Source organism: Capsicum annuum, chromosome 6, assembly GCF_002878395.1.
Source record: "Capsicum annuum cultivar UCD-10X-F1 chromosome 6, UCD10Xv1.1, whole genome shotgun sequence".
In the NCBI taxonomy this organism is placed as follows: domain Eukaryota; kingdom Viridiplantae; phylum Streptophyta; class Magnoliopsida; order Solanales; family Solanaceae; genus Capsicum; species Capsicum annuum.
In genome coordinates, this window is record NC_061116.1 from 168,628,225 (window position 1) to 168,772,403 (window position 144,179).

At 35.0% G+C, this 144,179-nt stretch overlaps 2 protein-coding genes and 1 long non-coding RNA gene across 6 annotated transcripts; 1 reads left to right on the plus strand and 2 right to left on the minus strand.

Moving 5' to 3' along the window:
• Positions 1-19,567: 19,567 nt before the first annotated feature.
• LOC107874925 lies at positions 19,568-22,135 on the minus strand. Its single transcript, XR_001675647.2, has 2 exons — positions 21,261-22,135; positions 19,568-19,993 (listed from the first exon to the last, which is right to left on the minus strand). It is a non-coding gene; the product is annotated as an uncharacterized LOC107874925 (long non-coding RNA).
• Positions 22,136-40,783: 18,648 nt separating this feature from the next.
• LOC107874924 (glutathione S-transferase TCHQD) lies at positions 40,784-43,106 on the plus strand. Of its 3 annotated transcripts, none has more exons than XM_016721623.2 (3): positions 40,784-41,808; positions 41,877-41,990; positions 42,072-43,106. In XM_016721623.2, exons 1-3 carry the CDS (start codon positions 41,600-41,602, stop codon positions 42,616-42,618), a joined length of 870 nt encoding a protein of 289 aa, XP_016577109.2. In that variant the 5' UTR covers positions 40,784-41,599; the 3' UTR covers positions 42,619-43,106. The 3 variants fall into 3 exon arrangements, with proteins under 3 accessions (XP_016577109.2, XP_016577111.1, XP_016577112.1); XM_016721626.2 differs by having other exon boundaries at positions 41,667-41,808; positions 41,917-41,990; XM_016721625.2 differs by lacking the exon at positions 41,877-41,990 and having other exon boundaries at positions 40,910-41,808.
• Positions 43,107-43,352: 246 nt separating this feature from the next.
• Positions 43,353-81,433, minus strand: LOC107873034 (histone-lysine N-methyltransferase ASHH2). Of its 2 annotated transcripts, none has more exons than XM_016719743.2 (18): positions 81,120-81,433; positions 77,486-79,296; positions 77,170-77,377; positions 74,608-74,774; positions 74,419-74,498; positions 72,645-72,776; positions 72,436-72,552; positions 69,916-70,008; positions 69,541-69,618; positions 58,869-58,925; positions 56,820-57,699; positions 56,683-56,738; positions 55,910-55,989; positions 55,719-55,801; positions 55,553-55,632; positions 54,466-54,545; positions 45,731-45,776; positions 43,353-44,718 (listed from the first exon to the last, which is right to left on the minus strand). In XM_016719743.2, the coding sequence occupies exons 2-18, from the start codon at positions 79,173-79,175 to the stop codon at positions 43,618-43,620; spliced, it is 5,028 nt and encodes a 1,675-aa protein (XP_016575229.2). In that variant the 5' UTR covers positions 79,176-79,296; positions 81,120-81,433; the 3' UTR covers positions 43,353-43,617. The 2 variants fall into 2 exon arrangements, with proteins under 2 accessions (XP_016575229.2, XP_016575230.2); XM_016719744.2 differs by having other exon boundaries at positions 77,486-79,252; positions 81,120-81,432.
• Positions 81,434-144,179: the final 62,746 nt, after the last annotated feature.

Here is a 144,179-nt window from a genome sequence, read left to right on the forward strand (position 1 = left end):
TAAGTCTGCTGAAGTGACTTTCTGAGATACCATAATCGGATAGTTCCTGTATACCCACCGTGCTATAATAGATTTACCCACTGGGGTGAAAACTGAGAAAGGCTCTGCTAAAATTTTAAGACTGACTCCAAAATCGACAGCTATTTAAGGAGTAACAAAAGACAAGGAAGCTCCTAGATCTAGTAAAGCATAAATATGCAAATGATAAACTTATAATGTACCAGTGACCATATTAGGAAAACTCTTCTAATCCTATTGGGACTGAAGAGCATAGAGCCTTTTTGGGCGTTGCTCACTAGTGACACTGGAAGTGGCACCCTGCCGATACGAGCGACCAGACTAAGCTGGGGGACGGTTATACTGACCCTGAGAAACTGACTAGGGATAATCTCTGACTCTGTGTCCTGGCTTACCACACTCGAAACACACATCATTTCCTGCTATACAAATACCCTGGTGGTTTCTGCCACACTTTTGACAAAGGGGAATGGTTCGGGCACTGCTAACACTGCCCTGGGATTTAGTTCCTGGTGCCCTATCCCTATTGTCTTCTCTGAATTTTAGAATAGGAGCGCTGGCTGAGGATGGAGCTGGAACTGAGGATCCTGGGCAGAACTGAGAATGATTTCCACCCTCTGACTTAGGCTGAGTAAAGTTAAAACTACTTATTCTCCCTCTCCTTCTCTTTATTCTTAGCCTCCTCTATCTTTTGGGCATGGACCATGAGACTGGATATGTTTGGGGTCCTATACTCCTTAACCACACTGCTAGACAGCTCTAACACAAACTTACTCATTTGGTATCTATTATCTGCCACCACATAAGAAGCATATCTAGCTAATTGAGTAAACTTGAGAGACTACTCTTTCACTATCATATTGCGCTGCTTTAGATTGATAAATTCCAAAACCTTCACTTCTCTCAACTCCAGTGGAAAGAACCTATCCAAAAAAGCAGTGGCAACTTCCTTCCACTCTATTGACCCTGCATCTGTGGCCCTTTTTGCTTTCCACTATTTAAACCATGAGTGAGACACATTCTATAACTGATATGCAGCTAACTCAACACTCTCAACAGCGGTCACCCCCATAATATCAGTAACCTTCTACAACTGATCAAGAAATTTTTGAGGGTTCTCATCTGACTTAAACTTGGTAAACGATTGAGGGTTTATTCGGGTGAAGTCCTAAATCCTGGAAACAGCAGTATTGGCCATTGGGTTAGTTAAAATGGAAGCTGAGCGTTTATTTTGGGCTGCCACAGAATGATCTAGGGTGGTGAATGCTGCTCTGAACTCAGCGTGGGAGCCGTGTTCATCCAGTGGATCTGGCTGGATGGGTTAGGATTCTGGCTGGTCTCCTATTCCTCTTCCCTTAGTCCTCTTTGGAGGTATATTTCTGTAAATGGAAGAGAAAGGATTAGACTGAGAGTTTAACTGGAGCTCAAACGCTACATGGTGCTCGTAATCCCGAAGGATAATAAGCTAACCCATGACTGATACCTACAGCAATAACTGAATAATAATACAGTAAATATACAGAAAGTATGCAAAAAACTGGACATAAGTTTAATACTGTAAATAATCTGGATATAGTATCACAATACCAAAATTGGACATCAATACTGGAAACAGAACAACTGACTAAAAATATTCTAGTCTGAAAATCGTCTAAACTATTTGAACTGTGGAGTTGATGGGACAAGTTCCCAACTAACTTCGACTACTAAAAATGAATAGAAATACTGAAATAAATAATCATGTCCTCAAACTATGAGAACTTACCACTAACTCTGTCTGCTGAGAATCAGAACTGCTAGGGGTGCTCGGGAGCCCGTGCATCTGAACCTATGATATAAAACATTATAGCACAAAAGAAAAGTATGTGTCAGTACTTTGAATGTACTGGTATGCTCAGTGAGGTAGGCTGAAATGCATAGGTTCATATGCATGAATAATACTAACTGAATATAGTGAGTATGACTAAATAAGAGTACATACGTGAATATGTAAACTGTATTGAGATCGCAATAGCAATGAATACAGAATCAAAATACTGATTAACTGATATTTGAGTATACTAATACTAAATTACTAGTAACTGAATGACTGTATCTGAAAGTATTGATTTTATGGAACTATACTGAGTCCCGTACTAAGCTGAGTAATTGTGTCTGACAATCCTGAATCTGCAGAACTGAACTAAGTTCCTGACTGAGATAGAATCTGAAACTAAGACTATAGGAAGTAAACATCTAACCTATATGCCCCTTCTGTAACTGATTTAGGGTCCAACCTGTAACCCCATTTAGAAGGGTGTCAATACCGTGCCATGGGTAAGAACAAGTGTTGAGTCACCCTAATCTGGCAGGTGCTCCGAACGAGAATGGTGGTACCCTCAATTGGCAGGTATATCACCTCATCAACTCTCAACTAGCAGTTTGATGTCTCAACCTACCTGGCTACGTAGTTCTGGAATGCAAGGACTGCTTCTAAGAATTTCACCCTCTACTGGCAGGTGAGTCCCCATCTTTGGGTTCACTCGGTGCTGAATCCTACTCCCAACTGAATAAACACCGGACTGAATTCTAAACTGCACTAGGCTAGACTGAACTATTACTAATCATATTGTATAAATGAACTAAACTGATTTTACTGAACTGAGCTGGACTGATTCTTAGTTCACTGAGTTTTTCTAAGTTCTGTAATAGACTGATTTCTAATGATCGAGACATGACTGATTTTACTCTGTAACTGACCATGGCATTAGACAAGCAACTAAATTGTCAGGTATTAAATACCCTCAGAACTCAATAGGAAAAACATAAAAGACATGGCATAATCTTGAGACATGGTAACTAACTACTTAGTCATTATTCATTCATTTGGGCATTCAAGCAAACACTTGCATGACATGAACTTGCATGCATGCTAACATGATATAATTTCACTATTCAACTCACATGGACAATTCAACACTTGTGCGGTCTAATATATGCACATAATACTAAAACAACATGGAGGCATCGTGATTCAATTCCAATTACATAATTCCAAGAGTTTCAACATGAATTCACATGATAAAGCACACATATCAATTAACTCTACATGAATCTTGTAATAAATCATGAAATAAGAACTCAATTAAGTAATACTCATGAATATACTTTAATTCAAATCATGAAATTACTCTACATGAGCTTTAAAAGAGTTTCTTCGACATTAAGGGTGGAAGGAATCCTTGGATGAACACTTAACATAACGGTGGAATCTTGAGCCTTGAATTTGAATTTAATTCACCTAGGGTTTTTGTTCTTGAGCAATTTGTAAAAGAATGAATATAACTTGCTAAACGAGAGCTAAATTTCATGTTATGGGGGCTGAAGGGCGTGGGAAAAAGACTTAATTAACCCTGAGAATGCAGCTTTTTAATGACTATAAACTAAACCATCGACGCGCAAGCCGACGCGCCGCATCATTGGCATCGATGCGATAGCCAATGCGCCGCGTCGAGTCTGTGTCAGTTCACTGGAATTGGATGCTGGGAGCTGGGGAAAACATTTATCAATGCGATAGTCGACGTGACGCGTCAAGATCGTGTTGATTCATTGGATTAGGATTTTAAAGGTGTTTCAAACGAAGTTCGAAAAATTCAAAACTTGTCCGGGAACACCTAATGACATTCCTATTCATGAATTAACTCAAATATCAATATTTAATGGATATAAAGGTCACAAAATAAGATTGCCAATTTTCGAAGGCTAAAATAACACTAAGTTTGAATACTTAGCTAGAATTTTCTAAGTTTGGGACCCCTTAACAAGATTAAAGGATTGAATTAAGCAAAGAATTTTGCGGGGTCTTATATTGTGTTCATTATCTTCTGCTCCTGATTGAGATATGCATGTAAAGCAAGCTCATAGAGTGGTGGATATAGCCGAGCTACTGCACTTGTTTCTTTACTTGGACTTGATTCGGTTTCTTTTTTTTTTTGGAGCCATATTATCTTAAATTAATAGGAACATAAAATAGATTATAATTAATTAATGCATCATTAAAAAGGAATAACAGTAAATCTAGCATGCATAATGATAAAATAACAGTTCCAACAGATCACACATCTATTGCACCAGGTATGTTATCTGTTGCAACATATAACCGACCTATTGCAACGGATGAGTAAACCATTGGAAATAATAAAAACAGATCACTAATCTGTTACACCACGTATTTAATCTAATGCAACATATAACTAACCGTTGCAGCGGATGAGTAAACCGTTGGAAATCATAAAAATAGATCACTAATCCATTGCACCATGTAGTTTATCTGTTGCGATATATAACCAACCTATTACAACGGATGAGTAATCCGTTGAAAACAGTAAAAACAGATCACTCATCTATTGCACCAGAAAGATTATCTGTTCCAACATATAACCAACCTGTTTCAAGGATGAGTAATCCATTTGAAACAATAAAAACAGAACACTAATCTGTTGCACCAAGTAGTTTACCTGTTGCAACATATAACCAACCTATTGCAACGGATGAGTAATCCATTGGAAACCATAAAATCGATCACAAATCTGTTGCACCTCGTAGTTTATTTGTTGTAACATATAATCAACCTATTGCAACGGATGAGTAATTAGTTCGAAACCATAAAAATAGATCACTAATCTGTTGCACCAGGTATTTTATCTGATGTAACACATAACCAACCATTGCAACATATGAGTAAATCATTAGAAATCATAAAAATAGATCACTAATTTATTGCACCAGGTAGTTTATCTATTGCAACATATAACCAACCTATTGCAACAAATGAGTAATCTGTTGGAAACAGTAAAAAAAATCACTCATTCGTTGCATCAGAAAGGTTATCTGTTCAACATATAACCAACCTGTTGTAATGGATGAGTAACTCGTTGGAAATAATAAAATAGATCACTAATCTGTTAAAATATATGACTCATTTATTGCAAAATGAGTTATCTGTTGGATCAATATTGTTTAGATTTCTTCCAAAGAGAAGAGTCATCTATTGCAATAGATGAATGATTTATTAGATTGTTCATCTGTTGCATCAAATTTTCATAGTTGCATCAGATTTTCATCTATTGCATCAGATATTTTCATCTGTTGCATCAAATATTTTTATCTGTTGCAACACCATTTTTACCAAGACAAATAACAAATCAACCTAGCAACACCAATATATCACACACACACGCACTAAGAACATCAACTGTGACAAAAAATCACCAACAAATCCAAATCAGTAGTTCGACAATAAGAAGAAGAAATTTTAGAAATTAGGATTTTAGTCAGTCCACATTTCAAATTTAAGCTAAAAAAATTGAAATTGTTAACCAATACTAGAAGAGTAGTTGACTCAAATTCCTCTGTTTCCTTATAATTTTTTACTTGTGAAAAGAAAAATAGGACGATGAAAAACTCAAAGTTATTGTCACCGGAGAAGTCTTCAAGTCGATTGACAGTTGAAAGTCAAAACAAAACGCCAGAGGTTGAAGTCGTCGGGGATTGAAGGGAGAATTTTACAGAACTGTTGGTTGGGAGAGAGTTGAGAGAAGCTGTCGAGAAAGGCGGTTGATTTGTATTGAAGGGGGGGTTGATTTGTATTTTTGAAAATATTAGAAAGTTTTAAAAATATTAATCAAGTCCACAATTAACTTAATCGGGTTTCCTAATGATGTTTGACCCTTTAAGTTGGTCAATGTCACTAATCCTTCATTCAAGACTTAAAAGACACTTTTCCTTCAATTTTCTTTTGTTACTTATTGAATCTGTCAAAATATAAGAATATGATTAGCCTATTACTGGTTGAATATGTCAAAATATGAGTATAATGATGAAATTACACTTGCAATTAAGTATTTGGAGCATAATCAGACATTTAATAAATTAAAGATTTTTATTTATGTGTGATTTACAATGTATCATATTGTACGAGTATTATTTTGTAATTGTAAAGTTCTAATAGTAGATTTATCATTTGTTGTGCTTTATTAGCATTTTTATTGTTTTGTTGATTGATCAACTAAAATGAGCAAAAAACATCTTATCATAAAAAAATAGCAAAATGGTCTATTAGACCCTTGTACTTGTATGAGTTTGTATTCAGGATTCTCCTAGGCTCCTACTCACCCCTAGACTTAGTACTCAACATTTTAAATCCCTCTAACCATTGACCGAACTTATGTGTCATTAAAATGGTTGAGTTGGACATAGGGTGTGATTACACATGTTTAAGAGCAATTAACTCCATATTTCTTTTAAATAATATTAAATTATAAAAGAAAACAAATACTTCTTCTGTCCCAATTTATATGACACACTTTTCTTTTTGGTCAGTTTAAAAAAGAATGACGTGTTTCTATATTTAATAACAATTTAATTTTAAAATGTCCACTTTACCCGTGATAAAATGATTTACAACCACACAAACATTTATAACTTATTTTAGATTACAAGTTTTAAAAATCTATTTTTCTTTCTTTAACTTTGTTTCAAATCAAATTACATCACATAAATTAAAATAGAGGAAGTTGAAAATTTTATAAAGAATAAAATCTTTTTTTTAAATCGCCTTCTCCTCCCCCCCCCCCCCCCCCCCTCTTCCAAAAAAAAGCCCACCCACCCTCCACCTTGTTTTATCTTTCTTCTCCACCCCTACTATTCATTTTCTTCACCCCACCCAACCTCAACTAGTCTTCACCAGCCACCCCACTATTCTTCTTCTTCACTACCCCCTACGTCAAGTAGAAACTACAGATCTTCTTCACTAGATTTTTATTTTTATTAGGTACAAATAAATGAAGCATAAAATATACAAATAAAAAAATTAAATTTAAATTTTTTTACCACTTTTTCGTTTAAATTTATGTGGCACTATTTAATTAAGCATAGAGTAGAAAAATAAAATGTTATTTTAAAATTTATGGTATAAATAAATCTTAGATTTTGTATGGTCATAAAATATTTTATAAAAAAATAAAATGTAAATTATAAAAATAAATTGTTTCTAAAAATTGAAAAATTACATTCTTTTTTGAACAAATTAAAAAGTAAAATGTGTCATATAAATAAAAAAAAAAAAAAAAACATAAACATTGGGCAGCTTAGAATGGGTGATACTAGTTTTATCAATAGAACATAAAATTTACTAAAAAATTATACAAATACACAACTTATGTTTTCAATATTACAAAAAATCTCAACTCCCTAAACATATTACAAAAATTCTAACGTATACACAGAATGCTATGTATATGTCGGCTATGTTACGTATATTAATAGGGAGAGAGAGTAAACTAATTAAAAAAGTGGGAGAGAGTGCAATTACTTTCAAAAGGGTTGGTATTTATGTTATTTATACTAAAATTTAATACTCCCTCCATTCATCTTCACTTATCCACTATATTAAAAATACATGTCAAATAATATTTATTTATTTTGAAAAATTAATAAATTATTTATTTATTTCTATTTATTTTGTCCTTACTATTAAATTATTTATTCATTTTTTAAATTTGACAAATATTATTGAATATTTATTTTAATAATATAAATAAATATTAGTATTAGAAAAGAGAATACTAAATTATAGCCAAATTTTCTCCTAAATTATAGCCCCCTCCTAGCCCTCAAACATTAATAGCGGCTCAGCCGACTTCTTAAAATGCATATTAAATAATAACTGCATTTAGAGCCCGTTTGGGATTGCTGTTACAAAACTGCTTATTTGAGAAACACTTTTATAAAATGGCTTTTCAAAAAATTTCTTTTAAAAAAAAACAGTTTATGTTTGGTAAATTCATTTGAAAAGTGCTCTTGATAATCAAATTATGTTTGGATAATCTTTTTCAAGAAGTGCTTTCTTGAGACAAATGACCAAAAAGGATATCTATCAATAGACTTTTATTACTAAAATCAATTTATAGAGAAAAATTATTTTAAATATCTATTATAATATTATCTTTTTTAATATATTTTTACGATGTCAAAATTTACTACGAATAAGAAGTCATCATATTCATATATATATATATACAAACTATATTTTAACAAATATGTCAATTTTTATTAATTATTTATTTAAAATTAAATATTCGAGAAAAAAATTATATGTGATGTCAAAATACAATCTTGTAACGTGATTCATCTATCAATTGTTATCATTAATAATAGTAAAATTATTTATATATTCTTTAGTCATCATCATCAATGATATTTTTAAGTTTATTTAAAGAAAATAAGTGAAAATAAAATAATAATATATAAATCATAAATAATTATGACATAACTATGAAATATAAATTCTTAAAAATTAAACGTTAATCAAACTTGTAAGATATGTTAATTAATAAGGTATATATATATATATATATATATATATATATATATATTTGTTTGATAGGAATATTTTTGTCATAAAAAAATAATTTTCTGCTTCTGCTTCTTTTGAGAAGCAGAAATTTTCTGCTTCTTCCCAGAAGCAGAAAAATTGCTTCTGCTTATTTTTAAAAGCACTTTTGCAAGTTTACCAAACACCTTTCTTTTTTAAAAAAGTATTTTTTTTTCTCAAAATAAGTCCTTATTTTGAGAAATAAGCAATTTCAAACAGGCTATTACTTACTAAAAGAAAAAAGAAAGGATTGTTAGGCCCTATTTGTTTACACTTAATGGAGGCCTTAAATTGAATGGTTCAGACTTCAGCCCATTAAGTGTATTTTAAAAAAAAACATAATTTCTAACTCTCTCACTTCATTATTTCCTCTCTCTTTTCACGTTATCTCTCTCCCTCTCTTTTTACATTATCTCTCTCTCTCTTCACGTTTCTCTCTCTCTCTCTCTCTCTCTCTCTCTCTTCCTCTTCACTTGCTTTCCTTCTCTTTTAGGTATAATTCACCAAATTTTTTTATAAATATTTTAGTTATCAATTTGTGTATTCATTATTTTCTAAACTCTAAATTTCTGCTTGTAATTTTTTGGTTTGATTATAAATTTGTAGCTCTTTGGATAATAGAATCTTATGTGTGCTTGTTCATAATGTAACATTGAACTTACTATTGATATTTTCACTCATATTTCATGGTTAACAAATAAACATGTGTCCGTTCTTGTATTAATTAGTTATTCAAATACTTTAATATTTATGCATCAAAGTCAAAATTATATCGGATTAATTATTTTAGTTTGTTGGATCAGTTTAATTGACAGATTACTTTATGTTGAATTTATTTTTCTTATAATTACATCATATCACAATAATTTTGAATCGATATATCTTTTTTTTAATAATTTAAATAATTCAATAATTATATTTAACATAATATATTTATATTTAAATATTTTAATTATCACTCAAATAATAATTTTGTTGTTTAAGTTAATACTTTATGTTATATTTTTTTCACATAATATAATATTTTATTACTTTTTAAATTTGAATTGTATATTTATTACTAATAAATAAATTACGTACATTCAGATGTTAAAAAACAAAAAATCTTAATCATTCATTATTCAAATCTAGATACAACTTAATCATTCAGATATTCATTCAGATTCAGGCGTCTTAATCTTAAAAAAAAAAAAACAAATGCACCCTTAATCTAGAATAAGTGGTCTGATTGGGCGCTGCAGTATAAATAGGTAATCTCATTAGCACAACTTAAACCCACAAATCTCTATAATTAAGACAAAAGAGTAATAAGTTGAAGCAATGGCTGGTTCTCCTAAAAGTATCAGTATTTTTTCTATTTATGATCTTCATCGAGCGTAATTACTAAATATTAAATCATATCATTATATAAATATCGAGTTACTTGTAACCTTTTGATATATTCTAATTCTCTGGTAATACTTTCTTCGTTACAGATAATATTTTATTTAAAATTATGCAGTTATGTGATTAACAACTTTAATAATTATGAAAAGTTATCAACATGATTTTTTTAACATCATTAGATTATACTTATTATAAAGTTAAAAAATATATATATAATACAAATTATAGTTTTAAATTAAAATTATTATTTTTTATACTTTGAGTTTAGGCCTGGGCTTAGCACGGGCCTCATGAAACTAGTAACTATATATAAAAGAGGATGTTGTACTTTTGGTAGTCCTCACAAGGTCCTTTTTGGTATTTTAATTTTTTTGGTCAAATAAAATTATTACACATAGCAAGTGATGGTGATTTTACTTATATATTTTATTTTTGTCGTTATTCTTCTTGTTAAGATCATTGCACTTGGATTTAAGTAATTGATTTCTTCTTTCCACTTTTTAGATTATCTTTTAATTAAAATTTTCTTCATTTTAAATCAACAATCTCTTTAATTCAAAAAAGAAAATCAAAATAACTTAATGCAAAATTAAATTTGTAATGATTTCAACAACTACCTTATGGATTTTTCTAATATTATATCCAATCCTCTAAAAATACATAATAAATAGGATAACTTAATAAATAGTATCTTGTATTTATTATTTTCTTAATGGATATGAAAAAAGACAAAAGAATAATTAAAACGGGGAAAACAAGGTATTCTTTTAAGGGGCACATAAAAATAAACATGATAAGAAAATAGATCAAATGGAGTAATCTATTAATGTTAATTTAATTATCATTTAATAATCATATAAATCATTATTAAGTTAATTTATATAATGACTCGAAATTAAGGTTATAATTATTATAATATAAATTTGAAGTCATTGAAATATTTTATTTTGAATAATTCTGTAAGATGAGAAAAAAATGATGCAAAACTCTTGCCACTAAAATCACGAGAGAAACTAAAACTCAATAAATATCAAAATAATTTATTTCTATCTCTAACTAAAGAATTACGTACTCACATATTTATAAAAATATCAATATTTTCTATTTATGATCTTCTTTGAATCCTAATTATCACATCATATTATTTTATAAAATATCGAATTGCTTGTAGCATTTTGATACACTAGTTTAGGTGTACGTGCCTCGCGCGTGTATCTCACTTTATTGAGTTCAAACGCCACACCAAATAGGATATTTGTTTAAATAATAATTAAACCTAACTTTTATCCAAAAAAATCTCAAAGTCGATCGATATTCATCTACCACCTGTAAACTGCAACAAAACAATACGATGATAGAGACATCAAAATAATATAATTAAATCTAACCTTTACACAAAACAAAATTCAAAGCCGTCCGACACTCATCTACTACCTGTAAACTATAACAAAATAATACAATAATAGAGATATCAAAATAACACAACTAAACTTTACCTTTACACAAAAAAATTCCTCAAAACAGAGATATAAAAACAATGCAATTAAACATAATCTTTACCCAAAGAAATTTTTCAAAGCCGGCCGACATTCATCTACCACCTATAAATTCATCTACAGCTTTTAAACTACAATAAAATAATACAACAGTGATCACAAAGTTTCAGTTTTGATGAAAATAATTGTAACGCATCAAGTCTGTACCCTAGATGCTACACGGTGCTCGTAATCCCGAAGGACCACTACTTGCTGCAGTAACTGAATAATAATAATACTGAAATATGTGGAAATTAGGCTAAAAATATGCCATAAGGTTCAATACTAAAATAAAACTGAATACGATATAACAATACCAAAACTGAAACATCTGTCTGAAAATACTCTAGTCTAAAAAGCCTCTACTGTCTGAACAAAGAGTTGATGGGACAAGTCCCCAACTAACTCTGACTACTAAAATAAACTGAGTACTGAAATATTGAAATAATAAGTCTGTCCTCGAACTATGAGGACTCACCACTAACTCTGTCTGCTGAAAATCTGAACTGCTAAGGATGCTTGGGAGCCCGTGCGTCTGAACCTATGATATGAGACATCATAGCGCAAAAGAAAGGCATGCGTCAGTACTTTAAATATACAGGTATGCTAAGCGAGGTAGCCTAAAATGCATGGGTTCATATGTATGAACAATACTTACTGAATGACATGAATTTAACTGGATGAGAGTACATGCATGAATACGTAACTGTAATTGAGATCGTGATAACACTGAATACTGAGTCTGAATACTGATTAACTGATATCTGAGTATATTGATATTGAATTACTAATCACTGAATGACTGTATCTGACAGTCCTGATTCTATGGAACTAAACTGAGTTTCGTACTGAGCTAAGTGACTGTGTATGACAGTCCAGAATCTGTAAAACTGAACTGAGTTCCATACTGAGACTGAATTCTGAAACTGAGACTATGAGAGGTAATCATCTAACCGACATGCCCCTTTCTAAATAGATTGGGGTCCAACCTGTAATCCCAGCTGGAAGAATGTCAGTACTGTGCCACGGGTAAAGACAACTGGCTGTGGGGTTAGTCCTAGTCTAGCAGGTGACCCCTGAGATCAGTCCTAACTAGCGGGTGATCCCTGAGTATGTCAGTCCTATCTAATGGGTGATATCTCATAACCTATGCTGGCTACAAAGTTCTGGAACTTAGGGATTGCTTCTAGGGATCTCAGTCCTATCTAACGAGTGATCCCCCATCCCTAGGCTCGCTCGGTGCTGAATCCTACTCCCAATTGAATAGACATTGAACTAATTCCTAGTTCATACTAGGCTTGACTGAACTGTTACTGATTATACTGTCTAACTGAACTAAACTGAGTTCACTGAGTTCTGTTAACTGACGGAATACTACTAATTTTGTTAGCTGACTAAGTTTACTGAGGTCTGAAATGAATACTGAACTGGACTGGACTGATACTGAGTCTACTGAGCTTTTTCTTAGTTATGTAACTGACTGAGAGTACTACTGATTGTGACATGACTGAGATTATTCTGTAACTGACACTGGCTCTAGGTAAATAACTAAATTGTCGGGTATTAAATACCCTCAGGACTCGATAGCATGGAAAGTAAAGCATCACATGACCTTGCATAGCATAGAAATATATACTTTTTCATAATGCATCTATAGAAGCATTTTATCAAACACTTGAATGAATGAACTACTATACATGCTACCATGATATAATCTCACTATTTAATTCATATGAACAACTTATCAAACACTTGGAAGGCATTGTATATGTACATAGTACTAATCAACACATGAGCATCACAATTTCAAGGCTTTAACATGAATTCACATGATACTACATACATAATAATTGTTTTTACATAAATCTTGCACTTAATCATGAAATAGAAATCCAATCAACATTATAATCATGAAATATACTTAAATCCAAATCATGGAAATCATAAAATCAATTTACTTAAAGTTTAAAAGAGTTTCTTGGACTCTAAGGGTGGAAGGGACCCTTGGATGAACACTTGACATACCTTAACAATTAAATTCTGAAAGATTGATGGTAAGTTCTTGAGCCTTGAATTGAATTTTGAAATCTTCTAGGGTTTGTTCTTGAGAGCTACTTGAGAGAAAAGAGTGTAACATGCTTTGTGGGGGATCAATTTCGTGTTTTAGAGGATGGGTCGAAGTGGAGAAAATGTCCCAAATACCCCTCTGGACGTTTTTTTTAATTACTGAAAGCTGATTTAGCAACGCCCAGACCAACGCATCGCGTCGTTGGCATCGACGCGATGGCTAACGCGCCGCGTCGGTTCACTAAAATTCGCACTGAGAGCTGAAAAAAAATACTCATCGATGCGATGGATGACGCAGCGCATCGAGATCACGTCGATCCACTGGTTTGAGCTTTCAAATGTGATCCAAACGAAGTCTGAAAAATCTAAAACTTGTCTAGGAACACCCACTGACATTTCTGATCATGATTCAACCTAAAAATCATTACTTTAAGATCATGAGGGTCGTGAAATAGAGTCGCCAACCTACGAAGGCTAAAATAAATATTAAATGTAAACACTTAGCTGAAATTTTCAAGTTTGGGACCTCTTTTCAAGTTTTAACGGACTGAGTTAAGCTTAGAATTTTGCAGGGTCTTACAATAATTCTTGTCCAAGCGAAAATATTGTCACTAAAGAGTGACTTGAATGAAAACAAAGAAAATATATATATATATATACACACACACACGTTGAATTTTATTATGTTGACAAAAATAGTGAAGAAGTTGAGGGTTAGAAAATTAAGCATCCATTAATCTAGACATGTAATCAAATCAAGTTAGATGGGCATCAATCATATTTTTCTAATAAGTAAATCAGTTTCTTCTCTAGTTTAACGTGCATCTCAATATTTATAGAAGTATTTTCTTAATGGAGTTATATTTTAGGAGTTTCTTTTTATCCTATTTTAGGACCATTTTTCTAATTAATCAGTACAAAGAAAAATATTAACTGATTCTCCTTCCATATATTTTAGGAGTTTCATATATTTTAGGAGTCTAGTTAATATAATAAAAAAATTAAATAATCAATTAAAGAAAATAGTGAAAAGACAATTTTGTCTAAACGAGAATATTTTAATGAAGGACAAAAAGTTCAAATCACTTTTCTAAGGGTATTCACACTTTTAATATATTATTATAGGGTCTTCACACTTTTAATATATTATAAATATAGATTATAGATATAGATGTAGATTGTAATACTTTGTAATACTTTCTTCCGCACAAATTATTTTTTATTTAAATTATTCAATTTTGTAATTAAATATTTTAATAATTATGAAAATTTATCAACAAAACATATTTAATATACCATTCTATCACACTATTATAAAGTAAAAAATATATATAATATAAATTATATTTTAAATTTAAATTATTATTATTATACCTTAACTTTGGATCTGGACTCAGCACAAACCTCGTGAAACTGGTAATTGAGAGATGAGAAAAACATGAAAAACATATCTGATAGTTGAAGTCTCACTTATGTAAGAACATTCAACGAATATTAACAGTGAAAGTGGTCCATTAATCAGAAGATTCAATTCTCCACGACTTTATACTTTGGAATTAGTATCATATCTGTAGTACTCCCTCCATTTAAAATTACTTGCAACTTATTTCCTAATTGGATGTTCATTATTATTTATCACTTTTGACATATTAAGAAAAGATAATCTCTTTTTTTTTTTTATCTTTATCAATAGTTATTTATTTTCTAAACTAATTTCAAGATATAATAGTAAATTAATAATCATTAATTAATATAAATATTATGATAAAATAATCATGTCAATAATTATTTTTTAAGAAATATGTCAAGTCAAAATATGACAAGTGAAAGTGAACGAAGAAAAGTAAGAAAAACATTCATACTGTTTCAATTAATTTGAACTACTTTTATAATGCCCCTATGACCTAATTAATTAGTGAACCCTATCTTCGCAACCTCTAAACACCACCATCCCCTACATGTTTTAATGAAAAAAAAAAAAAAACACCACCATCTAAGTACTACTTTCTTTGTCGAACAATATTTATTCATTATATTAAAAATAGATGTTTAATAATATTTATTTATTTTGAAAAATAATGAATAATTTATTCTTTTCTATCCATTTCACCCTTACTATTAAATACGATTTATCATTCAATGTATTTTTCAAAGCATTAAATTTATCATATTGAAAGGATAATATAGTAGAGTTACTCTTATTATTTATTATTTATTTACATGTATCTCAAGTCAATAGCGGACAAATATTGTTGGACAGATAAAATATTTAACTACTTCTCCATTTCATTCTCCTATTTTCCAAATACTGGTTTTGAAGGAGTAATAAGAATCTGATGGTTTTCGACCAAAAAAAAGTTTAATTTCTTGAATCTTTCGTCAGAATCCCTGTATTGTTTAAAAACATCTGGTTGAAGATCATTCTCAGGAAAAGAAAGTATAGTACTTAAAAATCAGAGAAAACCCACTTTAACAAAGTTATTATTGAAAAAAAAAAAAAAAAGTATATGTACAGAAAAAATATTTTTTTTAAAAATCTAGTTTGGAAATAGTTAGGTTGATTTTGTTAGGATCAAAATACATGATTTTATGGAGAAGCTAATAATTATAAATTATGGCGACGATAAATTATTAGCTAATAAAAACTGTACTATTGATACAATTGGCCAACAGTTGTCACAATTATGACGGCGATAAATTATTAGCTAAGAAAAACTATACTCCCTCCATTTCATAATAAATGAATTGTTGAATTTTGACACACATATTAAGAAAAAACATTAAAGACATAAATTAAACACAACTTTTCATTTTTACCAAAAAAAAAAGCCGACCTTGTAATCTTTTCAAAAGTTAATTGGTTGTCAAATCATAAGGGCAAATTTAAAAAAAGATTCAATGATTCACTTATTTTGAAACACCAATAAATACCCCAACAATTCACTTATTCCGAAATGGAGGGACTAATATTTTGTTAGTTTTGGCCCATAATTGGCCTACATGGGAAATCAAGTATAAAAAAAAATATAAAGCTAGCGAGATAACCATTCTTGTTAACAAAAATCTCTTATCCTAAAGATTACATCGTATATGTTATTGTTACTGTATAAGAAAGTCGATCTTTATGGAAATCCAAAACTTTTTTTCTCATCCAATAATTAAGAAAAAGATAGACGTGATAGAGTTCTTCTCCATATCAAAACAAAATTCTAAATAATAAAACACGATAATGATTGAATCTGAATAAAATAGAAAATTCAAAGCAAATTGTAACAAATTTTTAACTATCATTCATATTTTAACATCTCCCTCAAGCTGGGGCGGAAAACATACGCAATTTCAAGCTTGTTGCTCTTATGACGAACAAAATGATCAAAGTGTTGATGTTTTTAATTATGATATATCAACCACTTGATTTTAAAAATAACAATATACTCAGTGTATTATATTCCTACAAAGTGGGATTTGAAAAGAATATAGTATATACAGTTTGCAGTAGTATGTTTATTGGTCGATTTGGGTCGATTATTAATCAAAATAAAAAATAAATCAATATAATCGATTTCTAAATTATTGAAATCAAACCAAATTAAATCGGTTTGGTTGATATCGATTTAGGTTTGATTTTGGTTTGATTGTTCGGTTATCAACCATACAAAAAAAATTAAAGAAATGAATCATTCAAAAAGAATTTTTAAAAAAGAAGATATCAACTCCTACATGTAAAGGGAATTTGGAAAGAAATTGGTGTGGCCGAACCAAGAATATTAAGAAAAAGTAGAGGAGACCTCTTTTCTTTGTCTTGATTTTGTTCAAAAGTACAATTCATTCAAAAAGAAAAAATAATTTATGATTCGAGTTTTTGGTTTAGGTCGAGTTTTACTCAAATCGTGATTACTAAGCACCCATAGCAGTTCGTAACTCTACTTCAGAGGTGAGATAGAGAGGTTATTTCTGAACCACTTGATTTAAGTATAGAGTAAATTGTCGTAAAATATATAAATATCTTATCTATAAAGGATAAAATTTACTACTCCCTCTTTTCATCTTTACTTGTCCATTATCTTTAAAAAATAGATATTCAATAAAATATATCCATTTTGAAAAATCAATAGATAATTTATTCATTTCTACGTATTTTGCTCATACTATTAAATATTATTTACTACTCAATACATTTCTCAGGGCATTAGATTTATTATATTCATAGTAAAATTATTCCTATCATTATTATTGACTTGACATATTATTACTTGACATGTGTGTCAAGTCAATAATGAACAAGTATTATTGGAGGGAGAGAGTAATATTATGGACGAACTCCCAACCAATTAGGGTAAAGTGTTCATTCCTACCTTCAACAACATCGAGATATTGGCCCATGACCATGTTTACTTCATCTTCAAGAACAAGCATCCTAGCTCTCAGGACCTCAGGCAACCCTGGATCATTTCCTACTTCCTTAGTGATTTTAAGAAGATGCTTCAACCCTATTAAATTTTAGCGGGCTATCACGGTCTAATAAAGATTTTCAATTTCGTTTTGAAATATTTTCATCCGGGATTGGAACAACCTATGTTGTAAGGGATGAGAGAAGGTAGACCAGCTTCCTTTGGCCGCCTCTCCCGTCTGGTCGAGTAGCTTTCGCTCCTTTTTTACTTACTTTATTATAATATAAGTTGCTACGTGGCCTGTTGGGAGCTTTTTAGTCATAGTGAAAATTTCAAAAATCACTTAGCAGGTCAAGATCATAGGAAGAGAGAAAAACTAGGAAGAAGATCTTATTTAAAAGAAGACAATTCCAAAAGACAAGATTCAGCTCAGATCCAAAGAAATAGAATTTGATATTCTATCATTTCTTTGTCTTTTCTTTCATATTTGATTTTTTCATTTCGGATTTCTCCATCCCTTCGTATATGCCTTTCTAGAATTCGTCTATGTAATGTGCCTAGTACAAAGTTCATGATACATGAAAAAAAGTGAAAGATCTTGAGACGAAAATGATCCAATTTGGTCACTATACATTGCTAACATAAGAAAATGAAATAATCGAGAATCTCGAGTAGCTGATCAAGCCGTCAAAATCATTAAGGTAGTGATAAATCCTATTAATAAAATGGGTCCTATAGAAAGTCCATCTATTCTTAATCTCCAATGAAAATAAAAAAAAAATCAATCCATTTATAATCCTCCACTAGTTGGATTAATATATCATCCGATTGAAAATGATAACAAAATGCATAAGTCGTTAGAAGGAGTTCTAAAATACATATACATATCGTATAACACCTAATTACTCGATTTCCCTTATATATTGGGATACCTTTCTGCCTCTTTTTGAACGAGAGGTTCAAGGAGGTCGACTAATTAATCCTTTCTCCCTTTTATTTCCTCTTCCATAAGCTCATATACCTGATGTTCAACCGAAGGCATGTTAAGATCAAACGAAGGTTTTTTCGCCGGGACAGGTACTCCCCCAATTAAAATTTTCTTGTCTGGGTGAAGCTATAGGAATTGAACAAGCTTTCGTGCTTTGTGGGATTAATTGACTGGATACCCGAGACCCTTGGAAAGGGGCATGTATCTTTTTTTGGTAAAGAAATAGGGCTACTTCACGAGCCGCTACTAATAATCGAAAAGATTCACAGCGAGTTCAATCTATAGTGAAAAAGGAAACATTTCCGCCAGAGCCGAGGAAAAAGTATTCACTACTGCTTACTATTTTGCTGAGAAAGAAATGACTTTTATAATTTTATGAATTCAAATACTCTCAAAAAAAGTTTTCAAACTCGATTTTTGAAAACAGAATCGCCACTTAATTTATTTTACAAAAAATCAAAAAAACCTAAAATTACTTAAACGATTCAAAACAGAAAAATCCTTGAAATCTAGAAATTCCAATTAAGTGATTCCTATTAATACTCTTGGAAGGTTGTTAAGGCACCAAGACTATCCGCTAACTTGCGATTATTCGAACTATTTGAAAATAACTTTTTGATTAACTTTAAAAAAGAAAGCTGGTTTTTGAAAAGAAATCGATTAAGGAAAAATTATTTTGAGGTTTATGCAAAATCAATTTTTTGACGAGTTAACGGGAAATTTAACTTAAGTTTGAGGAAATAGATAGCAAATAAACAAAAAAGGTAAGGGAGGAAATTAAAGATTTACGCTCTTGGGCCCAAACCCATGAAACATGTCCTAAATTAAATTGGCCTTTTGACCCACCTATACTAAACTACTCATTTGGAATTTTGGCCCATCTTCACCTGTCCTAAACTAATTTTCGTACCTTGAAGGTTCAAAAATCTGTTTCACCTGTATTAAATTACAACTTTCGCTTTGAGGCCCAAAATGAATGAATGAACAAATAAATACAAAATAAAAGAGAAATAAAATCGAGACGAAAAGTCTCCAAATCCTGACAACTTTGTCAATGGGTTTTGACCCATCTTTCATTAACCTGAAACGACCATTTTTTTCGTCATTTATCAATCTCCATTGATTCGATAAGGGCGAGATGGGCCTCCTTGACCCGACAAGAAATGCATGGAGGGGAGGAAAGTCCAATTAGACTCTTGACAAATTCATATGTAAATAAAAAAAGAAAAGATAAAGGATTAGAATCTAACTAATATCAACTCCACTATATTTGCATGCACTATACTCATATACATTGATCAAAATATTAAAAAAAAGAAATTGTGCGCTTAACGAACATTGTTAACCAGAAGTCATCACACATAACCTCGTGAAGAAAGAAAAGAGAATCTTGAAAGAAAATAACTTAGGAAATTCACAGGAATAAATTGATTCAAATAACTCAAGTTGTGTAAAGCTCAATAAAAATACATCGAAGTAAACTAGAAAAACATAAGCAATAAACCACCCCAAAAAAAAAACTTGTTGAACAATAACACTCTTAGTGAAGCCACTTTCAGCTTCTAAAAGAATTAAAATGAATCCCTATAGAGTAGATACATCTAATCACAGCGTTTTCACGATTCAATAAAATCATCTAAAAAAAATGAGAGTTTGGGACATTTCTCAAAAAGGGGGAAGGATGGAAAGATGGATAACATAAAACAAAACATCATTTAAATTTCTGAACAAGAATTATTTTGAACCTCTTAGAGTGCTAAAAACTTTATTAACTTAATATTTCCCTAAACCTCTAAGTGTAAAGAGAGAATAGAAATTTTTCAACTTCACATTTACTTCAAGAAAATAAATTCCTAAGAATAAGATCGGATGCTATTTGAATTTAATTCACACAATAAGGCAAAGAAAATCACTTCCAAAAGTGCACATTTTAATCAAAGAAAATACTAAGAACATGACTTAATGGCGATAAATATAACAAACGATTAGACTACAAAAAGCAACATTATGGCCTAAAATAGTGAATTAAATAATAAGACAAAAGGTTTTAGTCCCAAAATAGTAAATTAGAAGAAAAATTCAAAAATACTCAAACAGTAGGCTAAAAGTTCATGATAAACACAATAATCAGAATACCACATCAAACAATATCGAGCTAAAAGAAACGGCGGGTAACAGTACAGATAATCATAAATTACTCGTCTAGAAAGAACAATTCACGACAATAATTAGACTTAAAAGAAAACTATGGATTATCACTACAATGAATTTCGATGAAAAAGTCAAAACAGAAAGCTAACACATCAATACATTAAGAGTCATAATCTTCATCACATAAACCTATGGCCTTCAAGGCCGTCTACGGCAAACAATCCCCGCAAACAAAATTACAACTACGCAACTACGAAGACGGAGATAAAGAAAAAAATGATAACAAAACTAAAAAGAAAAGGGGTGTTTACCTTTTTCAGAGCAGCAAAATAAGACTTCGAGCCTTCTTTGGAGTCTTGACCACCACCGAAAAACAATCTTTTCGAGAACCCCTATTAGCCTACTGCTTTTCTTAAAAAAACTTACTAAAAAATTTAACTCTTTGCCCAAAAAGCTTTTTACCAACTTTTTGAGACTTGCCAATTCAGATCCACAATGAGCTTTTTTGTAGGAGGGAAGGAGGATTGAGTTTTTGGACTTCAAACGATGTGAGGAAAGGGGGAATCAGGGGTAAATTCAGAATTTTCAATGGAGATATTTTTGAATTGTAGTTCAAGATAAGGTTTTCAGCTAATAATTTGTACCAATTTTGATTGTTCTTGATGAAATTTAAAATTGAGAATACTGAAAAAATGGATTTTTTTCCGACCAATCAAAATTAAGCAAATATGTACCTTCATGGTATGATTTCCGCTATCCAGGTGGATTTTTGCGAAATATTCTTTTGAGCATCAACTTGGATGCCACCTAACACCTCTCTAAAAGGTTCTGGACTTTTTTCGTAGCAAACCCGTGTAGAGGTCATGTGACAAGTGTACAAATCGAAAGGGGGAAAAGAAAATTGGGTTAAGGTTGGATGAAGGTTGATTTTTTGTTGATTGTTGTTGTTCACGACGTTACTGAAGTTGTATGTGTATTGTTGCTGCCTCTCTGTTTTGCTGGAACGTAAAAGGAAAAGGGAGAAGAAGGAGTGGGTCGGGTTAGTTGCATATTAGGCTGGTGGGGCAGATGTTGTAGGGTGTTTAGGCTACTGGTGTTGTTGCATTGGGGTTAAGGGAAAGAGAGAAGTGAGGTGGGCCGATTTGGTTAATGTTGGGCCGATCTTGTAGCCCAAAATTAAAAATGAGAAAGGGTAGATTAGGATATGGCCAATTCTATTTATGTTTTGACCAAATTAAAAATTAATTGGTCAATTACATTGTAATTGTAGTCAATTTAATTTCAATTATGATAAAATCTAATAGATTGACTAAATTAAATTGAAATTTAATACAAGTTTATACCTCATTTAATTCCGAGATTCTTGATTTAATAAAATCAAATAAATTATTATTGAGAACAAATTATAATTAAATCAAGATTTTAATCGTTTGAATTAATTTTCAAGCTAAGCCTTAATTAAAATCTGATCTTACATAAAATAATTATTTTAAGTAGTAAAATTATATGTTTTCATATACATGAATACGAAAATGTAGAATCATCACTTAAAATGACAAAATTACCTAGATAAATACATTGAAAAGCTTTTATCTGGATAAAATAAATGTTGTAATTTTATTTAAAATTAGAGAAACTTGGTACTAAACTTAGTCGTGGAAGACAAAAATTAGGTGTTAATAACTTCCCCCTCCCTTTGGGTAGGGAGGATACAAGTAACCTTGGGCAAAGGGAGTTTGACGTTCCTAATTTTTGTCCGACCACAAATTCATTTATGAAAGAGGTCGATTTTCACATAAGTTTTGTGGAGTTATGGACGAACCCTAGTATCAAGTTCCCTATATATCTCAGGTTGCATGAGCATTTAGGCTACTTGTAGTTCATAAAGTTTGATTTTTAAGAACAATCTTCAACAAATTCACGAGCTATCTCGGTTTTTAAATTTTGGTGAAACCAAAAAGTTAAGGAATAAACGTATTAGGGGAAGGTTGGAATGTAATCGATTTTAAAACATAGATCTCAACCTACATATCCTTTAGATTCAAGGAATCGGGATTTTTGTAGTTCGACTCAATCGAAAGAAAAGATAGTTTTTTATTTCAAATGCTCTTTGGCTTGGGATGAGTGACAAACTGATTGAGTATAGTTTTTTATTTCAAATGCTCTTTGGCTTGGGATGAGTGACAAACTGATTGAGTAGCGAAAAAGAGGCTTGTAACCACTTAACCATGAATGTGAGATCCTTCATATCCATTGAAAATAACTTACCTGGACATAATTTTCTAAACTCTAAGTATGTTGTCACCCTGACTTGAAGGAAAAAGAAGGTTACCTCCGATATGAGTTTAGAAATATTTCAAAAATAAAACTGAAACTAGAATATCCCAAAATCGCCACATGACTTTGAATAGGAATATGGTTTGATGGTGGTGGTGATCATCCTTTAGCTCACGTCTAAAGAGTTTGACGGCCCTCTTTAGACTATGTCTCAATTCGCTGCTAAGAAAAATTTTCACGTTGTGCTACGTCCTTTTTGGAGTCGTCCACACCTGTGGTTCTGATTTGAGATTTTCATCCTCTCGAATGCTCTAGACAATATCTCAAACAAAACTTTTTAGTAATAAACATAATTCACGAAAGGGATATATGGTTTTTACCATATCTCCATGTTAGTTGTTATTCAAAAAGTAAAATCGTCTCTTCATGTACCTTTTTGGAGGGCAATAACTTGCAAAAATAAGCACAACAACCCTCAAATAAATCTTTTGTCAATTTAATGTGTCTTTAAAGTGCGGTGACCCTTTTGGACACCTACGATACTTTATGTAGAACGGTCTATACGGCCGTTTAATCTTATGCCAATACGGCAACCCTTCTATTCACCTATAATACTTTTTGTACATAGAATGATAACTTCTTCAGTCATTTACAATGATCCTGTGCATATGACTTCTGGTAAGTCTTATGCATCTTTCGTACGAATAGGACTTATAGATTTTCCTTGAATTGTCAATCTTTGGATAATCTAGTGCATTATTTGATGCTGGATATGAGGTAACTTATAGATATCCTTTGAGTTGCTGGTTTTTAAGGTAATAATGCACATTATCCAACCTTGGATAAGAGGTGTCTTACAGATATCCCTCGAATCGTTAACTCTCAGGTATTCCTACATATCATCTTAGACACAATATGACTTATAGATATCTCTCAAACCGATAGTCTTTAGGTAATCCTGTACATAATCGATCTTGGATATGATGCGGCTTATAGAGAACCCTTGGACCTATCAATTTGATTATCTCGCATATTCTTCGGTAAGAATTTAGTTGCGACTTATAGAGAACCTTCAAACTATTGATCTTTGGGTAACCTTGCACACTAACCTCTTAGGATGTTGTTGTATCTTACGGATGACCTATGGACTATCAACTCATAGTTAGTCTCACACATTATCCTATTTTAAATAATGTGACATATAGATGACCCTCAGGTTTTTAATTTCTAAGAAATCTCAAATGTCATCCGCTTTCAGATAGCGACTTAAAGACGTCCTTTTGAGTCATGTGCTTTTTAACTTGATATGTTGATGCATATTAATCCATAAAATGCTGAAATATCCTCGACGGAGGGCTGCATCACCTTTTTCGTGGTCAACAGATATAAAATGCTTGAGATATCCTCGACGCCGAATTATGTTATCTTCGTGTGTTCAACGGATATTGATGCTCCAAAGCTTCTTCCAAGGCCAGACCTTATCGTCTTACATGGCGAGCGATTGTGGAGACTTAGTTGAATAGAATGATGGCCCTCTTGGCGATGAAATGATATGAAATAGCCCTCTGGACATGACCCTATTGGCAATGGAATGAAATGACCCACTTGGAAATAAAATAAAATAGCTCTCTCGGCAATGAAATGATATGAAATGACCCTCTTCGCAATGACATGACATGAAATGGACCTCTCGGCATAGCCCTCTTGGCAATGGAATGAAATGGCTCTCTTGGCAAAGAAATGAAATGACCCTCTTAGCAATGAAATGGTATGAAATGACCCTCTTGGCAATGAAATAACATTAAATGACCCTCTCATCATAGCCCTCATGGCAATGAAATAAAATGACCATCTCGGCATAGCCCTCTTGGCAATAGAATGAAATAACCCTCTCGATATGGCATAAAATGGCCCTCAACAATGGAATGATATGAAATAACTCTCTCGGCAATAAAATGATATGAAATGGACCTCTCGGTATGGCCCTCTTGGCTATGGAATGAAATAAAATGGCCCTTTCGGCAATTTGAAAACAGTTTCACCTGAGTCCATTTGTCTGCATTTTTGCTTTCCACATGTACCTGTACTCAAGGTAGGAAGTTAGTAGACACAATGTTGCTCTCATTGGAGACCATAGTTTGCTATTAATTTTCCCTTTTCGAAGAAATATTTAAATATCCAGATCCACTGGATGCAAGTAATGGGGTAAAATCCTTGCATGGAGATTACTCAAATACCTGTAATTTTACTTCATAGCGAATTTTGAGGATGACTTTCTACTCTTCCTCCTATTGAGTGGTCCTTTTAAATGTGTATTTATTGTGTCGGCTCCTTTAAATGCACCTGCGCTCAAAGTAAATATTTAGTAGACACAAAGTCGCTTTTGCTAGCGAGTATTTTTTAGAAAAATTTTAAATAAAATATTCAAAAGGATCAAACGCCTTTGTTTGTCATCTATGGTCTCACGAAGTGAGATAGATAATTCAAAAGGTCTTTAACAAATGGCTATTGAACCCGTTTTTTAGGGCCACCCAAAAATACTATTCTTAAACATTATATGCTTTGGTGCAGTTCCCGATTCGCTTGGGGTTTACGAAAAAGATTCACTTTTGTGCGTATTGTTCCCTGCATCCACGAAAAAATAGTTAGTTTTGAATGAAACTACTCCATGTTGACCTTCTTCGATCTTTGCTTTGCTTCTTACCATCTTTCGGGTGCTCCGTTATGTTTGGACTTCTGTCCTGACTCCCCATTTCAATATATGATAGGCAAAACTAGTTAAGCAGAAAATTGTATATAGATTTTCAAATATAGTTTTGATTTTTTGAAAGCTTAGTTTCAAAAACTTATGTCGAAAATTTTTTAGAAAATCTCTTCCTGTCATGTCATGTACTAGCTCAATGAACATTTTTTTCTTAAGGCTTGTATACGTCTAATATTCAATGAAGGATTTCCAAAATCCATCATTGTTTTTAGGGAGTTATAAGTTCCGTCATGGCTGGAGATTTAGTCTATCTAGACTTTGTCGTTGCTAGTGATTTCTAAAACTTGACTTTGACCTCTGGTGTTGGAAAATTTGAAATATACTCTAGCATATTAGTGGAATTTTTTAGGATCTCCTCAAAATGTCTGCCCCAGTTTAATATTGTTGAGATAATCTCAGCTTAAGAGGATCGGAAGTCTTTGCTGGTCTTCATTCTCTTTGTTGGATGATGATCTTTCTCTTTTAAATTTTTGAGATTCTTTTTCGAAAATTCTGCCTCGATTTCTATTTTCTGGGGTGATATGACCGAGTCATTGGGATGCCTACGTATTCCGTTGAAGCAGAAATCAGGTCAAATGCAGTTCAGGACTACGCTAGGGATATATAGAAAAATATAATAGGTTGACTGAAGTCGACATAGGCCACCTACGTATCTCATTCTTGAGAATTCAGGTCATCATCTAATTCATACCAAAAAAGAAGGATAAATTCTCCTAAAGGATTGACTGAAGCTGACATTGGCCGCCTACGTATCTCGTTGAAGCAGGAATCAGGTCAAACGCAGTTTATATATAAAAATAAATTCTCCTAAAGGGTTGACCAAAGTCGACATGGGCCGCCTCCGTATCCTGTTGAAGCAGGAATCAGGTCAAACGTAGTTCGTACATAAAAGGGAAGATTAAATTCTCCTAAAGGGTTGATCGAAGCCAACATAGGCCATCTACATAGCTCAGTCTTGAGAATTTGGGTCAAACGTAGTTCGTACAAAAAAAAGGATAAATTCTCCTAAAGGATTGATCAAAGCCGACATAGGCTGCCTACGTATTTCATTGAAGAGGAAATCAGGTCAAACATAGTTTGTACATAAAAAAGAAGAATAAATTCTCCTAAAGGATTGATCGAAGCCAATATAGGCCCCCTACATATCTTATTCTTGAGAATTCAGGTCAAACTTAGTTCGTACATATAAAAGGGGTAAAATCTCCTAAAGGATTGGCTGAAGCCGACATAGGCCGCCTACATATCTCATTTTTTGAGAATTCAGGTCAAACGTAGTTGGTAAAAGACCCATTTTCAGGGTTAACTAGCCCTGGATACCCTTATCCATCCCTCTAGGATAGAATTAAGGCTTCTATGGATAGCATTTTGTTAATGAAGTGATGCTTTCATTATATTTATCTTGATAGAATGGGGGATCAATTATTCAGTTTCCTTTGAGAGAATTGATAAGATTCCTTCTTCCTCGTTTTACTGGATAGATATCGACCCTAATTCTCTTAACTTAGTCATTGTCTTCCTAGTTAACAATCTCAATTTCTTCTAGATTAGTTTTTTCTTGATTTTTGGACTCTTTGATTTCTTTTATTGACCATTCTAGGATTATTATCTTTCTTAATTTGTTCATTTATCTCTTTACCTAACATGACATTGGCAGGTTTTAGATGCTTATTACTTTTATAAAAAAAACAAGCAAATTTTGATAATACCAAGTAGATAACAAAACAAACAATAAAGATTTTCGCAATAGGGAAGGCTTATGTTGAGTTTGAGATATTATTTACAAACTCTAGTCATGTCCTGCACGAGTATGGATCTATATCTTTTGGAAAGCATAAAAAGCAAAACAAAATTAAATAAGATTAAAGAGTGGGTATTAGGGTCTCATCTGTACTACCACCAATTTTGTGAAAAATTAAATTTTATTTTTCAATTTATTCTATTAATCGGGGAATAATAAGTGGAGCGGAAGACCAGTTTAACAACGTTTCCTCCATTTTATCTTCCTTCAATTTGGATGTCTTGAAAAATTCTTCCATTGTAGCATTACATTTTCCCCTATTCCATCCTCGAGACCATTACTTATAAGTCTTGAAAACTGACTGGTAGAATCCAGTTTTACTACTAGTCATTTTTCCTTTGCTGTAACAAAGCTATAGTCAAGAGAGGAATCTGTATTCACTTTGATCTAGTGAAGTAGGAATATTTTGCCATTTTATGTCAACACAGAGTAATTTTTATTACTTGTAAAGTAAAGACAACTCAAAGACTGACGTGTTAGATTCTGTTAGTAATAATCAATACAAGACGATAAAGCAGAAAGTAAACCCATAAAGTTGTTTTTTCTCTTATACGAATTGATCCATAGGGCAACGATGACTCGAGAATTTTAATGAACAAGATTTTTCTCATTGATATGGATAAGTGAAACTATTAGGAAGGTCCAACTCTTCTTCTTTCCGACCTTATTTTTTCTTTTTAGGAAGTGGGGAATAACAGAATTTTTGAAGATAGGGGACGAGCTGAAAGACTGCCAATGTATCTCACGAAGGATGAATCAGGCCCTATGTAGTTCCAACTCAATTAATAGGTCGACTTTGGTGATTTTTCTTTTGGCTACAACAATCGTCTTAGCCACTTTCTCATTGTTTGCCTTTAGCGTATTCTCTATTTGGTCTAACTCCATCAATTTCCTATTGACTTGAGAAATTCTCCTATCACCCTTTTCGGTCCTTCCTATAATGGCTTCTTCTGAGTCCATAGTCAACCTTCCTGAAATAGTGGCAAGAATTTAAGAAGTGCTAAGATTGATTGCGGACTTTTCTGAGAGACTTGGAGTATGTTTGGTCGGACTTTTTTATAGTGGGGTATATTTCTGCTTAGATGTGCTCTTTGAAAAATGAAATGGGATCAATTCATCTTTGATTCGAATCATCATAACACGTATAAGTACATAAAACAGCTATATCACATAAGCATATTGTAATAAATGTGCATCCTAATTGGGTGACCCTTTTGAGTCAAAGATTGGCCTAATGCATTTAAAGGGAGAATATGTTTTTCAAAACCAATCCATTATCCCCAAAACCTCCATAGGTATATAAAAAGGGCATAAATATTTATAATAGTTGCATAAAAGGGATACAATCTTTAAGGAAAGGAAAAATAACATGAGAAAAAGAACAATGTCCAGCGTAAAGGATAGTAGCTCCTAGATGTTCCTTCATCGGCCTTCGCCCTCTTAGCTTTTGTCCACTTCTTGCCATATGTGACATCTGTTGATGATCAAGTGATTCCCGTATAACTGTGCTCTATACTTATAGGTCATTAATTTGGAAAATCATGTGATGGCTCAAATCGATCAAACACTGCCTAACATTATCAACCTCTTGTTTGGCTCGCTTTAATTCTTCTCTTAATTGATGTGTGGTTGAGACAACCTTACACGAAAACAAACAAAGTAAGTCTTTTCCCTACCCCAAAGGATAATGGATTGGATTAAATAACATATATTTCTTCAACACATAATTATGATTCGCCTGTAATTGGCTCGTGGCCAATAGATACAGGGCAGGTTTTCTAATGGTCCCAATACTCACTAAGGTATTGGGTCGTCCTAGTCTTATTCCTAAAAAGAGGATTTTGGTTTTGATCTATTCTAGGTGTCTAGAGTGAGTTTGGATTATATTTTAAAGCGGATGACTTGAGTTTAAAAATACGAACAACCATCGGATGTCTAACGTGTCAATAAACTGATGTATTCCCAACACTTGATTTGAATTGAACAGTAGGGGCCGGAACATCCACGAAACTCCCAAATAATTTATATATTTCAAATAAGAAGTATGCTATGAAATGCAACAATTTAATTTCACAAAATTAAACATATAGGGATATAAACAGTTAGTCAAAGAAGCTAATTCAAATATTTGGTTAGAACCTAGTTAAATTTCCCAGCAGAGTCACCATTTCTATTTTGCAGAGAAAAGAAATTATTTTTGCAATTTTACGAATTCGAATACTCTCGAAAAAAATTTTCAAACTCGATTTTTGAAAACAGAGTTGTCACTTAATTTATTTTAGGAAAAATCAAGAAAACCTAAAATTACTTAAACGATTCAAAACAAAAAAATCCTTTAAGTTTGGAAATTTCAAGTAAGTAATTTCTATAAATACTCTTGGAAGGTTGTCAAGGCACCAAGAGTATCCGCTAACTTGCGGTTATCCGGACTATTTGAAAATAAATTTTGCGACTAACTTAAAAAAGGGAAGTTGCTTTTTGGAAAGAAATCGATTAAGAAAAAATTATTTTGAGGTTTATGCAAATTCAAATTTTTGACGACGTAACAGAGAATTTAACTTAAGTTTGAGGAAATATATAGCAACTAAACATAGACAGGGATAAGGAGGAAAATTAAAGATTTAGTCACTTGGGACTAAACCCATGAAACCTGTCCTAAACTAAATTGGGCTTTTGGCCCACCTGCACCTATCCTAAACTACTCATTTAGGTTTTGACCTATTTTCATCTGTCCTAAAGTATTTTTTGGACCTTGAAGGTCAAAAAATGTTAATACCCCAACTTAGAAAAGAATCCCACATCGGCAAAAATACAGGAGGGATGTTGGGTATATAAGTGAGAAAGTTTTACTCCCTAGTGATGCATTTTAAAGCCGTGAGGGCCTGGGCCTAGAGCAGATAATATCACTAGTTGGTTGGGGAGTGACAGGGGTATCTCAGGCCTATGTGTTTCGGGATGCCCGTCACGGCCAGGGCCTCGGATCGGGTGTGACAGAATGGTATCAAAGTCGCTCATGTATCGTCCCTGTCGATGTGGGCCAGAGTTCAAACTGAATGTAGGCAAATCCCGATAAGGCGGGGCAAACCTCAATCCTGAGTTTAGGCAAATCCCATTCGGTGGGGCAAACCTCAGCAAGGACGCTGAGTCAATAAAGGGGTGTATGTAACACCCCAACTTAGAAAGGAGTCCCACATCAGCAAAAATACAGTAGGGATGCTGGGTATATAAGTGAGAAAGCCTTACTCCCCAGTGACACGTTTTAAAGCCGTGCAGGCCTGGGTCCAGAGCGAACAATATCTCTAGTGGGTTGGGGAGTGGCAGAGGTATCTCGGCCCTGTGTGGTTTGGGATGCCCGTCGCGGCCAGGGCCTTGGGTCGGGTCGTGACGAAAAATTTACTTCATCTCTATTAAATTACAACTTTGAATTCAAGGCCTAAAATGAATGAATGAATGAATAAATACAAAATAAAAGAGAAATAAAATCGAGACGAAAAGTCTCCAAATCCTGACAACTTTATCAATGGGCTTTGACCCATCTTCTTTAACCTGGAATGGTCATCTTTTCTTCATTTATCAATCTCCATTGATTCAACAAAGGTGAGATGGACCTCCTTGACCCGACAAAAAATGCATGGAGGGGAGGAAAGTCCAATTGGACTCTCAACAAATTCATAAGCAAAGAAAAAAAGAAGAGATAAAGGATTAAAATCTAATTAATATCAACTCCACTATATTTGTATGCACTATACTCATATATATTGATCAAAATGTAAAAAGAAAAAATTATGCGCTTAACGAACATTGTTCACCTGAAGTCATTAGACATAACCTCGTGAAGAGAGAAAAGAGAATCTTGAAAGAAAATAACTTAGAAAATTCACAGGAAGAAATTGGTTCAAATAACAAGTTGTGTAAAGCTTAATTAAATGCATCGAAGTAAACTAGAAAAACATAAGCAATAAACCATCAAAAAAAAAAAACTTGTTGAACTCTAACACTCTTAGTGTAGCCACTCTCAGTTTCTATAAGAATTAAAATGAATCCCTATAGAGTAGATACATCTAATCACAGTGTTTACGCGATCCAATAAAATCATTCAAAAAAATTATGAGAGAGTTTGGGACATTTCTCAAAAGGGAGAAGGATGGAAAGGAGGATAACATAAAACCAAGCATCATTTAAATTTTTGAACAAGAATTATATTGAACCTCTTAAAACGCTAACAACTTTATTAACTAATTTCCCTAAACCTCTAGGTATAAAGAGTGAATAGAAATTTTTAAACTTCAAATTTACATCAACCAAATAAATTCCTAAAATAAGATCGGATGCTATTCGAATTTAATTCACATAATAAGGCAAAGAAAATTAATTCCAAAAATGCACATTTTAATCAAAGAAAATACTAAGAACATGACTTAATGACGATAAACTTAACAAATGATTAGACTAGAACAAGCAACATTAGGCCATAAAATAGTGAATTAAATAATAAAACAAAAGGATTTAGTCCCAAAATAGTAAACTAGAACAACAACTCAAAAATACTCAAGCTAAACAGTAGAGACTAAAAGCTCATGATAAACACATTAATCAGAATACTACACCAAATAATATCGAGCTAAAAGAAACGATGGGTAAAAGTACAAATAATTGTAAATTACTCGTCTAGAGACAACAATTCACGACAATAATCAAACTTAAAAGAAAGCTATGGATTATCACTATAATGAATTTCGACGAAAAATTCGAAACTTAAAGCTAACATATCAATACATTAAGTCATAATTTTCATCACATAAACCTGTGGCCTTCAAGGTCATCCACAACAAATAATTCCAACAAATAAAATTATAACTACGCAACTACGAAGGTGGAGATGAAGAAGAAAACGATAACAAAATTAAAAACTAAAAAGAAAAGGGGTGTTTACCTTTTTCGAAGCAGCAAAACAAGATTTCGAGACTTTTTTGGAGTCTTGACCACCACCGAAAAATAATCTTTCCAGAATCCCAATTAGCCTACTGTTTTTCTTAAAAAAAATTACTAAAAATTCAACTCTTTACTCAAAAAGAATTTTTCCAACTGCTTAATACTTGTCAATCCATCTCCACAATGAGCTTTTTATAGGAGGGAATGAGGATTGAGTTTTTGGACTTCAAACGATGTGGGGAAAAGGGGAATCAGGGGTAAATTCAAAATTTTCAAGGGAGATACTTTTGAATTATAACTCAAGATAAGGTTTCCAGCCAATAATTTGTACCAATTTTGATTGTTCTTGATGAAATTCAAAATTGAGAATATTGGAAAAAATGAATTTCTTCCCGACCAATCGAAATTAAGCAAATATGTACCTTCATGGTATGATTTTCGCTATCCCGATGATTTTTTGCAGAATATTATTTTAAGCATCGACCTGGCTGCCACCTAACACCTTTCTAGAAGGTTCTGGACTTTCTTCGTACTAAATTCGCGTAGAGGTCATGTGACCAGTGTACAAACAGAAAGGGGAAAAGAAAATCAGGTTAATGTTATTGAAGTTGTATGCATATTGTTGTTGCTTCTCTGCTTTGCTGGAACGTAACAGGGAAAGGGAGAAGGAGGTGTGGGCCGGGTTAGTTGCATATTGGGCTGGTGGGGCAGATGTTGCTAATGTTGTTGCGTTGGGGTTAAGGGAAAGACAAAAGTGAGGTGGGCTGATTTGGTTGCTGTTGGGCTGGTTTTGTGGCCCAAGAAGTTAAAAATAGGAAAGCGTAGATTAGTATTTGGCCAATTTTATTTAAGTTTTAAACAAATTAAAAATTAATTGATCAATTTCATTGTAATTGTGGCTAATTTAATTTTAATTATGAAAAAATCTAATAGATTGACTAAACTAAATCGAAATTCAATACGAGTTAACACCTCATTTAATTTCGAGATTATTTATTTAATGAAGTCAAACAAATATTTCTCCAAATAAATTATTAGTGAGAATAAATTATAATAAAATCAAGATTTTAACTGGTTGAATTAATTTTCAAGCTAAGCCTTGATTAAAATTCGATCTTCCATAAAATAATTATTTAAGTAGCAAAATTATACGACTTTGTATATACGAATACGAAAATGTATAATCGTTACTTAAAATGATAAAATTACCTAGATAAATACTTTGAAAAGTTTGTTATCCAGATAAAATGAATATTGTAATTTTATTTAAAATCGGAGAAACTCGAAATTAAACTTAATTGTGGAGGAAAAAAATTAGGTGTCAACACTTACAACTCTAATACACAAATGTATAACTCCCCAGGAATTTCAATTACACTCATATTCATTATCGTAGGAATTGGGTTCAAGCTTTCCCCAGCCCCTTCTCATCAATGGACTCCTGACGTATACGAAGGAGTGCGGTTCGTTCGAGAAATTTCTACCTCTCTATCTATCTCTGAGATGTTTGAATTTTTCAAAACTCCATGAACATGCAGATGAGAAATAATATCCCCACCTGGACCAAGACAAAACTTAGACAAAGGAAAAGGGAGTACTAAATTATAATCGATTTTTCTCCTAAATAATAGCCCCGTCCCAACCCTCAGACATTAGCAGCGACTCTGCCAACTTCTTACCTTGAAATGAAGCATATTAAGTAATAAATACTCTTACTTTCCAAAGGAAAAAAAGGGATTGTTAATCTAGAATAAGTGGTCTGATTAGGCGCTACAGTACAAATAGATAATCCCATTAGCATAACTTGAAAAAAAAAAAAGACAGCCAGATGCACTAAATTGCCTGTGATGCGAAGGAATTGGGGAAGGGCCCCAACCACAAGGGTGTAATGTAGGCAGTTTTACCTTGAATTTCTGCCAGAGATTGTTTCCAAGACTTGAATCTATGACCTTCTGATCACATGGCAATAACTTTACAAGTTACTTCAAGGCTTCCTTTACCCATTAGCACAACTTAAACCCACAAAATCTCTATAATTAAGATAGAGTAGTAATAAGTTGAAGCAATGGCTGATTCTCCTAAATATAATAACTCCCGTCCCTTGGCTAATTATCACTCATCCGTTTAGGGATATCATTTCCTTTCTTATACTCCTCAACTCATGGTAAGTTGGACATATTTGTTTAATGTCCTTATTGTTGCCTTGATGTGTCATACATTGGCACTACTCCTTCATTATATTTTTATTTTCAAAATTTTCTTTTAAAATTCAAATAATGTAAACTTTGATTACTTTAATATTGTTATAAATATACCATATATAGTGAATGTTTACTTTACCATATATAGTGAATACCTACTTTACCATATATTGTGTATGTCTATTTATGGAAAAGTTACAAACCTCAAGGTTAGTTTTTCCCTATAAATAAAGGAGTTTTGCTTCATTGTAATTCATCTCTCAAGAGAAATAAGAATTACTCTTTATTCTCTCTCTATTCTCTCTACTCTTCTTCTTTATTCTTTATTAGTTTATAACACGTTATCAGCACGAAACTTTGCCAAACAAGATGAGATTATAAATCTAAAGGTAATTTCAAGGTTAGTAATTCCTTATGTTATCTATCTTTTGCTACTAATAATATAATTATTGTTGGATTTGAGGAAAAATAATTAGTTTGAAACCATTATGTTTTAAATTTATTCCTCAAGAACAATATTATCAAAAGGGATGATAATATGTTGGGTTCAAGTCCCATTGATTTATGCCTAAGACGCCCATTTATATGGGTAAGATGTTGAGTTTGAATCTCAATGCACCATACTGATGATATTATGATGGCTAAGGCAAAATAATGAGTATTTGGAGAAATATATCCATTGATATGCTCCATGAAGTGAACATGGTAGCAATATATGATGAATCTTAAAGTTGACAACTTACTCCATTCTTGAAGTGAATGTGGTAGCATGCATAATATGTTTTAAAGAAGACAAGTGGTGATATTTTCACATACTTAATGTGATTATAATTAAAGATATGTTAAAAGAAAAATTCTCTACATTATATGTATGCCTCGATTTGCTCTTGAAGTAGCAATATCATGACAGAGGTTATAAGCTATCAAAATTTGATAGGCTTAAGTCACGATTATATTTCATTCTTGGGGAATGAGGATTTTGATTGTTTCAATACAAACGTGCACTTGATTGTGATGGTATCACAATTCACCTCTGAAAGAGGCTGAATAACTGAGAAGAGTTATTTTGAAATCTACTTTTAAAGTAGTAAATTTGAAATTTATTCATGTAATAGTAAATCTAAAATATACTAAAGTAAAAAGGTACATGTCATGGTAAGTTTGGAGTTTGCTAGAATAAAAGTTCATAAGTTGACATGAGCCATCAGCGCGTCGCGGGACCAGCCTAAATGGCAATTGCCAATTTTCAGTATTGCTCCGCGATAGTGGCGCAGCGCGCCAAACTTTCAGGTCCCAAACAGAGTGGCAACGCGATAGTTCCGCGTTGCGCCACCATGCAATTTTCTATTTTTCACTTTTCAGAGACACGGCGCGCCAGTGCCGCATCGCGCCAAGGGTCCAAATCGAGAAATTTTAACAGAATTAAAATACGCGTTCAAGGGTTAAAAGAGTCAATTTCTCACCCCTATATATATCCAATAACACGTGATTCAACCATAGTTCGCCCAAAATATATTGTTTCTCTCAAGTTTCTCTCAAGAACAAGCTAGGGTTTTCAGTTGGGGATTCAAATTCAATACTCAAATTCAAGAATCTCTCCGTCAATCTTCGTAGAATCAAGAACTAAGGTATGCACAGCGTTCATTCATGAATTCCTTTCATCCATGAAGCCCAAGAATCAAGTTTTAAATCTTGTATTGTAAATATTTTGTTGTGGGTTGATTATGTCCATGTGATTATGATTGTATGATTCCCAAGTTGGAATCTTTATGTGTTGTTCATGAACCTATGCTAGTATATGGTCTGAAACATGTGAAATTGAGTTGAAATATGAAGTTTCGTTGTGTTAATTTGATGGTCATGCCTATGCCCTAAGTCATGCATCCTAGGTGTTTGATAAAATGCTTAAGAGAATAGAAACTATGCACTATAACTTAATTGTGACCCAAGTGATAAATGCATGCTTTACACTATGACCAAGAATGACTTCCATGATATTGTGTGCATTATGAATGATTTAGGGAATGTCCATAAGATTAGGTTGATGGAAGTATGACATGTCTATATGTAATTTCATCCACGTACAACATTATGATAACCATGTGCTTTATGAAATCCCTAACTTATTGTATTATAAATTGTTGATAATGGTCATGTGTTCAAGAAGTGTCAAGTCTTGTCAGTTTTATGCTATCAGTCCTGGGGTACTTATACCCGACAATTTAGCTGTATACCTAAAGCTAGTGTTATGTTTTCACGATACTCTCAGTCAAGTCATGATTAGTAGAATTCAGTCAGTCATGTGACTCAAGAAAACTCAGTAAACTCAGTATCAGTCCAGTCTCATTCAGTAATCTTAGTAATCTCAGTAATCTTAGTAGTCCAGTAATTTCAGTGATCTCATTTCTTAGTAATCTCAGTAACCTCAGTATTCCCAGAAATCTCAGTAACTTCAGTACTCTCCGCCATTCCTCAGATCTCAGTAGCATTCCGTCAGTCAACGAAACTCAGTGAACTAAGTTTAGCTCCGATAAATAATACCATTAGTATCAGTTCAATTCAGTAATCCATGATCAGTGTCTATTCAGTTGGGAGTAAGATTCAGCACCGAGTGAACCCAAGGATGGAAAGACACACTGTCAGATGAGGGTGTGATTCTTAGAAGTCATCCTTGCGTTCCAGAACTATGTGGCCAGTATAGGTTAAGACATCAACACTGTCAGATAAGGGTTGATGAGGTAGATAAGCACTGTCAGATGAGGGCTCCACCGTTCTCTTTTGGGGACACTGTCAGATGAGGGCCACTCACAACTTGTCCTTACCAGTGGTGCGGTAATGACACCCTTCCAATTGGGGTTACAGATTGAACCCCAACTTAGCCATAATAGCGTATTAGGGGCATGTCGGTTCAATAACTACTTTCCACAGTCTCAGTTACAGATCCAGCCTCAGTAATAGAACTCAGTTCAATTCTAAAGAAATCCAAGACTGTCAGATACAGTCAACTCAGTACAGTGTGAAACTCAGCTAGTTCCATCAGTATTAGGACTGTCAGATACAGTCACTCATTTTATCAGTATTCAGACTCAGTAATCATGTTATCACGAACTCAGTTAATAGTATATTAATTATACGAAACTCATGTTATCATTATTCAGTTTCAGGACCGTCAGATATAGTCAATCAGATCAGTTCTTCATAATTAAAACTGTCAGAAACAGTCATTCCTTTATCTGTAATACGACATTAGTTCCTCAGTATTCAATAGACTCAGTCATTTAGTATCCCAGTATTAGTACTCAGATATCAGTAAATACACGTTATCAGAATTCATGAGTCAGCGTTATCACGATCTCAGTTACAGTTACGTATTCATGTATGTATTCTCACGTTCATGTTATACAGTTAGTTATTATTGTTCATGCATATGAACCTTTGCATTTAGCCTGCCTCACTTGCATACCAGTACATTCAACGTACTGATGCATTTGCGCTATGGTATTTTATACCATAGGTTTAGAAGCACGAGCTCTCGAGCATCCTTAGTAGATTAGACGTTCAGCAGCCAGGCTAGCAGTGAGTCCTCATCATTCGAGGATAGCATGGTTATTTTATTACTTTATTATTTCAGTAGTTCGGAGTTAGTTGGGGACATGTCCCATCAACTCCACAGATTTCAGACAGTTTAGAGGTTTTCAGACTACAGTATGTTTCAGACAATTTATCTCAGTTTTGGATATTGTTATACCCCATTACAAACATTGTTTTATATTCAGTATTTGTTCAGTTTGAACCTTATGGCCTTACAGCTTGTATTCCGCATATTTACAATATATAATTCAGTTCTCAGTTATATATATCAGTCATGGGTTAGCTTGTGGTCTTCAGGATCATGAGCACCATGCAGTATTCTGGGTACCAGATCCGAGGCGTTACAATATGTGAATGAAAAGACACTTAATATGTTTAAAGTATGGAGATGTTTGGCTTATGATTAGAAGTTAATATTAGATTTAGAATTTAGTATGATCCCAACTTTCTTCTTTGATGGATATGTGATATTGTGGATAATTTATTGATATGTTGCTCATAACAAATGAAACAAAAAATCATAAGAGATTTTATTTACACATTAAAATGAAGGATCTTGGGTAGAAATTGGTACTATGTTGGGTATCAAGATTAAATAAAATAGTGGGGATAATGTATTGAGTTAATCTCATTGCATTGAGAAAAGAGTGCTAAATAAATTTAGCCACTAACACATAAAGAGGCTAATACCCTATTTGATCCTAGACCGAGCAACTAATAATGATGAAAGAATTATAGCTTAATTTGTGTAAACAAGTGCTATTGGAAGGGTCAGTAGTTGAGTTTTGATTTCCTTTAGAAAACTAAAAATTTAAGAAACTCTAAATTTCATACTATTTCATAAGGGGTATCGAAAATGTGAGAAAAATAAGTTTATCACATGTCGGATGTTACCTTGTGAGGAGGTACAATTTCTTGAAACCAAGAAAATTTTGCATTAGCAGAATCAAGAAAAGAAAAAGAGTTGAGTGGTTGAGAGATTAGTAAGAGAATTCATTGATTTTGCAAAATATGAGCTCAATTGGTGATAGTCAAGACACTCTAGCTCGAGCATATAAAGATTATATAATGAAAAGTCAAAAGGCATAAGTTATTGACATGATTGTGTGGCAAAGTTAATTCATAATGGAATAAATTCTATCACATTTGTGGAGTCAAAAGACTTTGACTAATTTATTTACTAAATTTCTGAAAGGGAAGTTGTTGAATACATAATTTATTAAAACTCCTTAATTAGGTCCACCAATAATGACAATCCTACCTAACACTATGAAATGAATAGTTATGAGTTCAAAGGGTAACAACAAGTTATTGGTACGTGGATGTTTCAGTACTTACGTAAGAGAGATACTAGTACTGATTGTCAAAGATGGAAGGGTTGAGTTCTAATACTCTTAACAAGGAACAAGTGTCTCAAATATGACAAAGACACTGAAAGAACTTCACCTATATGAGAAGTGGTGCCGCTTCGATTGAGAGTTGAGTTGCTCTCATAAATGTTCATGAATCTTGAATAGCACATGACCATAAAAGTGCTAAACATGTTGAGTGGAAAGCATGAATGAAATGTTTATGTGTGTAGTGTCACCGATGTTATCACAAGGAATAACACGTTCAAAGCTATTATGCTACGTGAAATTTCGATTTCGTCTGGTGGCATTACACTAAGGTATTGTTCAAATAGAAAAATACAATACTTCTATGCTGAACATAACTTGATTCTTGTGTCATAATTTATACTCCCTCCATCCCATTTTACTCGTCCCAAATTGGGATGTCACAACTATTAAGAAAAATAATAAATAACATGGTTAGTTTACCATAATACCCTATTAAATGATGTTTACATTTTAATTTAAAGAAAAAATAATTAATGCAAAGGATAAAATATGAAAAAAAAAATTGTCTTGTCTTGATAAGTAAAAAAGGACAAGTAAAATGGGACACCAGATTAGGAAATTTGGGACGGGTAAAATGGAACGGAGGGAGTATTTAAACAAGTGAGGGATTGTTGAATTTTTTTTAAAAAAATAAATTAATTAAAAGTTGTTTTTTTGTGAAAAGAGATGTCTTTTCATTAAAGAGACGTTTTTTTAGTGAAGAGGTATCTTTTAAATGAAAGGTTGTGGCCTTTCATTACCATTTATATTTAAATCAAATTTCTGAAAAGATGATTAAGTTTACAGAGATAAAACTTTCCCCAAAAAGTTTTCTTTCTTCTCCAGAAAGATCAAGTATTAGAGTTCTAGTTTTCCAAGATTATCTTCACCGTTTGCTTGGTGTAGAAATCCAAAGACTTGTCATATTCACTAAAACTATTTGCGTTAAATCCCATAGCAATCTTGTAGAGGAGAGAGAGCAAATATTATTTTTAGGCAAATTTTTCATGCGTGTTTCAAGTCTTTAATCCTGTATTAATTAATTGGTCAAATAATTAAACCTTCATCTTTGTGTTCATATATTTTTGTATGTATCCATGAAACATATTTTCCAACATAAAACTGTTTTTCTCGGTTGTCAAACTCTTTCCTCAACCCTTTTTTTAATCTCCCACCCACTTGTTTCTTTTTTTGGTTTAACTCATTTGGTATTTTTAAATTGACTTCCTGACTAACCTGAATTTATATTGCATAAGGCCTAACTCAGCACACTCTTTCATTCAATTCTAATCTTGGACCCAAAATCTTTAATTAAAGGTGAAGGAATCTCATTCATTCAACAACTAAGATGGTTCCCATTTCCCACACACCCTCGCACCATTTATCTCTCCATACATAAAAGGCATAAATGCTATCTTAGCTTATTTATTCAGCATTCCTGCGTTCCTACTCTTTTCGGTTTTAGCTTACTTCTTCAGCATCCCTCCGTAAAGTCCCTACTCACTCTTTGATTCATGTGCGACTCAAATCTCTGAAACCTTGTAAAGAGACAATAAATTAAGAAAGAACAATCACAAAGCTGTTCAATGTAATCAGTCGTTTGGTGCTCCAATAGGCTAGTGTTGTTATTCAGTGAAGTGTTTATCCAGCTATTTTGTTCTAATCAGGTGCAGAGATACTAGTTTTGCTAGTTCAAGTTGATGACATAATGCAGCTATATCATCATCCATTTTCCTTGGATAGTCAGAAGGTGAGGCTTGCTTTGGAGGAGAAGGGTATTGATTACACATCATATCATGTGAATCCTTTAACTGGCAAGAATATGGATGCATTTTTCTTCAGGAAGAATCCAAGTGGAAAGATTCCAGTTTTGCAGAATGGTTCTCACATCATATATGATACAACTGAGATAATTCAGTAAGTCATATTTCACCTCAGCCTAGGTTACGTTGATAGTTTGATTCAGAACTTTGTTATTTTACTAGGCGTCTGAACATGCTATTTTGGATCATCATTTCAAATCAGTGTTTGGACATGCGATTCCAGATCATGATTTCAAATCAGCCCATCACACCATGTAAATGGAACAGGAGCAGAAAGTATATCTTGGTTGATTATGAAGTTTTTAAATTTCTTCATTTTTGCAGAAGAAGAATACTAACCTATTCCAAAATGCACAGGTACATTGAAAGAATTGCTGAAACAGTGTCTTCTGGTGGCAACAGTACCACACTGAGCAGCGATGTCATTGAATGGACGCATAAGCTACAAGAATGTGACTCAAAGCACTTTACCCTTTTCCACATCCCTGCGAAGTATCGATTGTATGTTTCTAAATACTTAAGACATGTAATAATTGCGCGAATGGCAGAATCTCCCAATTTAGCAAGTGACTATCATCGTAAATTGAAAGAAGCATATGAGACAGATGATAAGATGAAGAACGTTGAAGTTCTAATACAGAGTAAGGATCATCTTGTAAAGCTTCTTGATGAATTGGAAGTTAAGCTTGGTGAAACATCATATTTAGGTGGGGTAGAATTCACTCTAGCTAATGTGATGGTTATTCCAGTTCTAGCTAGACTAGAGTTATTGAAGTTGGAAGATGAGTACATAAACATTCGACCGAATTTAGCAGATTATTGGGTTGTGGTGAAGCAAAGGCCTAGTTACAAGAAGGTGATTGGAAGGTATTTTGATGGATGGAGAAAGCGAAAACACTACTGAAAACTTGGTGCTTCATCTGTATGAGAAGCTTGCTTCGAAAATATTGATTTGTTTTACAAGAAGACTGAAGCGGAAAAGCTCGTGCATGATAACCACCGATGCTTACGGTTTAGTGGTGAAAATCTTCTACACGATAACTGCAGGCTCGATTCTCACTGTCCTCCTTTTCCTTCCCCAGCATGTAAGAGAAAAAAAACACGAAAAGAATTGTTCTTACCTGATGTAACTGGTAATTTTCTCTCTTCCCCTTCCCTCATGTTTTCATAAAAGATGTTTTCCATGCGATGTTTAGTTGGAGATAGAAAATATTTTCCAGAGAACAAGACACCGACTCCAAGTCAAACTAAACCAAACTGAAACGGTCGAATGTAGTTGCAAAATTTTAAATGGTTTGATTCAGCTCGGAATATACAAAAATCATGTTTTCCCAGTTTGGTTTAGTTTCATCACAAACTACACCAATCCAAACTGTTCATGGTAAGAGTATATTTCTGCAGCACAAGTGAAATTCATGGTTCATGCCAGCACAAGTTCATCAAGCTCGTTACCTCAAAAATGGAAAAACAAAAAAGATGATGCCCCTGGAAGAATTAATTTATGTTAATGCATACACTAATTAGCAGAAGTAACAACCAAGTAATGAAATGAGTCATAGGCAAGTGCACGAGGGAATTCAAGCATGCAGATAGAGCACCCCCGATTGACACCATCGAGAAGCCAGCAAGATATTATACTTTTATCAGACAATTTTTTAATGTTCAATTAATGACGAAAAGAATTGAGAGTTTACCTCTTTGAGGCATTGAAGGTCACTATCAATGTATGACATCAAATAAATTAGAGCAACTTTGGTCCTAAACCTAAAAATTGTGAAAGAATCAAATTTACAAAACTAAAAGGCGCTATTCATTTTCTGTGGGCGACCGAGAATTGCAAGTGTGCAAGGAGCACTGAAGAAAATCTAGAAGCTGCTGAGAATTTCGCCAATATAAGATAAATCTAATACCTGTAGAAAGTATTATGTCGTAGAGCATGACCCAAATTTTGCATTCCAAGGTTATGCTCCACCCAACTGTGTACACTCCTAAACTCATTTTCCCTGCTTGGTACACCTGCAATGCACATGCTATTTTTCAAGTTATTTCCTGCGTATTCCCAGCCACTTCTTATCCGAATCCATGGAGGTACTAATTTAGAATTATTATACTTTTGCTTCCTAAAGTGTTTCCTTCCAAAGTTATGAGAGTCGCTAGCTCTTTTAGGACCATGTTTGTTCTTATTGCCACCCTGAGGCTGGTCTGCTCCAGATACACTTGGAGGATTTTGAGCTAAGTAACCAGGAGAACAAGTACCCCAATCTTCTCCAGCATTTTGAGGCAGCTCATTAATTATCCCAGGATTAGCAGCAGCAGGCACAATATCTCTTCTGTCACAGGGATATGGAGGTAAAGGGGGGAAAGGCTGGAAAGGTATTCCTGGGGCAACAGTCCAAGCATCATATATTCCTTTTTGAGGAGACCCAAACAGCTGCACCTCGGAAAATGGAATTCCATAAGAGACGGGCAACCGTGAAATGAATTGCTGCTGCAACTGCCCCATAAAGACTGGCTGTGGATGTTCTCCGCAACTACTTTCTTCGGTGCTGTAAATAGCTGTTGAAGAATCATCAGATAAAACCTTAAAAGCCTTAACGGGGACTGAAAATCCAGGAGGAACGTCATCATCTACGACCTGCCATTGGTTATCAGCTACATCGCTCTCATTTTTTGGATCTGACTTTGCTTCAGCCTCTTGATCCCATCGACTTTCACGCTTATGTTTACTTGGCCTAAAGGCTGCCCCAATATCAGAACATGAACCAGAGGATCCATCAAGCACACTAGCATCTGCTTGAACAGATGCAACTGTTGAATGGCAGGTATACTCAGCTCCTTCTGAAGGTTTACAACCCAACCATTGATTTTGTGATGCTAGACACCTATTGTACTGTGAACCAGAATGAGTGTTGATATGGCAATCATCTCTATCTATGCAACTTCTTTTCCTGAGAGGTCCGAGGAGTAACCATCTATCTCTAAAGTTCCTTGCGATTTGATGAACCTGACATGCAGTAAATCACATAGATATTGTCATCTAATCGCTCTGAATAAAAGAAAAATCTGCAACAAAGTAATTAAGTGAAAATATCCCAACAATCAGACTATGGGTATAACTCGAAACATAGATCAACAAAAAAACAAACATAACAAGCATGAGAACAATCTGCTTTGTAAAATTGAGGGAATTAGAAGCATACATAGAAGGTTGAGAACAAGCAGTAACAGAATATTGTGCACGCAACCTTTATCAGTGTACACTAATTGCTAAAGTAATAGCTAAGATCAGCATAAATAGCCCCCTCACAAGCTGTGATCTTTTCAGGATGTTCCGTCTTCTTTTAACTAAAGCTCCCTCTTTCTTCTTTCCTCTTTCCTTCTTATCTACAAGGATAAAATTGAGATGCTGGTCTCTTACTTATCTTACAAGGATAAAATTGAGATGCTAGTCTCTTACTTATCCATCATCTCTAAATGTAGTTGATTTGAGAATGGAAAATCAGTAACCTAAACCATTTATGGAAAGGATAAAACAAGGTCAAAGACACCCTCAGTCTAAGGCATCAGAGATCAGTCAACTTTCCTTGTAGCAACAAGGTGAGCCCAAAACTTATGAATGCTTCCCAGAATATTGCACCTGTAATGATTCTTTTTGTACTGTTTAGGAATTGTCTAATATTTGGAACTTGCAGACAGGTGGTGACATTTGTTCTATTGCCTTTTACGTTCACTTTGTTTTTAATATATTAGCTCCTGCCAAAGTATGATTATGAATTAGCTGAGACTTAAAGAGACCAGTCTTGCTCATGCATGCATACAACCTCAAGCAACAAGCACAAACAGAACCACGATATAACTTACGCAGCATTCCAATTTCATACCAACACCTAATCTAGACTCTAGCTAAAAATCAAATTCAATGAAGATATTTTACTGGAACAATTAAAAGGAAAAAATGTGGTTCTAGAACCATTTCATGGAAACAAAAGACCTGCATAGTAACCAGAAAGCAGTACCTGTTTGTCTTCGTGCTCTGTCAATCCAAAAATTGATTTCCTGAGGCTGCAAAGAGGCAAAAGCAACACTGTGAGAAGTAATTTCAAATCTGGATATCACTTGAAAAAGCATGGATAAAGTCAATTTTAGAGAACTATAACAAGCAAATGTAGGAAACTTTAGACAGGCACCACACAAAACGGAAGATGGAAGACACAATCTTAAGCAGTCAGCATTTGGAGAGATGTTATTGCCACAATGGTCAGAAAACATGTGCCACAGCTGTCATCAACTTCAGCAATAATATGTATAGTATACTGTTCAAGGGCAAAACAATGAACTAAGCATGCATGCAGGAAATTAAAGCAAGTTGCAGGAAAAGGTAGACACAAAAATGGATAGAGTGGAGGAGAGTGTTGGAATGTTAAGTATCAGCGTTACATAGTGACATCATAATGTCAGAAATTATAAAGTTTGATATTGTCTAGCATTGAACAATTAAAACATGGGATCATTAGGTTGACAGACAAGTGTGAAAACTGTGGTAGGAAATATAAAGAAGTCCCACAACTTTGGGATAACACTAGGAATCTACATTAAGTCACTCTGCTCGTTCATCCTAATTATGGAACTAACGAACAGTATACAGGATGAGATCACATGGTGTATGCTATTCATAGACAATATTGTGTTAATGTCAAAATTAACGAAGATGTCAACTAAAGACAAAAATTGGAATCACTTAAAAATAAAAGGTTTTAAGAAGTGTACAAGCAAGACAAACTAGTCATTGAAAGTTTATCCAACATAATAAGAATGAAAACTGAATGAGAGATGAAGCTCTAACACATAGAAATAAAAAAAACATGGCTGAAATGGAGGAGAGCCACAAGAAAGTTGCGCAATAAAGGATATTCAGCAAGGAAGAAGGCAAGTTTTATAGAACAGCTTTAAGGGCAACAATGTTATATCAAGAGTGAATGCAAGGTCTCTATGACCCAATATATCCACGAGATGCATGCCGCACATATATTTGAATGTCTAAGTAGCACGGACTCGGTGCAGGTATCCAATACGGATGCTAATCTAGAGTTCAGATCCTTCGTGATCTAAATTTTAGGATTCAAGGTACGGAAACGGGTGAAGAAATTCAGCGAAAAATAGAGTTACATGTCTAAATTATTAGGTATTATGTGAAAAGCTAACAAGGTATTATGAAGAAAAAATATTGATCAAAAGGAGAGTCTCAAAAGATGATATAAGGGAAATGACTGACGTAGAATTTTCCATATACAAGGTACACCATATTCTTCAATTTCACCTCAACTTTTGTTTCAATTACAGAAATCATTTCATCTCTCGCAAATTTCTCCGTTGAATTTTGGTAGGCTTGTTCTTACACTTGTAACTAGGGGAGGGCATGGTATGGTATATACTGAATACCAGACCGAAACCGAAATTTTTTTATACCGCGATATGGATGTTATGGTATTTGGTAGGAATTTTAAATTATTTTGGTATTTGGTATTTATGTAATAAATACCGAAATACCGTATACCGCACCGAAGATTTTTTAATAACATATAAAACCCACATATATATTATATTTAAGATTATTAAATATATTTATATATATTTCGTTATACAAAAACAAGGGTGACGTTCAGAGTTGCAACAATTATAGGGGTATTAAGCTACTGAGTCACACTATGAAGATTTGGGGGAGGGTGGTTGAACGAAGATTGAGAAAGGTCGTGCCCATTTCGGAGAATCAGTTTGGTTTTATGCCTGGTCGCTCGACGACAGAGGCAATCCACCTGGTGAGAAGATTGGTGGAGCAGTATAGGGAGAGGAAGAGGGATTTGCACATGGTGTTCATCGATCTGGAGAAGGCGTATGACAGAGTACCTAGGGAGGTGCTTTGGAGTTGGTTAGAGGCAAGAGGAGTTCCGGTGGCATATATCAGAGCTATTAAGTACATGTACGAGGGAGGTAAAACTCGGGTGCGGACGGTGGGAGGAGACTCAGGGCATTTTCCAGTCGAGACTGGTTTGCATCAGGGGTCGACTCTTAGCCCGTTCCTTTTTGCGTTGGTGTTGGATGTGCTGACGAGAAGGATTCAAGGTGAGATGCCGTGCTGTATGTTATTTGCAGATGATGTAGTGCTGATTGACGAGACGCGGAGGGGTATGAATGAGATATTGAAGGTGTGGAGGCAAACCCTTAAATCTAAGGGGTTTAGGTTGAGTAGTTCCAAGACAGAGTATTTGGAATGTAAGTTTAGTGACTCGAGTATGGAGGACGGTGTGGTGGTGAGGTTGGATTCCTAAGATATTTATAAGAAGGATAGTTTTAAGTATCTTGGGTCTGTGATTCAAGGGAATGGCGAGATTGATGAGGATGTCTCTAAACGTATTGGAGCATGCTGGATGAAACGGAGGCTCGCCTCGGGAGTGTTGTGTGATAGAAGGTGCCCCTTAAGCTTAAAGGCAAATTCTATAGAGTGGCAGTCCGTCCGACCATGTTGTATGGAGCGGAGTGTTGGCCAGTCAAGAACTCACATATTCAAAGATTGAAGGTGGCGAAAATGAAAAAGTTGCGTTGGATGTGTGGCTTGACCAGATGGGGATAAAGTTCGGAATGAGACTATCCGGGAGAAGGTGGGAGTGGCTTCGATGGAGGATAAGATTCGAGAAGAAAGGTTGAGATGGTTTGGGCATGTGATGAGGAGGGGCATGGATGTCCCAGTTCGGAGGTGCGAAAGGCTAGCTTTGGATGGCTTCAGGAGGAGTAGAGGTAGGCCAAAGAAATACTGGAGGGAGGTGATTAGGCATGACATAGAGCTGTTTCATCTTACTGAGGACATGACCCTAGACAGGAAGGTGTGGAGCTCACGGATTATGGTAGAAGGCTAGTGTGAGTGGATCGATTATGGTTAGGTGTTAGTAGAGTTGGGTGTGGTAGGTGTCTCAGGTCGGTGAGCGTGTGTTACTACTACATGGGTATTCGTTTTACTTATTTCTTATTTTGTTTGTTCGTTTTTCTCTTATTTCCTTTTCTCGGATATCTAGTGTTACTATTTCCTACCTTTGATTTTTGTTATGCTACCTTGGTATATTGTTCTATATCTTTGAGTCGGGGATCTATCGGAAATAACCTTTCTATTTCCTCGGAGGTAGCGGTATGGACTGCGCACATTTTACCCTCCCCAGACCCCACTCTGTGGGAATACACTGGGTCTATTGTTGTTGTAAATATATTTATATATCATTCATTAGCCAACTGAACACAAAAGTAGCTTTTATTCAGAAATAAATTTTTTGGAAAGCTTATTATTTAGGAGTCTATGCTTAAGTTTAGGTACTGTTGTTCAGAGTTTGCATCTCGGACTATTCAATCGTAATTGAAATGTTATTTTTGTGTAATTGATTAACAAAGATAGTTGTTAGTCTAACATGATTGAGACGTTTTAAAAATTTAAATTCATAGTTTTTTTATATGAATATATGTAATTAGAAATCAAATAAAGTATGGTTACCGAATTACCATACCGTAATATACCGAAACCGAATTTAAAAATACCAAACCATACCGAACTAATTTGGTATGATAATGGTATTGTTCTTTTAGATACCGAAAATCGAAGTTACTTTACCGAAGTTTAAAATACCGTACCGTACCATGCCCACCCTAATTGTAACCTCACGCTGAAGTTCACTTAAAACCCTAAAATCAAATTACATGTGAAGACTCCAAAAATCAAGTTACAAGTGCTCGAGAATGTTGGAGACACGTAATGTATCACAAGAATAAGGGTGTTGAAATGGGTAGCAAGCCAGGGACTACTACTTGCATTTCGGTTTTGGGTTGGAGTTCAAATTTCTTAACAATACTTAACTATGTGGATGTAATATATAAAAAGCTCAGAAAGTTAAAAAGCGGACACTTTTAGCCTTATATATATTATTTTATTTTAGGTCTAAACACACACCTAAAGTGCTGGTCCGACTTTTGGGCAAAATATGAGGAAATACTGGTTTTTGGATGACGACGAGACATAATTGAGGATCTCTGCTATTTTTTTGAGAATGCAAGTGGCTAGTTTATTGAAAGGGAGAAAATGCCCAGCACCAAGCTGGTGCTAAGTCTATACAGCAACTGAGGATCTATTTTTATATTTGTGCCATGATTGTGAGAACCGATTCATTTAAAAGCTGTACTGCCAAAGAGGATGCACTTATATTGTATAGTTCAGGACTACAAAAACAAACAAGAAAGGAGATTGAACAAATTTTATGATAAGTAATGAAGGCAAAGATATGGCATGCGCTGCATAAGATGGACAAATAAGCAAACTCGTGAGCATTGATAAGCACGTTATTGCCTGCAGTTTTCAAGAAACAAATAGCTTAGTTCTCTAGAACTTCAAGAAGAAGATGCATACTACATTGTTCAAGGGCAAAGAGTGAACTACGCATGCTTGAAGAGAATCAAAGTGAGTCCTGGAGGGAAAAAGATACACACACGAATGGACAGAGTGGAGAAGAGAATATAAAAGCCTCTTCCCAGAATAATAGATCAACATAATTTATCCAAGTACTCCTTTATTTATTTACATGCTAAACTTGACAAAAAATATTTCCTACACGGGAATTCTTTTGTACAATTTATTTTCCTTGGGTATGGAAGACCAGGGGGATTATATATGTTTATCTTTAATCAGAAAATAGAAGGATAATATAATTAACGAGAAGACACTACATCAAGTTCTATAAAAGAAGTTTCTGAAGAAAGGAACGAAAAGGGACAAAAGAGGATCTTCAAAGATATACAATATCCAAATACTACTCCCTCTGTCCCAATTTGTGTCCCAATTTATGTGGCACGGTTGGAATTTCGAGATTCAAACTTCTAAACTTTGACAATAAATTCGAACATAGAAACTTTAAGTTTTTTGAAATAAAATTATGTATTTGAAAACTACGCAAAAAAGTACTATATATAAATCACAATAATTAACAATTTAAAATATCTAAAAGACAGAAAGAAATTCTGGCAAAGAAAACCTTGGTTGACTCTCGAAATTCCAACTGTGCCACATAAATTGGGATTGGAGGGAGTATGAAGGATGGAAAGACACAATAAACTGCAAAAGCAATTTGATCCTTCCTACACACTCTTCCGAAAGTTGCAAAGCACTCCCTCCGTCCCACTTTAAGTGAAGATGTTTGGTTCACCTGTGAGTTTAAAAGAAAGAAAAAAAGAAAGAAAGCCTTCGGGATTTGTCAACAACAACATACCCAGTGTGGTCCCACAATTGGAGTCTAGGGAGGGTAGAGTGTAAGAAGACCTTACCCCTACCTTGTAGAGATAGAGAAGTTGTTTCCAATAGACCCTCAGCTTAAATAAAGCTTGTCAATCAGTTTGAAAAAAGGGCATACAAATATGGGAGCAATAATAACAACAAAATAATGTGAAAACTGTAAGGAAAATGAAATAATGCAACAACCGGAGCACAGAAGACACCCATGAAAGCTGAAATCAAAGATAAAGAAACTACAAGAACAGGGCTACCCCACATGGAAGCGAGAGAATGCTCTACTACTAACTAATTTTCTACCCTAATTCGCGACCTCTGAACTCTCCTACCTAAGGTCATGTCCTCGGTAAGATCAATATGTGTCATGTCATGTCTAATCACTTCCACCAATACTACTTCCACCTGCTCTACTTCTCTTGACACCCGCATTGTCTATACTCCTCTTTACATGTCCAAATCATCTCAACCTCGCTTTTCTCTTCTTGTCCAGCATAAAGGTCACTTCTACCTTGCCCCGACTTTCTTCTTTCTTAATCTCGTCTCTCCTCGTATTCCATACATCCACCTCAACATCCTCATCTCTGAGACTTTCATTCTGAACATGAGAGTTCTTTAAAAAGGCCAACACTCCGGCCTATATAACATAATCGGTCTAACCATCACTCTGAACTTACCTGTAAATTTTGGCGGTGCCTTCTTAGCACACAAGACCCCGGAGGTGAGCCTCCATTTCTCCCACCAGGCACCAATATGATGTGTGACATCATTGATGATCTCTCCAATTAAATTAAAGACCCCAAATATTTAAAACATCCTTTCTTAGGGATTACCTGAGAATCAAGCCTCGCTTCTACGACGACCTCAGAATCAAGTCGTGCCTTACGTTCTGCTCAACCTGAACCTTTTAGACTCTAGTGTTTGTGTCCACATTTCCAGCCTAGTGTTAACTCTGTTGCGGATCTTGCCAACCAATAAGTGCAACTGTGAATAACACATCATGGCACCTCACCTTGGATAGGAAATATCAGTTCATCCATAACTAGTGCAAAAAGAAAAGGGCTAAGAGTCGAACGCTGGTGCAACCCTATCATGACTGGAAAGTACTCTGAGTCTCCTCCCACTATCCTCACCTTGGTTTTAGTCCATCGTACATGTCTTCAATATCCCTAGGGTGTGCCACAAGTACAGCTCTAGCCTCAAGTACTCTGAGTCTCCTCCCACTATCCTCACCTTGGTTTCAGTCCATCGTACATGTCCTCAATATCCCTAGGGCGTGCCACAAGTACAGCTCTAGCCTCAAGTATCTCCGTAAAACCTCTTTTGGGACTTTGTCTCATGCCTTCTCTAGGTCAATGAACACTACATATAAATCTCTTTTCCTCCCTCTACACTGCTCCACCAATATCCTCACAAGGTGGATGGCTTCTGTGGTAGATCGCCCTGACAGGAATCCAAACTGGCTCTCGATAATGGACACACCCCTCCTCACCCTCAACTCCGCCACCCTCTCCTACACATCCATAGTATGCACAACAACTTGATACCCCTATAGGTGTTACAATTCTGAATATTGCTCTTTTGGAATTTGTCAAGTATAATAAAAACATATGAAATATACTCATCATATAACTTACTCCTTTTATATGGAGACGAAATGATATTCTAGCAGTTGTTCCCTGATTGAGAAATTTAAACAAAATCAAGATTCAACTCCAATAATTCGTAAACTTCCAATATTGTGGCATATAAACATTGAAGCTGTGAAACCTTTGTTGTCTGCTACCATTTTTCCTTCTCTCTTAAATAACTAACTAGTTGCATAAGGCACGTGCTAACCCCGAACCCAAGCTCATGATAAAGAATATAAAATTTAATTTTTTAAAAAATATAACTTAAATCACATTTTTCTATTACATAATTAAATTAATTTAGTGATACGTTGATTATGTTTTATTTGATAAACTACTATGATTATTAAAGTTTTTTCGTTATATTGGAATAACTTTTAAAGGACTTTATTTATGAAAAAGGAAGTATGAGGATAATTAGCAAATATGAATAGGCATAAAATATAATTTAAAATAAATAAGTGGTGTGTTCAGCATGTTTTGAAAAAAAAAAACATATTTGATAGATTGTTGGAAAAAACATTCTCTAGAAAATAAGTCTTTTTAGACTTATAAAAATGACTGAGTGAAAGTAAAAAAATCATATTTTATATTTCATATTCATTGAGCCTTTCGCTCTTCAATACACCTTGTCTTCACCCCACCATAGCTCCCATCTCTGCCACTCCATACCTCATTCCTCGTAGTACTTATCTAAATTATATAGAAATAATTTAAAGTAAGTAATATTTTTAATTGAAAAACCCATGTTTGTACCAAACACACTCAAAAAGAGAATAAGTATTATTAAAAAATAATAAATGCTCTGAAAATGAGATCGTAACTACAAAGTTGCACAAATTTTACTAAAATGTAAGAAGATAAATATGCACTCTATCTGTTTCAGTTTATCTTACATTTGTTGATTTGGTACTCCTATTAATAAGAAGCTATTGAATAGGAGTTTGTTTATTTATCTCGATAATTATGATTTGAAAGTATATGATTGACAACTATTATGTTCTATAATTACTTAGTGATAATAGTAATATTGAAAAAAGATAATAAACCTTTCTTTATTTGCTAAGATAATACGCAAAAAGAAAATTTTATTTTTAGTACAAGGATCAATCAAGCAAAATGAGAAAAAGAGAGAAAGGATATTCTCTCAATTTCTTTTTACTTGTTTCTTTGACTTGACAAACAACTTAAGAATTTAATATTAATTATGTTTTTAAAATTTAAATTCAGCTATTCATACTTTACTTAATAATAATAATAATAATAATAATAATAATAATAATAATGTGAAAAAAGTTATAAATCTTTCGTGGTTTACTAAAATAAATAAGAAAGAAAAGTAATTAATTTTTAATATAAAAAATAAGTAATCTAATAAGGAGCAAGAAGAGATTTATAAAAAAAAAAAGAATACTAAAAAAAAATTACAAAGTCCCAAATAAAAATATCATAAAATAATAAATGAGGACAAATGTAATAACATGTATGGAATATAAGTAAGCATGTGTAGCTATTTAATTGCATTAAAAAGTTTGTGAGGACTACCAAAAAGGGATATCCTCCCTTATATATAGTAGTAATGTAAAACAGTTATGCTTCTGTAGTTTCTAATTTAGTCCTCCCATTTTTACGTTACCCTGTAATCCATATCTGTGTTTGATTCGTGTTGCTTTTTAGATCCTTAACACTACAGGGGAAAAAAATGAAATTCTACCCAAACACCATATGCAGGGATGAAATCCATGTAAACGATCAGATCAAAGTTGGAAATATTCTATACAAGTAACATGCAATAACATCTGCTAACCTCTCAACTCCAGCTCTAGATGCGTCTCCGTTAATGTGCTCAGCAGAAAGGATGTCTCTTACAGCTAGATACTCTAAAACCTGTTAAAGTGAGTTGACATATTGTTAAACCAAAAGCTTGGCACAATAGCAACGACAAATAACAGATCTGCTAGGCATATAAAGAGACCCTCAGCAAAGAGAAGATTCCTAATAAATTACTAAAAGATTTATATATGTGGCATTGGGTTTTATGCTCTTCTTACTAGGAACTACTTCACGTTGTTTTTATCTGTCTAACCGCTCAATGATTTAAATATATCGTTTCTGATCTTAGAATGAGCAAAATACAGAGAGTATATCCGGTTTTTCATGTTTATTTGTAAGCTATATTTAATTAACCTACTTGTTCAGTGTCATTATAATGTCAGACTTCAGGCATATTGCCCATGCTACCTACTTGACTTTGATCTCTGAACTTAAACTCACAACGCATGAATTGATCAATGGCACCACCAAACGCCTTTTTTTGTAATTTTTTGGTTAGCACACTGAACTACATTGATCATTGCATTTCTATATTAGCTAGGTGAGACCTTCCATAAGCTGCTAAGCATTTGATATATGTTTATCCGCACGTGTTAGAGTGACATCTTAAGACGCTGCATAGAGAATAAATATTTTGTCAGTAACCAGGGGCGGACCCATGTGTAATTTTTGGGTGCTCCGGCAGCCACTAAATTCGACGTAGATTAAGTATAATTATATAAGAAACACAGAATAAATGGTATAATTTATTAAAAAGCACCCAGAGAACAAACATATGGTTGAGTGCAGTGGCTTGAGGATGTGGCTCCCATGTCCAGTTTTCCAGGTTCGAATCCCTACAGCTACATACTATTTTTTATAAATTTTTTTGGGCACCCACAACCTTGAATTCCTGGGTCCGCCACTGTCAGTAACAAAAGTTCTAGCTCAAGCATATTCAGAGAATGAGCTGTTGCTAAAACTCATATTTTCTCATATAGCCTCTCAAATTCTGGTACTTCCAAGCTAACTACTCAATCAGTAGAGCAGAAGAAGCATAGGATTGCAGAATCCAACATTACCTTAAGCAACTTTCTGAGAATTGGAATTTTATTGAACTCCCTCCTGTATCGCTTCATTATGTTGTGTAACATCTGTAAACCTAACAAGCAAAACAAAAACAGATCCAACAATAGGTATATTTGAAAATAGAAAAGCTAATGCATGCAGTAAGAACCAATTTATTACCATTTTTGTTTATAATATCCATCAAAACTGTGCGTGACTTTGTTTTCAAGATTGCATCAAGGATCATAGAAAGGTCCCGGTTGCTGCAAACAAATAAATGAATAAATTAATAATTATGTAATAAGAAGTAGCACCAGCAAATAATGCAACTCTTAGCACTACAAAAAGTTAAAAAGGCGAGCCATTGTTACCTCTGGATAGCTTCACCATTACAGCCATCCCCTGAAGCAGCAGTTAAGAGGAGAAGCTTCAAGTAGCACCTGGACGCATCCTGCTCCAAGAAAAGAGAAATGTAATAATCAAAAAAAAAAAAAATGTAAAGTACTGTAGATTAGGCATGCACGCATGTACACATATGCAGAAGTTTAAAAAACAAGCATGCTTCAGGGGTCGTTTGGTTTGAGGTATAAAAAATCCAAGGAATAAGTTATCCCGGGATAAAATAAAAGATCACTTAATCAACCCGGGATAACTTATCCCACCATTTTCCCCTTAGTGATGGGATAACTTATCCCATATACATGGTGGGATAAGTTATCCCGAGTAATCCTGGGATAACAATTTCCCAACCAAACGACCCCTCATAGTATTATAGTAGGACCATGAAAATCTAGATGAAGTTGTTACTAAGTAAAGGCTGAGGAAACAAAAAGGAAATTCCTCAGAAGATCAAAACAGGACCATGAAAATCTAAATGGAGAGGTCACTAAGTCGAGACTACATTACATGGCCAACCATGATGATCTTTTATCACCACCCACTATATGGACACCTTCTACCTACCTTCACCAACTTTTTGGCCTATTCCCTCTCGATTAATTAACACCAAAGAGGCTGCAACAAAGTGCAGCAGCAGAAGAAGAAAGGAGCACTCCCACAAACCAGCACAATGATTAATTACGAATCATCCAGCCAGAAAAATTAAAGAAGTACAGATTACATCATATAGCTTTTAACTACCCACCTTGCGTTTGCTTATTCCACCATCATGATCCAACAACTCATTAAGTTTCTCTTCAACTGCAAATTCAGGTAAGAACAGATAGTGTAACAATACTCCACAATCTGCAGATTCCAAAACAAAATGTAACAATGATATACCTGCTTCAAAATGACCATGTAAGGAGCCATCTGAAAGTTTCTTGAATTTAGGTTGTGAAACTAGCAATTTGCTGCCCACATCCGGCGGTGGTCTGGAATTGACAGCGTAATTCCTCTGTTTCCCCTTTTTCACTAAAGAAGATTCACCCAGAGTTTTCACAAACAGACATGATTTCAATGAATCATGTGTTTCTTTCCCATTGCTGGATTTTAACTTCCTCAAAGACTTGCTAACCACTGCATCAGGAGAAGTTGTTTCCAATTCCTGTGCGGAAGAGAAAGAGTGCTTTGCAACTTTTCCAACTACCATGCAGTCTTTCCTCACTCCAGGCACGGTTTCACATGTATCTTTCAATGACAAGGAAGTCTCAACAGGTTGAGCAGCAGAATGAGACAGACACTCTGAGGCTTTCAGTAGTGCACATGTTTCTGCCTTTGAAACTGATGCAGGAGACACATCAGTGAAGTTTTCGCTTTCCTCTCTAACATTCAAGCTGACAACAGCAGTAGAGTTACTCAAATTAACTTTTTCTTGACCCACAAAACTGTTGATATCTGTTTGACAGGAAGTCTCCTGATTTCCAGCATTAAATTCATCCACTGTGTTTTTCTTTTTAAGTGCTTTCCGTTGGATTTTAATTTTAGCACCATGAATAGTACTTGTAGCACATATAACGTTTTCTTTATGATCCATGTTAGCATCTTCACGCAGCACAGCAGGTTCAGGATACTCATCATCTGAATCCTCCTGAACAATCACTTCTGCATTCAGCGGGTCACCACCTATATAACCCCGACAGAGGGGTGAACCACATACACACTTTTTTACTGCAGCCCCAAAGACTCGGACATAATTGTAGTCAAATGTCACCTCTTCGCCCTGACAATAGGATCCAAAGCATATACTTATTGGCAACATAATAGAAACAAATCAAAAGCACGTATAGCCGGTATTAAGACGGAAATTACTCTGAGAGAGGATTTTAACAGTTATAGTAACCATGCCTACTTAGGAAATAGCCCTCTACCTCTCACGAGGTAGGGGTAAGGTCCACACTCTACCCTCCCACGACCCCACCTGTGGTATTACACCGGGTATGTTCTTGTTGTTGCCTACTAAGGAAACAACGGAAGAATCCAAGAAGTCCAGATAATCTGTGGGATAACCATGTCTTAAATTCCTGTACTGCTAAAGAAACCTCCATCCCCTTTAGCTCGTACATCTACAGTTGATTATGTTGTTAGCAAATACCCCAAGTCTAGAGAGAGGACGATAGGTTTAATTTATAAATTTTGTCAAGTATATTTCCATCATTACAGGGTACCTTCGTTTCCTACATAAGTTCAGTCAAAACGATTCCCGACACCAATTTTGACAGCTTTGTCCCCTCCCTGGAAACAATAGAAGTTCAAAAAGAAGAAGAGAAAAAGACGCAGAAAATGATGATTGAATCCTTGCTAGCCCGATCGCTTACTCTAATGTAAAGGAGAAGCCCTTCGACGGTAAGTATGGCATTTGAGATCGGTATGAAAGAGAAGTCGAGGTGTCTAGCTCTATACTTTCACTTTTGCAATACTAAACATACTATCCAGGAGTTCAGTGTCATGACTATTGTATTCAAATACAGCACAGCAACATAAACACCCGTTACAATTTTCTGAATCCGCTATGCTGATGTTTACAGATTATAAGGTGTTAAAGAGCACAGAACTACTTGCATACTTGTTGGCTATACATAAAACTAAAATAAAATAAGGCTTAATAGAGGACACGTTTTCCTTTGGCTATATGCAGGTCATTTAGGACCGGATTCCCCAGCTACATTACAATACCGTGCTCCTTATATAATAGAAGCTCTCGCTGAATATTATACAGTTTATTAGGTGTTAAAGAGAACAGAACTACTTGTATACTTGTTGGCTATACATAAAACAAACACTCAGTAAGGGTTAATAGAGGACACATCTTTTTGCTATATGCAGGTAATTTAGGATCCTGTGAATGGTTAAAACCAAATAAGTTGGACTAAAAAGAAAAACAGATTTTACCTTCTTTATGTCCTTTAAAGCAAAGAGTCCTATGCAGACCTCTCCATTCACCATCCACTGTTCAGCAAATGAAAGTAAGTTGTGTCACAACATTAATACTATTGAACTATGCACTCAATACTTCCATATAAACAAGATGAGAAAACTATGTTTGAAACTATATCAAGCACTTTCTTCTTAACATAATTGGTGGGAGGGGAGAGGAGGGGACAGAGGACTTGGTTTGATTATAGCCCAATGAACAAAGGATCTAGATGAACAAGCTTAGGTGCATCGATAAGCAATGAAGCTATTTCCTATTTCTCAATACCTCTACAATTTTAAAATAAGATGCAAAACCAAAACTGATACTTGGTTGGACATATATAGCCTTCCTTAAAAGATAAAAAACAAGGTCATATTCATAGATAATACAGAGATCAACCACCTAGTAGACCAAGAAAATCTTTACAAATTTTACACGGCAACCAAAACATAAAGATTTTAGAGACAGGGTTAAAACTTATCTTCATTAATAATTTACAAGTGACAATTTGCACTTCCAAAAATATAGCCTTACCTAGACTGAGCTGTGGCCAATATCTAGGACTTTTAAAATAATCACTCCGTTCCTTTTCAGTTGTCACGTATACTAAAAATAGTTGTTCCCAAATACTTGTCAATTTTAAAAACCATGAGAGAATTAATTATTTTTTCCAACTTCTCCCTTAGCATTAATTATTCTAGAATTAAGAGGCACATGAATAGACAAAGATTACAGAATTAATAAGGGATATATTAGTCAATAACCCTCCTATTTAATTTTTCCTTAAAGATTGTGCAAAACCATATCCTAACAACTATAAAGGCACGGAGAGTATATTAAGTCCACTAAGAACCAATGCAACACTGACGATCACTTGTACATATTATTAGGGAACCTAACTAAGCAGCAGTAACTATTCAGTATGTTTTCTAGAGTTAAAATAGCTGCATTTCATTGAAACCGTTCATTACTGTTAGAATATGAGTAGGAATAGGAATAGCATATAAAATCTTACTTGGAAAAGGATTGTAATGTAGTGTCCTATTAGGAAAAGAATTGGAATGTATTGTCTATAAATAAGGCCTCAATGTAATAATGTAGTTAAAACAATTCAATAATATTTTTCTCTTATATTTTTCACATGGAATCAAAGCTTCCACGATCGTGGTAAAAAATCAAAGAGTTTCCGCTGCCGGCGGGCGGCTACAGTCCATATATGTCGCCCGTCTGGCCAATGATTATGTTAGCAAAAGTTGGGTCACTGACTCACCGTGTATCTTTCTAGTGACTATTTTCTCATATCTTTGCGTAACACCATGCATCTGTCCGGTGACTACTTTTCCATATCTATTTTTCTTAGCACCGTACTTCTTTTCGGTGACTATTTTCTCATATCTGATTTCCGTAGCACCGTGCATCTTTCCGGACTACTGTCTCATATCTGAGTTGCATAGCACCATGCATCTTTTTGGTGACTCCTCAGATTTAATTTACATAGTTCCGTACGTCTTTCCGGTGACTCCTCACATCTTTTTCAGTAGGGTCGTGCCATTATTCTGACCCTGCCCATATAATTTCTCTTTTCCAGTAAGATCGTGTCGTCATTCCGACCTTACTCATATAATTTCTATTTCTCAATAGGGTCGTGCCATCATTCCGACCCTACACATATTTCTCTTTTTCAGTAGGGTCGTGTCATCATTCCGACCCTACCCATATACTTTTTTTCCTCAGATTGTAGTCACTTTTCAGCCATCAAATCTAATAATCCGGCGTGTGAGCATGTTTCGGCTAAGTTTCCGGTGACTTTCATGTTCAAGATCTACTCGTCTCTTGATTTCGAGATGACCCGTATATTTTATACCAGTTTTTGGCAATTTTCCAGCGACACATCGACTTTACGGCAATATTTACTACTTTTTGGATCATTTTTTCAGTTTGTTCCGTTTCAATTGAGGTCTCCCAGACGTCCAAAGCAGTTCTAATAAGTTTTCTTGCAGATATCTTCACCAAGTCCCTCACCGATTCTCATATTAGTTACATCCATAACAAGCTTGGTACATATGTCTTCTATACACCAGCTTGAGGGGGAGTGTTAGAATATGAGTAGGAATAGGAATAGCATATAAAATCCTATTTGGAAAAGGATTGTAATGTAGTGTCCTACTAGGAAAAGGATTGGAATGTATTGTCTATAAATAGAGCCTCAATGTAATAATGTAGTTACAACAATTCAATAATATTTTTCTCTTATATTTCTCACAATTACAACTTCCAATACTTCCGTGCAAAGCCAGAAGTACTTGAAGAAGTGAGCCCAACATTGAGTTAAAGGTCACTTTCTGACAAAATCAATATCCTATAAGGAAAACTGTAGCTGCACTTAACTTGTAGAGAAGAAACCCTAATGGTGCCCAAAAAGCTTTGAATTTCCATGAGAAAACAAACTCCACTTAAAGGATTGGTAACATCTTGTGGCAAACCACAAGAAACCAAGAGAAATATAATGGAATAAACTGACCAGGAGTTTTAAGTTAAAACAGATTAAAAAAGCAAAACAATCACAAAATTTGGGTTTACATTAGAACAACAACATAATGATGCCCTACTTTATACCAACTTATGTGGCAAATAAGACTTTCGAAAGAACGAAATCATAACCTTTGCCCGGATTTTTTTTGTGATAAGGTAAATAGTTTCCCTATAGGTAGTTCCAGGCAGGGTTTGTAGACCGAAGAAATATTTAAGAGAGGCAATTAGACATGACATGAAGCAATTAAAGCTTATGGAGGACATGAACTTAGATAAGAAGGTGTGGAGATCGCGAATTAGGATAGAGAGTTAGTACGAGGGAGTGTGTCCCTGCTAGCAGGTAGGAGTGCTTTGTTGTTGTGCCAGTGGTCGTAAGTGCATTCGTGTTTTGTAGTTTCATGTCCATAGTGTCTGGTACTACTTCGTTGGTGTCTTATTACTGTTATCATCTCCTGGTATGTTATTCCATTTTTGTTTCTGTTTTTATTATATCTTTTTGTGTATTGTGTCCTGAGCAAGGGGTCTATCGGAAACAACCTCTCTACCTCATCCAAGGCAGTGGTATGGACTGCATACACTTACCTCCCCAGACTCCACTAGGTGAGAATACACAATGTGGTTGTTGTTGTTGCATAAGGTAAATGATTTTACGAACAAAAGAGGAAACCTTATACAAGACATATACCAAAAGAAGAGAACCTACATAAAGATACGGTTCATTCCATGAAGGTTACTCAAACAGATTTGGTTCCACATACCAAAAAAAGAGAAACTACATCAAAATATGGTTCTTTCCGTGAAGGTAACTCAATCACATTTGGTTGTGAGAGAGAGGTGACTTCCATACCAACACAAATCTTCTACATGTTCAAAAACCATTTCTGAATTACCTCTTGTCTTGGACTGTAACTCAATGGATCATTGGCAGAGAACCACTTAGCATCTTTGAAGGAAATTGATGGTTCTCATCATCAGTTCCTGAGTTGACTGTAATCAAATTATCAATGGCCCTTGCTGGGAGATTCGACACCTCCAGTCATTAAATGATCCTAACATGTCAACATATGTCCTCGTCTAAGGTGCATTGACATGCCTAAATCTATTTTTTGTTTGGTTTCTCAGAAACAATAATATTTTCCCAGCTATATCTCCCCATCTCAAGTTGTAATCTGCTTCAGGAATGATCACAGCAAACTTCATTACCCCCAACCAAGTTTCAACAAGTATGTATCGAACATAACTTTATAGTTTTAAAAAACTCTACAGATGTACACTTGTAACTTCGTCACCAACGTCTCTAATAACATCTTGCTTGCAACCAAGGGTGTGGCCTAGTGGTCGATGATGGGAAAAGAACCATGAGGTCTCAGGTTTCAATCCTAGCAGAGATGAAAACACTAGGTGATTTATTCCCATCTATCAAAGCCTTGGTGGACAAAAATCAGAATTACCCAGTACCTGTGCAGGTGGGAGATGGCAAGTAGCCTACAGAACTAGTCGGGGTGTGGACCTGGACACTAAAGTTACCAAAAAATATAAATAATAATAATCACATACCCAATGAAGGTTTTACTCATCTATCTTGATTCTACTCAAAAATAATAATTTCCTCTTTCAACTAAAACCAACCACCCTTCAACAGAATCAATGAGTTCGACTAAGGGTGGCAGCGGACCGGAGTAATTCCGGACCGGACCGGTTCCAGTCACACTCTGGTACCGGTAACGCAACGGTACCGGTATACCTGGTACCCAACTGTCCGGAATTCGGTACCGGTGCGAACAGTGACAATTTTCCGGTAGTTTCGGTTCCAGTTTACCGGTTCCGGTCCAACACCGACCGGAATTAATGTTTGATTTTTAAAAAAAATTAATTATATTAAATGGCAAAAGAGCCATTGGTACTTTCAGCCGTTGGGGGGCTAACCAACGTCTATTTTATGCCCCTCCCTTCCCAATCACCCCACTACCCCTTAAAATTTTCACTATAAATACACCTTTATACCTATTTTTTTTTCTCACAAATATTCTCAATTTCTCCCTTAATATTGTCATACTCTCTCTTAACATTTATAGTTATTGTATTAGCTAGTTGGAGTTGGAGATTTTTTAAGATATTACAAGCTTCAATTATCATCTTGACTCTGTAATTTGGAAACTAAATCAGCGGAGAGCGGATACCATAATGGATCAGAGACTTCTTGTGGACTCCATCACAAAAGAAACTACAGACTGGACCTGTAAGGTTCAGGTAATTGACAAGTTTCGCCCTCGCAAGAGCAAAGACTCATCTGTCCAATTTCACACAATACTCGTGCAAGATGAAAAAGAACAGGTTTCCATAGTGCTATACAGCGATGACATTCTCAAATACGAGAACTTATTCCTCCTTTTCCACACATATCTTGTTTCTTGCGCGAAAGTTAGGGATCCCCGTGGCTACTCGATACAAGCTGGTACGTACGAATGGGTAGCTGAAAAATACACAATTGTTGAGCCGATTACCGACAACGATGAATTGGAAGCACCACTGCCTGCTCCAGAAAAGCTGAGCTCACTTCCTTTCTCAGCGATTGAACAACATCCAGGTGCTGAATTTGACTTACTGGCAGTAGTAGTTAACTGCAGCGCCCTGCAATACACAGCTGACCAGACCAAACACTTTCGAGAAGCGATTGTGATGGATCACAGGTAAGTTAGTCTCCCCCTTGCATGAAGTTCACCAAACCTTCTGTCTGCTTGGTAAAATATGCTTTCACTATAACGATTTCTGTGTTTGGTAGACCGACTGGCAAGAAACCTTTCCTATTTACTATATGGGATGACCTAGCTAACAATGAAGGAACTACCTTATTAGATCACCTACACAAGCATCCTGTCATTCTTGCCAAGCGTATAGACGTCACTGAATTCCGTGGTGTTCTGAGATTGGCAGCAAGATATCAAACAACAATATTACCAAATCCTCAATACGTGCAGGCAATTACACTGATGAACTGGGTGAAGCAGAACGAACAAATGTTGTCGTCTTATACTTTAAGAAGCTCCTCATCATCAACCTCCTCACTGAATCTTGCACCTATTGAAGATCAAGTACAATCTGTATCCACCATTCCACAGTCATTGTCTACGGTACAAACTGTTCCTGTGGAAGGCAGAATATCGCTTCCCGATCATTCTCAATCATTTACTTGTTTGCCTATTCAAACTGCAATCACTATGTACATCCTAAAACAAAAACAAATGGTCCACTGCTTCAATTGTAAACTACACCAGCCATTGGTCCCCAGGTGCCACTTCCGCATTGACATCACAGATTCCAGCGGGACAATTACAGCAACAATGTCAGAAGCGTTAGCAGAAAGAATACTGTCCCTAACTACCGACCAAATATATGACAAAGTTGTTGTCCAAAAACAACCACTGTCTATTGCCGGTATAAATCGCCAACTTGATCGTAAACTGTTTAAACTCCAATTACAAAAGTCATCTTTCAGATTTCAAGACCAAAAACCAAATGCGCTAGTTGTTGCGTCATTCACTGAAACAGAACAAACAGGTAAGAGGCAGAAAATTGAACCATCCACATCCGCAAAAAAGGATTGAAGGTAACAATACTTTGATATTTCATCAGCTACCATACTCTACTTCCCGTGTACCTGAGCTGTGACAATTACTCAAACATTTATTATGAATTCATTATCTTACCATTCTCTATCTTGAGCCGGGGGTCTATTGGAAACAACCTCTCTACTTCTTTGGAGGTAGCGGTATGGACTGCGTACATTTCACCCTCCCCAGACCCCACTTTGTAGGAATACATTGGGTTTGTTGTTGTTGTTGTTGTTGGTATACGTCTGCTTTTACGCAGACGTTCGGTATATTTGTTCCAACTTTAATCTCTTTTTTTATTTACTTTAGTCGCTATATTTTTATTTTTTAGTGTCTATATTTGTTTACTTACATTAATTTTTTGATTTATAATATTTATATTGCTTGTTTTAATATTTTAATTATATTTAAACTTAATTATGGATGCCAATAAAAATAGTAGTCGTAAAAAAACAATCTTTGGTAAGGTTTTTCGTAGAAATAAAAAAATAGTGCTACTACTAGTTCATTACCGCCTAGATTTAGGGATGTTAATAAAACTTCTTTATCACAGCCTAATGGTTTCGATGTTGGTGCCGGTATGGAATTAGATCATGAGACCCTGAGTAGGCGTTCCGATAATTTTGAGGAAGACTTACCTGAAGAAGATGAGATATAGAAGAACAAGAGTTAGGTGATACCCCTACCCCTACTAGTCCGGTTACAGAATTACCGGAAGATGGTCAAGAACTCCCCCTTTTACCGGAATTTACTAGGGTCAAAGGTACCGAACGTCCTAAAAGGTCCTTAGTTTGGAAATTTATGGAACATGATAAGGTAAAAAATACTGCTACTTACAATAAATGCAAGAGAGTTATGAAACATTTGACCGGGGGAAAGAATGGCGGGACAGAATTGCTAACTACGCATTTGAGGAAATGTAATAAAGAATTTATTCGTCTAAAAAATGAGGCTAAGGCAAAAAAAAATTGCCGGAAGAATCTGTAGGAGGTAATATGGTTCAAACGCATTTAGGTATGTTTAACTTGGTTGGCCCAAGCTCATCATCAACATGTAGTTAAGATGTAGACAGAGAAGAACTAGCGAAAATGGTTGTTGTTATGGGTTTGTCTTTTAGCTTTCCTTCGCATCCCGGTTTTATTCATTATATTCAACGAGTACATAATCCCTCTTTTATAAATTTTTCACGAAATACAATTAAAAATGATATTTTTGAATTTCATTGTCAAACATTGTCATTTTCTTCATTGCTTATTTAGTAAATTTGATGGTAAAATATCTATTACTTCTGACATGGGTCGTAGTATTCTCGGTAATGATTATTTTACTCTCACGGCTCATTGGATTGATCACCATTGGAACATGCAAAAAAAAAATTATTGCTTATAAATATGTTGACGAAACTAAAACCGGTAGCTTTATATCTTGTACAATAGGGGATAGTTTGAAATACTTTAGACTTATTGATAAAACTATCACATGTACATTAGATAATGCTTCTAATAATTTGAAAGCTATTGATTTTTTAAAAGTTAGATTATGTCCTTTGGATGAAGATTATTCATGTTAGATGTTCTGCACATATTTTAAATTTGATAGTAAAAGATGGTGTTGAGTTGTTTGGAAATGGTTGTCATAAAGTTCGAGTTGCTTATGGTTATATTTTTTAAAAAAAAGTTTGTAATGGATGATTTTAAACATCAATGTAAAGAACGTGATATACCATATAGAAAAGTTCCAAAAGAAATTCCTACTAGATGGAATTCTTTGTATCAAATGCTTGAAGTTGCTTATGTATATCGTGAACTTATACAATTAGGTTATAATGCTCGTAATTTGAATCCTGATTTAAGGCTAGATGATGATTAGTTTGAAGTAGAAGAACTTTGTAAATTTTTGAAAACTCTTTATCAAGCTACAAATACAGTATCTCCTCAATACACTCCAACTATTACTTCTATTTTAGTAAATATTACTGCTATTTCTAAAGTACTTGCTAATTATAAAAAAATTTGCCTTTACAAAGAGGCAATTGAAGCTATGGTTGATAAATTTAAAAAATATTATTTTCCTATGCCACAAATTTATTTGACAGCTACTTTATTCAACCCATTTTACAAAGAACACGGTGTAATGATGTTGGTTCAAAAATTTTACAACAATTTAGAAATTGGACCTCGTGAAAAGCCATCAGTTGAAACTTGTTGTGCTAACATAGTATCTAAAGCTAGGAGTTTATATAACTTGTATCAAGTTATGGAACAAAATATTGCGCCTGTCAAACCTCCTACTTCTAAAAGTAGATATGATGATTTAGATGACGAGACGGGTGAAGAACTTGGTCTTCAATGTTCTAGCAGTAATGATTTTGATTTGTATATTTCTCAGGATCGGGAGACAATTTCCAAAACTTTCAAGGGTGGTTCAAGATGTCCTAGCAAGTCAAGCTTCTTCAGTTGCTTCGGAGCAAGCTTTTAGCGCAAAAGATTTATAATTGGAGATCATCGGTACTAGTTAACAAAAGATAGTTTGGAGATTTCGATTTTATTTATAGATTGGATTAATGCCGAAAGAAGAAATTTCGGGCTCCCAAAATTACCGCCCTAAGTTGAAGATGAAATAGATGAAATATTTGAGGAAAACAGTGACGACGGAATGGAAGCAATGGATGAACAAGGAAAAAGACCAATTCCAGAAAATATATTCGCCGAAGAAATAGATAATTTACGTCTAGAATATTATGGACGTTATAGATATTAATAAAATTCTAGAGTAGAGATCTAATTCAAACAGAACCATTCCTATATGGACGTTATAGATATTAATAAAATTCTAGAGTAGAGATCTAATTCAAACAGAACCATTCCTAGAAGGTGGCTGCGTAGATTAGATTCTCTTTTAGTATTTGTACTAAATGTACAACATACGAAATTTGAATAAATATATAGGCTATTTGCCTTAATTTTATTTTAAAATTTGTCTTTTGTTTAATGCAATTATCTTAGCTACAATTATAAAGTTTATATTTGTAACTTTAAAGTTATGGGAAAACAAATTAATACTTAAACTTTATAAAGTTAGGAAAATTTTTAACTTTATAAAGTTAGGAAAATTTTTAACTTTATAAAGTTAAGAAAAAAAAGTTTAAAACTTTAACTTAAACTTATAACTTAAGCTTATATAAATATAATTTAACTTATTAAACTTATTAAAAATGTTATATTAACTTAAACTTAAAGATATAATTTTTAAGTTTAAGATATATTATAAAATGTTATATTTATTAACTTAAACCTAAAGATATATTTTTTAAGTTAAAGTTTTAAACTTTTTAACATATGTCAAACTTAAACTTAAACTGATTAAAAAAAAGTTATATTAATATATCTTTAAGTTAATTATATTAATAAAATATAAGCTATATAATATAAGTTAATTATATAATATAATTTAAATTAAAAAAAGGTGAATGTTCGTATTTTCCGGTATAACTCGGGTTGCCAGCCCGGTCCGACCCGGTTCCACACCGGTAACCAACGGACTGGTGCGGACCAACCAAAATTTCCGGTATTCCGGTTCCAGTAATATCGGTCCCGGTAAAATACACTGGTAAGACTGTGCCGGTTCCAGTTAAACCGGTCTGGCGGTACCGGTTCCGGTCTGTTGCCAGGCTTAAGTTCGAATGATTTTTCACCTGAAATGAAAAAGATCTTGTTTTCCATGGTAAATAACTGATATTGTAGTGTTATTGGAGATATATGCCGCCGAATATGACTCGATAGACAGATCAGGCACATTTCCCAAGTTAGAGCTCCTCTACCTTTTAAAAAAAGGTGGGCATGTGGCTGGGGAGAGTTATTGGTACTAGAGCTTTTAAGATCGTGGTAGAAACTCGAATAGCTTCAGCTATTGACAGGCAAAACCGGTCATACGTCTCGCTTGCTTAGTCAATGATTTTCTTCTTTTCTTCTCCCTTTTTGTGTCTAGCACAAGTCATCTCTCTCGCGACCTTTATGGTGCCACTATCTGTTTGGCGACTGGCATCACTATTTTCTATGTGATTTGGTGCCCTCCTCTAGTCTTGAATTTTCTATAAGAATCAAGCATTTGATTCCCTACTCCAAAAATTATTTCTCCTTTCTCTAAATATTCTTTTTCCCTCTTCCAATACTTCTTCCACTAAATCTTTTTTTCTCAAAAACAGAAGTTTCTCTCTTGTCCAAAAGTTCCATCGCTTTCTCTGTTTCAGTTTCTTTTTAAAAAGGACTGCTTCCTTTCAATAAAAAAAATCTTCTTTTTCTACTTAAATATCACACAAAAAATAAAATATAATACCTTCTACTACTTATTAAAAATGGCAATAAAGACCAATACTTTCCTCCTCTTTTTTTGGAATACTAGTGCACTGTATAAACCCAACATGCTTGAGGGAATAATCAAGTAATTCATTCTCTTCTTCTTTTACAGAACTAAATGCACAGGTGCAGTTGCCAATCACATTTACCTTTTCTGTACGACAATTAGGGTCACAGCTATGATTGACGAAACGGCCCAAATTCCCCTTAGCACATGCATCAATTACCTAAAACATGAGGCATAAAAAGGACATTACACGACAAGGTGGGAGAAAACAGAAAGATTAAAGGGCCCATTATATACACCAAGTCATTACAAATTTGGACATATTGACCGTAGAATGACAACGGTTCAAAATAGATACAAATACCAAAAGTTAATTTCCTTCACATTATAAATCAGTCAATAGATACATATACCAAAAAATAATCTATCTCCTTCAAATTGCAAATCTGTGTATGTTAAACACATAACAGCAACATTAATATCTGTTAATTAGAGATATCAAGGTAAATTGTAATACCTCACTGCCATTAAGTGTCATGAAATAAAAATGCTTATGACACTTCAACGCATACTCCTTTTGCCGTGCCTCGTAAGCATGCATATCCAGTACCTAGGGGTTTTTAAGATTTAAAGCTATAAGACTAAAATATTTCAGCAATACAAAGTAAATCACGGATATATTTATATCTTAAATATGAAGAGGCTCTAGAAATCAAATGAGAAATTTCTAGACAATCTTTTGATGAAAATAAAACAAGGATCAGTCACATTAATGGTAAGATACTGTGAATTTGGATCAAACTTACACCCAAGGAATTGAAAAGAATATTCATAATTGGAGCAAGCCCTGGTGTTGATGAAAACACGAGAAGAGAGATGGAATATATGAGAAAGCGAACAATGGTAGGAGATATTCTGTCTTCAAGGAAAGAATAGACAACCTAGAAGTACCAAAGTAATAATAAATGGTCATGGCAGAGATTTGGAAGGTATTAATGGTTTAGATGATTTCTGAATGAGGTATCTTGGAAAGGGCCCTTCACCTCTAACCATGATGTTGTAAGTTCAGTAACCAAGGAGCAAAGTGGGAATCGCGCTTAGGAAGTGAGGTTTACCATATCAAACAAAACAGTCTCAATGAGCTACCCGGCTACCAAGTTTGATGAGGAAAACAAAGCAACGAGCAACTGCTAAAATGCAAGTAAGTATTTAGGATTGATGTAGTATATAAAGCAGGAAAGACAAAGATTCAGAGGTCTGCTGGCCACCGATAAAGATCTTCTGACACTCGCAATTATTAGTGGAAGAGGAAACGTCAAATCCACATATGGATTGTGGAATCCAGGAGAAGAAGCTATGAGGAACTTTGTGGGTTGTAGGCAGATTTTCACATCCCAACCAGCCACCAAAGATAGATCATGGGTGAGTTAGACAAATAGGAAAATAGCAAGAAACAGTCAAAGACAGCTTCTAAAACACTCCTTGAAATCATATAATACTAGAGTTAAATGCAAGAAAAATCAGAGAACTCTCGGGTTAGAATGATGCAACACTATTTGAACTACAGTCGAATAACTTGAATCAAGTAGGTAATAAAGCCAAAAATTATAAAGCAAACATATAACAATTGAGTAGGTAAGCCTCTTGCAAAACATAATCCGTGCTCTTTGCAAACACAGTAGTGAGGAAGAGTTCGATAAGGTTCAAAACAGAATTCATTAAAAGCCATAATAACTGAAGGGATGAAGGAAGCATCGCTTAAGGGTCTCCTTATAACTGGAAAGGCACCAAAAGAAAAAAGAATAATACAAACACGACTATAGGGAAGGATGTGCAAATATATTGGGGAAATCGGAATGATTCTTAGCTCTCAAGGAGCTAAAACAATTTGAGAGCAGCACGGAAGTAGGATTAAAGAATGGAATAATTACAGTTCAAGCCTTTTAGGTGATCTAGCTTACAAAAAAAGCCAGCAAATGTATAGGTTATGTATACTTGAGCATAAATATACATATATTATACATATAATAGCATACATACAATATAGATGATCAGTATAGGTTTTGTATATATTGTCTAGTGCTAGTAACTAGGTTTGGCTGAAGGTACATATGGGTAAATAACTTAATATTCCTTAAAGAAGTATCTTGATAAAAATCAATAACAGATGTAAAGGAACATGCCTGGGTCCAAATGTGTTTGACACAAAAAAGAGAATGCAATTTAGCTTTAAATGCTAAAAGTTAGATCCTTAAGGAGAGCAAAGAGGGCAGCCCGATGCACTAAAGCTCCCTCTATGCGCGGGCTCCGGTGAAGGGCCGAACCACAAGGGCTTATTGTACGTAGCCTTACCCCACATTTCTACAAGAGGCCGTTTCCATGGCTTGAACCCGTGACCTCCTGGTCTCATGGCAGCAACTTTACCGGTTACTCCAAAGCTTGGGGGGAATTGTTGGAGATATCATCGTGATCAGATAAAGCAAAAACCAGGAGCCTAATATGACAATCAGCAGAAATTACCAGGCAATGAAGAGAACTCTAAAGAAAAAAGAAGAAGCCCAAAGCCACAACTATTTTTTTTAATCAGGAAGCCCAAAGCCATAAGTTGAACCAAAAGAATTGAAATGTGGGGTGACTTGTCACACTAGAAAGTCCAAGACTACAGTATTGAACTAAGTGGAAGAAATGTAATCATGCGAAAGGAGGCAAAGGTGTTTTGTTTTCTGACAAAAAATAAGGATGTTTCCCGCAGAAACGGGGTATGATGTCAACTTGATGTCGACGAGCTTTCCACCACAAGTTGATGATTTTCCCAAAAATAATTTAGTTACTAACAGCACAATCATCTCTTAACTTTCGCAATCTTTTCTTGGGAAGGGGTACCCACCCAGTAGTGGGGGGTTGGGATAAACAGACTTTTGGTAATTTTAGGTTAACATAGGACAAAGTTATCTGTAGTTCCAACTATTGCACTACTAAGTCCACTTCCAGTAATTCCCGTAACTGTCTCCAAAATTCTGTTGAGAAGATATCTCACCTCCCCAACATATTCAATAAGAAATTGCCCTTCAGATACATTTTCGAGCAGCTGCAGGCCATAACCCTTCTTTCCACATTTAAAGCTCTTCAATCTAGCATAGTTGCGTTTCTGGAACTGCAAGCAGTACACAATAGAGATGATACAACCTGCATAATAGAAGCAATATACCCAAAAAAAAAAAAGTAACCCTTTGCAAGTTAAAGAACCTGTTGATTTGAACAGAAGTCTCCACAAGGACAAGTCCCTCTAGCACACTCTATATTGAGCATCCGGTTCAGGCATCCATCTCCACAGCCCATTCGACCATCTGAAGGTGGCTTGCAATGGCAGATCATGATCTAATAGGGAAGGATAACAGAATGAAATAGAAGTTACTGAAGGGAAGTAACTTAGTTTCTGTTACCACAAGCACATTAGAAATCATCAGTTGATCGCAGATGAACATGCAGAGACTTCTTTTAAAAAGGTAGGTTAAAGAAGAACAGGCAAATACTTAGAGAAGCAGCAGTTCACGGAGAAATAGGAAGGGGCGATGGAAGGTGCATGTTCCTTATGAGATGTTAGCCCAAACATAGTGCCAACCATAGGCATGGTACAACACAACAACAACAACATACCAAGCATAGTCCCACTTGTGGGGTCTGGGGTGCCGTAGGCATGGTGTGCATCATACAAGTTAATTTCATGCAAAACAAGATTAAAAAAGCCCCATATCATGTCAGTTTTGAAACATTTGCATATCCTTGATATTTAATTCTACAAATGAATTGCTGCTCTAGAAGTTGCTGAAGAATCTCCTTGAAACCCAACTTCTATCAATTGAGTGTTGAAACTATATTTCCTTCACTCATCTCAACATGCTTTAGTTAACGTAAGTTCATTTCTCTACTTTAGAAGCTAATTCGCTGCTCTAACTATTAGTGGAGAACATGTAGGCTTGTTATCATGATAGCCCCTTCTGAAAATCATCACTGAAGGAAACCCAGAAGAATCACATGATCCTTCCTTCTCAAACAATTATTTTCTTTCGTTTTACCACAGAAATCTACTTACATAAACCACATCTCCACATGGTATCATAGCCGGGTTGAAAATGTCAGCTCATAACATCGTAAACATAGTGGACAGGTCAAATCACCAAGATTTACAAGAAGAAAGATTCATAGTACACACCAATTAGTTGTTTAGAGGAACCGAGAGTTACTCATACACAGCATTTCATCAAATGGATGTACCTGAATGTGTCATTGCATGCAATAATACACCAACGACTACACAAAGACAACTCCAAGGAAGAGCAAAGGAAAAGGGAAAAAAAGCATCAACTAGAGGACATGTATAACAGAGTTTTATGCATTTTATGAAGTTTTTATTTGACAACAGCAACAACAACAAAAACTAAGGAGTTAAATAACATAAACCCATGAGATTGCCCTAGTTATGTAAACGGATAGGTGCATTTAACTACCAGAACATATCTCAAACAATAGATAAAATCAAGCCTAGATCCCTCAAGAAAGAAAAATTACAAGTCCAGAAAGCTAACAACAATAATATGCATAACTAAGATTGCAGTATCATAATCGCTGAAAATGTCGCTTTCCTTATCGCAAAATCGAATAATGAGTTACCATCCAGGAAGTAAGATGATTCATATTTGCGAAATGGTCACCTACAACACTAAAAAGGTGGTTTTATTTGTAACTCAACCCTTTCTGATGAAAATTTCTACTTTTAAGGCAACATTCTTCTACCAAAAATAACTCACAACTCACAGGTTAATATTCGATGAACAAAAAAAATTAAGGTAATCAAACTTTTAGAGTTTTTCATTTTCTGATGCTTTTAAATCCAGAGACCAACTTTGTCAAAAAAGACTGAAATTCTAATGACTTTATGCTCCTCTTCTTTTTATTCTTCAAATATATATGTCACTGTGTATATGATGAGGCAATAATGCAGACTTGATCGGACATCTACCTCATCAATAGGTTGATTTTTGCGGTTGCGATGCAGGTACAAATTTGACTTGATCCGAGTCCAAGATGATTGATGGGCCACTACAACAAACATAAAGAAGTAAAATAACCATATTAGTGCAAGCTTACTCCGAGATTACGTACCCAAAGACAATACTAGTGCAATTTCATTAGTACAATCATTAGATACCAAGTGGATTCTTCTGTCCTGATCCATTCGAATGTAAGCGTGTACGAGAAACATCTTCCTCACCAGAACCATCTGAGATTTCCAGCTCAGCATTAATTTCTGAGTTTGACTTCTCCTGGGGAAATGAGCAATCAGCAAAAGCTCTATCCAGATTGTCCTTACAAGTCCTTCAAAATTGGTAGGAGACTATAAGCCATTAACTCTTGAAAACCAAACAAAAACATATCATGCTTCGACAATCACAAGTGCTTCCATTTCCATTAGTGAAACCTCAATATTAGATCCATATTAGCAACCCGCTCACCCCCTCCTCCAGAGAAATTATTTATTAGCCAGACTTAAGGGCTAACAGTCATCTGACATTTGGTTTTAATAGATCCACTTAATATTACAGAAGCAATATAAAACCATCACCTCAGTGTTCCTACAGCAAACAACCAGCAAGGCAGAGGAGTTCTGGACACACTCAAATTAGAACTTTCTATAATTCAATAAACAAGACACTGGAGAATCTTCCATTATTAATAAAATCACTTAGCCTATCAAAAAGAATAAGTCAAACTGTCAAGAACAAGAGAAAGGAAAGTATGGAAGACACATAAACACAATAAGTTGCTTATTTGATGCCACTTCAGGATTTTGTTTTCACTAATATAGCATGTTACCACTTACAATGATCTCTACAAGCTAAACTTTACATGTGAAGCAACTTTCCCCAGGCAGTAGTTTTGGTTTTCAGAATTTGATCAATCAAACAAGTGAGTGCAATGCCCCTCATCAAGATTGCATTTCATACATCTAAATAGAAGATTTAATTAGCTATTCATCAAAAAGAAGCACATTATAAATTTATTTTAAAATTCTGAGTTGCGTACAATTTACATATACATATACAAATTTGGAATGCAAGAGCCATTTATCAAAACAAAGCGAAGAAAATAAACCCCATTTTGATAGACTAGTTCTTCTGGTGAATGATATTTTTTTATTTTATGCCTTATATTTTTGAGAGGAGAGTTAATTCCACAAAAAAACAGTTCATTTCCCAGGTCAAAACTAGAAGTTTAACTATCTGCATTCTCAAGTAGACCAATAAACAGGAACCTCATTCGGCCTTGGATTTTAAGAGTAGTCCTTCATATCAAACAAAAGACTATGCATCAACAATTTTCAGGGTCCTCGTGGAAATTGTGAAGCAATGGCTGTTAGGCATCTTTAACTACTCTTGGGTCCAAAGGAAATGATCCACATTTCTTTTGTTCCACCTCGCAAAACTTGATTTTTTCTTAAACGAAAAAGTTCTCTTCCCAATAATTCACACTAATACAAAAGTATTAATCCCTTTGTCCCATTTTATATGATGTCATTCGATGGGCACAAGTCTAAGATGTTAACTTGATGTGTGTACACATACAGATTACAGACACATAGATGTGTGAGTGCAGACACATATATACACACAAACGTGTGTCTATTGATAACTGAGAAATCCATTATTTCAGCTTGAAAACTTGTTGGACAATCAACCCGCCCCTCTATCCTTTTCCACTTAAATAGCACACTTGATTCACATCTGGATTCCAACTCGTGGACACAGGCCTAAACACATCACACATTGTACTACTACCTTTACCTCTGAAACCAAAACCCTGATTCGATGTCTACATTATATTAATGATAGTGGAGTAAAAGATTAAAGTTGGTAACTGAAAAGTCCGTTTAACAGAGAAAAAATCGCAGTTTAAAGCTGAATATGTTAATGGATTTGAATCCTTACAAGTTGTTTAAGAATAGAATGGTGTCAATTATTTTGGGTCACAATTATTATCAACAAAGCTTCACCTGATTCAAAAAAAAAATTATTATTTTGGGTCCCAAGAAGGTCAGGGGTTCAAGCCGTGCCGTGAAAACAACCTCTTGCAAAAATGTGAGTTAAGGTTGCGTACAATAAGCCCTTCTGGTTTGGCCTTTGCCCGGACCCTGCGCATAGCGAGAGTTTTAGTGCACAGGGATGCCCTTTTTACAAATGAAAAGAGTGTCATATAAAATGGAAAGGAAGGAGGATCCCTGAAGCATTGCTTTTACAATGAAAAGAGCAGAAAGACGAAAAAGCTCCTACAGCTTTAAGCAAGAATCGAGACACTTCTCTAAGTAAATCCCACGATTTATAGAAAATACAAAAACTAACATCACTTATTGCCCTATAACAATTAAATCTAATTAACATTTTTAATCGGAGCATGCTAGATTTAGAACATATAGAATCACCATAGCATCTAATCATGGAAGGCTTACTTTTATGGTGACTCACAGAAGGGAAATATAACGCATGCATACACACATAAACACACATATGCAACCGAGCGCAGACATGCAGAGACACATAATTGGGAAGTGTGATCTAGCCATAGTCCACCAAGAAAAAACTAATTGGAAACAGAAGAGTAAACTTTGGGAAGTGTGATCTAGCCATAGTCCACCAAGAAAAAACTAATTGGAAACAGAAGAGTAAACTAGCGTCACATCTGTGATCCGGAGGAAAGATGAGCATATATCACATACCATCTGCAGTTTGTTTCTTCAATTTGATCAGCAAGCAAGGAAGGTATACGCCTCCATTTGAAGCAATCATCACACTGCACCCAAGCATTTCTTGGTGGCAAGAGACGCTCGCCTATCTCGCTCTGCAGAATGTCCAAGTTTGAACTGCCTCCATCTAAAATTTTCTCTTCAAAGCCAACTTGTCCAAGCCCAGATAGTATTCCACGTTCTACAAAATTAGTTAATGTAGTCACTGAATACTACAATGTACCAGTTTAGCTTACATAAAGTGAACTTAATCGGCTAAAGTTATTATTATTGAATCATATGACAATACCTGTTTCTGAGTGCTGCCTCACTTCACCCAAACACTTAACAGGATCACTTGTTTGCTTCGCTTCATGCATAATGTCTTCCTTTTCTTTGTTCCCCTTCTTTTTACCACCTCTTCCTTTTGACAAATTTGGGACTTCTGGCCTGCTCATTCCTGATTCCTTCGGTTTCCCCCTTTTAAAAACTTTTTGCTCATCAGGGGAGGATACCAATTTCTCCGACAACCCTGATTCCGGAGACTCAGTGCCAAGACTAGAACAATGATTTCCCTCTAGATCACTTTCAAGATTTAAGGAAGCACACGACATTCCCAAGCTTGACACTCCTGAACAACGTAGCAGTTCTCCTGAAAATATACCAGTGCTGAACATGTTGCCTGTTCCATTTCCAGCTGCAGTTAAAACAGAGGTATCAGAACAAGACGGTTCCCTTTGTTTGTCTCCATCCATGAGATTCCCAAAGACTTGTGCATTGCTCATACTTTCTGGACTAAGCATATCTTTCACCCCACATTTGGAAGCCTTTGGGAGCCTCTCTTTTTTCCTTCCTTTTTTACTGATCCTCTCATGCATCCTCAAAAATGGAGCATCCATGGGAGTAGCACATGGCTTAGACAAAGTCAAATCATGAAAGTCTTCTGGAACATCGATTGGAGTATCAGGAATTAGGTTGATGACTTCTGAATCAGGTGAAGTTCCAGGATCCGAAAACCTGTTATTGATCGAGCTTCCCTTCTGGTAAGGTGACTCAACATGACAAATTAAAGTCTTAGCAGCTGGATCTTGACCTGCGGTTTTTCCAGGTTGGCATCCTTCTGATAAAGAAACATAGTCATTATCCAAATTTCCATTGCAATCATGGACATGCACACTTAGCACCTCCTCTCCCAACCTATCATCAACTTCGCTGGCAATTTTATGCATGTTTTTCAACTCTTCTCCAGCAGTACAGTTTTTGTTAGTGTCATTATCAATAAGGGGAATGACATCCAACAGACTACGTGGGCCAAATTTAACCTTCAAGGAGATCGGGCCAGTTGGAATGGAGCTTTTACCCTTTGATTTCCGTGACTTTCGACCAATCTGATTCTTAGCATGTTTCTCATTTCCACTAACACCCTTACTTGCTATTCTTAATTTTTTCTGCTTCCCTGGAGCTATCTCAAGCCTGAGATTACGTTCAAAAGATTGCACCGTATTTTCTAACAAACCCCAGACGGAAGAACGAGCTTGTTTACTGAAATAGCTTCTTTTCTTTCTTGTAATCTGCAAAGAACTAAGATCTATGGATGCTTTTTTAAAAGTTATTCTCCTGACATTTCTTGCTGGTACTGCAGCCAGATTCTCACTTAACTTGCTGTTGCGCCCGCTCCTTCTTCGAGGAGCAATACATGCATTGTCAGGACATTCACTTTCACAAGCATTATCATTTTTTACAGTATCTTTGCCTTTATCGTCCTCCTTTTGTGACAACTCAGTTATGCTAATTGAGTCAAAAGTTGTAACAAGGACATCAGTCCCTGAATCATCATCAAGTGTAACCATCCTCTGAGACAACTCAGCAGATCTAACCTCAAAGAGTTGAGGTGATTGCAAAGAGACGGATAAGTTTTCAGCCGTGCAATTGGGATCCATGACATATGAACTCTGCCCAAAATTGCAGACATTTTCTCCTATTGATATCTGGGAAAGCATATCAACAGTTTAACCAAACAAAGCATAGGTCTCAATGATAATTCCTCCTTATATCAGCACAAGATGTCAAGAACTAACTGTCATGTAAAGATATGTTGCGTCAGAAATTCACTGCACTGATCTGTGAGAGCAAATGATAGTTATATTACTCAGAAAAGCATTCATGATCGTCATCAAACAGTCTTGAAGCAATCATACACTCAAAAAAAAAATGGGAATTGTAAAATAGAGAGAAATTCGCTACCCATTCAGCACGGGGTCAAATGCTATAACATGGACAAGAAACCCACCAACATAAACAATAAAGATGTCACAAAACATAGATATGACGTCAAGGGTAATCAAGTTACCAGGTATGGGAAGGAAGTGTCTATTTTGTTTTCTTTCTTAAATGGTAATAGGTGATCGGCTTTACCCTTTTTTTTAAAGAAAATGCTAAACATGATCACCTACTACCTTTTATTTATGACAATGATGTTCAGGCTAGCTTGTGCGCACCTTGAGGATATTGTTCCAATGAGTACAGGTATCCCCTACTAAAACAGGTGTCAGGTAGCTCCTCCCACCAATGTTTAGGTATATGGGAAAAATCACCTAGTATTTTTTGCCTCCAGACCTCATGATTTTCCTCCACCACTAGACCACACCCTTGAGGGCAAGTCAATCACCTACTACTACACTGCATTTTTCCAATAGAGTTAAGGGCTCCAAGTCTATTCCATGTTTAATATGTCATGGGTGCCACCTTGTTGTGGTGAATGTCATGGCAAGTTGGATGACAAGCAGTTGGATATCAGAAAGAGAACAGTTGTGGAAGATTGCTCATCTTTGTAGTTTTCGATTAATAAGGAGAAAGAAAAAAAGAATATTTTAGGATATAAAAACCCTCTTGTGGAAAGTTAATTTATTTCGTTTCTCCATTTATTCTTTAGGTCCAGAAAGTCTGTTTCCCATATCATATAATGATTAAATCCCGTGGAGTCTGATACCGTGTCACTAGCTTGGTATGACATTAATTAAACATTTTTAATTAACAAAAGTGTCCAGTGCATACAGATGCTAAAGGAAGTTTAAGCAATTCAAACAGTGCATGACCCAATATTTTCAGATCTGCTAAACATAAATAAGGCAGCCCACCTCTTTCCAACAGCCACAACAACAACAACATCATACCCAATGAAATCCCACAAGTGAGGTACGGGGAGGGTAGAATGTACGGACCTTACCACTACCTCGTGGAGGTAGAGGGCTGTTTCCGAAAGACCCTCCGCTCAAGTGCAGCAAGTCCAGGTACAAAGAAGAAGGAAACGGTAAAGAAAATATAGCAACTAACAAGGAAATAGTGCAAAGTCTACCAGAGAGAAATAAAAACAACAACAAAATAAGCAGGGACTACAATACTACGGCTTGTACAACAACAACAAACACCAACAATCCTAAACCCTCGAAAAGCAAGACAACACTCCTAACCTAAAATTACTACTGAAATATCTTGCACGAGCACATACTCATACAACTTCAATTTTAGTTTTCTTTCTTTTTATCTACACTTAGTTTTTGTGCCTAGCAATGGACGAAACCAGGATTAACACCTAGCAGGTCAATCAAACTAGGCGATGTCTCCAACCTGCCTATGCATTAGCGGCAGGGTTACTCACCACCTGTACGGATGAGAAGGTGATCACTTGCTGCATTGAGCTAAAAAACCATTTTTTTTAATAACCGTGGTGTCCGGGCAGCTTAATGATAACTCGTACGTCTGTACAGAGAAAACAGAAAAGTAACGGAGTCCCGTACAGCAATAAAAGTAAACCCTAAGCAGGCAACATAACCAAAAATCCCTAAAACCAAAGCTACAACACCAATGCAGATAAATAAATATACATATACAAAATAAAATAAAAAACTAACAGAAAAAGAGAAGAATCAATATAAAGATTATACCTGGTGAATTTGAAGAGAGTTGAGGAACAGTAAGAAGACCAATTTCAGGAAGTATAATTATAGTTTTTTTTTAGAGAGAGAAAGGGATATTTATTGAAGCGTTTTAGAGAGAGAAGAGGAATCACTTTTGGGGGATGTCAGCAAAAGGGCTCCGCCGGAACGGAACTCATTTCAGCTTTTCTTCTCTTTTTTCTTTTTAGGTAGCGTATTTTATTTTATCCGATTATTACTTCTACTAGTATTATTATTGGGTTGTAGTCTGGTAGAATCGGAGTAATTATTTTTCTGGATACGAGGTCAACCTTATTACTTAATTTTCTTTATGAATTCTATCATTAGCTTCTTAATCTTATAAGTAAACATAAAATTCAGATGATTATAAAAATTAGTGTAGTATCTAAAAAGTACTCCTACTCTTATAAATTGTACTCCCTCCGTCCCTAAGATATCTTATTAATTAAGAAAAATAATTAATAACATGACTAGTTTATCATAGTACCCCTATAAAATAATGTTTACATTTCTAATTTGAAGAAAAAATAATTAATGCAAAGGGTAAAACATGAAAAAAAAAATTATCTCTTTTTTATTAATGGAAAAAGACAAGTAAAATTAGAAAATTTGGAATAGATAATTTAAGACTGATGAGTATATTTTTATAATTAAAAATATTTTAAAATGTCAAAAGATAAAGATAGACTTGCAAAATTAGTTACTTTCAAGGTTATTTGTCACATCGTTTATATTGCAAGAATAGAATAAGTTATTTCATATATATTTGAGATAATTTTTTTATTTCATCGAATGTACCAAACAATTCCTAACATTTTAGAGTAATACTTTTAATCCTTTTTTTCCATCATTTGAAATATATAAATATAGAGAGAGAGATATTCGACAATTTATTCTTTTTCTCCTATAAAGATTATTTATTAATTTTATGTCTTTTGAAATGGCAAGGGTGAAATTGAAATTATAAAAAGTTGCTCTCACCTTCGAATTCTTTTAAATTAAAGTGATAGATGTATCGATTATGGTTATTGTAGGCGTATCTAGGTTGAGGAGGTCAAGGGGTTATTCATAGAATGCGGGGTAGGACGACTGGATCAGACGAGATTTCGATGGATTTTTGGAAGTGCACTGAAGAGGCAGGTTTAGAGTGGCTGACAAGGTTGTTTAACATCATCTTTATGGCGACGAAGATGCTTGAAGTTTGGAGATGAAGTATAATGATTTCATTATATAAGAACAAGGGGGATATTCAGAGTTACAACAACTATAGGGATGTCAAGTTGTTGAATCATACTATGAAGGTTTGGGAAAGGGTGGTAAAGTTGAGGTTGAGGAGAATCGTGACTATTTTTTAGAATCAGTTCGGTTTCATGTCAAGTCGCTCGATTACGGAGGTCATTCACCTCGTGAAAAGATTAGTGGTGCAGTTTAGGGAGAAGAAGAAGGACTTTCACATGGTGGCACTGATCTTGAGAATGCGTATGACAAAGTCCCAGAAAAATTTTGTGGAGGTGCATGGAGGCTAGAGGGTGCCTGTGTTATTTTGATAAGGTTGCACCAGGGATCGACTCTTAGCCTGTTTTTATTTGCCTTAGTAATGGATATTTTAAGCGGTGTATTCAAGGGGAGATGCCTTAGTTTATGTTATTTGTTGATGATATTGTACTGATTGACGAGAATCAAGGGAAAATTAATGATAAGTTGGACATTTGGAGACATACCCTTGAGTCTAAAGAATTTAGAATGAGCAGGACCAAGACAGAGTACTTGGAATATAAATTTAGTGATTTGTCGCATGAGGCTGACGTGGTAGTGAAACTGGATCCTCATATCATTTAGAAAAGAGAGAGTTTCAAGTATCTTGGGTCTATGATTCAGGAGAATGGTGCAATTGATGAGAATGTCCGCACCGTATTGGTGCAGAGTGGTTGAAATAGAGGCTTGCTTTGGGAGTCTTGTGTGATAAAAAGGTGTCTCCTGAACTTAAAGGTAAGTTTTACAGATCCGATCGCTATGTTGTATGGAGTGGAGTGTTAGCTAATTAAGAACTCTCACATCCAAAAGTTGAAGGTGGTAGAGATGAGGATGTTGCGATGGATGTATGGACTTACCAGGAGAGATAGGGTTAGAAATGAGATTATTCGAGAGAAGGTAGAAGTGGATTGGGTAAAGGACAAGATGCGAAAGTGGGGTTATGATAGTTCGGGCATGTGATAAGAAGGTGCACTGATGCTCTAGTATGGAGGTGTGAGAGGCTGGCTATGGATGGTTTTAGGTGCGGTGGAGGTAGGCCGAAGAAATATTGGAATAAGGTGATTAGGCATAATATAGAGCTGTTACAGATTACGAAAGATATGACCCTTGATAGGAAAGTGTAGAGGACACGGAGAGTAGAGGGTTAGTGGGTAGGAATTCGTCCCTAATAGTAAGGAAGAATGTGTTGTTTGTATCTGCGTCTGGAGTTTCTTGTTCATTGTATTTCAGTGATGTCTATGATTTTGAATAAATAGTATATAGTATTATCTTGTGGTTGTCTTATTTCCTGTATTAGCTAGCAGTTTGTAATCCCATTTTATTGTGTGTTTTCATGTTTTTGGTTTATTATACTGGTATATGTCCTGAATCGGGGGTCTATTGGAAACAATCTCTCTACTTCATTGGAGGTAATGGTATGGACTGTGCTAAAAATACCCTTCCAGACCCCATTTTATGAAAATACACTGGGTATATTGTTATTATTGTAGATATATCGACAGAAATGATAATGGAATAGTTGGAAATTCTTTTATTCTAATTCGAGCTATTACGCTCGACTAGAAATACTCGAAAAATTCATATAGAAAGTGTTATTCCCAAAAAAAGAAATCTTATAATATGTGTTAAATTAAAATAATAAAAGATGCTCTCGCCTTTGAATTCTTTTAAATTAAAGAAATAAATGTATCGACATGAATAATAATGGGATAGTTGGAAATTCTTTTATTATAAGGGTAACTTACATAAATCCCGGAATGTTTAAGGGTTATAACACTTTATCCCAATAATTTGTTAAATTACATCATATCCCGGATTTTTAAATTTGTGATACATATTTGTAGCCTTGATATATATGCATTGTGATACATTTGTAATTTAGTGGTTAGTTAAATAAGAAAGTAACTAATTTTCAATTATTACGGAGAGCAAAATTTGGCAAAAATAGTGAAAATGATACATCTGGTTCCAGATGTATCACAATGATACATGTAACGCCTCGAGTCTGCACCTCGGACGCCACACGCTGCTTACGACCCCAAAGGACCACAAGCTAACCCATGATTGGTACCTGCTGTGAGCACTGAATAATAATACTGAAATAATGCAGAAGTTAGAATAAAATGCCATAAGGTTCATAATCTGAGTACTGATAAATATTGTAACTGAATAATAACATCTGAAAACTGAATACTGTCTAAATTAGTCTAGTCTGAAAAAACTCCAACTGCGTTGTCTGAATGTGGAGTTGATGGGATAAGCTCCCAGCTAACTCCGACTAATAAAATACTGAATCTACTGTAGTGCTGAAATAAAAGAATATCCTCGATAGATGATGACTCACTACTGAATATGCTACTGCTGGCTGAATCTGTCTAAGCGCAGTCAGGAACCTGAGCGTCCGAACCTATGATATGAGACATCATAGAGCAAATAAAAAGTATGCAATAGTATGTGGAATGTACTAGTATGCTAGATGAGGTAAGACTGAATGCAAGGATTTATATACATGAATAGTAACTGACTGAATGAAATGGAATAACTGAAAAGGAGTACATAGATAACTGAAACCACTATAAGTACTGAGTACATACTTTGCATATACATATATACTAAAACTGGGTACTGAGTGTTGATAATTGAGTAATTGATATTTGAGATTTCTGATAACTGAATTGCTGATAACTGGGTGACTATTTTTGACAGTCCTGATTCTGTAGAACTGAACTGAGTTATATACTGAGACTAAAACTGAAACTGGAGGAGGTAATCATCTAACCGACATGTCCCTCTCTGAATGGATTGGGGTACAACCTGTAACCCAGTTAGAAGGGTGTCAGTACTGTGCACAGGTATAGACACTGGCTGTGTGGATCTACTGAAATATCGTCCCGAAGGACTAAGGGTCACCCTCTACTGACAGGTTCCCTAACGAGAACGGTATTACCCTCAATTGGCAGGTAAACACCTTATCAACCCTCAACTAGTAGGTTGATATCTCAACCTACGCTAGCTACGTAGTTTTGGAACGCAAGGACTGCTACTAAGGATCACACCCTCTACGAACTGGTGAGCCCCCATCCATGGGTTCGTTCGGTGCTGAATCCTACTCCCAACTTAATGACACTAATTATGAGACGGACCGGACTGAGCAGAATTTAACTAAGTTCTGTGACTGACTGAGTACTACTGTTTGTGACACTACTGAGACTATTCTGTAACTACTGTGATTCTAGGTATACAACTAGGATTCAGCACCGAGCGAGCCCAGGGATGGGGGACATTCCGGCCAGTGGAAGGTTTGGCCCTTAATAGCAATCCCTGCGATGCAGAACTATGTAGCCAGTGTAGGTTAGGATATCTTCCTGCCAGAGACATGAGGGTTGATATATCTCATTCGAGTTATCCTGCCAGCGAGGGTTGATGAAAGAGCTTCCTATCAGAGATAGTTAACTCACAACTTGTCCTTACCCGTGGCATGGTATTGACACCCTTCTAACTGGGGTTACAGGTTGGACCCCAATCAGATTAGAGAGGGGCATGTCGGTTAGATGATTACCTCCCACAATCTCAGTCTCGAAATAGAACTCAGTTTAGTTCTACAGATTCAGGGCTATCAGTTATTAGTATTCAGACTCAATACTCAGTATTATCACGATCTTAGTTACAGTCTATGTATTCATGCATGTACTCTTATTCAGTCATACTCATGTTATTCAGTTAGTAAATGCATATGAACCCATGCATTTTAGCCTACCTCACTAAGTATACCAGTACAGTCAAAGTACTGACGCATACTTTTTTCGCTATGATGTCTTATATCATAGGTTCAAACGCGCGGGTTCCAAAGTACCCTTAGCAGTTCAGATCTTCAACTTTCAGAGTAGTGGTGAGTCCTCATAATTTGAGGACATGCTTGTTATTTTCAGTATTTTAGTATTATTTTCAGTAGTCAGAGTTAGTTGGGGACTTATCCCATCAACTCCACAGTTCAGATAGTTTAGAGGTTTTTCAGACTAGAGTATTTTCATACAGTTATTCAGTGTTACAGTACTTATATTTAGTTATGGTATTTTGATACCGCATTTAGATTTATTTATAGATTTGAACCTTATGGCATTTGTTCCTGCCTATTTCCGCAATCATTATAATTTTTATTATAAAGTTATTGCAGTAGGCACCAGTCATGGGTTAGCTTGTTGTCCTTTAGGGTTATGAGTGCCATGTAGCATCCGGGGTACAAAATTGAGGTGTTACAAACTTGGTATCAGAGCCTAAGGTTTAACAGAGTCCTAGGAAGTCTGAAAGCCGCATCTAGTAGTGTATTGTGCATGGGTGTGTTGCGCACCACACTTATGGACAAGAAGCTATGAGATATTTTAGAAAAAGTTTCTCTTCTTTCAGTATTCATATCGTGTGAGTGAGCATGAGCTCCAGTAAAACTCGCAGTCTAATCTATTTTTTCTTTTCGCTTACAAAACATGCCTCTCAAAAGGACTAACGAAAGAAGAATCGAAAATCAGTCAACACCTCAGCCTGTTCAGGAAGATCCCATGGACAAGCACGTCTCTCATATAGAATTCAGGGATGCATTCACTACTCTAGACAATTCAGTCGCAATTAAGAATGAATAACAAGCCGCTGTTCTGGCTAACCCAGTGGCCAATACTGCTACAGCCAGGATTCGAGACTTCACCTGAATGAATCCTCCCTTATTCCCAGTTTTAAGTATAAAGAGGATCCATAAGAGTTTCTCGATTAGGTTCGAAAAGTCACAATATCATGGGAGTGACCTCTAGTGAGAGTGCTGAGTTAGCCGCCTATCAGCTACAAGATATAGTCCATACATGGTTTAAGCAGTGAAAGGTAGATAGGGGTGCAGATATAGAGCCCATCAAATGGGAAGAAGTGAACATGGAATTTGTGAGGGCTTGCCTCGTACTCGGTGTCAGTATGATTAAGTTTAGGTTATCTTAGTCATGATAACCTAATCCACTTATTTTTTTCAGTACATACCTCTTACTAAGCCGAGGATTATGCCAAACTCTATATTAGGAAGTTGGTCAGATTGCACGGAGTTCCATTGTCTATTATCTCATACAGAGGCACCTAGTTTACCTCTCATTTCTGGAAGGCATTCTAAAAGGGTCTTGGTACCCGAGTTTACCTCAGTACAACCTTTTACCCTCAGATGGATGGTCAAGCAGAAAGGACCATTTAGACTTTAAAAGATATGCTGTGAGCGTGTGCGATTGACTTTAAAGGTAGTTGGGATGGCCGTTTGCCTTTGATTGAGTTTGGATACAACAACAACTATCATTCCAGCATTCAGATGGCTCCATTTAAGGCGCTTTATGGGAGAAGGTGTAGATCTCTCATTGGTTGGTTTAAAGTGTGAGAGGCCATAGTGATAGGGCCTGATTTAGTATTTGATACCTTAGAGAAAGTTCAGTCGATCAGGGAAAGGCTTAAGACAGCTCCGAACCGACAGAAATCGTATGTAGACATGCGTGGAAAGGATCTCGAGTTCGAGATTTGAGATTTTGTGTATCTGAAAATCTCTTTTATGAAAGGAGTGAAACGATTTGGCAAAAAGGGGAAGCTCATTCCCCGATATATCGATCCTTACCGAATTCTCAGCCTTTTCGAAAAGGTAGCTTACAAGATTAAGTTGCTTTCAGATCTATCTTTAGTGCATCTAGCCATTTCTCCTTGCTAAAGAAATGCATAGGTGACCCAACAGTCGTATAGAGGGCATAGATTTTCAGAATAGTCTCTCGTATGAAGAGATCCAGTCGAAATCCTTAACTATCAGATTCGCAGACTGAGGAACAAAGAAGTCCCTCTAGTCAAAGTTCTTTAGCAGAATCAGTTCGTTGAGGGAGCTACTTGGGAAGCTAAAGTAGACATGTGGACCAAGTATCCTCACCTCTTCTCTACTAATCCAGACTCAGCTTAAGGTAATAATTTTCCTTAAACTTATTCAGTTTCATGTTTTAATTTCAGTTACAAACTTGATATCAATTACCATTGTATGTTCATTTATATGTTCATGAGTCAGTTCAGTTATGTATTCATACATCAGATATGCATGTCCAGTATGAGAAACTCAGATTATCAGTAATCCCAGTTATGCATTCATGAATCATGTTCAGTTATGTACTTATGCATCAGATATACATGTTCAGTATAATAATTCAGTGTATTAGTGATCTCAGTCATGAAACCATGCTGCAGTTGTGCATGCCTAGTGCCTAAGTCCAGTCTCTCTTTGTTATCAGTCTCATCAGTCTCATTCGAAGATGAATGTTCCCAAAGGGGATATAATGTAAGACCCCGCAAAATTCTTAGCTTAAATCAGTCCTTTAGGCTTGTCAAGGGGTCCCAGACTTAGAATATTTTAGCTAAGTATTCAGACTTAGTGCCATTTTAGCCTTCGAAAGTTGGCAATCTTATTTCAATACCTTTACATCCATTAAATATTTATATTCAAGTTAATTCATAATTAGGAAGGTCAATAGGTGTTCCCGTACGAGTTTTGGAATTTTTAGACCTCGTTTAGACTATGTTTGAAGGCCCAAAATAGTGGGTCGATGCGATCTTGATGCATCGCGTTGACCATCAAGTCGATGGATGATTTTCCCCCCAGTTCCATTGCAAATTCCAGTGAACCGATGCAGACTCGATGTGGCACATTGGCTATCGCATTGATGCCAATAACGTGGCGCGTCAGCCTGCGCGTCGGTAACACAGTTTTTAAGTCATTAAAAGACCGCATCCTTGGGGGTAATTGGGTCTTTTTCCACGACCTTCAGCCCCCAAAACACAAAATTAAACCCTTTGGAGAGCAATTATACTCATTATTCCTCAAAATACTCAAGAACAAGAATCCTAGGAGATTCAATGTCAAATCAAGAACTCAAGAACTCACCATCAATCTCTCAGAATTCAGGCACTAAGGTATGCGAAGTGTTCATCCAAGGGTCCCTTCCACCCTTGGAGTCCAAAAAACTATTTTTAAACATCAAGTATATGAAATTCATGAATTCCATGTTGGGTTTGATAATATTCATGTCTATAATGATTAATTGGGTTTCAAATCCATGTTTCATGATAAATTTCGCGTAGGTTTAATTGATTTGTCTGTGTTATTATGTGAGACCATGCTAAAGCCTTCAAATTGTGAATTTGATATTTGGAATTGTGTGCTCACATGTTGATTAGTATTATGTGCCTATTTTATGCTTTTCAAGTAATTGATGAATTAAGCATGTGAGTTGAATAATAGAATTATATCATATTAGCATGTATTCAAATTCATGCCATATAAGTGTTTACTAAAATGGCCCAATGAATGAATGATGATCAAGTACTTAGTTTATATGTTTTAAGTTTGTGTCATGTCTCTTAATTTATGCTATCGAGTCCTGGGGTACTTGTACTCGACAATTTAGTTGTTTACCTAGAGCCATGGTCATTCATAGAATAGTACCAGTCACGTCACGATCAGTAATACTCTCAGTCAGTCACAGAACTCAGGAAAAACTCAGTAGACTCAGTACTAGTCCGGTCTAGTTCAGTACTCAGCCCAAACCTCAGTAAACTCAGTTAGCTAACTGAATTTAGTAGTATTCCGTCAGTCAACGAAACTCAGTGAATCTAGTTCAGTTCAGTTAATTAGTATTATCAGTAATAGTTTAGTCTAACCTAATATAGACTAGAAATTAGTTCAGTGCCTATTCAATTGGGAGTAGGATTCAGCATCGAGTAAGCCCGGGGATGGGGGCATTCCTCCAGTAGAGGGTTTGACCCTTAGTAGCAATCCCTGCATTATAGAAATACGTAGCCAGCATAGGTTGAGATATCTTTCTACCAGATATCATGAGGGTTGATATATCTCATTCGAGTTATCCTGCCAGCGAGGGTTGACGAAAGAGCTTTCTGTCAGAGATGGTTAACTCACAGCTTATCCTTACCCATGGCATGGTATTGACACCCTTCCAGCTGGGGTTACAGGTTGGACCCCAATCAGATTAGAGAGGGACATGTCGGTTAGATGATTACCTCCCACAGTCTCAATTTCAATCTCAGTCTTGAAATAGTACTCAATTCAGTTCTACAGATTTAGGACTATCAGATATAGTCACTCAGCTCAGTACGGAACGCAGTATAGTTCTACAAAATTTAGGACTGTCAGATACAATGATTCATCTATCAGTTATTAGTATTCAGACTCAATACTCAGTATTATCACGATCTTAGTTACATTCTACATATTCATGCATGTACTCTTATTTAGCCATACTCATGTTATTCAGTTATTATTGTTCATGCATATGAACCCATGCATTTCAGCCTACCTCACTAAGCATACCAGTACATTCAAAGTACCGACACGTGTTTTTTGCGCTATGATGTCTTATATCATAGGTTCAGATGCGCGGGCTCCAGAGCACCCTTAGCAGTTCAGATCTTCAGCGTTCAGAGTAGTGGTGAGTCCTCATAGTTCGAGGACATGCTTGTTATTTTCAATATTTCAGTATTATTATCAGTAGTCGGAGTTAGTTGGGGACTTGTCCTATCAACTCCACAGTTCAGACAGTTTAGAGGCTTTTCAGACTAGAGTATTTTCAGACAATTGTTCAGTTTTACAGTACTTATATTTAGTTTTGGTATTTTGATATCGCATTCAAATTTATTTATAGATTTTAACCTTTTGGCATATGTTTCCACCTATTTCCGCAATCATTACAGTATTTATTACAAAGTTATTACAACAGGTACTAGTCATGGGTTAGCTTGTGGTCCTTCGAGATTATGAGCACCGTGTAGCATCCGGGGTACAGACTCAGGGCGTTACAAGACATTTTGTCAAACACTTGAGAGGCATGAACTTGTACATAAATGGGACCACATGATAACATGTCATGATTGCACTATCCAATTTACCTAGGCATTCTAACAAACACTTGGGGAGCATGATTAGTTCACATAATAATAATACATATACATACATATATATATATATATACATATACATATATCATGACTACAACATTCAACTTGTAAATTTAAGGATTTAACACGAAAATCACATAATTCATCACACATGCTATTTTAACTTTATGAAACTTGTAATTAATCATGGATTGAAACCCAACTATATCATAATCATGAATACAATCTAATTCAATCATGGGAATCACAAATCCGTAAATTTGTATTTTTAAAATAGGATTCTTGGACTCCATGGGTGAAAGGAACCCATGAATGAACACCTAACATACCTGAGAAATTAACTTCTTGAAGATTCTTGGAGGAATTCTTGAGAATTGCTCTTGATTCTTGAAGGCTAGGGTTTTATTAATTGAGAGAGAATGATTTAATTTTGAGAGAAAGTGAGTAAATAAGACTAATTAGGTTATTTAGGGGTTAAATCACGTGTTTAGATTGATTAGGGCCTTAGAAAAAGACCAAATTACCCCTGAAAAGATTTAAAATTTTGTCATTAAAACCCCAATTTTAGCCTTCACCGCGATGAGCCACTGGAAGCTGGGCTAAAACTGTTTTAAAAAAACAATTGCAAAAATGGGCTTTGGCGCTACACGGAGGTATCGCGGAGCCTCACTGGAAAATACAATCCTGAAAATAGTCTTTGGCGCGATGCGCCGTTATCGTGGAGTCTCACTGGAAATTGACAATTGGGAACTGGAACTTTGGTGCAACGCGGGCTTATCACGATGGTACACTGGAAATAGACAATTTCCATTTGGACCCTCACCATGACGCGATGCTTCCCACTTTGCCACACTATTTCACAAAAAAATGCTATAACTTCTCACCCGAGTGTCGAATTTGAGCAAAATTTATATCTTTGGAAAGTTGACTGAATTTCCTACATAATGTTATGTCTTAAACTGAAAAATTCTAAGTATTTTAAAAATTTTATATAGAAATACTCGTGTACTGAGAGTTAAACTGAGTTAGGGAAATATGGGGTATTACAGTATCTCTCCCTTGGGAACATTTATTCTCGAATAAGACTAATTAAGCTAGGAAATACTGATAGACTAGTTTACATACTGAACATGCATAACTGAAGTATGAAATACATGACTGAAACTACTGATAAATTGAGTTTTCATACTAAATATACATAACTGAAACATGAGATACGTGACTAAAACTAATTCACAAATGCATGACTGTCATAAAGATGATATACAATGGAAAATGATACCAAGTTTGTAACTGTAATTGAACATGAGATTGAGTAAATCTAAGAAAGACTATTACCTCAAGCTGAGTCTGAGTTTGTGGAGAAGAGGTGAGGATACTTGGTTCGCATATCTAATTCTGCTTCCCAAGTAGCTTCCTCAACTGACTGGTTCCGCCAAAGAACTTTGACTAAGGGAACTTCTTTGTTCCTCAGTCTGCAAATCTGATGATCAAGAATTTAGACTGGAACCTCTTTGAAAGAGAGATTATTCTGAATATCTCACACTCTAAGGGGACTACAATTGCAGGGTCACCAATACATTTCTTTAGCAAGGAGATGTGGAATATTGGGTGCATTGAAGCTAAGTCTGAAGGCAACTCAAGCTAGTAAGCTACCTTTTGAAAATGGTTAAAAATTCTGTAAGGACCGACATATTGGGGACTGAGCTTCTCCTTTTTGCCTAACCTCTTCACTCTCTTCATGGGAGAGATTTTCAAGTATATAAAGTCGCCGATCTCAAACTCAAGATTTTTTCTCCTCACATCTGCATACAATTTCTGTCGGCTCTGGGCAGCCCTAAGCCTTTCTCTGATCAACTGAACCTTCTCTAAGGTATCATACACTAAATTAGGCCCTACTACTGCGACCTCACCTACCTCAAACCAACCAATTAGAGATCTACATCTCCTACCATAAAGAGCCTCAAATGGAGCCATCTAAATACTAGAATGATAGATGTTATTATATGCGAATTCGATCAAAGGAAAGTGGTCATCCCAGCTAGCTTTAAAATTAACAATGCAAGCCCTTAACATATCTTCTAGAGTCTTAATGGTCCTTTCTGCTTGACCATCTGTCTGAGGGTGAAAATTTGTACTGAGGTGGACTAGGATACCAAGACCTTTTTGGAAGGCTTTCTAAAAATGAAAGGTAAACTGGGTACCTCTATCTGAAATAATGGATACTGGGACTCCGTGCAACCTGACCAACTCTCTGATATAGAGTTTGACTTAGTCCTCGACTGAATAGGAAGTATGAACTGGCAAGAAATGACTGATTTGGTCATCCTGTCTATAATGACCCAAATCGAATCATACTGGCGACGAGTATGAGGCAAACCCATCACAAAGTCTATGTTCACTTCGTCCCACTTCCACGTGGGAATACTAAACTCCTGTATGGAACCACTAGGCTTTTGATGCTCAATCTTAACCTGCTGACATGTAGAGCACTTAGTTACAAACTTTGCTGATATCCCTCTTCATCCCACTCCACCAATAGATCTCCCATAAATCGCGGTACATCTTAGTGGCCCCTGGATGAATAGAGTAATATGCACTGTGTGCTTATGCAAGAATTCATTGCCTCAAGTCATCTACACCAGGCACATACAGCCTACCCAATCAACGCAACACACCATCTTCCTCTCGGGAGAAAACCTCTACTTTCTGATCTCAAACTGACTCTTTCAATTTAACTAGACTGGGATCTCTATCCTGCTTTTCCTTCACTTTGGAAACCAGAGATGATTTTGAACTATTTTGCACCCACAGACTAACCTCTGTTGAATCGACTAAGCAGATACCTAGTCAGGCAAGTTGATGAACTTCCTGAACTAACTTCTTCTTACGATTCTCGACATGAGCAACACTACCTATAGACAACCTACTAAGAGCATCAACCACTATATTGGCCTTGCCCAGATGATACAGAATACTCATATCATAATCTTTCAACAACTCTAACTACCTTCTCTGCCGCAAATTCAAATTTTTCAGAGAGAACACATACTGTAAGCTTTTGTGATTTGTGAACACATCAACATGCACCCCATACAAATAGTGCCTCCAAATCTTTAAGGCAAATACAACAGCTGATAACTCTAGATCATAGGTGGGATAATTCTTTTTATGGGGCTTGAGCTGTCTAGAGGCATATGCTATGACCTTATCTCTCTACATTAGGACATAACCTAAACCTACTCTAGACGTATCACAATACACAACAAACCCATCTGAACCACCTGGTAAAGTCAAATAGGGTTTGTAACTAGTCGAGTCTTCAATTCCTGAAAACTCTACTCACAAGAATCTGACCACTGAAGTTTAGCTTTCTTCTGAGTCAATCTGGACATGGGGGATGCAATAGATAAAAATCCTTCACAAATCGACGGTAATAGCTAGCTCAATTGCCATTTATCAAACTAAATCATTAATCACAAACGTGTCTGAAGACTAATCTATCAAGTATACATTTTAGGAGTTCAAATTCCACCAAGATTGATATCTACACTCTAAATCATCATCCTATTTCATTCACTAATCTAACCCTCTTTTCTAGTAACCCCTACACTCAAGTCATCACTAAGTTCTAGACACTAACCAGTTTAGTCGATCATTCAACAAATAGGTTTTATTCACCTTACAACACTAGCTAGAGTCATACACCTTTACACATCTTACTTTCTTGCACTTAAACAAAGTTGTACTTTAAGTTCTTAAGTCATATCATCACTTCCTCTAATCATAATCAATCCTCCTAACTATCTTTTTGAAAGAATATCTCATGCTTTAAATATACACAATATCGGGTTCACCCCTTTTAAGGTGTTAAAGACTAGTTCTATAGATTTGAAGATCATATGATTCTTCTTCGATAACTCGCATTCACCTGTTAAACTCAATAAATCATCAATCAAGTCATACAAACACAAACACCCTCCGAAGGATCCACATAAGAGACAATAACATATAATTAATATATTGTTACATTATTTCTATATTTTATTTGTGCGAACTCTGTTCTCGTAGGCTTAGATATGAAATCTCTTGTCAACTACAGTTATTACATGCAACTAATCAAAGTCTACTACACATTAAATTATAACCTGCCTAGATGCCAAGCTGTTGCAACAAGTAAGCTACGTCACACATAATTTTTCTTCATCTCTATATTTTCAAAGGTTAAATTATCTAATAAATGATTATTAGAGTAATTAATTAATTACTCTTCAAATCAATACTTTGGAACTCAACCCATTATTCTACCCTTATTTACAGTGTATAACAATATTCAAGGGCTAATTAACTACTAACTAGCTCTATCATGCTCAATTCATCTTTGTTAATGAAGTTTTGAAGCTAAAGGCCCCTCCTTTATTGAACTCAAGATCCCCAACCATCAAAGTTTGTGTTTTTGAACTGTAATTTCATACTAGGAAGAGTTAATTACAATCTAAAGTCAATTCTAGGTGAAAAAAAATATACTCATAGATTATTCCTATGATTTCATGAACCTAGGTTTCTAAACCATAATAATTTCGCCATAATTCCCCATTCTAATTTTTCTAGAAAATGAACGGGTGAATCAATGTTAAAAAGGAGTAAAAATCTTACCTTAATAAAGGATTTCCACCTTAGTTATAAGAAAATCTCCTCTCTAGGGCTTAGAAATAAAATATTTGAGTTTTGGAGTTGAAACCCATCAAAACTAGCCTTAAATACTATCCCGTTACCGCTACTGCAGTTAGATTATCATTGCGGTGGTTAACTTCTCAGTCCGGACAGTGTTCAGTAAAACTGTCATAACTTTTTTCTCCAAAGGTAGATTAACAAATGACTGCATTAGTTGAAAAAAAGACTTGAATATTTTTCATTTGGTGGGTATTTGACCCCATAAATCTTTATATTCTAGGAGAATGCTCATTTGAAGTTGATCCTAATATAAACTTAGCTCGAAATTCAATCGATAAGAACACTTTCAACTTAATTTTATGCTAGGAGTGTTGTATGACCTTAGTGCATATACAATGTACTCTCATACTAAGAAAATAGTCCCTTAACTTATGATGACAGAGGTCATTATAATTTTACCACAAATATTTTTAGTAATGGCAGAACGAGTCATTACATGTGTGTTCCAAACAGATGACAGAAAAGAAGAGAGCTTTAAAATTATAAAAAAATAGATGGAGGATATATTAGATTTAGAGAAAATGCAAAGGGAGAATTAGTAGGATTGGCATAAATCGCCATTAGTCCCTCTTATGAATTGATTTAAATGTACCTAGTAGACGAACTCAAACACAATTTACTGAGTATTAGTCAATTATGTGATGCGGGATTTAACATCCTATTCAACACCATCAGAAGAACCATTAGTAACCTTTTAAGAAATATTACCCTAATTAATGATAATGTCACGACCCAAATCACGAATCTTGTGACCACCTACCTAACATCTACCCCAAATAGGAAAATTCTTACAACCCAATTATTCATTTCATGAAAAAGTTAAAAAGAAATCTTATTTCACACATTCTTATATTCAGTTATTTGTACATCCTCAATTAATTACAATTGATATGTAAAACTAATGCAAAAAATAATCAATAGTGAATCCCCAGAAACTAGCCTAAATCGCTAAAAGAACACCAGACAAGGAGTAGGAAAATCTATTACAAAATATTCATGCAAAATAGAGACTGCAAGAGATGTTGGAGAATGGTCACCGTAACTACTAAACTTTAACGGACATGCAACATGGCTATATCTCCAGAAGGAGATATAGTAAGTGTAGTATTAGTACAACCACACGTACTGATAGGCATCATGTAACGACTTGATTTTGGTGATTTATATGAAATATTTATATCTATTTGATTTGATCATTTTATCCCTCCCATGGTTGCTTTGTGGTGTTTCTGGGGTATGGGAATGATTGACACAGTTTTTGGTGTATTTTAGTGTGATTTATGTGATACTGTATTTTTTTGGTAGCTTCAGAAGTCGTATAGTTTACTTCGATCAACATTTATTGATTTGGACATCGGATGATAAAATGGACTATGCCAGCAGATTCAGGACGTTGATTTTACAGTGTTGACATAGTTTTATGGCTTTTATATCTCATTTCGACCTTCCATTCAAAAAGTTGTGAAATTAGGTTTTGAGGGTCAACTTTGTAAAAATGAAATCTTTTTAAAAATTTGATATTTTCATTGAGTTTGGAGCATCAAATTTGATAGGGTATCATAGTTTGTTTGCGCTTACAGAATTCTGAATGAATTCCGAGGGATTCACGGAGACTTGAAATTCTCCAAGTTCTAGCTGGTGCACTTACGTAAGCTACACTTTGGTTCCTTACTCGACTCAAAAGATTAGACTAAGTGTTGCTTACGCAATATCTTGGTTGTGATTGTGAATCTCTCATAAGCAATGACAGGGTCGCTTACGCAATACCTGCCCTCAGTTAAAATATCGCCTCTACGATACCTGATCGCTTAAGCAGTAGTCGCTTAAGTGACCCAGTGATCGCGTATGCGATGCCTAGGTCCCTTAAATACTTAAGTTTCACCATATTCACCATTTTGAGACTTATAGCTTAGGGTTTTGTGATTTTGAGCAATTTCCACCACTTCTAAGCTTGGGTAAGCTCCAAAACACCTATTTCAATTACTTTTCTTCAATTTCATCATTTAAATGTTATTTAAATATGGATGTTAATGTATGAAATTGGAAATTTTGGGCTGGAAGGCCTAAAAGTTGTTAATCTTCGATTTAAACCCCGATTTCAACCCATTTTCACTTAGATGAGTTTTTAATCTTATAATTATCACTTTTCTCTCAATTTCATCTTTAAAATCAATCTTAATTCTCGATTTTAAAATGAATTTTGGGAGTTTCTTAAGTAAAGCTTAAAAATAATTATTCATCGATTTGGACCTCGTTTTTAACTTATTTTTCCTTGGGTTTTCAGCTTTAGACTCCGAAGTGTTGACACTCTCTGTGCTTAAAATTAATGTCTCCAGACTTTCTGATCGTTAAAGGGCATGAAGCACATTTTTCACATCTTTTTTACAATTATTGATAATCATTTTTACTTTGAGATTTTATCAACTTATTGTCATATTCTGCTTTCCATAATTTATTGATAATTCTCTGTACATTAGAATTTTTATTGATTCATTATCATTTTCAACATTTTTCAAAATCATCTGCACACGTATACGACACGACATCACATTTTACAATATTTTTAAATTAATTATATTTTTATATTTTTCAATATTCTTTACAGTTTTTCTCTAATTACATTTTAATACCTATATTTTTGTACATTTATTACAACCAAATGCTGAGTCAGATCGGCTATTTTAATACATAGTATAATAATATGATGTCTTATCACATCTGACAATGACCACACAATAATTTTTTGTCACATCTGACAATGACCGCTAAATGACACTACCTTTTGGATAATAACTTTTTTTGTTGGTCAAAGGATGAAAAATCCTTTGGTTAATAACTTAAGGACCAAATGATGTGCTATTATAAAAAGAGGGGCAACCCTTTTATCTTTTGGATAAAAAGGGGTGCCAATTTTTAATATAAATAAGTAGAGGGGGGGGGGGGGGGTTGATTTTAACACACACATACAATTCACACACACTTATAAATACACACACAAAAATAGCCGCATACCCCACACTCCTCTCCCCCCTTTCTCAAAGTTCAAGCTTCCACCAATAAACCTCCATAACCACCGGTGACAGCTTCTGCCATTGGCTGACCAAATTTACCAGTCGCCAGTCGCTACACTGCCACTGTCATCAATGGCCGATGAAAGTACCATCAGCAAAAAATATATTCTCTCTCTCCTCTTATTTTCCCCTAATTCGCCACACTACCATCACCAGCCGGTGAGAACAACCGCTGGTGGACCACAACTTTAGCAAAGCACCACCATTTTTGTCGCTGTGGAACGATCACAACCGCTCCTTCCCTCTCTTTCTATCCTTGTTCTCTCTCATTTTCTCTAGAACACGGCGACACATATCTCCTTCTCCACCGCTCTACAATTTTTTGTCCGGCGAGCTACCTCCAGCCAACACAGTCGTGGCAGTCCCCCCTATTTCTTCTCATTTCCATCAATGCCTCATCGGAGGTGATGACTGGAGAGGTTTTTAGCTGTTTTCATTATTCGGTGAAAGTGTCGTATTCCGGCAAAGCTCCATTAAAACCGACACTGCTTTTATCATTTTTATGATTTCGTTGATTACATTTATTAATTTTTCTTTGCTAAGTTTGTTGCTACAATTTTGTTTATGTTTTGGCTATCTTTGTCATTAATATGTTGTTGCTACACTCTGCTACAGACTACTCTGTTAGTTTAGGATCGATTTTTTTTACTTTAAAAATACTTCTGCTTTGCTAATGTTTAGTTAATTTTGGACTGTTTTGGACATTTCTTTTGTTGTTTTGTGATTTATTACACTGATAACGAATAAATAACTAATGACCAGTGACAATTTCTCTCCATCGGATTTTTGAGGTCACCTCATTAGTAAAAGATGAATTTTACTTTTCTCAAGTTTATCTATTTTATATCAAAATGAATAAATGACCGATGAAGAAATTCTTTGTCGATTTTTGAGGCCTCTCCAAATAAAAAGATCAATGTAACGTATATAAATACATAATAAAAATAAATAAATTTAGGCGATGGCGAAATCTTTAAAATATCATGACAACAAAAAGGATTTTATGATTCGTATCTTGGCAAGGTGATTTAGAATGGTCGATAAATCAAGCACCCATTTCGTAGCCATGACGTATCTAAAACTTAATTTGTGCCCACGCTTTAACAAAAATTCTACTTATATACATATATGCTTATACACAGTTCTTAATTTATTTTAATTACTGACGTATTTGTATAGGTTCTCGGGACTACTTGTCGAAAATAACATTTAAAGAAGAATTGTATATTTGTATTGTTTTTCTTATAATTGTACACATTAAACATACTGAAAACTTTATTTTTCTTGGGTGCGGGAGGGGATGTTCTTTATTTACATTATTTTTATCGTGCATTTAGGCAAACTTAGGCCGTTAACATTCACACAAACACATAAATTTAATTAGTTAATTCATAGGCTCACATCATTAACACTGTATAATCTTTCTTTTCAATTAAAAGTTTTATTTTGCTCTTCGTAATTATTTGTAAAGATATTTTTTCTTTTTATACATAAAAGACAATTTTTTTTTTCATATGTCACAAAATATTTTTCTTTTCACATGAAATCTGTACTTTTTTATACATACTTTTTACATATTTTCATAACAATAATTTTATTTATATACTTAATAATATACACCTTTTATATTATTTTAAATATTTATACCTCCTCCCTCTTTGATAAATTTAGTCTAGCCATATACCACATTTGTGGATTCTGAAGGGTGCCTAACCCCTTCTATTTGAAATAATTTGAATCCTTACCTAGAATCTAAGATTGGTTTTCGCAAACTAAAATATAAGTCATACGTGTTAATAAATAAGTGGGTTTCTTTATTTTTCTTAAAAATTAGGTGGCGGCTCTGTACAAAATTTCAATTCTTTTAGAGTTCATAAGTCTTGTTTTGTTTAAACTTGGTAAAAATAGGGCATGACGGAATGACGACTTTGTTGGGGATGCTAACAGTAGGTTCTAACCACAATAGACTCAATTTTTTAATTGAGAGAGGTATTTTATATTTTTTATGCTAGTTCTTGATTATTTATCCATTTCACTGTAAATTGTGTGTATTTGCTCATATATTTTTATATTATTTACACAGATTAGTTTTGTTGTATTATCAATTTTTTTTCATTTCATGTTTAATACATTATATCTGTTTTATCCTCTTTTCTCTCCCTTTTTTCCTAATCCACCATACCATCATCACCAGCCGACGAGAACAATCGTCGGTGGACCACAACTCCAGCAAAGCACCACCATTTTTACCGCTGCAGAACGGTCACATCTGCTCCTTCCCTCTCTCCCTATCCTTGTTCTCTCTCATTTTCTCTAAAACACGACGACACACATCTCCTCTGCTCTATAATTTTTTGGCCGGCGAGTTACCTCTGACCAACACCGTCGCGATAGTCCCATCCATCCCTTCTTATTTTCATCGCTGCCTCATCGGAAGTGATGATCGGCAAGGGTTTTGGCTATTTCCCGCTGCATCTTCACCCTTCACCCTATTTTTGCAATTTGTCGATTCATTATTTTATAGATTTGGTCATTCGTTATTTTTCAGCATTGGTTCGGTATTCACCGTGGAAGTAACGCCTTTTCTATCTCCAATTTATTATAGATTTGATCTGAGTTTTTATTATCCGATAAAAATCTCGTATCTGCCAAAGTTCCATTAAAACCAACACTGCTTTCAGCATTTTTTATGATTTTGTTGATTATATTTATTTATTTTTCTTTGCTAAGTTTGTTGCTATAATTTTGTCTATGTTTTGACTATCTTTGTCATTAATATGTTATTGCTATACTCTGCTCCGGGCTGCTCTGTTAGTGTAGTATTGATTTTTTTTACTTTGAAAATACTTCTGCTTTGCTAATGTTTAGTTAATTTTGGACTGTTTTGGACATTTCTTTTATTGCTTTGTTATTTATTACACTAATAACAAACAAATAAAGACATGGCCAATGACAATATCCCTCCGTCGGATTTGTAAGGCCACCCATAACAAATTTGCTTTTCTCAAGTTTATCTATTTTATATCAAAATGAATACATGGCCGATGAAGAAATTCTCCTTTGATTTTTGAGGACTCTTCAAATAAAAAGATGGACATTACGTATATAAAATACGTAACAAAAATAAATAAATTTTGGCGATGATGAAAATTTTAAAATATCACGACAACACAAAGGATTTTATGATTCGTATCATGACAAGGCGATTTAGGATGACCGATAAATCGAGCAACCATTTTGTAGCCATTGAGTATCTAAAACTTAATCTGAATCCATGCTTTAACAAAAATTCTACTTATATACATATATGCTTATACATAGTTCTTAATTTATTTTAATTACTAACGTGTTTGTATAGGTTTTCGAGAATACTTTTCGAAAATAACATTCAAAAGAGAATTGTGTATTTGTATTTTTCCTTATAATTGTACACATTAATCATAGTGAAAACTGTATTTTTTTGGGTGTTGGTCGAGTATGTTCTTTATTTACATAATTCTCATTGTGCATTTAGGCAAATTTAGGCCGTTAACATTTACACCATCAAATAAAATTAATCAGTTAATTCATACATTCACATCATAAACATTGTATAATATTTCTTTTTAAGTAAAAGATTTATTTTTCTCTTTGTAATTATTTGTAAAAATACTTTTCCTTTTTATACTTAAAAGTCACTTTTTTTTTCACATGTCAAAAAATATTTTTCTTTTCACATGGAATCTGTACATTTTTATACATACTTTTTACATATTTTAATAATTATAAGTTTAGGCTTAAGTCATCGACAGACCCTCAAAGTTGTCTCGAAAATTCACTTAGACCCCTTAACTAAGTCCTGTACCTATCAGGCCCCTAATCTACCCGAATTTTGATCCAATTGGTTCTTTTTTGCCTACATGGCATACCGCGTGCTTTCTACTCTTCGGAGGCGCGTGAGGAGTTAAAATATAGTCCATGTGGCAAAAGTTAACGTTAAATAATGTTACTTTTCCATCCCCTTCACTTTCCCTCTTTATTTAATCTAATTTCCATTTTTTCTTTCATTCCTCTCCCCCATAGCTTAATTCTCTCTCAATTTCTCTCATATCACTCTCAAATTTATCTCATAATTTCTCTTAAATTATTTTTTCTCTTATTTTTGATAAGAATGTCGCAAAATTCCGTTAATGTTGAGGTACCCGATTTGTGTTACTTTTTCAAATTTTATCCTTTAAGAACTTCAAGGACTCCATCAAATCCGGGTCATAGATTTTTTGGATATAAAGTTCCAAAGGTTTATGTCATTTTCACATATTTTAATTTTATTTTGTTTGGTGTTTTTTTGATTATTCTACTGTTTTTGCATTTTAGGAAAATGACGGATATGGGTACTTCAGTTGGATTGTTCCAAAACCTTTAATTTCTGTGCATCAATATTCTGAGGTAGAAATGAGCTTAATGATTAGGTGCAAAGATGATGAAAATTTGTGTGATCGATTGAAGCAAAAGCTCAAAGACGTTGAACAAAAGAGGGACACTTTGTATGAGAAATTGAAAGATAGTGAATAGAAGTTGATTGCATTGAGGCAAAAACTCAAAAATGTTAAACTTGAAAGGGAATGTGCTAAGCTCAAATTGAATAGACTTTTTCTGATTCTTCTTATTATTGTTACTGTAAAGTGGTTTTTAATATAGTGTAAGGTAGTAGTTAAGTTTGCCTATTGAATAGGCAATTGGATATTGTAATAGTTAGTTTGTAATGCATTTGTAATGGTTAGTTTGTAGTAGTTGTTTGGTTAGTTTATTTTGTAATGGATTTGTATGGTTAGTTTGTAGTAGTTTGATTAGTTTGTATCATTTTGACATGTTGAATGTGAATGAATTGACATGTTTTGTATGACAATCACATTGTGAATTATTTTATGTCTAGTTATGCAACTACTGAAGGTATAACCATAGCCTATTTATAACTACTGAAGGTATTGCTAAAAATGTACTAAAATATTAGTAGCAGCACATCATATTAAAACTACTCAAAATTGAGCAGCATATCATATTAAAATTGCTCAATGTTGAGCTAAGAACTACATACATCAGTAAATAAGATGTTCAAAAAAAGCTCAACATTGAGCATAATAGTTCTACTGCAGCATACACCAAAGTTATTAACTACTGCCTAAGAAAAAGTTGTTCAAAAACTAGTAAAGCCAACACAATTTGTTCAAAAGGAGAGCATAACCCTCATTACAGTATCATACTTACAAATCATTTCTAAATGAACTACTTCTTAGAAGATCCAACTAATGAAGAAGACTTGGTTGCATCCACTTTGTTTCTCTTATTTGCTTTCATTTATTGCAATTATGTGCTGGTGACTGCATTTTTTCCATTCCACTATAGGCCACGAGGTTTAAAACTAATATCTATATTGGTTGGTGAAGCACTCTTTAAATTTGTACCTCCATAAAGAACCCTCTCACTTGATGTATCAGGCTACAATATTAGATAAAATTGTAAGACAATGAACATTGAAAACTTGAATGAAAACATTCTAATAGGTAAACAACGAGATCGAGAAAAATACATTGTACACTTGGGTTCCAGTTGCTGGATCAGAGTAAACACCGAAACCAATTGCAGGACTTTTGTATCCAGTAACAACAATAAATGAGGTAGCATTATATGGCCTCTTGTTGGTTGGCAAAGGTGGAACTTGACTTAAAGAAGCATTTCTTCCACTTTCAAATGGGGTCCCTCTTGCATTGGCTATTTTTCTTCCCAATCCTCTACTAGTCCCTGATTGACCTCTACCAGTTACTCTTTCACCTCCCCTATCAACATCATATTGACCCCTACCAGAACCACCTCCCCTATCAGAAACACATTGACCCCTACCAGAACCACCCCCTCTATCAATACCACATTGAACCCTACCAGAACCACCACCCCTACCAGAATGACCTTTACCTCTACCAGTAGTACCTTGACCTCTACCAGCAGTACCTTGACCTCTACTAACCACACTTGACACCTTTATTTGAGGTGCTCTTAGTACAGCAGATGTGTCAGCACAAATAGATCCTGATTGACTGGATTATGTAGTTGCATAAGTATGAAAGGTGGAGCTTATTGTGAGTAAATACAACACAATATTTTCAGTAGTTTATAATAATAATAATAATAATAAACAGGAGAAGAATATTAAGGCAACAGAACATATATAACTTACTCTTGTTATCTGACTTTGAGTGTAGGTATTTCTTGGCATTGCACTGGTGTCACCACAAATAGAACTTGATTGTGGTGGTGGTGGATTCCATGATGCTGCAAGCTAAGTGCTAGGTTGAGTACTATTACTGCTCCCCATCCCATTCTAATAGACAAACAAAAATATGAAAAGTTAAGAAATATGTTAACTTTACAAACTATTATAAAATTCATTTAAGGCTTACCCTTTTTGCACGCATAGTCTTGTTATGGCTAACTTGCTTGCACCTTGAACAAGTCATCTTGATACCATTTTTTTGAGAGTTTGCCCTATTTTTTGGCTCATCCTTGTTCTTTCTTCTATTCTTGCTAGGTCTTCCTTGCATCTTTCTTGGTTTCGAAGGCTCAATTGATGGGTTTGTGGTTTCTGACCATATTCTCATATTGGTAATTGGTTGAATGAAATAGCTATAAGACTTAAGAAAGGTTTCTTTCCTATACCAGTGCTCTACATGCTGCTCGGGATCTTCATTCAAGTAATAATAAGCATAAATAACATGAGGACAAGAAATACCTCTTAACATCCATAAACTACAATCACAATACTTCTTGTCCAAGTGAACAACAAATGTGTAACCCCCATCACCAATTTCAAAACTATTAAATCCATTCCATAGTACTCTACACCTATTTGAATATTCCTTGTTATCTTCTAAAATAGTTCTTGCCATAGGTGAAATGTCTGAAATCCACATTTCTGCGAATCTGATCATATCTACATGTCTATTCATCATTTTATGCCTGATATCCTCTAACATTATGATTGTAGACTTATTTATAGAAGCTAAGATCCAAGAATTGAAGTCTCACACATGTTATTTTCTATAATATCACATTTGGAATGTGTTTTTTGAAATGTGTCCTACACTAAGAAGAAGGAGGATTAACCAACATGTCCTTAGTTATTTCTTTCTTACCTAGCCTTTACATTGCTTGCATCTCCTCTCTAAACTTTACTTCAAAGCTTACATTTGTATGTCTATAAAATAGCTTCCTTCTTTCTTCTCCTCTATAGCGCACAACCAATTGCTCTAAATATGTCTAGCACACATTCTTCTCTCAGCATTTGGTAACAAATTCATCAAAATAGGAACAAGGCCCTGTAATAAGTATAAGTATGATTAAACAAGAATTTTATTGGAAAATAAAGTCAAGTAATAAGAAAAATAATTAATTTGTGGTACCTCTTGTTGCTCTGACATTACAGTCAAGCCTTCACCAGTTCCCAGATTTAGATCAGTAATTAGATACCTTATGAACAAGTCCCAGCTATGTTTTGTTTTAGTATCCACAACTGCCTATGCAATAGGATACATTTGGTTACTCCCATTTTCCCCACAACAACCAACAACTCACCCTTACAAGCTCCTTTGAGAAAGCATCCATCAAAACTAATAATTTTCCTACGTCCATCTAACCATCCTTACTTGAAGGCATGAAATCACACATAGAAATAAATAAACAGGTTCTTCCTTGGTTCAGTTTCTTTGTCAATTTTTATCCAAGAAGAACTTCCAAGATTTGTTTTCTTGATCATAACTGCGTAGTCATATAATCTGGCAAATTCCAGCTTCCAATCACCTATATTCTCCCTCATAATAATCTGTTTAGCCTTATAACAAATAGTTTTATCTATATAAAGACCCAACACCTCTCTTACCAAAGCCTGAATTTCCCAAATCCTAATGTATGGCTGAGAAACAATTCCGCTCTTGAACTTTCTAGCAACCATCTTTGAATCACACATTTTTTCTTATTTAGAGGAATAAACTTGTGAATAGGGTTATAGTTCTTAATAATAAAATCACTTGAATCCCTATCAGTAGAAGCAAACAGCAACCAGTTGCAATTAGCTGCAATGCACTTCACCCTTTTTCTATGTTTTTCATTAGGTTTTAACTTCAAATGCCTTCTATACTCTACAGCATAATCTGCCACAACTTTTCTAAACTACTTTGCACCCTAAAAACTCATTCCAAGCTCAAACACAACAAACTCACAATTTTTATCATACCTAATTTTCTTGATGCTCCTTCTTCTAGGTAGATCTACTTTTCTAATAGCATCTATATCTATATCTTCACTATCTTCACTCCAACAGTCAGAACTATCAAGATATTCCTTATCTCCACCCAACTTTCTAGCATATTTGGTAGCCTTATTTTTTCTAATATCCCTAAAGCCTCTATCTACACAACCAACAACTTCCACAGGTACTTCTTCAGTTTCAACAACCCTTTTTCTTGCTTTTTGGTTTCTTTCCTTATTGTTGGCTTTGTTGTTAGCTTTATTTTTTCTTTTTTCTTGTCTAAAAGCCCTCAACTCCTCATCAACATCTTAGCCATCTTTTGAAGGAATATCTCCAAGATCTGAATCATTACTCAAGTAATATAATAACTCACTTTCTATATTAACATATTCTAAATGGATATCTTCTACATCATCCTCATCACCTCCTTCTACACTAACATCTTCTACATCAGCCTTATCACCCCCTTCTACACCAATATCTTCTAGGTTAATATATGCTATATGAGCCTTCCTCTCTTTACCTAAGTTAACATTCTCTATCTCAACATCTTCTAGGTTAAAATCTTCTAGATCAGCCTCCTCTCTTCCTCTACTCTAAAAAATTCTCTCTCTATGTTAACACAATCATCAACACTAACACTTTTTCTTTCTAGGTCTGCACCCTCTATAACATCAGGTACAGGTAAAAAACTAGTGGGACCATCAGGGTTAAGAATTGGTTCATCTAAAACATGATAGACATAAAAATCAATAGAATCCTCATGTTTTGAGTCTTTAACTAGTTTAAGGAGATGTAGGTCAGTTTTAACCAAGTTGAACTGCTTAGTTACTGCATCTTGATAATAAAACCCCCTAACAATTTCATACCTTAATTCTTTAGTATAAAATAACAATTCCAGTATGGAAAAGTGGTCCTTGTCAATGCACCTTAGTTCTGGAACACAACTTGCAATATATGTAGGGACACTCGTATTGGAAAAGGCCCCTCCATGGTGAAAATTTATGAAAATTATCTCCATTTGTTACGTCACCTGCAACAAAGGGTAAAAATTCAAAGTTAGTTAATAGAATATACCCAAAGTACACACCAACAAGCTTAAAGCTACAACCTTTAATGCATGTTAAGAAAGTGACAGAATATTCCCAAAAGCACAACCTTAATAGTGAAATATCAAAACCCTAAACACTAAATTATGCTAAAATTCAACAAATTTAACAAATATAAATCATAATAACACTTACATGAGGAAGATCTGAGCAAAACCCCTAAATTTCTTCTTTAATTTGAGTGGAATTTAGGTTAAATTAGGGTTATTTAAAGAGTGAGAGAAAGTAATGTCAGGGAGAGAGAAAGTTATTCATCCAAATGATATTTTGAGCATTTAAATGTAATAAGGCAAGTATATATTGATTTATTTAATACACGTGGAGTGTTTTAAGTGGAATAGCTTTCTACACCAGCAGCGTTTGGAGTCACGTGCATGGGACCTAATGAGAATAGGGAAAAAAGGCTCAATTAGATCAAAATTCGGGTGGGTTAGGGGCCTGATAGGTACAAGCCTTATTTGAGGGGTATAAGTAAATTTTTGGGACAACTTTGAGGGCATGTCGATGACTTAAGCTATAAGTTTAGTTATATACTTAATACGTATACACCTCTTACATTATTTTAAATATTTATACCGCTTCCCTCTTTGATAAATTTAGTTTAGTTGGACACCAGATTTATGGATTCTGAAGGGTGCCTAACCCCTTTTTGCAGATTTTGAACCCTTACCTAGAATCTAAGATTGGTTTTCGCAGACTAAAACATAAGTCATCTGTGTTAATAAATAAATAGGTTTTCTTATTTTCCTTAAAAATTAGGTGGTGACTCTGTACAAAATTTTAATTCTTTTAGAGTCCATAAGTCATATTTTGTTTAACCTTGGTAAAAATAGGACATGACACTAAGAATATGGAAAACATGTTTTAAAAATAAAATTATGATTTTATCCTTTTTTTTTGAAAACCCATTTTGGGAGTCTGTTTTGACCCTGACTCAAAATTCAAAAATATGGGTATCCTTGACATCCTTTTGATGCATGGATTCTATATTTTTTCGCATTAGTTGATTCTGGGTCCATTTGTTGGAGTAACGCATCATATTGAAGGCTTTCAGACCAACTTTCATCATTCGAGGTAAGTTATCGCTTAACTTTCTTTATACTAGGCTGGGTAGTCAATGTTGATACAAAATTATGTTAAGGGTGTGGGAACTTATCATGAAAATGACTATATTTATTGTGTTGTGCCTATTTGAGGGTCTATATATTGATGTTATTTGGCAGTGTTGGAACATTATTTGCTATAGTGACCGTGTGAGGTCTTATATGATATTATTGGCCTTGTGTATGTAGAGTTAATTGTATATTATTTGATATAAAAGCCTAACATGATATCAATGGTGACTTTTTAATGTATTTCATTATATTTGTATATGGATTATATTGGATTCATGGATTGTTAGATTAATGAGTGGATTGTGGCTCACTTTGCTGGCATATTCGTTTGATATGGAATTTCTCATTCTGGTTGGTTGTGAGCATTACATCCTCATATCATATTCATTTCTGAAACAGTAGTAACACTGTGGAAATACTGAAAACACTGGCTTTTTTTGATAGAAATTATGACATCTTTAAAACCTTCTAATGGATGTGCCGAAGAAGAGATATAGATATTGGTATTGGGTATTGGTTGTATATGGGTTGACAAACCCTCCATAGGTCCTACGTTGGGAGGCTTCAGCTTAGTAGGTATATATGAAGGTTCTGCGATAATCTCGTGCATCATCATTATCATTATCGTCATTATCTCCACTTTATTTGTCTTTACTTTGTACTTCTCCGTGATGTATTATTTTCCTTGATGTGATACCTATCTATGTGTATTTCTTCCTTCATATTTGTATGGGTGATATTTGCATACTTGTATTTCTCTCTCGTATTGCTATGGTGTATGTGAATATTATAGAACTTTTAGTGAAGACGATGTGGGCTACCGTTTGGAATATTTTCTGGTTGCAAATTACGTGTCCTTAGTGTGTATTTTGTATGCTTTATTTTATACTTGATACCTACTGAGTACAAGTGGATCTTACTCACACCTACCACGTCCTTTCGGTGTAGATCCAGGTTCAAGTGCGCCTCACGGTGGTTGATTCGGGCGATAATTGGAGCTTATTGAGGTAGCAATTGATTTCATGCATCCGGAGTTGACTACTGCCTTCCCTTATTTAGACTATTTCTTTGTTTGCATTTAAAGATAGAGTTGTTACTATTTGGATACCTTATGTATTTGATCTCGAGTTATACTAGTTATGTTCTTATATTGTGACACTAGGTTTTGGTATTTGGTTTGGTATCATTGACTATGTATTTCCACTTTTACTATATATGCATATGGTTCGACTCAACTCTAGGAGTTTTTCCGTGGGTTTTGATATCATTTTTCTCTATTCATATCAGTTCAGATGATAGACTTACTTGTCAAGGCTTGCAGCGACAAGTGCCATCTTGACCCTTGGTTTTTGGGTTGTGATACATCATCGACCAGCTAGGTTTAGAAACACATCATTATCATCATCATCATAATAATAGAAAGTATATTTACGACGCCAATTATTGTTTCAGTTACTAACCCTCAACTATACTCTTTCACTCTTTGCATCTTTGTGACCTGCTTGTCATTTAACATTTTCGTATATCTTTGTCCTATACTAACCCATAATTATCACGTAGTTAATTCCAACTCTATAAAACTTTATTTCCTAATTTAGTACTGATAGACTTATAGTTTTTTCCTATATAATTACTTTGAGATAGAAACAACCAAGACAATTGGTAATATCAACACCCTTACGAAAAAACATATAATATACATTATATATATCATATACAAAAGGGAGGTAAGGCTTATATATAATTCAAGACATCCCTTATACTTACACTTGGCTACAATGCTCAATCACAACCATCAACATAATTGATCCACTCAAGGGACTATAATATCTCATCAAATAATTGGTCCACACAAGAAACCACAATATTTCATCAGCATAACTTGGTCCACGCAAGAAACCACCAACAACAAATAATTATATATACATATTCAAATACATACGAAGAATGTATGAATACAAAATGTGTGAATCACCTCTTTCTCTTCTTAACCTCATCAATAACATCAACAACATAATAATTTTAATATCATAACCACCATCATCATTATTATCACTGCTAACACCATGAACATAATGGTTTCAATACCATCATCATCATAATCATCGTTAATATGTATGAATATGCAAATGCAGTCAATAATTATAAGTAGTGTATAAAGCCAAATCGTAAACACCCAATTGAAATCAGATATAAGCAACAGTGACTTAAATATAACTTACAATTATTGACAACTAAGTTATTTTTGTTAATAATCTTAAGTGTGCCTGATGGATCACGCATCACTTGCTCAATTGAGCATTATCAAACTCAATCATCAATCGAAGACGTGTCGAAAGACCAACTCATTAGATATCTACTTCAGGAGTGCACATCCTACCAAGCTTGGTAACTATACTCTAATTCATCATCCTATTTCATTCACCAATTTAATTTTTTTTATTCAAATTAAATCGGTAATTAAGTTACTATCAAGTAACCTTTACATTCAAGTCCTAACTAAGCTCAAGATACTATCCCTTTAGCCAATTATTCATTTGTTCGACTATATTCAACCTAGAGGTCTAACTAGAGTCCTTCAATTTTATACATCATGCTTAGTACTTAGAAAAACTTAGCTTTACATTTTAAGTTATATTGACACATCCTCCTATCACAATCAATCCTCCTATCACAATCAATCCTCCTAATTATCATCTAGCAGAACATCTCTTACTTCAAACATACATAATATGGGGTTCAATTTTGTAAAGATATTTGAGACTAGTTTCATAGATTAGAAGGTCACTTAATTCTTCTGTTATTATCCACGTTCACATATCAAACTCTATAGATTATCAATCAAGTCATACATATACAAACACCCATAAAGGGTCCATACAAAAGACAATAACACACAATCAAATTATTATTATTGTATTTCATGTATATACATATAATATCTACAAATTCACTGTTATTCAATTTAGCTGACCATGCTAACCCCTTTGACTCTGTCGCCAATTTGTACTTTTTAGTCTTTTTTTCCCTCTTTACTAATATCCTGTCGTGAACCACTAAGGTTTGACCTTTCTACTCCTACCCTTAAAGTTCTATTAACTCCCTTCTAGGATATATTACCTTTCCACATACCTTGCTATTAGACTACCTTACAAGCTGTCCTGCTTACTCAACCAACAATTACAGCACTCAACTTGAGCAACTTTACTAACATAGCCCTCCATTCATACTTACGTCTTATTACCACTTCTTAATGCAAGTCGGGGGTTATATTGAATTACTGTGAAAAACCTACATGAACTTCAATTAGGATATTTCCCTCTTTTTACCGTCCTTACCTCATGCTATACATAAAAAGCAATTAAATTCATTCAATTAATTATAATTCTCATGATATTTCACCAAATTTATGCCGCAATTATCGCATCATCTAAGTATAATAATAATCTACTATAATATTAGAATCTAACTGGATTTTCATAAATTTCGTCCACCCAAAGACCATGCCAAAGGCTTAAAACATAAAATCTTCCAATATTACCATCAAAATTAAGTGCATCTAGCCCAAGTCTACTATAATTTAACCATAAACTACCTCATAGATGAAACATGTTGCTATTGAGTGGAGAGAGTTATCCTGCACGTGCAAGTGTATTCCCATTTCGTGTTTCCATCGGGCGTGCTGTGAAATTGACCTCATGAAGCTAGGCCTTTGAATTATCATGAAAATGGAAGTGGGTTTTTATCCAAGGTGCTTTTTAGGGAATAAAAGTGTAATACCCCACCCTTCTCTTAGTTCAAATTCATCTTTAGAATATTAAATATCTTACTTCAAAGATGAATATATTTTGTTCCATGTGAAACTTTTAATATTTTGACTTTTTATCCCGCGTAAAATCGAATAAGCTTTCCATCGATACCAAATTTGCCTAAATCTGACACTCGGGCGAAGAGTTAGAGCCAATTTAGTGAGATAATGTACCACCTGGTACTTTAGTGCATCGCGGAGCAAGCCAAAATGACAATTGTCAAAATCCAGTAAGCCTCCACGATTTCACCACATCGCGGTGGCTTTTCAATTCGCAACCAAAGTGCAACATGATTTCCACCGCATCGCGCCAAGACTCAGTTTCCCAGTTGTCCAATTTCCAGTAAGCTGGCGCGATTATGGCGCATCGCGCCAGCATGTAAAACTGAGATTTTTTTAAGTTCCGAATTTTAATTCCAAGGGAAAGACGGTCATTTTGCTACCCCTATATATGCCATTTAACACAAGATTTCTCATTATTTCACCTAAATATACTAGTTTTCTCTCAATTTTCTTCAAGAACATCCATTAGGGTTCATAACTCAAGACCCAAGTCATCAAGATTCCTCCATAAGTCTTCTGAGAATCATATAACAAGGTATGTTAGATGTTGATTCTTGGGTTCCTTCCACCCAAGAAGTTCAATAATCCTTTTCTAAATTCAAAGATCTTATATTTATGAGTTTTCATGATTCATGTGAATTGAAATTGAAGTTCATGTTATTATTGAGTTTTAATTCATGTTGTGTCTACAAAGTTTCAATCTTTGATCTTAGTATGTGATATTAATGTGATATTCATGATAAACCCTCTTCAAGTTGCATGTTAGGTGATGTGTTTATGCCAAGTAAGTGTAGAAATTGTGAATAACCAAAGCATGCTCCCCATATGTTTGATAAAATGCTTATGTGAAGGAATTAGAGCCATTATAGCATGTTTACTAGAAATTCCCAATTGTGTGTAAGTTCATACATGCCAAGTGCTTGTTGAAAAGCCTTAGTGAATGAATTTTGACATGTTAGCATGAAATTCCCCAATTATGTGCTCTTCAATGCATGTAAAATGTCTGTTGTAGGACCTTGTTGAATAAAGTATGAGTCAGTAGCATGTCTCCCAATACTATTACATGTTTATGATTTTCAAGTGCTTGAAGAGATGCTTTAATGATTATAATGGTGAACGAAAGTCCATGGTCATGATTATTCAAGAATGGTTATATTTTACTTTTATGTTATCGAGTCCTGGGGGTATTTATACCCGAAAAATTAGCTGCTGTCTAGAGCCAGTGTCAGTTTTCACGATAATCTCAGTCAAGTCACGATTCTTAGAACTCAGTCAGTTATAAAACTCAGTACTCTCAGATAGTTACAGAACTTATGAAATCTCAGTAATCCAAGTAAATTAGCATTCCAACTTCAGTTCAGCACTCAACTCCGATCTTAGTAGTCTTCAAGAATTCAATTTAGACCTCAGTAGCATTCAAATAAACAATTCAGAACTCAGTATCATTCATTTAGATAACGAGATTAAGTTGTATTCCACCAGTCTTCAAAATCAAGTAAACTCAGTTAGATCAGTCAAGTAAGATAATCAGTAATAGATTTAGCTTAGTCTAGTACAATCCAAGAATTAGTTTAGTGTCTTTCAGTTGGGAGTAGGAACTAGCACCGAGCGAGTGCAGGGATGACGCTTTCCCGATAGAGATGTAGAGTCATTAGTAATAGTCCCTGAACTCCAGAACTGTGTAGCCAGCACAGGACTAGGAGTTATCTATTAGATTAAGGCTTGACTATTATATTATCTTAGGCTTGACTTCTTGTTCAGGTTCACCCGTTAGAGAGGCTTGACCATAGCAGAGGTCTTTACCTGTGATATTGTATTGACACCCTTCCAGCTGGGGTTGCAGGTTGGACCCCACTAGATTAGATTTGGGGCATGTTAGTTAAGTGAGAACTCCTACAGTTATCAGTTTTAGTATCATTCTTCAGAGTAGAACTCAAAAATTAGGACTGTCAGATACAGTCACCCACTTAGTAAGGAACTTAGATAGTTTCATAGATTTATGGAACACCCGCTAGATAGGCCTGGTCTTACATAAAGTTAATCAAAATCAGTACTAATAGAGTCGGAGATCACCCGTTAGATAGTCCTGATCTCAAACTCAGTCCATCATTTTTATTATTAAAAGATTCAGAGATCTTCTGCTAGATAGGTCTGATGTCAGATAAAATCATTCTTTATCATTATTAGTAGATTCAACGATCATCCGTTAGAGAGGTTTGATCACAGATTTAGTCAGTTGATAGTAGCAAACTCAGAACTTAGTCATTGATATGAGCAGATTCAATTAATCAGCTTCAGTATCATCAGTTTCAGAGATCAACTGCTAGAGAGGATTAATATTAACTTCAAGACTCAGTTATCAATATCAAAAGATTCAGTTATTCAGTATCTCAGTATTAGTAGTGAGTTCAGATGTCAGTAAAGCAGTATTCGAGTATCAATATTCAAAGTCATGATGATTTCAATTATGGTTTGTGCATTCATGCATACATCCTCATTCAGTACTCTCATGTTATTCAGTTAAGCTATGTTCATGCATAAGCCCTTGCATTTAGCCTTACCTCATCTAGCATACCAGTATATTCAAAGTACTGACACATACTTTCTCTTCCGTTATGGTGTCTTATACCATAGGTTTCGAAGCGGGAGATCCAGAGCACCCTTAGCAGTCCAGACTCAGTCAACAACAGTAGACGTATCAGTGATTCCTCTTCATTTGAGGATGATCCTTATTTTATTATGGCATTAGAATCAGTTTATTTTTAGTAGACGGAGTTAGTTGGGGACATATTCCATCAACTCCACAGTTCAGATAATTAGAGGCTTTTCAGACAGATGTATTAGTATTCAGTTTTCAGTATTGAGTATTTTTAGATATTTGAACCTTACGGCAAGTTTCCGCCAGTTTTTTGCATTTATTTTAGTATATTATGTAGTGCTCAGGTACAAATATTAGAAAAGAGTTATCTTATGGTCCTTCGGGATCATGAGCACCGTGTGACGTTTCGATTCTGAAAAATTGAGGTGTTACAAAAAGTGACCTCGAAGTGTTGAACGAGGGAGGATTTTTCTAAAAATAACTTGGGATGGCCACTACTCGGTTACCACTATAGCGGTTAGTATATTGCTATAGTAGTAGGCAACAGGAAAGCCTATTTTCTTTTAAATTTATGGACAAACTATGTTGGGCCCTCTTATCCCCATAAGTTAAATTTTATCAATTCCGATAGAAGGATTTCATTCGTCGTACAAAAAATTCGAAAATATTTTTTAACATAACCACATTTTGGGTCGTTACAAATAGAGTTAAAAACATCTATGTCTTAAATAATGTTGTTATTCTACTTTAACTTGTCTTACTTATGTCTCATGTGATCCTTGGTATTTGCATAGAAAACTTAGACATGTCAGTATGCATTCTCTTAATAAGTTATCTACACTTGAATTGGTGATAGGTTAGTCCAAACTGAAGTTTGAAAAGGATCACATCTGTGATGCTTGTTAACTTGGAAAATATACCTATACATCATTAAAGTTAGAGATATTTTTAACACCTCTAAGCTACTCCAACTCCTCCATATGGATCTCATTGGTCCTTCTAGCATTATTAGTATCAGTGGTAAATGATATGCACTTGTTATTGTTGATAATTTTCTAAATTCACTTGGTTAATTTTCTTTTACCCACAAACATGAATCCCTTGCTAACTTTGAAATATTTTGTATAAAAGTACAAAGAGAAGTAGGTTACTTCATCTCTACGATCCATAGTGAACATGGAGAATTTAAAAATAAAGTTTTTGAGGAATTTTGTGATCAACAGAGATACACTCAAAACTTCTCTTCTACTTGTTTACCATAGAAAAATAGAGTAGTGGAATGAAAAATCATTCGCTTCAGGATACAATGACTAATAAATCTTCAATTTGACTACTTTCTAGCACCTTTTAAGCTTAAATTATCATGCTTTTTCGTTGACTTGATGTTAATCTCATACTTAATGCTAATTTGTGAAGGTAAAGGTTGAAAAAGGAATATGAGCAAGCCTTTCAAGTCAATGATGGGTCATATATGAAAGAAAAGAGAACTAAAGATCACATGAGTGTGTCGAGAGGCCACTCACGAAAAAGACCAAAACAACCCATTTGCACCCAATCTACTATGGATCTTCTTTGCATCTACTCTGGATCTGCTCTCCATCTAATCTCCATATGCTTTGGATTTGATCAAGTAAATCAAGAGTAAGGTGACATTTTTGTAATATTTGGCAAACGTGGATGTGGGTTTTCAACTTATTTTCATTATTATACTACTCTTGAACTAAGAATACATTGAAGCGATATTTCAAATGAATAATTGGGTATTTCTATTGAATATTTATTAAAATTAAAGCTTGTATTTTGTATTCTCTTTATTTTCTATGTATTAATATGATGAAAATTTTGGTATATCTCTACTTTCTCTTTCTATGAGTAGCTAATTCTTCTTTTTGGGTTTATGCTTGAATAGGTTGTATTAGTTCTTGGGTTTTGTTTATATATCCTCCTAATTATCTATTTGATATGGATTTTGCATTCATTTCATGTTTTAACTAAGAATTGGGGTTGCAAACCCCAATTACCTTAGAACCCATATCATCCTTGAAAAATGAGATATGGGTGAGGAATGGGTGTGAACAATAACTTAAATTAGTTAATTTAATTTTATCTCTTAGACATAAGGATGTTAATTGAGGCCATATATTGGTAAAATTGCTACACTTATGAGGTGTTCGAAAGAACCCATTTGTGATATTTGGTGTTTTATTGAAAGATTGACATTAATACCTTTAGATTTAGCCTACTCATGACTCGTAGCTGAATTTGGATAAAATTTTCAACTACCTATGCATGAATTCATACCTAGAATGGCATAACCCCAAGGTTCACGCTCAATTTTTACACTCTAAGTATTTTCAGCCTCACGATAATATTCTAAGAGCAAAGAAATTTTTACTTTAAAAACATTCCAACAAATACCCCATTTTACATTTATGTTTGTTTTATACACATACGGATCAACTCCTAGTTGACTTCTAACACTTTCAGGCTTTGAATGCTATGTATTGACTCCCTATAGTTTGACCCCAACTCCTTATTGGTAAAATATATTGACAACATTCGTTACACCTATTCAAGAATGTAATTTAAGTGTTATAAAAAATGGCGCCATTGTCTGGCAATGAAACATAGTTTTCATTCTACATTGTTTGTTGTTTTATTTTACATTGTTTGTTGTTTTTGTTCTTTCAAAGGTGAGGATAATAGTATAAAAGATACTATAAGCCAACACAGTAGTAATATTGGTACTTTTGATGAGCATCTTGATGACGAGGATTATCTCAGAGATGTAGGTCGAGCTAGTGCTATTTGTATTCTATCGATGGAAGGAAATAAAGTGTTTAAAGTTACTAGCATGATACTTTATTTTCTTCAAATAAAAGGATTGTTGAGAGTTCAAGCACATGAGGATGTCAATCTACACTTGAAGAATTTCATTGATGTGTGTTCTCTATTTGACATGGCATACATATCTCAAGAATCAATTTGTTTGCGTATTTTTCTTCTCATTGATGGGAGAAGTGGTATTTTGGTTGCGGTCTTTGCCCACAGGATCTATCACTTCATAGGTTGAACTCATGGAAATATTCTTGGATAAGTACTTTTCTCCTTCCTTAATGATGTATCTAAGGGATGAAATCATTAATTTTCTCCAACTTAATGGAGAACCATTATATTAGGCTTGACAATGATTCAACAATAAGTTAATGCAATGTCCAAATCATGAGGTCCCGAAAAAAATGCTTCTTCAAATCTTTTATAGGGAATTGGATCAATTAAACTAGTCGGTAGCCGATAATATGACTAGAAGATCTATTATCAAATAATCTTATGGTGTTGAGGTGGCTTTATTAGATCAAGTGACCAAGAAAAGTAAAGGTTGACACACAAGAGATATCGAGGTGGTCTTGGGGGGTCCATCCACTTCTTTTATAAGTCAAGAACAAAGGAAAAAAGATGATAAAAGAGATGAGATTATGGCTTAAATGATGACATAACTTGATCTTCTAACAAGGCATATAATGGGAACTTCTCCAAAGACAGTTAATTTCGTTGATTCTATGAGTGTTAAAGCTTATGATGAAGTGTGTAATAAACCTTTAGGTCATTTTCTATATTTCTTCTTACTTTTACCATTAGAGCTTTCCTATAGTTGCTCTAAGTCATTTATGAGTTGTTGGAACTGATAGTTTGGTTACCGAGCAATTTATTTGATTTTTAGAGACAATTCCTCATTTTGAAGTCTTTGGATGTCAATTGAAGGCTAGGTGGACCTTTTGCTCGAGTCCCGAGGCACCAAGCTCATTTTGACCTATTGGTTGGAAAGTTAAGAAAATAAAATATGGGTGTAGGACCCATATTTGGTCGAAGAGTACCTAGACAGGAATTCCGAGTGCATTATCACGTTCGAAATATAGAATTTGGTATGGTTACATAGTTTATTTTTTGTATATGGGATTCTGAAAGAATCTTGAGCACCCGGTTGAAGTCTATTCCAGACTTGGAAGAACATCTGGTGTAACGCGATAACAAAAATATTAGCCGCGATCACGACTTGTTTGAGCAGGCCTAGATGCCGCTATCGCATACTAATGGTCATGATCGTGACTCGGTAGCAGAAGGAAGATACCGCGATCGCGGAGCTTCAGGTCGCTCTAGCGACTCCTTAGTACCCAAACTGCATATTAAAAAGACCCTTTTTTTTTAGGGATTTTGACCTTTTTTCATCACTTTCTTGAGAGCCAAAAACCCTAAATAGTGTGATAACTTAAAATTGAGACTTGTGGGTGACTTTGGAGCTTGATTAACATTTATTTTTGCAATTATCTTCTGATTTGAGGTAAGAATTCACCCTTTTCTTAGTAGATTTTAGTGATTTCTTGCTCAAAACCCCAAAATCTTGAGGGCATAATTTTAGCCCCAATTTAGCTTTGTTTTCACCTATTTTGAGGGTAATGATCCTTGAGCTTGTAAGAATGTTGGGCTAGTTTCGAAAATGTGATTTCCGTAAGTAGGAACCACATGGGTTTTTTTGTAATGTTTGGACCCTCAGCACAATGGTGCAATATGGATATCATTATTCTCATATTGATGAATGAATGTGTTTATGATAGTTTGGCATCTTGAGTAGGCTTCTCGAAAGGGAAAAGCGGTGGTTTAGTAGATCCTTGATCTTTCTTTGGCATCGAGGTAGGCTAGGTTTATCCCTTGTTAGATTGAGATACCTCATAGTATTCTTATGATATTTTGTTAGATTTGAGATGGGTTTTAGGTGTTGGATTGGTAAAATGCAAGGCTTAGGTTAGTTGGTGTCACGACCCAAACCAGGGCCTAGTCGTTGCAGGTATCTCAAGTCTGCCGAGGACCGGAGACCATCCTCATTAACATAGTAAAGCAGAACATAATATAAGTAGCAGTAGATAAGTTTTGAACATATAACAAGATAGAGTTAAGTTCCAAACTTATAACAAGATAGAGAAATCAACAACAAGAGGGATCTAAGAACCCACAACACAATCTACCTATACTTTGTTGTCCATAAAAGCCTCTAAGAAAACCAAACATCAACCTAAGTCGGGATATGCTCCTGACTATAGCCTAAAAGGGAACCATAAAGGTAGTCTAGACATAAATGAAACAATGCCTTAAAATGATACGCCTTCCGGAGAATAGAAGCTCACCACTTCAAGACAAACCAGCGAACGACCCAGAATCACCTATCTCTGCGCAAGGAGATATAAATATCTACAGACCTTACATCACATGAGGATATATCATCCATGGATGGTTAGCGGGGTGAGCGCTAGCATGTAACTCGAGGAAGGGATAAAGTAATGCCATGATCAAATTAATCCAAAACCATTCAAAACTAATGTACACAATCATATCTATTTATGTATAAAATATGCCGAGATAGGGAACATGGTTTAGCATGAGAGTTAAAACATTAACCTCGACTATGTAGCTCAAACTGTCCTCTATTCCCACGGTATATATGAGTCCAAATCTCACCTTACTGAAAGGGTTCTAATGCGTGTTAGCCACACGAACCGGGGTATCAAGGAAGGCTAGGGAATCCACGCCGCTTTCCTAATCTAGGATACAAATATATAAAGTGTAATATAAGCACATAGTTTTCAAGACCAATCCTCACGCCAACAAATATGGGTTTTCCGTATCAGTCCCTCGAGACCTCTACTTTCACGTCTCATCTACACAACCCCCTTTAAGCCCCATTAAAATATTTACACATTTCTATTCATTGAACCAATAATCACCCATTAAGGCATAACCTATTGGTATCGTCATACGAGCTACACTTGTAAGCTATTATCAACATGCCATTCTAATTATCATCACTTAGGGGAATCCACAACACCACAAGCTCCAATCATTCATCTACATGGGGGAATCTACGACCCCCGAGGTTTAATGTTAACTATCTATTAGCTTGGGTGAATCCATGACCTCCAAGGTTCATTTTAAAATCATATATATTCCATTAGCCTTTTATGTAGTGTGATAGTTCCTAAAGTTCTTACAATATGCATATACTCATGTTTTAAAGCCAATTTCATAAGGTGGGTTGAGGTTATTACCAATTTCAATTCCAAATCAAGTTATTCATGGAAATCCAAGACCCCCATTCCCATTTACCATGATCATGTATCCAATGAGTTAAAAAACTATCAATTTAAAACATGATGAATCACAAAAGCCATAGGAGAAACAATTCCATTAATAACATTCAGAGGCCCTCAACCCAATTTCCAAAACCATCAATTAATCTTATGAATAACAATTCTAAACATATGCTTTTAACAAAAAAAGTTTAGGGAAGAGGTACATGCCTTAAAATATTGGGAACTATGAAGGAAAATCACCAATTGAAGCTTTAGAAGCCAAATCCTTAGAAACCCTAGTGGTTCTTGCCTTGGGGATTTGAGAGAGTAAAAAGTAGTTTATGATGGGGCAATGAAGTATTATAGGGTCCCTTAGAGTATTTTAGGTTATGGGTTTTAATTGGGTGATAAGGCAAATGACTATTGTATCCTTAATTAAAATATAGAAAAATCTGCCCAATCGTTATAGGTCACGTCACAACTGGGTATGAGTTGTTTCCTGGACAACGATTCTGGGTAGTGACTCAGGGCACCCTTATGGGTTTGGTCACGTGGTACACCCTACGACTCATGACCAGACCCTATGACTTGTAGAGTCATGTCATCATCGCAATAGTAGCTTTGGTAACTTATACTAGATTGCCTACGAGTTGCACACCACGACTCGTAATGAGTCATTATGACTCATTAGGTACCAATCTTGATCAGGACAGAAACTTAGGGAACCTATACTGGTTTGGCTATGAATGAAACTATATGACTCATATATAGTCTTCAAAACTCATTACCAAAGTCATACCCTGGGCAGTGAGCCCAAAATCTAAAAATTTTCAGGAATCAAAACCTGGGTGTTACATTCTCCCCCCTAGGATCATTCGTCCCTGGATGATGAGTCAAGGGATCCATTAGCATGATAATAAAATAGAAATACAAGCGCAATTTCATTAACAAAGTCAAAAAACAAAGAGAGTAGGAAAACACTTACCTTAAGCATAATTATCCACTACGGGGAACAAGAATGGATACCTGGACTTCATGTCCTCTTTAGCTTCCCAAGTGGCTTCTTCAAGCTTTTGGTTCCTCCATAGAAACTTCACATAAGCCACAACCTTAGTCCTCCAACGATGGACTTGTTTATCCAAAATCTCCACAAGGACTTCCTCATACGACAAGGAATCCGAAATACCAACACTCTCAATAGGCACAATCAAAGAAGGATCGCCCATACACTTCTTCAACATCGAAACATGGAAAACCGAATGAATAGAACTTAAAATCGAAGGCAATTCCAACTTGTAAGAAACACTACACACTCCTCTCAAATCCAATATGGGCCCATATATCAGGGACTGAGCTTTTCCTTCTTTCCAAACCTTATTACTCTCATTATAGAAGGTACCTTCAAGAACACCCAATCATCAACCTCAAACTCCAACTCTTTTTGCCTCACATCCGTATAGTACTTTTTGCGACTCTGAGTAGTCTTAAGTTTATCCCAAATCACCTTCACCTTCTATATGGGTTGGTGAACCAAGTACGAACTAAACAATCTAGTCTCACCAACATCAAACCACCCAATAGGAGATCTACACCTCCTGCCATAAAGAGCCTCAAAAGGAGTCATCCCAATACTAGAGTGTTAACTATTGTTATGCGCAAACTCAATAAAAGGTAAATAATCCACCCAACTACTTCCAAAATCAATCACACAGGACCTTAGCATATCTTTCAAAGTCTGAATGGTCCTCTCCGCTTGTCTATCTGTCTGAGGGTGGAATGTGGAGCTAAGGTTCACCCGTGTGCCCAAGCCTTGCTAAAATGAATGCCAAAAGTGAGAAGAAAACTGCATACCTCTATTGAAAATAGTGGAAACTGTGACACCATGCAATTTGACGATCTCCTAAATAAACAAATTAGCCCAATCCTCTCTAGAGTAAGTAGTCCTCACAAGAAAAAAATGAGCAAACTTAGTCATCCTATCCACGATGACCCAAATGGAATCAAATTGATTGCGAGACCATGGAAGACCATTAATAAAATCCGTATTGATCACGTCCCATTTCCATATGGGCAACTTAATCTCTTGAGATAACCCACCGGGCCTCAAGTGCTCAACCTTTGTTTGCTGACAGACTATGCACTTAGACATAAAATTGGCCACATTTCTATACATGTTGTTCCATTAATAGATCTCCTTCAAGTCATGATACATCTTTGTTGAACTAGGATAAACTGTATACCTCGATTCATAAGCCTCTAACAAGATCTTTTCTCGCAACCCATCAATATCAGGAACATACAATTTGCCTTGGTACCTCAAGATACCATCACCATCAGTCCTAAAAGCCATAACCTTCTGCTGACCCATACCATCCTTAATATGAATCAAGATAAGATCCAAAACTTGCTTCTCCTTGACCTCTATACCAAAATATGACTTTATCACCTCTTGTACAACCACACCTCCATCCTTAGAATCTAAAAAATGTACTTTAAGATTAGCCAATCAGTGAATATCCTTTACCAATCCCCACTTTTTCTTATTCACATGAGATAAGCTCCCCATGGACAACCTGCTAAGAGCATCAATAGCCACATTAGCCTTACTTGAGTGATAATGAAGACTTGTATCATAGTCCTTGAGCAACTTAAGCCATCTTCTTTGACTGAGATTCAACTTCTTCTGGGTGAACACATACTGTAAGCTCTTATGGTCTGAATAGATATCAACATACACTCTATATAAGTAGTAACACCAAATCTTCAATGAAAACACCACGACTGCCAACTCTAGATCATGAGTTGGATAATTCCTTTTATGTGCCTTCAAATTTCTAGAAGCATATGCCACAACCTTTCCATGCCGCATTAAGACACAACCTAGTCCCACACAGGATGCATCGCAATACACAACAAAATCATCAGTACCCTTGAGTAGAGTCAAAAACAAAATAGAAGTCAACTTATCCTTCAACTCCTCAAAACTACCTTCACAAGCGTCGAACCATAGAAACTTCACCTTTTTTGAGTCAACTTAGTCAAAAATGTAGCAATAGAAGAGAAGCTCTCCACATACCTCATGTAATACCCGACTAAATCCAAGAAGCTTTGAATGTTGGTTGGAGTTGGGGGTCTAGGTCACTTCTTAAATGCCTCAACTTTCTGTGGATCTACCATGATCCCCTCCCTAGAAATAACATGACCAAGAAAGGTCACAATATTCAACCAAAACTCACAATTCAAAAACTTAGTATACAACTTCTAATCCTTAAGAGTCTACAACATAATTCAGAGCTAATTGGCATAATCCTTCCCGCTCTTAGAATGCACCAAGATATCATTAATAAACACAATGATAAATAAATCCACAAATAACCTAAATACTAGTTCATGAGATTCGTAAATGCATCCACAACATTAGACAACATGAGTCATATCTCCAGAAACTTATAATGACCATATCGGATTTGGAAGGCAGTCTTAGGTATATCCACCTTCCTAATCTTCAACTAATGATAACTCGATCGAAGATTAATATTAGAGAATCATCTATCACCCTGAAACTAGTATAAAGATCATCAATCCTAGGAAGAGGGTACTTATTCTTCACTGTCACCTTATTCAACTGCCGATAATCTATGCACATTCGAAGGGAACCCTCATTCTTATGCATGATAAGCATAGGAGCACCCATGGAGAAATACTAGGAAAGATGAAACCCTTATCAAGAAGATCCTTTAATTTATTCTTAAGATCTTTCAACTCAACTGGAGCTATTCTATAGGGAGGGATAAAGATAGGACGAGTATTTGATAGAAAATCAATCCCAAAGTTTATTTCTCAATTAGGAGGAATACCAGGAAGATCATTGCCAAACACCTCGGGAAAATCATTTACAATGGGGATATATTATAAAGAGTAAAACTCAGAACTAGAATCGTTTACCCAAACTAAATGATAAAGACACCCCTTGGAAATCAACTTTCGATCTCTAAGATAGAAAATAAATCTTCCCTTAGGAACTGGGAAACTTCCTTCACATTTTATTACCAGTTCATTAGGGAATTAGAAACTAACCCTTTAGATTCAACAATCTAGAGATGCATAGCACGAATGGAGCCAATCCATCCCCAGGATCACATCAAAGTCCACCCTATCCAACTCAATCAGATCTTCTAATGTCTCCCTACCACAGATAGACACCACACAACCCCTATGAGCTTTTCCATGTTGGTGGACCTAGAATGGCTAAGGTTGAGTAGCTTCGATTCAAGGATGAAAAATGATGATCAATTAAAGTCGTGCCATGACTATAACTACGACGCTTCTTGGGAGATAACCCAAGGTTTATTTCTTGATGTTTTCTAATTTTTTGATATTAATATTAGTATATTTTTGGTTATTATAGGTGATATCGCGAGAATAAGATACGTAAAGAAAAGTTCGTAGGATCAAAACCATGCCTCGAACCCAATTTATTTTTAAAAAATCATGATGCTGTGCCAACTGTTTAGACCTACGCTAGACTTGCTTGAGCAGGACAGGTGTAGGTCACATACAAAATCCAACATTTGAGCTAAAAACTATGTAACACACTATTTCGACCTGCATTGGACCTGCTTGAGCAGTCCAGGTGCAAGTCAAACGCATGGGGCATATGGATGAGCTCACATTTAAGCTAAAAATTGAAGCATTCTGCTTGGACATGGGCTGGACATGCGTGAGCAGTCCAGAGGTAGTTGGAATACAGCTAGAATAAAGCAGCAACTGGAACACACTATTTCGACCTGTTCTGGACTTGCTTGAGCAGCCCAGGTGCTGGTCCTGCATACTTGGAATGCAGACGACACTGATTTGGGCTGTTAGGGGCCTAAGCTCACAATCCAGGCACATCTCAAGTGTAGGCTTGGCACAGGACCATTAAGCCATGGTAAAATTTTTTTCCTGAAACTTAGTTCAGATTTTATTGGGCTGACCCAACCCGGTTAACCCTAATACACTTTAAATGCCTTAAAAGACCCAATTCACCCAACCTTTGTCAAATTTTTCATTAAAACTCCCTCATAGCCATTTGTCACTCTTCTACAACTTGAATTTTTTTCCTTTCTTCATAAGTTCAAAATTCTTCAAACTTACTTAAAAATTTTCACTTTCTATAACAAGAATTAAGCTCCGGTTACTTAAAATTGGACATTTGTTTCATTCTTTTCCTCCCTTCAATCAATTAATGGTTTGATATTTTATTGTTTTATTCTATGAATTCTTGAAAGTAGAAATAGTGTGTAATATCCCATTATGGTTTTTGTTTTCAATTAAATTTGATTTCTGTGATCTTATTTGGATGATTTATGGTTGTTGGAGTCATTATTTTTGAATAGGTTCCTTGTTTTACATATTTAATTGGTAATTATTTGTTCATAAAACTAGTGCACACTATTTGTTTGATAAAATGTCAAATTGCACTTTCTTGTATAATTTGTATAGTAGGTGGCTCAATTAGAATAGTATGAGCACCATGGATATATTTGGAGATGATTTGGTGAAATGAGCTTGTTCACATGGGCTTCTATTCTCTTTTTCCAAGATCTTAGTTTGCATGGACGCCTTATGTTTGTTGAAACGTCAATAAGAGAGGTAAGCCTTGAATACTTGTAATAGTTAATATGATATTTCTTAGGGCATAATGTGATCAATATTGATGTATAATTTGGAGTCAAATTGGTCCTAAATATTGAATAATCAGTAGTTATTGATTGAAGTAGTTCGTCCAGAAATATGGCATCCATGGTTTTTGTTGGCCAATATGCTTAACATGGAACCCACGGGTGAAGTCTAAGTAACCCGAGAGATATGAATGTTTGCCTTTCTAATGATAAATTGGGTGACTTCATTCTTAAAGGTATTGGATCATTCTTATTTCCATTGGGGATTATGGATGTGCTATGAGCTAGAATGGTGAAATGTGAGGAATGTGTGACAATGTAGAGTCCAAATGGTTGAGGGATGCGATGAAAGAATCCTATGAGTTGTAATGATGAACGTACCTTGCAGCCACCTTTTTTGTCGTTAACTTTAATTTTTTTCTTAATAGATAAAAAACTCAAAAACAAGTTTTACCTTTTATCTTTTATTTTGGTTTTGATCTTTTCTTTTTCATAGGTATGTCTCCAAGGAAGAATTTGCCACAAGATGCTAAGAAGGGTAATGATCTGAATAAGGTCAAAACCAAAGCTACTTCTATAAAAGGCAAAGAACTGGCCTCCAAAGGTGTTCGACAAAACCAGTAAGTCCAATCCACCATAGAACGTACACGAAGAGTTGGAAAAGAAGCAGATCAAATTCATTTTAGCGTAGAAGGTGTGAAAGAGTTGTATGATGATTAGGTAACCACTCAAGGCTTTAATCCCGAGAAGGTATTTAGCATGAAGAAAGTTGAAATCCATTTCCCCGAAATTATTACTGAAGTTCAAGAACTGGTATGAGATCTCTTCACGGATTTGGAACCTCCTTCTAATCCACCATGCTATATCCTAGAAATTGTTTGATAATTTTATGTTTTCTATGTTGTTCGACACAATGAACAAACGTACAAGATTCAAATTATCGAACAACCTTGTCTCATGAGTGTACTAGTTTGAGGTATGGAAGTTTCTTACACGGCCCCGGAGATTAATAAGATCTATTTTTCTTGTGACTTAGATTTTGCAGTGGAGTCCAAGAAGAGAATATTTAGTGGGCATCAAATTTCCTTTGGCTTGCTCGTGTGATTTCACATTATTGCCCTTTCTGGCATTCATCTGTATGCTTTTCCTTAAGTCCAAAGTCCCGTTATTCTCTAAGATTGACCAAAAAGTTTTGTGCACTAGAATCATTGATATCACACATTGCAAGGATGAGGATGATCCCACAGAGATTAAGAGGAAACCTTGGCTTTGGTAGATTTGGGCGAGGAAGATTTGCCAAGGTTAGAGGGAGTGGAGCTCTCTTCGGATCCTATACTTGATTTTGAGACTCATCATGATTCTACCGATACTAATCCATTATCAAGAACCATACCACCACCTCATCCCACACAATTGGCATGGTCTTATATAGTCACATTTTCCAAAGTTGCTTCCATGAATTTGGAAAACAATGATACTCTTATCCGATTAGTTGCCGACATCCCTAGTTTACTTAGGTCGCTTTGGCACCTCTATGTGACTGCATATCAAAGTTCGAGTAGAGAGTGTCCACGTTCACTATGAGAGTGTATTGTAAGGGGGTGGCATCTTTGATGGTAGACCTTGAAGTCAATAACAACTTTCATGCACTATCCCAAAAAGTCACACCTAGAATTCTCAACTAACTATGACATATACCAAAAGCTTTGCCTCAATCTTCCAACACACTTATAGACTTAGATAAAACAAGCATACAACAATCTTTTTCTTAATAAATAATATTTAATCTCTCCCATCAAGACCATTGTTCATCTATTTCCATCACCACTATTTTTATATAAGGAGAGGTCATTGAAAGGCTAGAACATGAGGACCTGAAACATGAAAGAATACTATACCTAAATTTGACACCTAATCGAGGCTTGAGGAATAGAGTATCAAAGGGATGGATTCATTAAAGAGATTGAAATCGAGGACATACATTCTATAATACGAATTTCAATGGTCATTAAGGGTGTACCATGAGTTTTGAGAACTGATCATACTCCGAAACATGGGTTCATACTTATCAAAAGATAGATAACATTAGACTGGAACTTATAGACTCATGGGGGATGACTCGGATCATAGAGTGAAGCTTCTTCTTCTTGTACTAGGAGCTGAGAAGGAGTATGAATATGCACGAAGTATATAAGAATTGGTCACAGGCGTAGATCTATCACACAAGACATAGATGGCGGTCATAATGACTAAAATCTAGGGAAAGAAATATGCTAGAATAAGAATGGATCACAATCTCATATCAACTCTTATTGACATGCATCACAATCTAACTCTCAAAACTTGATTTGTTTCATCATCCTATCATCTCCCCATTAGATTAAAGACAACCTTCTAAACTTTTGGATCTATTCCATATCCTTAACACTGAGCCATAATTTCTTCATTCTAATGGTGTACACATAAATGCTCAACTCACACAAATATACTATATTTTGAGCATACTAACTTCATTCTTCGAAGATCCTTTCATATATACCATACTTAACTTTCTCTAGCTTCAATAATCATCATCAGTCTTACACTCTCCTTTGCAAAAATACCTCCCTCACTAGACACATAATCTACCTCTTTTTTTTTTGCCACAGCCTACTAATATCATAGTTATAAACTTATATTTTTCCCTAAACCATGAGAATCAAAATCATTCCAAAAGACTCAACATCATCTATCCATAAATCCATAACTTAGCTATTAAGAGCACCATATATCATATAACTAGCCTTCTTCCCACTTAGAAACTCAAGGGTACTACTAGCCACACACAACACTTAATAATCTTAGAAAATAATGAAACCCCATATCACCTTATGTACACCTCTACATTATACCTACAACATCAACTTAATTGCGAATAAATAAACTTTAAATTTTTTGCACATACTATTTCAACCCTACTAGATCACTTCCATTTAACTAGCATCACTAACTAAGCAATCATTATTTCCACCTTGATGATCATCCATTGTTCGTACTTAGTGTCTAGTGCTAGACATGGTTAACAACACAACCTTAAATACTATTCTCGCTTGGAAGCTATAAAATAAAACATCAAGAAACACTAGTCCACTAGAACCTCATAATAACAATAATCGATCGTAATCTTATGGTCTATCTTATTATAATCCATTAGCACATCCTCCTTTTACATATCACTACTATTTACCCATCCATATGCCTAAATTATATTTATAGCTCTATAAGTGGCAACTAATTGCTTTTTCTTTCACAACCGTAGGGGAAGCCTAAATTAACAATAGTTAACCACTAAATACTTTCATTAATTACCTATAATTTTATAACACAATAAAGTACCATCAAGAACCCCTTTCTTACTTCAAGAATACTCTAAGTCACCTTAATAAATAACTCCTTCCCTACCTTCCACCATGAAATCTACACCACATTCACTACCCCTTTAGTTAACACCCAAAGAAGAATCACCTCAATTCTTACTTAAAAGCATGTATAGATCCCCCACTATACTCTTAACCAATCGCTATCTCTAACTTTTTTGTCATTACTCTTCTAAATCAATACTTTCAACTCAAAGGATATTCTAATACTTGTGAATCATAACACTCTAATTTACAATATCTCTAAATGAAATTCGTACTCAATAATCTGGGTACATACTTTCTCCATGAGATCCATACTCAATAATCTGTGTATATACTCTCTCCTCTCATGAGCACTATCTGTAATGAAAGGCTAAGGAAAAATATAATTACGTAGCATATTGTCACGACCTGAACCAGGACCTTTCTGTGATGGGTATCTCAAGTTCCACATGGACCGAAGATCATCCCTTTCACCTAACCTAACCAATATATCAACCACAACATCAGATAAATTTTGAACATATAGCAAGATAGCGGAAAATAAGTCTAACAATAACTTATAAGGTATCTAAGTCAATCCACCAAACAATATAATAAACCATCACACCTAAGTCCAAAGTAATCCACAAGACTCTACAAAACCGAAGTAAATAGTATGTCGGGACATGCCCCTAAGAATAGCCAAAAATAATGTCTAAACCAAGCCTAAGACTAAGAGTAAAAGACCATGAAATGAATGCCTCCCAAAGTATGGAATCTCACCACTTCAATGTCGATCTCATGAACAGCAGGATCACCTAGTCACTGCACAGGAAAAGAAGAAGCTCCAGTCTCTGTATTACATAGGAATACAACATTCGAAGATGGTTAGCGGTTGGAGCACTAGTATGTAACTCAAGGATAGAGAAATAAAATAATGCCATCGTGTAGTACCAAGTCAAACCATCATATACAATAAAAATCATATATATATATATATATATATATATATATATATTATCGCATCCTATTTCAAACCGATTGAAACAACACACAACGTGTGGTGGCTTATTGTGACTCTCATATTTTGAAAATTTATTTTTTTAGAGTCGCCACCTAACTTTTTAGGAAAATTAGGAAAACTATTTTTATCGTAAAACTCTATTTTGGTATTTCAAAAATATTTTGAAACTCTGAGTAAGGATTTTGGTTACTCGAGGGGAAGGTGTTAGGCACCCCTCAGAGCCTATTCGAAGATAATGCTTGAACTCAATTTAGAAAAAATTATTGCTTATATTTGCTAAAATAGTGATAAGAAATCCTTTATTACATATTTTATTATTGTTATCTTTTTTAGAAAAGAAAGGGAACTTAAGGTATAGCCAAACGTGATGCTACTACATACAAGGAAGTAACATAATTATCACAAAATATACATGCATTTTAAGTATGAAAAAGGTGGTAATATAATTTATATATATTAGAAGGTTAAAAGTCTAATAGTTTTATAAGGGAATTTGAAGATATGTGAATTTAAATTTTTAACTATGATTATTTATGGAGTAAATAAAGTATTTTATAGCATGAAAGTTTATTTGCGAAATGTACTTTCAAGAGTGTGAAAAATAGGTGATGATTACGAATATGTTGGAATTATGAAATAATAATAATAATAATGATAAATAAGTGTAATAGCATGTGAAGGGGTTGTTCAAACCATGATAATAATAAATATAATAATGATAATAATATTAATGATGACAACAACAATATAATAAAGATGATAATAATAAAGAGTGATGAAAATAGTTATTGTGAAAATAATAAGATATACCTCGTACGTAGTAGCGAAAGAATGTATATACCTCGCGTTTTTTAATCTTTTGGAAATCTGAAAACCCAAATAAAAGTTAAAGACATAAAATATAACTTAAAACGTTAGAATTATGTACTGAAAATAAGTTAAAATTCGTGGGCAGACTCTTTTGAGAACTCTAAAATTTTGGTAATGCGTTTTTCTATTGGATAAATTTTGAAATTTTTATCTTTTATTGTCATATCTTAAGAGAAACGTGAAGGTTACTATGCCAATTTTATTTAAACATTTGTAATGAGTTTCAAAAGATTAGCCAAATAAAGTATATATTTTCTAGTAATAATCATGTGTTATTTGCGAAAATCGAAAGGTTAAAGTTACGTGAAAGAATCAACAGGTATAAACCACATAATTAAACAACCAAATAAAGCTACCTTCAACAAAATAGACAACGAGAGTGAGTCATTAAAAAAACTCAATACGATAAAAGTGTAAATTAAATCTAAGGACGATGAGGAATATTAGACTCCATTTAGGAGTTTAGGCTCCTAATTTGCGGGACTCCGAGGCTCTGCACTCCTAGTATTATTTGATCGGATGATTAGGTCAAAGATGAATTCCGTTACGGAACTCCAACTCTCAAGTTCACATGTAAAAAAAGAAGACAAGGATTAATAATCGATAAACAAACCCAAATATTGATACATAGCACATGAAAATTAAGCTTCTCTATGATTGGTAATATACGGTCCATTAAAATGTTAGTGATGATTAGATAAATCTTTAAATTTTATTAGATTCAAAGTGCATCATGTGAATAATATATTAAATACAAAAGTAAACACAATGTATCAATAGAATTTGCTGAGATGTGATATTGACTTCCATTCTTTGTACAAGATTACAAAGTGATTTACCTAATCCTCACATACACCTAATGTAACCTCTTCTTATCTAAATTGATATTGTAGTATTTCCATATAAGTTTCTTCCCATAAATACAATTAAAATTCAAATGGAAACTTATTTAGTTCATCCACTTCTAACATGTTAAACAAGTAGGCAGGCAACTCCCGAGGTCGCATAATGGGTCAAATTGATGCGAAAAGCCAAGTTTTAATTCTAAAGCTGGTCCAACTTGTATTTTTGATCAAAATAGCTATGTACAATGTTAACGAGATAATGTGATATAGTTTTCATAATTCAAACGGCAAAGCAAATCAGGTGAAAGTGCTAAAATAAGGTTATGAAGAAGATAAGTATACAACATTATTAACGTATCAGAAAGGAGAGAAGGTAGAATTTTAAGTCACTTCCCATATTCAGATGAACACATTTATATATGAAAAATCAAGATTTAATTAAACTCATGTGCATGAAATCAATTTGTTGAAGACAACTCATCAATGTTGAATAAAGTGAACACACAGACACATTTTCGTGGACCTCTGCATTAATGAATTGACGCAATTTTTTTGGAATCAAAAGTTAGATATATTTGTAGACACCCAGGGAAACAATGGTGACAACATGAATTTCAAGATAACGTCGACATGTTCGAAACAAAATTAGATTCGAACTCACTTCGGATGTCGAAGGCGAAAAAAAAGGGACAATGGCTCATATGCAAGTATTAATGTACGAAACTAATTTTTAGAATCACGCGCACAACATGAGTTGATCAAAACAACAATCACATAGCCATGAAATAAAAAAATAGAGTGATGAAAAAGAGATGAGACAAAAGGAGGAATTCACACATTTTGTATACCTAGAACTAACAACGAAAAACACAACCACAATCAAAATTATGCATGAATTTCCTTTTTCCAAACCCGAAAACAATCATGTACATGTATTAACAAACACCAACAATTTGGAATAAAGGCCAATCCTACATTCAATAGAAAAATAGGTGAAAAAAAAGATGAAAACAGAAAGGAAAGTGGTTTTTGCACCTTTGTTGGCATAGCAAACCGAGGCTCCGTTGGCAAGACTTTGATAACAAAACTCAACTCGAAGCTCCTTAGTACTGAGAATCAAAAAAAAGAAACTTTTGATTTTGAAACCCCTTTTTTCTTTTCGAAAATCACTCACTGGTATTTTGGCTTTTTTTTTATTGGATTTTTCACTCCGACCTTTTAACTCACTTTCTTTTCACACTTCACTCTATTTTTCTCCCTTTCCAACCTTTCACTCAATTCCTTATTGATTTTTCTATCTTTTTTTTCTCCAAAATTAAGCCTGTCCTCCATAGGGGATGAAAACACCATATTTATAGGTGCCGAATCTGAACTTGAAAGTCTGGATTTGAGACCTCAAAAATTGAAAATGGAAAGGAAGGGGAAAATTCAAATTTCAAATAAAAAATCCTTCTCATAAAAAACTTTTCAAGGCTATTCCTCGTATGGTCAAAATCGAACAAATAATAGTCACTATTTTAGGGTTTGTTGTTTTTTGTTTTTCCGATCTCATGGATTGATGGATGATGAGAAGAGGAGATTATCAGTAGATTAGTGACTTAACCACAACATCTATGGCTGCTAGAGTCATTCCATTTTGGTAGAAGGATGTGAGAGGTGAATAGATGTAGAGAGAGAGAGATTCAATAGATTTTTTGTGATTTTTGGGAAATATGGAAGAGATGGGACGACGATCCCTTATTTTGAAAATTAACACGTGTGTTCTGACGTGTTTTGGGAGGTGGGAAATGCCGTTTTTGGTATTTGTTTTGTTGACCATAATTTGGATCGTCTGATCATTAGATCAGACGATTCAAGTTTAAAATAACAATAAAGAAAAATAAATATTATAATATATATATATATATATGTATATTTATATATAATCAAATTTTTTGGGACCCTTCAGATCAGGAATGAATTAACAGACCAAATTATTTTGTGTTTGCTGGGTGAGAATTGGATCGAATTTTGGGCCAATTTTGGGTCTCATGGCTGAAAATTTAAATAAGAGTTGGGGTTTGGGTAAATAGTGAGAAAATTGAAACTGAATGAATGTTGGCCCGAATGCTCTTTTTCTACTGAAATTAATTTTTTTTGATGTTTCCTACTACCCTAAAGATCATTTTTAGTATTATATAAATAGCTCAGTATACGCGTCCAATTTATTAACTTGTAGTTTCAATTTTTATAATGTTAATATATATATATATATATAATTGAAATATGTGCATATATACGTATAAATATATTACATTAATAATTATAATATCATAATAAATTATATACACATATATGACAAGGACGCATATATTATGAGAATATATGGTCGCAATTTAACATTTGAAATAAATAAACAAAATTAAAAAAAATGCGGATGCGATTATCAAAAGATATTTTTTTTGTGATTTTGATACTAAAATAATTATCTATATTTAATTAAAATATTTTATAATATGAAAGAAAAATAAATTCTTTTTATATTTTTTTCAAAATTCAAAAAATAGAAAAATAAAAATATGAATTTATTTTTAAAAATTATTTAGGGTCGAGGAGCACTGAAAAATAATTAAAGGAAACAGAGCGAGCCAAAATTGGGAGTCAATAGTTTCCCTGATTGGTTGAAGATTAGTGTGAAAATCTTTGGGCAATCACGTTGACGTAACCAATTTTGTCTCGGGCAAATAAAATAGTTGGAAGATTATGATCGAGCTCCAGTTTTTAAGCTGCCTACATATCTCGAGTTTCACAAGAAATCAGGCAATTAGTAGTTTGAGTCATATCAAAATTTTGATGAATATCAAAATTTTCTCCAATGTAGAATTATGGTGACACTAGGTTCCTTCGAGGGAGATTACGAAGATCCTAGCATGAATGGAGTGTATACTGGTGTGATTATCCCTGAAATTATTGTTTGGGATAGCTGGAAATAAGAATGCATTGGGATAGCAATATTTGTCAAGGATTTTGGGAGAAAAAGGAATTTTGGATTTTCAAAATTGCCCCGATGTCGGATTAAGACGACACTGGCTTACGACGCTAGAAAAAAATGAGATGACTGAGTTGAGTTGAGTTGAGTTTCTCTACTGGAATCCTTAACGTAGCTAGGGATGCTCGACATTCCACTAGCTTTCCCCAGTTTACTGCTGAGAGGGTAGTTGCACGTTGTACTGTATGGTCCTGCAAAATAGGTAAAAGGGGTGAAAAAAACCTGTTGTTCTAAAAATATAAATTGAAATTGTAATGTAAAGAGTAGAGTTAGATATTCAAACTAGTATTGTGATATTTGTTTGTGGTGGCCTCCGGCTGGCGGGGCAATAACAGAAATGTAAAGAGTCTCCGTCGACTGAGCAGTTATTGTAAAATAAAAGCTATCTGACTAGCAAGCAGTTGAGCCATATGACTGGTGAGGAACTAAAGAATAAGCGATCCGACTGGTAGGTAATTATTGAAAAGTAAATGCCATCCGACTGGCGAGTAGTTGGGCCATTCGACTGGCGAGCAACTAAAGAATAAGATATTTGAATGGTAGGTAATTGTTGAAAAATAAACACTATCCAACTGGAGAAGCAGTTCTTAAAGAATAAAGTCTCCGACTGGCGGGACGATTTCTTAAAAGTAAAAATCTCCATCTGGCAAGGCAATTGCTCAAATATAAAAGCCTCTGATGACACGATATTTGTCCAAAAGTAACTACTTTATCCTGGCAAGGCGACCTTCGATCTGAACCAGATGATGGCCTTACTATTGGGATTTGATGCTACTGCTATAGTGGCTTTCTTGCTGCTTGCTATGGTGTGAGTCTCTGATTGGCAGACTGTGTTCCATTTGCTAAAATGTGATTCTCCGATATATCGAAGTGTTGCTTTGCTTATGTACATTCTTTGATTTGTGGCAGGGCATCCCCCTTGCTGGTGCATGCTTCCGCTATGGCGGAGAGTCGTGTTACTTATTTGCATCGTCCAATATGGCAGAGGGTCACTTTGCTTACTTATGTACAATCTTCAGAATTCAACTTTGTTTGCTTATGTCCAGTCCTCAAAATGTAGAAGCTTGACTTTGCTTGCTTAGATACAATCCTTAATATGCGTGAGTTTAACTCTGTTGAAGTTAGACTACACTCTCCTCTTGGTAGAGTTATTCCACATAATTAGATGATCATTCTTTGATTGGCGAATATATTTGACGCAGTCAGGTTGCTGGCTTCGATTGGCGAAGTTTATTAGAAGAAGTAAGGTAGCCTAAGTTTTCTACAAGGGCCCTCTGTATTCAGTCTCTTATTTGAATCTTGGACGTACCTGCAAAAGTAATTCGAATGATATTCTTAAAGCAGGTGAGGATTAGTATAAATGTATGTAAATATAATAAAGTAAGGGAAGAATATTTGGCTCATGTCGTAGTTATAAGCTGCATGATGTCTTTGATCCTGTTCAAAAGCTTGACTTGATGTCGTCTTCCAATTCATGTTTTCCCACGCTCAAAGAAAAATTCTTAGTAGGAAGGGGATGTTGATTTATGTCGACTTGGGGATCCTGGCTTTGTCTACAAAATTCTCCAACACTTTCTCAGCGACTCGATCATTCCCAAATCTAGAGTCTCAGTAGGTGCGAAAGTAGGAATGTATTTTGAAAAATATGCATATATATGTGTTTTCACAAATATATTACATATATAGATTAAGTATATATAGTAATCCTTTATTGTTTTTAGATTATGACACGTTCGGGAATCCGTTAAGTCTCCATTTGTTGATCGTGACCCACACAACTTTATCCTTTGAGTGGGACTCCTTAGACTTAGACGATTATATGGCGATTTTTATGGCGAGATCACTTATGTTCTGGGGCTATACTATGAGCGAAAAGGAAAATTTTCAAAATGTAAGACTAAACCTTTCAGGTTGCCTATGTATCCTTGAAATAGGAATCAAGTCTGTACGTAGTTCGAAGGTAGAGAAAGAAATATGAAATGCAATGACCGAGTCTAACTCAAACTTCCTACGTATCCAAGTAGAATCAGGTCATGACGTAGTTCAAATACAATGGGATAAATAAAAATATAGAATGCAATGACCGAGCCTGACTCAGGCTGCCTATGTATCCTTAAAATAGGAATCAGGTCATGACATAGTTTAATACAAAAGATAGAATAAAACAATGCAGTGACCTAGCTTGGCTCAGGCCACCTACATATCCAAGTGGAATCAGGTCAGACCGTAGTTTAGTACAATGAAAGGGTAAAAATATGAAGGGACCAAATCCGATGAGGATTGCCTACGTATCCTACCGAGAGAAGTCAGGTTGGCCGTAGTTCTAAATACATGAAAGGATGATATTTTGGGTTTTTATAAGGGAAACCGAACCCTATGTGGGCTGCCTACGTATCCCGTCGTGGGAATTCAGGCTAATACGTAGTTCTGTTACATTAGAAAAATGAAAAAGTACAAAGAAACAACAGCTAGACCTAATATCTTCAAATGTAGTACTTCTTGATGGAGTCTGAATTGATCGGCTTTGTTATTACTGTGCCATCCATTTTTGGAAGTATGACTGCTTCTCCTGAGAGTACTCGGTGAACTATGTAAAGATCTTGCCAATTTGGCACAAATTTCCCTTTGGATTTATTTTGGTGAGGGAATATCTTCTTCAATACCAATTGTCCCGGTGTGAATCAACGAGTCTTGACTTTCTTGTTGAACGCCTTGATTATCCTATTTTGATAGAGTTGACCATGACAGACTGCATCTAATCTCTTCTTGTCAATGAGCATCAACTGCTTGATCCTGCTATGAATCCATTCAACGTCGGCTAGACCAACCTCCTAGATAATTCTCAATAAAGGTATCTCTACTTTTGCAGGTATCACTGCTTCTGACCCATAAAGCAACATGTAGGGGGTTTCCCAAGTAGAAGTTCTGATTATGGTGTGATAGCTGGGCAAAGCATATGGTATCTTCTCATGCCATTCCTTATTATCATCCACTATTTTCCTCAAGATTCTTTTAATATTCTTATTTTCAGCTTTAACTGTTCCATTCATCTGCGGTCGATATATCGTGGAATTTTGATGAGTGATCTTAAACCTTTTGCAAATTTCTCTCATCAGGTCAATATTGATATTTTTCCCGTTATCTGTTATGATTGACTCTGGAATTCCAAATGGATAAAATAAGTTATAGTGAATGAAATCTTTTGGCCTTAGGTGTTGAGGCTTCAACCCACTTTGTGAAGTAATCGATAGCGACCAAGATAACATGGTGTTCGTTGGATGTAGGAGGCTTTATGGGCCCAATAACGTCCATGCCCCAAGCAGAAAATGACCAAGGAGAACCCATCATATTGATTTCATTTGGTGGAACTCATATAAAATCCCCGTGAACTTGACATTGGTGACACTTCTGCCCGTATCGAATGCTATTCCTCTCCATGGTCATCTAAAAGTATCCAGCTCTCAAAATCTTCTTCGCAAGCATGAAACCATTCATGTGAGGTCCATAAGTTCCTGCATGTATCTCCTCCAACAATCTTGTGGCTTCCGAGGCATCAACGCATCGTAACAATCCCAAGTTTGGAGTCCTCCTATATAGGATTTCCCCATTGAGAAATAAGTAAGTGATTGGGCATCCTTCTTAATGTCCTCTTCTACTTTCCAGTAGCACTTTCTGTATATTCTCCTATTTCGAGTATTCTTTTGATGTCGTGGTACCACAACTTTCCATTTGGTTCTTCATCTACATGGAAACAGTATGCTTGTTGATTGGGTATCTCTACCTTGATGAGATCAATGCAATTCTTATCTGGATGCTGAATCTTTGAGGCTATTGTCTCTAGGGCATTGACGAACTCATTTTGAATTCGAGGGACATGTTTGGACTCAATCTTCATAAACCTTTTACTCAGCTTCTTAACACATTGCACATAATGAGGGATTTTGACATTCTTGGTGGTCCACTCTCCTTGCGTCTGATGGATCAACAAATCTGAATCTGCTATCACCAAAAACTCTTTAATGTTCATGTCTACTGCTATTCTAAGTCCAAGAATTCAAGCCTCATGTTTTTCCATGTTATTTGTGTAATAAAATTTGATCTTTGCTGAGATCAGGTAATGTTGACCTATTTCTGAAACTAGAACTGCTCCAATTCTGACTCCTTTAAAATTTGATGCTCCATCAAAGAACATTCTCCATCCATCGTACGACTCTAAGATATCCTCCCCTACAAATAACACCTTTTCATCAGAAAAGTAGGTCTTAAGCGGCTTGTAATTCTGATCCACTGGATTTTCTGTGAGCTGATCAACTAAAGCTTGTCCTTTAATGACTTTTTGTGTCACATACATGATATCAAACTCGCTCAACAAAATCTGCCATTTTGCCAATTTCCTAGTAGGCATTGGTTTCTGAAAGATGTACTTGAGTAGATCAAGTACTTGGTATACGCAGATAGGTAGTGCCTCAACTTTTGCACGACCCAAGTCAATGCATAACAGGTCCACTCAAACAATGTATACCTTGCTTCATATGGTGTAAACTTCTTACTCATGTAGTAAATGGCTTTTTCCTTCCTTCCTGAATCATCATGCTACCCTAACACACATCTAAATGCATTATCCATAACAGGTATATATAACAATAATGACTTTCCTAGTTCTACTGGAGCAAACACTGGTGGGTTGTACAAGTACTTCTTGATTTGTCAAAAACCTTCTGGTATTCTTCAGTCCTTCCAGCGGTGACATCTTTCTTCAGTAGCTTGAATATGGGTTCACAAATTATCATGGATTGGGATATGAGCCGATTGATGTAATTGAGTCTTCCCAAGAAACTCATTACATCCTTTTTGGTCTTAGGAGGAGGTAAGTATTGGATCATCTTTATCTATGATGGATCAAACTCTATACCTTTTCTACTAATAATAAATCCCAATATCTTTCCTGTGGGGACTCCAAAGGCACCTTTAGATGTATTCAACTTTAAGTCGTACCTTCATAGCCTTTTAAAGCACTTTCATAAATCATCCAGGTGGTCCGAACTCTTTTTAGACTTGATAATGACATCATCTATATACACCTCAATCTCTTTGTGAATCATATCGTGAAAAAGGGTAGTCATGGCCCTTATGTACGTTGCACCGACATTCTTGAGTCCAAATGGCATCACCCTATAGCAATATACTCCCTATTGAGTGGTAAAGGCTATCTTTTCTATATCATTCTCGTCCATTAAGATTTGATGATATCCCTCAAAATAATCAACAAAAGACTGCAACTAATATTTTGTGCAATTATCAATGAGAATGTGAAAGTTTCGGAGAGAAAAATCATTTTTTGGACTAGCCTTGTTGAGGTCTCTATAATCTATGCATATTATTATCTTCCCTTCCTTCTTCGGTACTGGAATGATGTTGTCCAGCCATGTGGGATAAGTTGTGACCCTTACGAAGTTAATCTCTATCTATTTGGTCACCTCTTCTTTGATTTTAAAACTCAAATTGGGTTTGAATTTCCTTACTTTTTGCTTTACCGGTGGATATGCAGGGTTTGTTGGCAGTTGATGTGAGATGATATCAGTGCTTAAACCAGGCATTTCATCATAAAATTAACTAGACACATCGATGTATTGCTTGAGCAGGCTTATCAATTCCTGTTTTCTTTCAACCTCCAAGTGTATGCTGACTCACATTTCCTTTACCATTTCTTCAGAACCTAAATTACTTCAGTTTTGTCTATATTAGGCTTCATTTGACTCTCAAGTTTCTCAATCTCCTGTGGAAGGTTTTCAGCATCATTCTTTCATCGTACTCCTCATAATCTTTCTCATCGCTCATATTTTGCTCAACGGATTCATTACATGTCATAATCATGGAATGAGGAATTTTACTAATATTCGCGCTAAAAAGTATAAAAAGTGAGAAAAGTAAATAGATATTGAAAATAGGAAAATAGGTTTTGAAAATAAGGACTTTTATTAATAAAAGCACTGGGCTTTGGCAAGAGGCGAGTAGAAAAAAGAGCTTCAGCATGATTCAGGCCTTAATTGATCATGTAAACAAAGTCATTTTAAAAAAGAAACTAAAATTCCACACTACCAAGACTCCTGTCAGAATAGGGATGGGTTGATGTCCAATTCTGTAAGACTTCTCCAGGTTTAGGACCATGGATGGTAAGCTTCTTATATTCCATCTTTGGTTCTCCTTCAATAATGACCATAAACAAATTTCCTATTCCCTCTATGATGTCTTCATCAACTGCTTGCTCTGAGAATGGGACTTGGGTTGTTACGAATATTGTCACTCCAGATCCTTTACTGCAGACTCCTCCAGAATCAGGATCATATCCAAGCCCTATAGTACCTCTCTGATACTTCAGCTGGATCGACTCAATTATACCATCAGCTTTTGGTCCTAGTCCTATCTTGGGCTCATACCCATATTTCAACATCCCTGACGCAACTATCTTTGCAATACTTGACATTTTTAATTCAGCTTGTTCTATCTTCCCATCGATTCTTACATCCTGCATGATCTCCAAAGTATGGAAAGTAACTCTATCTAACTGCTCAGTAACTAGAACTGAATTAATGCAATAGATGGGATGAATGAGCTTCTCATGGATAGTAACTTTTGTGCGACCCCACTCAAACTTTACACACTGATGGAGAGTGGAAGGAACGACTCTTGCAATGTGGACCTATGGACTTCCTAGAAACAGGTTGTAACTAGACGATACATCTATTACTTGAAATAAGATGGGAAATTTAGCTGGTCCTATCTGTAATTCCAAGTAGATTTCTCCAATGACACTCCTTTGCAATCCATCAAAGGCTCTGACCTTCACCTGACTCTTCCTTATGTTTTCTATGTTCATACCCAAATCCCTCAGGGTGGAGAATGGACAAATGTTACAACTCAAACCACCATTGATCAAAACCCTATTCACAATATTATCATGATATATATTTGTGATATAAAGTGCTTTATTGTTTGAGGCCCCTTTCGATGGTAGCTTATCATTATGGAAAGAGACCTTATTTACTTCTACCACTCTCCCATTTCCATGGCTAAAGTTTCACTCGTGGTCTCCTTTGGTATGCTAACCCCATAGAACACTTCCATCA

Coding starts and splice junctions, on each gene's coding strand:
- LOC107874924 (XM_016721623.2), top strand. CDS start 41,600: ATGCAGCTATATCATCATCCATTTTCCTTGGATAGTCAGAAGGTGAGG. Junction 41,809..41,876: donor GATACAACTGAGATAATTCA/GTAAGTCATATT, acceptor TTATTTTACTAG/GCGTCTGAACATGCTATTTT. Junction 41,991..42,071: donor AAATGGAACAGGAGCAGAAA/GTATATCTTGGT, acceptor CAAAATGCACAG/GTACATTGAAAGAATTGCTG.
- LOC107873034 (XM_016719743.2), bottom strand. CDS start 79,175: ATGCTTTCCCAGATATCAATAGGAGAAAATGTCTGCAATTTTGGGCAG. Junction 74,499..74,607: donor AGGACAGAAGAATCCACTTG/GTATCTAATGAT, acceptor TGTTTGTTGTAG/TGGCCCATCAATCATCTTGG. Junction 72,777..74,418: donor AAAATCAACCTATTGATGAG/GTAGATGTCCGA, acceptor CTTCCCTATTAG/ATCATGATCTGCCATTGCAA.